This window comes from Lissotriton vulgaris, chromosome 12 (assembly GCF_964263255.1).
Source record: "Lissotriton vulgaris chromosome 12, aLisVul1.2, whole genome shotgun sequence".
NCBI classification, from domain to species: domain Eukaryota; kingdom Metazoa; phylum Chordata; class Amphibia; order Caudata; family Salamandridae; genus Lissotriton; species Lissotriton vulgaris.
In genome coordinates, this window is record NC_141700.1 from 57,845,853 (window position 1) to 57,990,031 (window position 144,179).

Here is a 144,179-nt window from a genome sequence, read left to right on the forward strand (position 1 = left end):
GCCTAACGCCTTTTGTGGAGAGGGCTGACATGAGCTTGCTCATGGCCACTGATTAGGGACAGGAGGAAGAGAGTGGCCCTCTCCATGATCTCCTCTCTCAGGACCCTGTTGATGGGTCAGATGAAAGAGTAGCCTTGACAGGCAGCCTCACTGACTAGCAGCAAGCTGATTGCGGGAAAGTCCTCAGTCAGTTTGTCCACATGTTATCTCTGACTCCTAGTCAACCCACCTGGTATACTCATGAAGCGGAAACAGATGACATCATGCCTGTAAAGTAGAAAATTTACTGACAGCCTGACCATGTCAGAGATTGCATCTCGACTGAGAACCAAAAGATGCTGGAATTGGGGGTCATTGAGCCATGGGATAGCCCTTGGGATTGTTTAGTAGTCCTTGTGCCTAAACCTCACACCCCAGATGGTAAAAGAGAGATGAGGTTTTGTGTAGACTACAGAGGCCTCAATGCAGTCACTAGAACTGATGCTGATCTAATTCCCAGGGCAGATGAGCTGAATGATACTCTGGCATCAGCCAAGTATCTTAGTACATTTGACCTAACTACTGGCTACTGGCAAATCAGAGGAGGCCAGGCCAAAGGCAGCATTTTGAACCCCTTGTGGGAATTATCAATTTGTTGTAATGCCCTTTGGCTTGAAGAATGCACCCTCCACATTCCTGAGGTTGGTGAATAAAGTTCTCACAGGCCTGGAAGCCTATGGTGCAGCATATCTATATGGTATTGCTGTCTTTAATTCCACCAGGGAGGATCACCTGGTCCACCTGAAGAATGTTTTGGAGGCTCTGCAGAAGGCAGGACTCACTATCAAAGCCACTAAGTGCCACATACGACAGAGCAAGGTTGTGTACTTGGGTCCCCTGGTAGATGGAGGCAAAGTTCAACCATTGGAGAGCAAAATCCAGATCATAATGGACTGCTTTGCTCCCACTATCCAGACTCGGGTCAGAGCATTCTTGTGCCTGACTGGGTACTACAGGAGGTTTGTTAAGGGGTATAGGTCCATTGTGACTCCCCTTAGTGATCTCACCTCCAAAAGGATGCCTAAGAAAGTTGAGTGGACAGTAAGCTGTCAGAAGGCATTTGATGACCTGAAGCAGGCCATGTGCACTGCTCCCATTCTGCTAATTCCTGATTACTCCAAAACAATCATTGTCCAGACAGATGCTACTGAGATAGGGGTAGGAGCTCTGTGTTGTCACAACTTAATGCAGATTGCCAGAACCTTTATAAGCTGAAGGCTGACCCCCCAGAGAGAAACATTGCCCATCTATAGAAAGGGAGGCCTTTGCTGTGGTCTGTACCTTGAAGAAGTTGAGGACATATCTGTGTGGTACTCACTTCTTTATTCAGACAGACTATAAGTCCAATTTATAGCTTAAACAGATGAAGGGTGACAATCCCAAACTTTTGGGGTGGTTCATTTCCCTATAGGGGATGGACTTTTCTGTGGAACATAAACCTGCAAGTAACCATGCCTACGCAGATGGACTCTCCAGATATTTCCACTTAGAAAATGAAGACTCAACTGGGCAAGGTTAGTCTAATCTATTTTCGTTTGGGGGGGGGGGGGGGGGTTATGTAGGAAAGTGCTTTCATTGTTACCCCCACGCTGGTGTTATGCTGTTTTCTGAGTAGTCTGACTGGGATCCTGCTAATCAGGATCCCAGTCACTGCGTTCTCTCCTTAAATTTGACTAGGGTAAATACTTTGGTACCTTCCTAATTGGCTACTGGTGTACCCTTCTAAGTCCCTTGGGTATATGGTACTTTGGTACCCAGGGCATAGGTTCACCGGGGGGTCTCCCATGTGCTGAAGCATGTATAATGCCACCCATGGGAGACAACTCAAATTGAGACTACAGGCCTGCCATTGCAGCCTGGGTGAGTTAGTGTTAGCACCCATCACCACAGATAGGTTTCCTTATATCTGAGGTAATTGCACTTATAGGTTTTAAGTCATCCCTAAAGCAGGCCTTTCAATCTTGAAGGCAGGGTGCTAGGTTATAAGTTTGAGGGTGCCCTACATGAGCAGGACACCCCCTACAAACCCGGAGTCGATTCTCCAGACTTTGTAGGTGCGGTCAACCATCTAATACAGTATAGTGGACATCAAGTCAATTACGAGATGTTTAACTATATATTGGCTGCACCGAAACCAGTTATGTTTGGTATCAAACATGTTGGAATCCTACCCCAACACTGATTCCAGTTTTGGATGTAGGATCCCATATACTTGCTGTTAGACCATGTATTCCCGGTTCCAACCTTTCAGGGTCCAACAGCAAGCTAGTGCTGCTGGCGACCACAGACACGAGTCTGCCTGCCTATTGTTGAGCTTGAGCAGGGGATGGTAGAACAATAGGTTTCCTGTCACAGGGAGGTGTGACCTCCCCCCAGACAGGACTTAGTGTATTGAGCTGGGGTGGGGGCGCTTTCCAGCACCACCAGACTGCTTTAAAGGGCACATTCTGTATCCTCCTTGCATACTCCGGTTTGAGCCAGTCCAGGAACTCTTGGTTCACATTCTGGCGTGTAACTGGATAAAGGAAAGGACATGGGAGTATCCTCCCTCTGTCCAACCCCTACTCTGGGAGGGATCTCTGAATCACCCCAACCCATTTTCTAAGGTATTTAAGGGCTTACCTGTGGGTGGCTCTTCAGATTCGTCGTGGGACAAGATTCAGGTTTGAAACCACTTCAGCTTCCACCATATGGGCACTTTAGACTTCGTTGAACTTTGCTTTGCGAACCGAGACTGCATCCTGGAAGACTTCTGCTGCTCCTGGTCTCTTCATCCTGCCAGTCTTCTGCGTTGTCTGTGCATGTGCTTCATCCAGGTTTTTTTCCAGGCCTGTGGGTATCAAAGACATCTGAAGGGACATCCCTTGTAATGAACGAGTCACTCCCCTGCTTCTGCAGGCACTGCAACTAAGCAGACCGGTCTGCTGGTTCTGACGTCCCACAGACTTTGCAAAGCTCAGCAACACAGGTGGTGGTTCTGCAACTCCCTCGAGGCCTGCACTGCCGTCTCATAAGTTTGAGGCCAGTATCCTTCTTCTGAACAGCTGGAAAAGCACCCCTGTGCACCGTGTCGACTTGCCATTGCCTAGTTGACCGTCCTCCATAGTTCTTCGGGCTCCAAGAAGCTCCAGCATCTCTTCCTGCCAAGATCTTCGTCCTCACCACATCCTCTGCACCATAGGCCTGCATCTCTGGTGAGCTGCTCGAGGTCCTCTTGTGACTCCTGAGCCTTCGGCCTGTAGGTCCTCTTGAGGGTCCTCTTGGGCTTCAGTGGGCTCCCCTGCTTTCTCCGGTCCTGCTCTGACTCGACTGCACTTGGTGAGTCCACTGTACCTTGCTGGTCCTAATGTTGCACATTTTTCTGCCACGTCTGTTGCTGCTGCCAAGGCTTGTTGGTGCTTCCAACGGACACCAACCCCCTGGTTCTCGACAGCCAACGTGGGACAGCTTGTGAATAGCTCCTAGTCTTCCACAGCATCGCCTGGTCCTCAGAGCTGCAGCGACAAGGTCACCGTCAACTCTCCTGCATCTGCCGTCATCGGTGGTTATTGGTCTTCCATGCCTCCTGGTCACACTCGAGTGGCATGAACTCTGTCCACTCTGCTTGCAGGTTCTTCTCTTCAAGAATCAACCCTTTGATTCCACCAGATTATTTCACCTTCTTGGCCAGTGGCATCTTCACTGAAGTCCTCCATTCTGGTCTAAGGCGGTATCAGACATCACTTTGCACCTTTGCACCTGGCTTCCCTGGTGTAGGTATCCTGGATACCGGGATATCCACAGGTGGGGTAACTCTCCAACCTTCCATGGGGTTTCTTCTGGGAAGGGTCCTTCTTCTTGAAAACTGCCACATGACTTTCCCATTGACCTGCATTGAGTACGCGGCTGTGTTTCCACTCTGCACACAGCCTCCGCTGGGTTCCTGGCTACTTACCATGGGTGGTTCCTTGTGTCCCCAGCTCTCATGAGTCTTCTGGTCCAAGTCCCCACTTTGGTCGCAGTTCATATTCCACTTATTTAGTATATGGTTTGGTCTCCCCTTGGAGACCACTGTGCATTTGTGCTACTTACCTGTTCTCTTGAGATATTGAGTGTATTGTCTTTATATCTCCGGGTAGGAGATATACCAATGAGTTAGTGAGTGTGTATTATAAATAACTTTTTATAACTACACTGTGTGGTTCTTTTTCGTTCAACCTACACTATATGATTAGTTCTGGTAAAACAACCAGCTTATCACTCCTTTTGGATAAGCCTGAAGGCTGCTCTCCATATCAACCACTTGGAGAGCTTTGTATGGTTGTCTAAAACCACTAAAATCACCATAAGGGTTGTCTGGATTCGTGCAGGGTGCATCAATTAAATACGTGTGCACCATTTACTAAGCCAGCCTCCTACAGCCTTCGACCTCCCGAAGTCTGTGATCTTATTCTGGCAGCTAGGCGTCCCGCCACCAAGACAATGTACGCCTGCCATTGGGAAACGTGTCTATCATGGTGCGCTTCTCACAAAGTCGAACCCTATCTGCATCTCTATCACAAGTGCTCTTGTTAGCAGTGTATTTGGCCCAATAGGGTGCTTTTGGCACAGTTAAGGGTTAGATACTGCCATCTCAGCTATTTTGCGGTTGCTGGACTTCAAGTCACCAGTTGTGACTCGGTTCCTTGAAGTTCTAAAACACGTTTCCAACTAAACTCTTTACAATGCTTCAGTGGGACCTCAGTTTGGTCCTTACTTTTCTCACGTGGGCTCCATTTGAGCCTCTACATAATTTTCCTCTTAAGCTGTTGAGCATCAAAACGGCCTTTTTAGTGGCCATAACATCGGCGAGGAAGGTCAGCGAACTCAAGTGCTCTCAGCGCACCATCCTATTAACACCTTTTATCAGGACAAACTGGTCCTCTGGACACATGCCTCTTTCCTACCAAAGGTCGTCACTTCCTTCCATGTCGACCAGAACATCACCCTGCCTACCTTCTTTGCTTCTCCTCATTCCTCCAAAGAAGAGCAGAGACTCCATTGTCTGGACCCCAAAAGAGTGTTGTCATTCTACGTTGACTGCATTAAAGAGTTCCAGGAGGACGATCAACTCTTCTTGGGTTATGTGGGAGCAGAAAAGAGGAAAGCTGCACAGAAAACAACCATCTCTTGATGGATTGTCCTGTGTATTAAGATGTGCTACGCGATGGCCAAGAAATAGCTCCCTGAGGGCTTGCGATCTCAATCGACTAGAGCTAAGGCTGCGACCACTGCGTTAGTGCCCGGCATTCTTCTTCCGAATATCTGTCTGGCAGTAACGTGGGCATCCCTGCACACAGTCACAAAACATTACTGTCTGAACAGTCAGATCCGCCGTGACGGGCAGTTTACCAATTTGGTCCTGCAGGTTCTTTTCAGGTTGACCGGAGTTGCAGTCCCACCTCCGGGGAGCTATTGCTTGGGTATCTACTCAAAGGTAATGAATGTGTGGCTAGAAGTCTCTATCAGATGAACAAGTTACTTACCTTCAGTGATGCTTTATCTGATAAAGACTCTATCGAGCCGCAGATTCTTTACCAACCCTTCCATCCCCCACGCTCTGCAAACCGGATCAGGAATGAGGGACTACCCCTATCGGGGCCTTAGTCTTTTCCACACCAGTGGTCAGGTTTCATTGTAGCTCTGCGCTCCTGGAGTGGAAAGTTGCGAAAGTAACTGAAGTCAGCCAATCAAGGTGGCACATATATAGGTACCGCACACGTCACTTCCAGCCCAGCTGAAATAAGAACCAAACAATGCCACCTGCCGGTGTGCAGGGGTTTTGCTAAAAAAATCTTCCATATCCAGTCTGACTCCTGGGGATATTCAAAGGTAAGAAATCTGTGGCTAGATCGAGTCTCTACCAGATGAGGTGTTATTGAAGGTAAGTAACTTTCTCATGTGTTCGCCTTTTGTACCAATGTAAAGCTGCCCCCTAAGGCTCTTCAAAAGTAACACCGTCTTTCTTGTGGCGGTAACATCTGCCAAGGGGGTTAGCGAGCTACTAGCGCTTTCTATTAACCATCCCTACACTTCTGTTTTTACCAGAAAAACTGGTGCTCAGAACTTTGCCATCCTTCTTACCAAATGTTGTGACACCTTTTAATTTGGCAGATCATCATCCTGCCTACACCCCCACCCACCCTCCTTATCCTTCTAAATAAGAGAAGAGACTCCAGCACACCAGGATCCAAAAAGAGTAACTTAGTTCTGTATTGATTGTTCCAGGAGAAAAGAATGGGAAGGCAATTCAAAAGAGAACCCTCTTCCGATGGATCATTCTCTGCATTGAAATCTGCTAATCAGTGTCCAAGAAACAGCCCCTTAAGAGCTCACTCCACCAGAGCTACAGCTGAGACCACTTTGTTAGCTAGAGCAGTCCCAGTCTTGGACATTTGTCAGGCAGCTATGTGGGCATCACTGCACACGTTTGGCAAACACTACTGCCTCGACAATCAGGTCTGGCGAGATGGCCACATTCTCCATGCGGTCCTCCAGGACTTCTTAGTCTGAAATAATCTGCAGAGCCACCTACAGGGAGAGAAATTACTTTGCTATCTATTCTAAGGTAAGCAACATGTGGCGAGAAGTCTCAATCAGATAAAAAGTTACTTACCTTCCATAATTCTTTATCTGGTAGAGACTAAGGGCCACATGTAAAAACATTTGTAATAGCAAATACCTAATTGCGATTTTCTGCGAATCGCAATTAGATAATTGCTATTACAAATGTATGAAACTCCAAGAGTTACATATAGTGGTTCATAGGAGGGTGTAAATCGCCCTACCCCATTAATATTAATGAGGTAGGTTGCAATTTGCGACCCACTAGAAATCGCTAAAATCACGGTAATGGTGGCCTGCTGGGGTCCATGATTGCTTTTAAATAAATAAAGCAATCATTTTTTTTAATTAAATGCAGCCCGTTTTCTTTAAAGAGATATCACCACTGCAGCTGAGCCCACCAGGCTGATTTCCGGTGGACCAGCGGTGTCCCTTCATGCCCGAACATCTCAAGGACTGAGCGCCCCCTGTGGGTTTGTCCGGACTGGCCCCCCAGTCCCTGTTTGCAGCCTCTTTGTGACCGGACCGTTCCCCATTGACTTTAAACGCGGCACCCGCCGCGGAAAAGTACCTGTGCACCCCGACTCCCCTGAGGTGACCGGTTGATTCTGCCTTGGACCTTGCCTCATGCTTACCTTAAGTCAGGGGTCTTTAAAATAGGGCCGGGCCCTCAAGTGATTTCAGGGGGGCACCAGGCTCTAACGCAAATAAGCAATATGCTGATAACAGTGCTTTGTTTTCAGCTGAAAAAAATGATCAGAAGTAAGCAGCTCCGTCATGGGCCGTCAGTAACATATTTTGTCATTTATATCCTGGCTCGGATGAGGTGCCAACAGAGGAGGAACTCCAAATATTATTCAAAACCCCCACAACCATTTCTAATAATCACACTGTTGATACTTTTACATGTTAGTAAGGCCTGTCTGACCAGAATAGTTTATTTGGCAATCATGCATTTGATTGCATTTTGAAAACCGTAGCAGAAGTTGCCTGAAATGTTTCAATAAGTCTAGACATATTAAAACATTGCCAGTTTAATAGAATAATTGTGAACATTTTTGAGGGGGCCTGATTATTTTAATTTTGCACTGGAGTGGGGCAAGGCATTAAAATGTTTGAATACCACTGGCTTACGTCCTGAACAACAGTCCAGTACGTTGCTGCTAAGTACTCGTATGCAGTTATCTCCCATAGGATAACATTAGCGCTTCGAAAGATGCGAGTGCCAGTGTACCTCTGTATACTGAAAAAAGGTAATACCTTACCCAATGCAAGTGTATCTCTGTATACTTTCTTAACACTGATATCAAAAAACAAAGTACTGTCCCTATTGCAAAGTTCCTGGTGTTAAAAATATATATATACCATGTACCTCGCAGGGGGCCCTATCAAGTTTTATTACGCCACTGCGCTGAACCAGGAACAGAGGTATATCAACTACGCACACCAAAAGCAGAGGGGTAAGAGGAAAAGAACCAGGTCTTGAGTAGTTTCCTAAAGTGCAGATGGTTCGGAGTTTTCCTGAGGAAGAGAGGTAACTTGTTACACTTGACCAGGCCTCAGCTAGGAATGAACAGCCAACAATGGCCAAGTTAAGGTAGGCCGATTGGAACAGTCTGGATGGATGGTAGGTAGGGGGGATTTAAGGTTGTTGAGGATGGGAGCCCCCTGGGAACGAAGAATCTTGTGGACGATGCATAGGGTTTTAAAGTGTACACGTGTGTCCACAGGGAGCCCAGAAGTGGAGCATATTTTTGGGAGCGAGACGAGCAGCCTTGCAGCGACATTTTGGGCACTCTGAAGTCTTTTCGCGACAGCTTTATTTTGCTCCTCAGTACATGACATTACAGTAATTGAGGGGTGATAGAAATAATGCTAGGATGATGGTCTGCCTGATGTGAGGGCCAATGATGGGTTTGAGGCTTCTCAAAAGACAGAAACTCAAGTTTTTTAATGACTGGTTTGGGCTTGGGGGGTGGGCCGAGTGTGGCTGGCCACAAAGGGGGTGGGCAGGGTGTGGCTGGCCACAAATGGTCTCTGCAGGAGTGTGCTGACATGATTTTTGGCTCTATTTTTGAGTGATGGTAACTTTAAGCTTGCTACCATCTTGAATCTCTATTCTTGCCTTGTGTTGGTCCTTTTAAGGCCTTTTTCCAGACCTAGAAGCATAAACTAGAGGATAGCTGCTTTATATGATGATAGATCCCTTATTCTTGACTCTAATCCATCTATTGCCTATTGGCTTTGACATAATTATGTGTCCTTTCATCATCCTACCTATAGTAGAGGGTGGATCCTGTAGTCCTGACTTTATATTACATATTGGTATGGTTTGTGTATGTACTCTGACAGAGCTAAGTGTTATTTCATCCTTCTCAGGCCTACAAGGCCCAGAACTAGAGAGACTCCATTTTGCTTTCTGTCCCTGCAGACTGAGATGCTTGCAGGGTAAAGGTAATGTTTTAGTTATGAGCTGTTGTTCACTTGGAGAGAACCGGTCTGGGCCAGCCCTTATCGGTAGGCTGTATTATTCTTTGTGTCGAAGACACCACAAAAGGCCGGCCGGCTGGGTGTGTGTCCTTGACGCGGAGTGGTGCAGAGATCTGATGGGCGGCGGGCTGATGGCTGGAACTTTCCACTGGAGGAGAGCATTCCATATTAGCGAAGTGCAGAGGCGGAGTCAGTCAGTCGATGATTGGAACAGAAAGAGTTAGAAGCAGTTGGAGTGGAGTTGGAGCAGAGGAGAGAAGAAGATACAGTGGATGCTTGGAACAGAGAGAAGTCAGTTAGTCAGTTTGTCTGTGAGACAGTTGGAGTCAGAGAAAGAAGAAGATGCTTGGAACAGAGAGAAGACAGACAGACAGTCAGTGAGCTGGAACCAGAGAGAGAAACCAGAAGCAGTTGTGAGCAGATGGTGTTTTGAACAGAGAGAAGTGAGATAATGTTTGGAACTGAAGGAAGCAGTCAGAAGCAGTTACTTATCAGAAGGAGTTGTGATCAGCTGGAGTCTGAAGTGATGCCTTTTGGAAGAGACTGAAGTCATATTGTGGATTAGTCTGTGGGAGCAGCTGGAGTGAATTGGACATTGGAACTGAGATAATCAGACAGAGTGAAGAAGCTAGTGGAGCGAACGGTTATCAGAGCGGCAGAAACTATTAGGCTGAAGTTGGAAGGTGGAGAGAGTTCGTGGGGGAGAGGAATCCAGTGCAGAGTGATCAGCGCAGATGTGTGTCCAAGAGTGCAGGAGAGGATCTAAGACGAGCTAAGGCACAGACGAGAGGAACCCAGATGACAGCTAGAGCAAGACTTCATACTAATCAGGTGATATTTGTCCTTTACCTTTAAACATTAACCTTGTCCCTACTGTATTGCTAATCCTTTTCCTTTCGGCCGTGTGCAGTATAATCCATTCCCTCTTTAGCTATTTACAGTCCCTGTTAGTTACATGTGGATGTGATATAGTAATAAAGCTTTACAGAGACCCCGCAGATCTGTGTATGTGTCTATTCCCATTTTACTTTTCAGGCTATGTGTTATAGTGCAGTATTATATTGTTGTTGTTAATAAAGATACCCCAGTTCTTAGTGAACCAGCGTATGCCTTGTTCTTATATAGTGACGGTCGCCTTTTCTTCTAGTCAGGTGTTACAGCTTGAACAGATGCTACCCCTGATCAAGCAAGCAATAACGGAATAATTAGGGAGAGAGGAGCCCTTGAACTGAAGGATAAGTTGTACACCGTGTAATTCGGCCATTCCATAATATTATTGTACCTCTAGTGAATAGTGAGAGAAACTTCCCAACATAGAGAGAGAGAGCTGAAGGTATTCATAGGAAAGTGATCGTCGTTGAGATGCGGCGTTATATCCACAGGATTGTGGCTTGTTAAGCGAGCACCAGGGAGGATACTGGTGTCTATACCCACAGGATTGTGGCTTGTTAAGCGAGCACCAGGGAGGATACTGGTGTCTATACCCACAGGATTGTGGCTTGTTAAGCGAGTACCAGGGAGGATACTGGTATATATACCCACCGGATTGTGGCTTGAGAGAGCACTGATTGTGGCCAGTGTGTAATGGTAGATAATCAGAACTGCCCCAGGGTAGATTAGTCTGGGCCCATGTGGTCGCGAGACTATGAGGTATGAGTGTGGTGTAGGGCATGGACGTCCTTAGTAATCCGTGAGTATTCCTAGTAATCCCTATAGATTTAGTGGTGTTTCTGATGATATGAGCTTGTATATTGCGAGTTCCCCATCCTCAGGTAGGTACCCAGGTGCCTGGATAGATGGGTCCTGAGGAGGGAGGTGGTTACGTTTTGGCCGGGTTGGTGGTGCTCTGGTGAGCTGATCCTATCTGGTCTGAGAATCCGGTCATTACAAGGAGTCTGAGTGTTTACCTAACAGAAGAATTTCAGTTTTGATGTCATTTCATCCAAGGTAGTTGCTGTTCATCCACTTAGAAACGGCAAGCATTGCTTTCTGGAAATTGGTCATGTCTGGCGTTCTCAAAGAGTGAAAAAAATTAGATGGGTATCATCTTCGTACGATACCAGCGTGAGCCCAAATGATTTTGCAACCTGAGCAAGTGATTGGATGTTGAAATGAAATAATGTAGGACTGAGGGAAGAGCCCTGGCAGACTCTGTAGTGCAGAGATTGCTCGTGGAACACAAAACATAACATAACGTGTATATTTGTGAAGCGCACGTTCACCCAAGGGTATCTTGGTGCTGAATAACAGATGCTTATTGCAAAAGGGCGAGAGATAACCCCAAAAAACGCTGGCTCAGAAAGGAGGAAAACCAGGTCAGAGATGACTCGCATATTCCGATATTATATAGGTGCTGTACAAGGGTTTTTGTGTGAGACCGAGGAAAAAGAGGCACTAAAGTCTAATAGAATTAAGTGCCCATGAATGCCCTCATCCAGTGAACTATGGAGATTCTCTGCTACTGCTAATCAGGTGGATTCACTACTGTGGGCAGGCCTAAAGCTGTTTTGAGAGATGTCCAAGATATTGTGTTCTTCCAGAAATTCTGACAGGACACTGTTGACATATTTCTCCATTACCTTGGCCAGAAAAGGTAGAAGGGAGATGGGACGATAGTTTTCTGTTTTCGTGGGATCCAGAGAAGGTTTATTTAGCAGGGGAATGACTTTTGCCTGCTTCCATGAGCAAGACACTGGGGAAGATGTAAGTGAAAAATAGTAGTTTCTAGGAAAGTTGGGAGTAAGAGATTTTGAATTTTTATCATGGATTCTGGTCTGATGGGTGTAGGAGAGTTGGAACTGCTTACTATGGTTACCCCCACTTTTTGCTCTTTTTCACTGGTTTATCAATTTTAGTCTGGCTGTGGCCCTGTTAATCAAGACCCCAGCCTAGCTTTTCTCTCTATCAATTGATATCCTGTACATTAGGTACACACCAGATTGGTTACTGGGTTAGCCTTGTGAGTCCCTAGTATATGCTACCTTAGGTACCAAGGGCATAGGTACCCCAGAGGCCTACCAGGGGCTGAAGCATGCATTATGCCACCCCAAGGAAGCCTTCCAAAATGGCACCACAGGTCTGCACTTGCAGCCTGGGTAAGGTGATGTAAGCACCCCTTACTTAGATATAGTATATCTATATCTACCTTTTAAAACAGACACATATTAACCTATAAGTCACTTCTATGGCAGGCCTTGACAATCCTGAAGGCAGAGTGCTTGGTTTTGTGTGAGAGGGTGCCCTAGCATGAGCTGAGCCCCTCTGCAGCTTTCGAAATCTCTTCCTTATAGCTGTTCTGTGATATGGCCATACCATATACTCTTAAGTGCATTATAACCCTTGCGGTTAATGCTATCTTTGGTTTGGCTTTATCAAAACATGTTGTGTTTGGTGTCAAACACTTTGGAATACTACCCCCTCCAGTGCTGGCAGCGGGGGTAGCATTCCACCCTTCTAGAGGGAGAAGACATGTACACACTTACTTTCCCAGTAATAGTTTAAAAGAGCCCCAGCATCACAAAATGGATGCTGCTGCCACAGACACGAGTCTGACCTCCTGATGCTGGACGAAACTCCGACAGGGGAGGCCTGGACAATAGGTTTTCTGTCCTGGGAGGTGCCAGCACCTCCCCAGACAGGCTTTAATGCATTGGGGCAGGGTTGGTTGCATTCAGTGAATGCTTTTCAGACACTGCCTGGGGCACCCAAGGTGTCCCATGCATTTCCCAGTTCAAACCGGTTGCTGGGACACTCAGCCCCAGCTCTGGCGCAAAACTGGACAAAGGCGAAGGGGTGTAATCACCCCCTCCCCAGGTCCTCCCGTAGGTGAGACCCTAGAGTTAGTCCAACCCCTAAACTTAGTATAAGTATAGGAGCCCGGTCCCTAGGACTTTAGATTACCCTGGACAAAACTCTGAAGAAGAAATCTTGGACCTTCGACATTCTATATATCGACTGGAAGACCGAAAAAATCTCCCTTGGGGTCAAGGAGTGACTCCCCTGTTCAAACAGGCACCAAAGAAGCATTTTGCCGGCCTGCATTTTCGAGGCTCCCACCGGAGCCTGAAGAGTCTATGACACAGACTCCCAGACATCTCCGAGGCCGACACGAGTCTCCAGCAAAGCTGAGACCTGTAGCCATCACGAGAGACGTGGCACCAGAACTTCTGGACATCCAGCACATTTGCTAGTGCATCAACTTCCCTAGCTTTCCCGAAGTTATGCATTGGGATACTTGTAGTCCAAGCCCTGGGCATCTTTTGCATGGAAGATCACGAGCCTGCACTCCACGAGTGTTCCGTGGGCCTGCTTCTAACATTTCTGCTCGAGGTGCCTTCGCGATCCTTGGCCCGTCAACTGGTGGGTCCCCACAAAGGTAACTCTTCCACTTCTTGGGCTTTCCTGGTTTCTCCAGACGTGCCCTGACTCCCCTCCAAAGGATGAGTCCCTCAGACCTTGCAGGTCTGCACGGAAGCCAACCTTTGCATCTTGCGTGGGTTGCTGTTGCCAAGGCTTGTTGGGTCCTTCGTGGGACAGCTTAAATCCAGCTCCTGGTTGTCGTAGACGCCTCCTAGTCCTCATGGCTGAAGAGTCAAGCTTCACCTACTTCACTTGAAAGCACCCAACATCGTCTGGCATCCTCTGGTCGCCATCCTGGTCACTGGCTAGTGACCCAGACTCTGTCCCCTCTGCTTTCAGGTTCTTCAGATCTTCGATCCACCCTTGGATCCATCCGGACACTTTTCTCCTGGTCGCCTGCAGCACTTTTTTGCAGCTCTCCATAGGAAACTACGACGAACCCCGACACAAAAGGACACCTAGGCACCCGGCTTCCCTGGGTGAGATAACACAAGTACTTCGGGCTCCCGTGGGTCTTGACTCTCGAAGTGTCCAGTACTGAAGGGGTTCCCTCGTAGTCCACTCCTAAGTGTCCCTAATCTTTAACTTTGTAACTTTCGCCATAGAAGTCAATCGTGATTCGCAGCTGTGTTTAGACACTGCACGCGCCCCCCGTGGGTCTCCTGCGTCCCTACCTTGGTTGGTTCCTGGTTGCCCCAGCGGTTCTAAGGCCCTAGGCCTTGTCTCTATGCTCCCGCTGTACTTATACCACTTTCTTAGTATATGGTTTGTGAGGCCCCTAGGGCAAAACGTATACTGTGCGGTTTACTGTGTGCTATTTAAGTTCTTGTATTGTACTTTTGCCTCTAGCCTCATAAAGAGACTAGAGGGGTTGTATTTAGAATAAATACATATATATTTGATATATACCTGGTGTGGTGCCCTTTCATTTGGTCATTCAAGAGATTATAGACTGGTAAAACAAGCGGCTTTACATTCCTTCAAGACTTAGCCTGAAGGCTGCTCTCCACAGCTATCACTGGGATCTTTCTATAGGTGGTCTTTAAACCTACCATCAATAAGGGTCGTTTGGACTGGTACAAGGTGCCCACTAGAATAGTGGACAGCATATGCCAGGCCAACTTCTCACATTGGTGGCAGCGGTGGGAATCTAGCTTGCATTGTTTTACCAGATAATCTTGAGTATTGATCATTTGAAAAAACACTAAAGGTACCAGTAGGAATAAATTCAGTAAGTTCTACTGAACTTAGAGTTGTTAGTGTTAAGGGCCTAGCACACCCTCACTACAACTCAAGAGAGGTTTAGTAGGAAACCAACTAGAGTAGGTAGTGCATACACCACACCTCACTAGTTATGACTTCAGGAGCAGGACCTAGTTTGTCCTTGCCAGATGTCAGTAGGATACAGACATCTAAGTATGACACATTCCTTTTCTCAGAGGTTAAGGGTTCTGTGTACACCTAGGCAACCGAAAACTGCCAAAGGTGCCAACACCCAACGCCTCAGAGAGGTACTGCTGTTAGATGACCTGAGGAAGGCTTCTGAACCTGTAAGGGTAGGCAGTGGGTTGGGAGCAGCAGAAGAGGAGAATCCCAGAGGTCCAATCCCACAGGATTCAGACTCTGATGTTGACCAGGAAGTTGACCATGAACTGGACCTGGATAATCCAGTTCTGCCTGGAGATGAGGAAGGCCAACATGGCCCTCTCTTTGTCCCCCCAGGAAGAGATGGCGGTGTGCCCAGAAGAGATAGATCACCTTCAGTGGAATCCAATCATTCTGGTACATCTGTAGGGTCCTCTGCCTCTTCTCATAGGAGGGCAACCTCCAAGGAGAAGAGGGAGCATCAGGTATGGATGGAAGAAGCCCAACTGAGAGTAAGGAGACAAAGAGTAGCCTTAGAAAAGGAAACCCTAGCTCTAGAAAGAGCAAGACAAAAGATGGGGCTAGATCCCCATGGTGGCAGCAATTTCCCTAGTGGTAGGGATAGGTCTTATGACCATAGAAACCTAAGCAAGATTGTCCCTCCCTATCAGACTGGGGATGACATCCACAAATGGATAACGGCACTGGAGAGGGCGTGCAAAGTACAGAAGGTACCCCAGGAGCAGTGGGCAGCAATCTTGTGGCTCTCCTTTGCAGAGAAAGGTAGAGATAAGCTCCTCACTGTAAGAGAAGAGGATGCTGATGATTACAAGGTCCCGAAGAGTGCTTTCATAGATGGGTTTGGCTTAACCACTGAACAGTGCAGGATGCAGTTCAGAGACACCCAGAAGGCACAGACTCAGGACTGGGTTGACTTTGTAGATTGTGCTACTAAGGCTCGGGAGGGCTGAATGTTGGGCAGTAAAGCGTGTGACTATACAGGATTGTATATTCTAATCATGGGAGAACACATTCTAAATTACTGTCAAAACCAGCTGTTGCATCGGCACCTGACCTCTTCCCAAGAATTGGGAAAGAAGGCAGACAAATGGGTCAGAACCAGGGTGAAGCAGAAGGCCCAGAATCAAGGTGGTTACCAGAAGAAGCAAGATCAAAAGGGTGGGAAGAAGGGTAAAGACCAGAAGTCTTCACAAGGTCCCCAAAAAGCTTCTAATGGTGGGAATCCCCAAACTACTAAAAAGAAAAAGGGCCCAAGAAAACCATAGTGCAAAGTCTGTAAACAGAATAGTCACTGGACCAGTGACTGCACCAAAAAGGAGACCGCTCCAACCACAATTGCCCCTAAGGCAACTGTTCCCCCCTAGTACAGCTATAATTGGTGGTGGTTCTCGGCAGAAGGGTGTAGTAGGGTTGACCCTGGGATCTGAGATGCACTCTAGCCTAGTCAGAGTTCCAACTCAGGCTGTATTGATCTGTGATGGAGGCATGGATATGACCTCCTCTGTGAGTCCCAATAACTTGGGCAAGTACAGACAAAAACCTTTGATAAATGATAAAAGGGCAGAGGCCTACAGGAACAGAGGGGCAAGTGTCACAATGATGACACCAGACTTTGTGGACCATGGACAAGTCATACTTGGTGAGACTTACCAAGTGATCAATGCTAGCAATGTCAGGACCAACCATAGTCTGGCAGTTGTTAATTTTTCCCGGGGAGGGGTAACTGGCCTTAGCAAAGTTGTGATCAGTGCAGACCTCCCTGCAGAATGCGTGCTTGGCAATGACTTAGAGACTTCAGCCTGGTCTGAAGTGGAGTTGAGGACTCGTGCAGCCATGCTTGGGATCCCCACACATGTGTTTGCTGTGACTAGGTCACAGGTCAGAAAACCTAACACAGAACAGGCCCTGGATTCTGGAATAATGGACCAGGTGCCTTCCAAGAAAAGGAGCAGTAGGGTACAGGCAGTGCATTACCCCCTGACTCAGAGTGAGGATCAGCCTCTTGAGGAAGCCGATTGTGAGCCTGAAGAAGGAACTGTCCCAGAGGAGCATGAGCAGGTTGAGTTCTTAGGGACAAAGGGCCCTTCCAGGGCAGATCTGAGTCAGGAGCAGCTGAGGTGCCCTTCTCTTGAACCCCTCAGACAGCAAGCAACTGCTGAGGCTGCTGGGAATGCTAGTGGCACCTATAAGATCTATTGGGATGATGGACTCCTGTACTCAGATAGTAGAGACCCCAAGCCTGGTACAGCCAGGAGGTTGGTCCTACCTTTGAAATTCAGGAGCTTCATATTGACACTAGCACATGACAGTCCCCTAGCAGGACACCTAGGCCAGAACAAGACTTGGGACAGAATTGTCCCTCACTTTTACTGGCCCCACATGTCTGAAGACACAAAGGAGTTTTGTCGCTCCTGTGTAACCAGGCAGGTGGCACTACAAAGGCCCCCCTGATACCACTACCTGTGGTGGGGGTTCCCTTTGAAAGAGTGGGATTGACATTGTTGGACCAATGGATCTTCAAACTGCATCTGGGCACAGGTGTATCCTAGTGGTAGTGGATCATGCCACTAGGTACCCAGAGGCAATTCCCCTTAGGACCACTACAGCAACTGTTGTGGCAAGAGCCCTCTTGGGAGTTTTCTCAAGAGTGGGTTTCCCTAAGGAGGTAGTATATGCCAGAGGTGCAAACTTTATGTCTAGCTACTTGACTGCAATGTGGAAGGAGTGTGGAGTGAACTACAAGTTCACCACACCCTATCATCCACAATGCAATGGTCTAGTTGAAAGGTTCAACAAGACCTTAAAGGGTATGATTAAGGGTCTCCAAGAAAAGCTCACGTGGAGATGGGATATCCTGCTACCCTGCCTTTTGTTTGCATACAGGGAGGTTCCTCAGAAGGGGGTTGGCTACAGCCCGTTTTAACTTCTGTTTGGACACCCTGTCAGAGGACTACTTTGTCTGGTGAAGGAGGGATGGGAGTTACGTCTCAAACCCCCTAGATAGGATATTGCGGAATATGTCCTTGGTCTCCACTCCCGGATGGCTGAGTACATGAAAAAGGCAACTAAAAACCTTGAGGCTAGCCAGGAATTACAGAAAGCCTGGCATGACTAAAAGGCTGTACTGACTGTTTACCAGCCAGGACAGAAAGTGTTTGTTTGAAGCTTCCATCAGTTCAGCCGATAGAGCTGGCTTCAGTAGGCTATTGACTAAATTTAAAATGTCTTTAGCAGGGATTATTTTATTTACTTAAAAGGTTTTCTATAGCGCGAACATGACCACAGAGGGTATAAGATCGCTGTACAGTTTATACATCAAGAAGGATATAGGAGGTAAAAACAAAGTTAACAGTCTTATAGAGATAGGCAACCTAGGGAGCCTTGGAGGCTAGGATTCAAACCTGCGAGGGTGAGCTCTATCTCCTTGGAAGCTCCCTTTGATGCTATTACCAATTTTATTAGAGAAGAATTCAGCCCTAGTCTTCATAATCAGATTGCGGTAAGCTTTCATAGCTGGAGCCGAAGCACAGATACTCGCTGTCACCTCACCTTCAAGATCGTCTTCCTCATTGCAATTAAGTCGATTCATTGCATGAGTGAAATTTAGGCGCTTACAATGCAACTCCCTATACTACCTTTTCTCCTGGACAAGTTAGTGCTAAGGAATCCGGCAGCATTCCTACCAGTCGTGACTCGCTTCCACGTTGGACACTCTCTCACTCAAGAAGTGTTCCTTGCTCCCCCTCCCCATTCTTGAAAGTGGAGGAGACGCTACATCAGCTGGACCCCAAAAAGGACTTTAAGCATTTTACATTGATCGTATAAAGGTCCATCGAGTAGAAGACCAGATATTCGTTGGGTCCTGAGGAGCAAAGATTTGGAATGCTGTGCAGAAGAGGATCTTGTCGAGGTGGATAGTCCTCTGCAATAAGGTCTGTTAAACACTGGACGAGAAAGCCTCCAGGAGGAGTGTGGGCCCATTCCACCAGGGCTAAGGCTGCTGCCACAGCATTGGAATATGGAGAGCCTGTCCTTGATATGTGCCAGGTTGCGGAGTGGGCATCAATGCATATCTTCATGAAGAACTACTGATCCTGCAAGACGTCTTGGTTTGAGCCCACTGCATAACCTTCCACAGGGAGGTACTACTTTGCTATCTCTTCTAAGGTGAAGAATCTGTGGTTAGAAGCATTCATCAAACAAATAAGTAACTTACCTTCGGTAAAGCTCATGCAGGTGGATAGTCTATCTAACCGTACATTCCTCACCCCCTCTCTGTTCTGTGGAGTGGCCTCTCTGTAACATTTAGAAAGGCCCCAAGTTAGTACACAGCACACTGTTTCCAATAATTGTTCACGCTCCGCTTCTGAGGGCCAGAAAAGACAAACAAACAATGTCAGAACGCAGGGGTGGTGCTTGTATGCGGCTCTCTCCGTAACGACCTGGGCCGTATCGACTCAGATCGGAGCTACACAACACCACCGAACGGTGCAAGGGCGCGCTGCTGTAGAAAATGTTTTCCAGATTCAGTTTGGCGCCTGGGTAGTATTCTAAAGTGAGGAATCCCTGGCCAGATAGAGTATCCATCAGAAGAGTGTTACTGAAGGTATGTAACTTGTTCCTTTCAACTTCATGTTTTCCTGAATTACAAAAGGTAGATTTGTTCGCAGAAATCGAGCCATTTACAAGATGAAGTTGGACCTGCATGTGAAATTGGATTTCTCAATGAGGTTCACAAAATGTAGCTTTTTTCTCTATATAGAGAAACACGTTCACTTTAACTTTCATTGCCAATTAATAAAAGCACAGATTATTCTTCACTAGCATTAAACAAAGGTATGTTACTGAGAGCTGACCTGGTAACACGACAGACCAGCATCACTCACCTGCAATGGATCTGTAAATGGCCTTCTTAGGCAGGCCAATTGCTGGCTCAAGTTTAGGGTGGTTTGTTTTCTTGGTAATGTAACCTGTTCCCATTCAGGTAGCTGTAATCTAACCAATGTCTGGCAGTGCTGATACCCACAAACTTTAAATGCTCCACAAATAGAAAATGCCTGGCAAAAATGGTGAACAGCTTGCTTCCTGCTAAGTTCCTCAGAGCTTGAAGGCCTTAGACCGTCATCCATCACTCTAGAATGCTTCTACTATCTGTTGTCCTTTCACTTGCTGTTTAAGCAGACATGGCTTTATTTGTGCAGGTGGGTGCAAGTGGTGGGACTAGGGCTTTTTCATTATTAGGCTTGGAACCAGAGAAAAATGGAGAAATATAAGAAAACAGTGACAAAGGGAGAAAAAAGGGATTACAGAGAATCCTTCAAGAACTAGATAGGGAGGCAGAAAGTGTATGGTGGAGAAGGAAGAGGCGTGAGGTGAAATCAAGACCATGCAGCCTCGGTATTCATGAGATAAAGAGGCAGGAAGTGTAGGGCGGTGGAAGAAAGAGGCGTGAGGTGGAATTAAGAACAGGCAGCCTTGGTATTCATGAGATAAAGAGACAGGAAGTGTAAGGCGGTGGAAGAAAGAGGTGTGAGGTGGAATTAAGAACAGGCAGCCTTGGTATTCACGAGATAAAGAGACAGGAAGTGTAAGGTGGAGAAGAAAGAGGCATAAGGTGGACTCAACACGATGTATCCTTGGTATTAGTCAAGCCTGGTATTAGGCAGAGTTGGCAGTGGGCTCCTAAAAAAACCTTAGGCCCCTGCAACGCAACCACTGACAGCCAGATGTATCCAAGGGTTTTACCCATTCTGTGACTATGTGAAAATGTGTTTGTAAATATGGCTCTGAATGCAGAGGATTAATGAAGTTCGCTTAACACACGACGATCACTAGTTTTGTCTTATTCGTGGTTGAATGAAAGGATTTCACAAAAGTAGGTTGATTTTTTGCAGCACTGAAAATTAGAGCTCATCCAATTTGTATACTAAACCTACTCCGAATATGAAGTAACACTGGAAGAGTGAAATCCTCAAAAATGGGTATAGCATGGCAGTAATCACAAGCACGCTACAAATATGTTACTGGGGTAAGTGTCATGTCCCTGGACAAGATGATGTAGGAACAGTGGGTATGAGGGTTGGTGTGGGAGTGTCTGTCACAGTGGGTGGGTTAGAGGGCTGTATTTGAGGTTGTTGTAGGAATCCTTACAACCATCAACAGGATGTTAGCTCTGTTGTAAAGATGGTGTAGGACTTATTTTTGTGGTTGGTGGGCAACCTACATTGATTGTGCTGCTGCTGCTGCTGCTTTGGGTGGTTGAGTAGGTGCGGTGGCAGAGGGGTTGGCGTGTGAAAGCTTGCTGTGATTATCTGGAAGGAGCATTAGCTTTTGGGTTAATATACGGAACAAAAGGGGGTGGTGATGGACGGAGCATCTGAATCAATCAAACACTCACACCCAGTCAACAGATCTGGGTTTAATCCATCACCGTTCTTTAGCCCACTCTGCCACCCCAGTTCAGACATGGCCATATGCAAATCAGACTTGACCCTGTGCCTCAGTGGGTTAATATAGGCGTGCCTGATGAGGTCACTTGTCGAGGCACGGTGCCTTTGCTGTAGGAGTGATTTCTGTGATTGGTGTGCTTGGTGCACTGGCAGCAGAGTGTTGCCTACGATGAGTGTGGGAGAAACACTGTGTTTACTATTGGGAGGGATTATTTACTCTGGTGGTTTAGGTCATCAGTATTGACTGTGGTGATGTTGTAGGAGCACTGGCAGTGGGGGGAGGTGGAGGTGTGCAGCTATGGTGAGTGGGATGAATGACTGGTGATGAGGGATCAGCATTTGCTAGGGGGAACGAGTTGTTGCACAGTACCTGGCCCTCACAGCCTTTGCACAATAGTCTTGTGGTCTGTAATTCAAACAGTAACATAGTAACCTTTGTGCCCATTTCTGAGTAAAACCCGATACAAGTTTGCAGGAAGAGCAAAGAGGCAGACTGGAAAGTGACACCAAATTTAGCATCAACGGAGCTTTTTCTGGTCAGGTCTGTTTGAGGCCTCCAGCCTTGCACGGCAACTGGTGGGTTAGTACATATACAGGAAGCCACTCTGTGGGTGACCACACTTGACAGTCACGTGGTTGATGCCAGTAACCACAGCAGACGGCTGCCGGCTGCAGTGCCCGGGAGGCAGAAATGTACACCCTTCACTCTTCCTGTTGCTCCACATTTTTATTTTATTTTTCCAACTGTCAATTCTGAGATCATTAGTAGAGACAAGTGTGTGCAGGCTTTAAAGGCCCTTTAATACACTAGGATGAGCACTATATGAACTTGCTCACACTCAATTCATGTTAAGTAATGGAGAGTTGCGTAGCGCCACATTGCCATTTGCATGGCCTTACAGCGCTGGTGGTTCTCAAGCTCAGTGGTTCCGCTACACAGCAGAGTCTGTTTCTGATTGGTTGTTTTGGATTATTCTAGTGTCGGTGATGCAAACGTGCTGCTTTCAGGATGCTTGGTTGTCTCTACGCTATAATTCTTAGTGTATTTTGGTGAGTGTTACTGGATGTCTTCACCAATTCAGGCACAAGACATATCGAAGGGTCAGTTTGAATGTATGTGTGACGTATTTGAGAGTATGGCACTTTCTATCGCTTTCAACCTGATTAGCAGCGCTGCGCTGGGCTGGGTGGGGTGTTTAATGTTTTTTGTTATCTTGGAGAGGTTCAATGTTCTCTGACAACTGATGTTGAGGGCTTGATGAGGTCAACTCCAACCAACTTGCGTCTCTAACTTGGTGATACTGAACTATACAGAATCTCAGAGCATTGTTGGCTCTGTCTTCAGTGATTTGTTCAATGTTCTTTGCTGTTTCCTGATGGAAACCCTCACCGGTCGCATCTGAACAGCAGGGCACCAATGTGGTCAGCCTTGTCCACTGTTAGTATTTTTACTGCCATGCGTGGTGTTGCAAACTCGTTGTTACAAAACTATGTGTAATATCCAATCCAATCTGGAGCACCGTATGATCTAATGTGATGTGTTTGTTGTGTTGCTTGAATGGGGTGCTTGATGTCAATTTACTGGTGCCCAACTATAAGGTGTATCCCCACAGTGTTGCACGCGTGGCTTTCTAATGTTTCCTGCTGTGTACAGGATCTGATTTCCTAGATGTACCGATTACCAAGATCGATTGAATGCAGCATTCTATCACAGGAGAAAAGTAAATGACAGACAGTGCAAGCCATCAACAGACACAAAGATACAACAGAATCCACGTAGGTAGATGAAAAATATGAAATAAATTCTGAGCAGCAATCCCCTTCATAGTGGGGCATTCTAGGTAAGGGAACACAGGTAGCACAAATGGCCAACTATGCTTCTCATATCTGATCCACAACCACCTCCATCCCTCGTGTACGGGAGTAAACCCGCGGCAATCCCAGACCAAGGTGAAGCTGTCATGGAAGCGCATCAAGACGTGGACATGGATATGATGCAAAGCTTAAGTATAGAAAGCAAACCAAATAAACAGTTACTCAAAGTCAGCAAGATAACATCATCACTCACAGCCAGCGCACTAACATTACTCGCAACCAGTACACTAACATCATGATGCACAGTAAGCAAGCTAACATCACCGCTAACAGCCAGCGTGCTAACGTCATCAGCCTAAGCTAGATAGCTAACATCATCAGTCTCAGCCATCATGCTAAGATCATCACCCAAAGCCAGCACAATAATATCATCAGTCACAACTAGCACGGGAACATCATCAGTCTGATAGCCAGCACGCTAACATCACCAGCCTCACAGCCTGCACGCTAAGGTCATGACACACATCCAGCACGCTAAACATCATCACCCACAGCCAGCACGGTAATGATCACTGCGAGCAAATTAACATCATCAGTCTCACAGCCAGCACACTAACATCATCAACCACAGTTAGTATGCTAACATCATCAGTCACTGTCAGAACGTGGACATCAGCACTCACAGCCAGAATACTAACATCTTCAGCGGATGATCCTCCTTCACCGACAATATGATCTCTCTCAAAGTACATAAATGCACACAATATATAAACAATACCTAAAGAATGTTTTCCCGCCTCTACAAATCTACATGCAAGGATCCTTGAGTGATATATAGGCCCTGCTTCCACTAGGGTGGAGATGGACAAAGGAAAATCAATAACCTGCCTTGTTTAACTATGTTTATTAAGGCTAGAAGCAGCTGTTTTGGTCACAGGAAGTTCTGTCATCTTGCAGAGAGGGATGCTAATGTCTGAGTAGTCATTTCAGGGGTGCTGACTTGAGGCGCAAAGACATTGTCCATTTTAATAGTGGCGACTCGGTCTGGCCCAAAAAAGCCAAGGTCCAGCTTCTCGTTGCTGGGTAAACATAGCAACGTTTCATTCTTTGCATTTCCTCATTGCCTGCTGCCTCTCTGTTGCAGGAACCGGATGCAGCGTCAGTGTCTCTACAGTGCCCCGTGAAGGTGAAGTATGTTATTACAATCCGAAGTGAGACTAAAGATACAATCAGACGCCAGCGTGAGGAGTGCAGATCAGCCGTCTCTTCTCTCGGTTTAAGGGCACCCTGTGCACAGACTGTATTCATACTGTGATTATCTTCACATTACAGAGGACAACACTACTGACTTTCCATTGCCGGAAAGTTTTTGTTATAGGATCCTCAGCAAAGGAGACCTGGTTCTAGAGCAAGTCGGCTCCCGAAGCTGGGCCGGACTCTAATTAAGTCAGGCTGGTGCCAGAGCTGCTGGCCGTGCTGTTGCGTTTCTGAAGGCATTTCACGGCACTGGGGACTTGCAGTCCGGAATACACATGGAAACTCCCACACCAGACCTACAGAAGGAGAAGAGAAGTACAAACAAGGGGTGAGAAGAAAAGAAAGAACTTCTAGAGGGGAGAAGCAGAAGGAAAGCTAGGATGGGGATTGAGGGCCAAGAGAAAGATCCCTCAGTGTGAGTAGTCTCATAGCAGTATGAGTTTACTACCAGCCGTAACACACCTGTGTTCTATGATTCAGTATTACAAATGTTATCACGACAGTGTAGCAGTACGAGCTTGCAGTCAGATAGTATTGGGAAACTCTAATAATGCAAGCTTGCTCCCAGCTGGTATCGCTCAAAAGCGTGGGACTTGAGCAGTACAAGATTACTCCGAGCAGTGCCAGTGGTGTAGGACTGGACAATGTGAGATTACTCCTGAGCAGTGACCAGTCAGTGGTGCAGGCTACCAGCAGCATAGACTTAATTCCTGCAGTGGTAAGCGCAAGACAGGGCAGTGTACGCTTCCAGCTGGCAACGGCGCGATTTAGTAGCCCTGCAATGCAACCGTCTGTCTCGAGCGGAACCTAAGTGTTATTGTACTTCAACTGAGCGGTCTACCTCTGGAAGAGCCACTGCACCCAACAAGTAGGAGGCACGTGTTTGCTAAATCACTCTGTGGGTGGAAATAGAGAAGCAGGAATTGGACGGTTTTCTTACCGTGAAGGCGGGGACCACAGGCTGGGTGAACTTGGTTCTGAACGTGTGGACGAGCTGTTTGGTTCGGGCATTGTAGAAGGAGAGGTAACCTGCGGAGAGATGGAGAAGTGAAACACGTGAGAGGAGAAGAAACCTGCGGACAGATCTGGAGGCAAAAACTGAGAAGAGTGGTAACCAGCAGGCTGATGGAGAAGCGAAATTTAGAGAAGAGCAGAAACCTGCAGACAGATGTGGAAATACTGTTAAAGGAGATGTAACCCACAGCTGGTGCGGAAAAATTATCTTAATTATTCTTCGTTTGGTAATGCTATATTACTGATTACACCACTAACGTTCACCCATATGGTTTCAAAAGGAAATATTCATAGGACAGCAGCACACGCCTATGGTTACGCTATTTCCGGTGTCTTAAGCAGCCGCTATTTTGAAAACCTGCATACATTGCCTTAATCCTGTATTTGTTCAGCCTGAAACCACCTTTGTGAGTTGCAAACCAGTAGAGCTTTCTGATATATATTCAGTTTCTGAATATGATCCATAGCTTGGCTAACGTGATAACTATGCAGTAGCTATTTTCATAGCTTCCACTCACCAGTTATAGCACTGCGATCAAGACCTTATATTAAAAATGTACTGCAATCTTTAATATTCAAGTGAATCGTAAGAAAGCTAAAAAGTACACTCTTTGCCTTTAATTGACTTAAAATGTAATTATGTATAATAGATATGTAAATTCAACACAGACTTGTATTGGTGTGGTGTTTTTCTGACCTTGTGCTTGAACTTCCCAGACAGCTATTGGAATTTGGTACTACAATTTGAGAACTGGAATTCCGGCTTTACATGAGATATATGCCTCACAAACATAGGCTATGGACTGCAGCCTGCATGCCTTAAGTAAGGGTTTAACATCCCATACGAACGAGGATAGTAACGTGAATGGCCAGTAATAGAAATGAGTGCATTTGCAGAGCTTTAGACTGTATGGCATTTGAATCCACATATTCCCCTGTTGCGATGAGTTTGTGTTATGTGTTCAAGTTGCATAGCAAGGCTTTTCACTGTGTGCTGTGGATGTATTGAATTCAGTAATTAATTGCAGAATATGTAAGCATCCATTCTGAGTCATAAACCCCACACGATTAAGAGTTCTACTCGGCAATGAGTTCCTACTCACAGGTCCTCCTGTGACTAAGCACTGTTGTAAATCAAATGGAGCTGCAGAGAGGCATCTGCTCAAGACCTGTACACAGAGTAAAAGTGAGCTCAGTGTGAGACACTAGCAGGTTAGGAATCCCTCATTAGGGCAGCGTGTGGAATGCTCTGAAAAGTTCTGTATTGTTGGTGACTCGAGGGACATAACACTGGTAAGCAGGACGCTTTTCTCAAGTCACGTCACCTTCATGCTTTACTTTAGGGGCAGGAAGGAAGGCCACACGTAGTGTAAGAAGGCTACCGGGAGTGGAGATGACATTGATTTCAAGTCAATCAAGTTGATAAATGGTTGAAGCATACTTACCAAAGCTGCAGTAGACCTTATGATTATACCTTGTGTATTCACCAGGTTTTCCCAGCTGTTTGCTTGACTCACAAAGGGTATTCACTTTCAGTTTAATCCTAGTGTTTAACCTCATCTTGACTTACTTTACGCCCATTTTCTGACTACCTGCCAACTCTCGCTTCCTTTCAGCAGTACATTGCCTACTCGCCTTCATCGTAGTTGCAGTAGACGCCGAGGCGGTCCGGCACCACCATATCAAGCACCTTGGACTTGTTGCCATGCTTGGCGGTGAAGCTGACTTGCAGCCAGTTGTTGAGGTGAAGGCACCAGGAGGCAGAGGTCTTCCCAAGCTGGTCAAACTTCCCCAGTGTCCTGTACGCCACCCCCACTCCAAATGCTTTGCTGTCTGTGTCGTAGCGAACCTCCCAGTAATACTCTCCGCCGTCGATCAAGGCGTCACCTGAAGAGATGGATGGAGGGTTATTGCACAAAATAGAGGCAGGGACTTGAGAACGGCAATAAAAAAGAGGGTTTCTTCATTTATATATTGGAGTTGGAGCGGCTGAGGTGTGACTTGGAAAGTAGGGGAGATAGGATTAAAAAAAAAAGTTATTCAACATTTGCTCAGTTTAATTAGACATTACAATTTATGCATCCTTCGACACAGATTATGGACACTACAATACGTTGCCTAACCAATACAGGGTAAAGGCTATGAGCCATACGATATGGATTTATTTGCAGTACATATCAGGCAAGTCATAAAGTCTCATATATATTGATTCAGAGTCTCCAAAACATGCAATCAATACCCTCTATATGCATCCCACATGCCCCAGATCTTTTTCCACTTGTTTGGACAACCTTGGCTCTGATACTCAATTTTTTCGGCTGTAGGGGGGATAGTTGAGGCAGATATTGGAGACTGCATGTCAGGGAGAGATGTTCTGAGAATACTTTGGGGAGGGTAGAGGCGGACGGTGAAGAATGGAAGCAGCATTGGAAGAAAATACTGAGGATTTATTGATTACGAGTTGGGAAGTAGGGAAAACTGGAGAGGTCCCTCGAGAAGGTAGTCAGGGGAATGCGGAGATCTTAATAAGACTGAGGAGTGATTACTACACAAACTGAAGGCCGAAAGGTGAGAAGAGATGAAGGAACTCAGAAAGGGACCATGAGAGTATTACTGTACAAACAGAAGGAAGCAAGGAAGGGGAGACCAGGTAACAAATGATACCAAAGGATAGTTACTGTAGTGTATGTAGGAAGTAAAAATGGATGCCTCACTCAAGGGAATCTCCATTGTTATCATAGTGACTTGAACTTCCCATTACTGTAGAGGTGGGAGCAAGGGACAAACTAACAGTAACCCATAGAAAAATATGGATTGTTACCGTAGATAAAGGAAGGGACATATGATCGTTTTGTCTAAAGAAATGTGGACCGATAACTGTTGATATGGGTGAAAGGACGTGTCAGACGAAGGAAAATGGCGATAGTGGCTCTACAGACTGGAAGATGGAGAACATGAAATGTGTCATTCAAAGAAACAAAAAGATTGTTACAGTATTTCTTTAAAAAAAGCAAAAAGGAATATTTTAGAGAACAGACGGATTAGTACCTGTTCTTTATGTGGAAACTCTTAAAATGTTAATCATACCACTCAGTGGGTCAAGGCTATATTATATATTACACAAACTCTCTGTACCTGGGACTCCCTAAAAATAACCTACACAGATTGCAAGGCGTGCAAAACACAGCAGCATGGTTCATTTTCAAAGCGCCTAAAAGATCACATAGAATCTTTGTGGAAACAGCTGCACCGGTTCACAGCTAGAAACAGAATTCCAGTTCTTCAGAAAGAAATTAAAAACACTGCTCTTCAAACAAGCTTTTATCTGCTGAGCCTTTTCTCCACTCTGTGTTCTTTTCCATTCTATTTTATATTTGTTCACACGAAGACTTAGATATCTAGGCTCAAGCAAACCCTGGCGAACCTGTGCTCTATCAAGATTCCATAATGTGCTACATAAAGAAAGATTGAGATTATTACAGCACAGACAGGCAGGAAGGGGAAAGGAAGGTGAAACACAACGAAACAGAAACATTGTTACTTTAGAGAATAGTGAAAGGGACAAATGAAGTCTCACTCGGGGAAACACATGGTTTGTTACACTAAAGAATAGATAAATAGAAGTGTCACAAAAAACAGACATTGATGGATTTGATGGAGAATTGTTTTGCACAAAGAAACAATGGGATGATTATACAAGAGGTGGGAGAAAGCAAAGAAAGGAAGAGTCACCCGAAGTGTGTAAGGGGTGGTTTAAGAAGTATGGGGTAAGGCCAGTCACTCCAAAAGAAAATGTATTGTTTAAAACAGAGATATTAGAAAATATCAGCCTAACTCCATAGGTGGGCGCAGAGAGAGGGTGATGGGTCTCACCTGATGAGGCACCACAGAGGTTAGAAAAAAGGATGCGAGGGAGGTGGCGCTTGAGAAAATTACTTTATTAGACATGAGATAATATGTCTTCTATGTCATATCACAAGAAACACAAACTTTAAAAAGTTTGAAAGCAATAGGTATTCTTAGGTATGAACTTTGAGGAGGAATCACTGATTTGCTATTTTGAGAGGAAAAGTCCTCTCCTCACTAGGGAGGTGATACTTAAAAAAGGATGGAGGGATGGGTTACACAGGAATGGAAGGTGGGACAAGGCCTTGAGTGGGGACATAGGAGTCACTATCTAGAGAGTCAGGAGAATGGTTATACGCATGCAGTGGTTAATTTGTAAAACAATAACTGCCGGAGCTCTCGTCAGGAGGCAGCTTGCACCAGCCCATTTCTCCTGTTGGCGCCGCCTAAAACAGGACCAACTACTGACCATGAAAGTGGGGAAAGTATATGGCGTAATGGCCAGAGCTGCTGACTTCAGAGCTGGAGAACCAGGTTCGAGCTTTGAGTTGGCTCAACATCCTGTGATTCTGGGCAAATCGCGTAATCTCCCTGTGCATACTATAAATGAATGTGTCTTTAACTGGTGCTCATAAAAAGCGCTGGTGTTGATAGTAAAGTACTGGTGCTGAGCACCAGAAACCACTGGCTCAAATTAACCCCTGATTGCATGGGAGGAAGGACGTGGGAACAAGTGAGCGGCTTTACCTTTACAGACTGATCTGTCATGACAGAGGCTACAGCAAGGCAGAGGATGTGCAAGGGGTTGGCAGACCGTAGGGTTTTCACATATTTTTACATTTTAAGGCACTCCCTGCTTTAAACACAAATACACATATCCAGCACTTACCCAAGACAGTGTAGGATTCAGCGGTAAAGCGGTCTCTGCCGCCACGGCCGGCTGGTGTCCTCTTTGGCGATGGTGTGCACCTGTGGAAAGTGAGAGAGTAGACTGTTAGTATGTGCTTATAAGACGCCTGACAAACAATATATATATATACACACACAATGACAAGTAATTTCTAGGAACATTAGGAATTTGTCTGTGCACGCAAGAAGAATTCTCTATCACGTTCTGGGTAGCGGATAGGTAGAACCACTCAAGCATAATCATGTATGATCTCTTTCTTTTCCTTTTCTAAGGTTTGCTTTTTTTTTTATATGTATACTCTAATGTGAGGAGTGGAGAGTACAACCTCTCCATCTCATTGGCCAGAGTTTGGGTCACAAAATTAGGTGGAGAACTAGCATTTTAGTTTTTACAATATACTTTAGCAATTATTACAGTTGTACAGTATATATAATTATTTATCTGTTGATTGGAAACATATGATAAATTGATATGTTAGTGTATTTAGCTTGTTTGCTGTTGATGCTTTTTCTGGTCTTGTAGCCTGGATCTCAATTGGACAGTTACAGTTCATATTTAAATAGTAAACAGTGAATGCGACTTATTAAAAAAGGAGTCAGAGAATGCATGCCTCTTAGGGGTCAATGGTGGGGAGGGTGTAGCTGATTTTAGGGAAGAAGTGTGAATAGTGGAGGAGGAGTCACAGTTGCGGACTCCACAGCTGAAGCGAATGAAGAGGAAATTGGTGAAAAAGCACAAAAGAGAAAGGGAGAATGGAGGACTACTGTGTGAGAAATCTGAAGAAGAGAAGCTGGAAATGAGGAGTGAGGGAAATTGTGACACTGCTCTAGAGAGAAAGCTCGAAAACTCTATGAACAAGAGGTGTTAGCGAATGTAAAGGGGCCTACTACATCTCAGGTGGAGAAGCAGTTTGCCGCTAGGAAGACTCTATAGTAGTGGGGGTAACCAGAGGAGAGCAGTAGGGGATGGAAGGATGAGTGTGAGAAGAGTGATCCTACCAGCTCAGAAAGTTGGAAATCTTAGGATGCTTGGTAGAGACTGACTGGCTCAAATGTGAACTGGGAAATGTTCCCAATAGACAGTTGCCTCTTGAAGGCAATTAAAGTTAGGCACTGGCATACCAGAATCCTATTTTCGCTATAGGCGTGTCGTTCGAGAAGGTTATGTGCTTGAAACTGTGGCGAGCAGAAGAGGAAGCACAAATATTATGTGGCCAAGTGGAGGTTGGGAGTTGATAGGACTTTGGTAAAAGTGACTCAGAGGTACCTCGCCGGCGAGTTGACCGGAGACGCGGTCCTGCCGGTTTTGCCTTCCTTCTCTCGAGCTTTGATGTCCTGTACTTTCCCACCCAAGGCATCCCACTCCGCACTCAGATCCTCCACCTTCAAGTTCTGGTGACAAGAAGAGGCATCCAACCGGAACATGAAGGCTGGCAATGACAAAAAACAGAGGAAAAAGGTCAAAATTAGACCAAGGGAAAACCAACAGATTTGATTAGAAACCCTTAAGGATCAGAGCAAGATGCTAGTTACAGATGGCAACTGAATGACATGTGCCTCACTTTTGTTAAACACAAAGAGCATGTAACATCCCTAACCTTCCATCAGATAGCAAACACACAGAACAAACCTCATGCACTGCAACCAACAAGTGAAGGACAAAACATACTTGAACCGGACACATGGTTTGATCTAGAATAATTTCATCCGGAAACTCCTATCACACAGCAGTCAAATGGTACTGTATTTGCAGTATCATAAAGATGTGTATGCTTAAAAAGTAAACCCCAAGGCTTAAACCAATATGTGCAAAAGTCAGAGCTAGCCACACCATAAACATAGCAACATCTCTTATTTCACATACATGTTCTAGATTTGCAGAGTGGAAACATTAGAATAAAAAGTTGCACTGTTTGCCTCTTACGCACCAGGAGTTTCCAACGTAACCGGTTCTGAAAACTCTCCCGCCACCGCCTTGTTGCAGGCTTTCACTCTGAAATTCATGAACTTGGTGTCAAATCTTTGACCTGACAAGAACAAAAAGAGGTAAAAAAACTTGATTGTGTGACATCATCTAGAAGCTAAACACTATCTTACTTCCACACAGAGAACAGAAGATGACGCGGCACATAGGACTGAGAAAAGACACACGATTGCCCAAATCAAATGTCAGATAATTGAAGTAGTATCCCGATACGAAGGCAGAGATAATGATCAGACCCTCCTCCGGAGAGAGGCTTTCTGGATTAAAAAATTACTGACCTTGTCCCCATTGGGGCTAAATGACAAATTTGAAATGAGCTGTTTCCTATAATATGTTTACGCTGGCTTGGTGACATGGTCAATAAGTCACTAGGAATCCCCTCTAAAACACCAGGTAAATACACATGAACACACATTAGCAGTTTACCATCATAATACACAGGAAGATCTATTATGGTTTTGTTACTTATGAAGGGTATATGTACAAGGTGTAAATAGCAGGCAGGTAATTCATAATCTTTGTTGTGTCATGAAATTGAATGTTTAGGTGTAAACATTAGGCAGGTTCTGTAATGCATTATTTTTTCAGTTTAGAAGACATACATTATGATGTACGTTGTTTTGGAGCTAATACCACATGAGGTCATGTAATCACGATGAATCACTGTTCTTTTAGGTTTCTGTTAGACGCATAAAGTTTTGGGTGGTTGAATTTTGACGCTCGTATTCATTTAGCAGTTGAGGCTCCCATTTTTCATACTGAGTATTATCGTCACAATATCACTTATCTGCAACACAGTGAGACGTTTTTAAATATATAAATACGATTCGTGTGATGCTATTACATGAGTTAAGAGTATGTAAGAAGTAAGTGTAGTCCGTCGTTTATTTTTAGTTTACACCCGGAAGTTTTGTTTATTAGCTGAGCACGATGACACGGAAGTGCATCGACGATTCAGCCAGGCGGGTCGGTTTGCAGCGTCTCCGATTGTTCAGGAGGTAAGATCGGTTGTCAGCCGCTTTATATTTACCGACTAATTATATTGCCAAAGGTACTGATGTTACCTTTACTCTTGTAGGGATAGACGACTTTCCGAATGCTTGTAGACGTGTGGCACTATTTCGTCTATTTTGAGGTGAGCCTTCTTGTATTTCGGCTACATTAAATGGTTTGTCGACTAACTGTGCTAATAGTGATAGTATACGCCTGTTTCTTAACAGAGTCGGCTAATACATACAAACATACACTTCATGGTGGTTCAATCACGACGTTCGTCCTTTGCTGAGGTGAGCACGCGTTTTTTTTCAATGTGCATGCATAAGGCTGCTCATTATAATGAGCTTTATTGACTGGTCTACTTACATCTCTTTTTGTAGGCAGAGGTTCTCACATTTTTTTAATCCTGTTAGGTTGGTGATATTGGTAACAGTCTCTTTGTTTAGCTTACATGATTGTGCGCAATGCACTTGTTATTCAGAATTTACATTGATTCTATGTTTTCTATGATTGTGCACAATGCATTTGTTACTCAGAATTTACAGTGATTCTAGGTTTGTATCACATGATCGAGACATCTCTTGATGGTATTGTGGAATATCATTAAGTCCTGTATGTGTAAAGAAGAAATGTGAATAGCATACTGCCTCATGTTTTACAATGTGGTAATATTGTTGTTTTGTTGCAAATATTGGTTTTGGCATCGGTTATATACTGTTTCCTTGTCTTTTTAGTTTATAACTGGAACCCCTGACGAAGGGACAAGAATGTCCCGAAATGCATTGGGTGGTTGTTCAAGAAACACGAACAGAAATGTATATTGCATGTTTAATATGAAGTGATGTAATGAATATTGAATTTTTCTTTTGTGTTTAACATTTGAAAATGTATTAAATACACAGCTGATTAATTTGAGAAGTTTTTTTGAATGTGTATAATTCACATCCAGTAGTGCGCACTGTAGTCCTAGCAGCCCATGCGGTGTTAGGCCTTTATTCATAGCTAAAAAACAATCAGCATACAGGGAGACCATAAGACTACAAACAACAGACACTATAAGAGATTATACAATGACCTGCCCTTCAGTTAAGTACTCAGAAGGGTCCTACTGACTTGATAGGGTGTACTCGGTCTGCTTGATCCCCTCGATCACCATCCAGGGGTGATCCTCCTTCGCTCTGGGCAGTCCCTCGAAGTTTGTCTTGCGATACTCCAGGATGTAGTGATCAATCTTGCTGTCTTCCTCTGGCATCTTCCAGACCAGGGTCACACAATTATCAGCCACCAGGGACTCAGTCATGTCAATCTCAGGCTGACTGGGAACTGGAGAGGGAAAAAAATAGAAAGGTCTATGACAAAGGCAGGAGACGGAGGCCTTCAACAAAGGTAGCGAGATAGTGGATTACAGCTACTCCAGTCAAGCAAAAAAGACCGTAAATGACTGCTACCGACATTGTCCTCTATCAACAACCTCACATATATTCAACAACGTCTGCATGCATCCCATCTTTCCCTCTCCCCCCTCAAAATCCTTGTGCACGACCCATCTTTCCCTCTCCCTCCTCAACATTCTTGCAAGCTTCCCATCTTTCCCTCTCCCCCTCAACATTCTTGAAGGCATCCCATCTTTCCCTCAACATTCTGGCGTGAGGCCCATTTTCCACCTCAATATTCTTGCACACGTTCCATCTTTCCCTCTCCACCTCAACATTCTTGCACACGTTCCATCTTTCCCTCTCCACCTCAACATTCTTGCACGCGTTCCATCTTTCCCTCTCCACCTCAACATCCTTGCACGCGTTCCATCTCCAACATCTAGTTTTCCTTTTCCTCAGCGCATCCCAATAATTTATACACAAAGACGGATCAATCAAGGAGCAGACAGTGCCATCTTCAGGTACCTGGCAGGAACTTGAGGGCCTGGATCATGCGTCTCTCCTGTGTGAAGTCCACCATCAAGTGACTCATGTTATCGGTCACCTTCGCTTTCAGCGAAATCCGGAATGCAGGTGCCATGGTTACACTGATGTGGATGTATGAGGAAGAGATGGAAAGTAAAAGAAATAGCATGAATTACTGAGGCTCACTTTTAGCTAAGAGACACCCAACCTCTAGAGAGCGCCTCCTATGGCCATGTACAAGTTTCTCACACTCAACTCTGATGGCTTTCTTAATGGGATACCTGCAAAACATCTGCATGGATTTTGACAAGGATGGTGCAGACAAATGTGAAGCTGGGTCAGGATGTCACCCTTTAGGGAGGCACCAATGAGAAACAGAGTCATTACATGTTCAAGGAAAGGACTCTAAATTTACAGGAGGTCTATTGGGCTTATCAGAAGAGGAGGGTGTGTAATTGTCAGAGAAAACACGACTCATCACTTTTAGCAGCTCACAGATGAAGCAGGCAGAAGATAACATTTGGGCTTAGTAGAACATGATGATGGGTTATGGATGAAAATGAGTGTGTGTAAAGGTAAAAGGGAGCACAAATGGATGGGCAAAGAGGGCACAATAGCAGATAGAAACATATGCATGGAAGCCAAGAGGAGAGGATACATTTGGTAGGACCAAAATCATGGCAAATAGAAGAACCTTTAAAGGACTAGAAAACGTTTTACTTAAATGCAGATGGCATAAATTGAATACAAGCAAATAGAAGGAATAATGTAAATGCATGGAGGAGAGTATGTAAATGAGAGAGGACCCAAAGTGACATAGAAGAAAGGATGTGAGGGCAAAGAGAATGCAAGGGCAAACAGAGCAGGAAGTATTCAAGAAGAAAGATAAGAAGATGTAAAGGTAAGAGCAGAGATCAAAATACACAAAGGTAAAGGAGGAGGAAGGACAGAAGGGCACAGAGGAGATGATGCAGGGAAAAGAGGATAGAGGACGGAAGAGTTAGATGATAGGTTACAGGAGGGAGAATAACAGATGATTTTGATAACTTAATCTATGCCCAAGGAAGCAGTGGAGAAGACACTGGATAGTCTGTGCATGCTCTGGCAGTCTCTTGGTTCGGCTGAACCTTCTACACAAATGTGATGGGCTCACAGGCAAGGGCCTAACCCTGGAAGCAAATGACGGGGACATCGAGTCAGATCTCCCTGTCTCAGGCATGCCCCAGAGGCCTCATGCAAGGAGCAGAAAACTGTTCTGTGCTACACTAGGTTATGGCTACAAGATGGAGAGATGAGGCAGATGGTCATGGAGAATTAAATGCAGAGATGTGGCAAAATGAACAGATGAACAGACTGGTACCGTACCTATCTTTGATCTGCTTGGCGGCCTTCGAAGCAAAGAGGAAGCGAGAGAGACAGACAGAGAGGCAGGAGAGAGAAAGAGGGTTTGAGAGACAGATTTAACACCAGCTCTTTCTGCAACATAACAGAGAAGCCAAGAAAGTCAAAGTGCACAGTGCAGAGAACACACTACACCACCTGGCACAGAAGACCATCACCCTCACCCCTACCCCAAGTGGAACACTACTCTCACCTCCAGAAACATATTCAGACAAACCACAGAAGAAGCACACTGCAGAGAAGATCACAGTCAACAGAGCCAGCAAGTTGAAGTGGGAATAAAAACTTTGGAGAAGGTTACAAAATGCTAGAGAGGCATTGACTTCTGTTGCATGTAGCACACCATAAGCAATCCATGTATGTAACATACATGCATACATACAGAAGGGATTGAGAGAGAACTAAGTTCCAAAAGCAAAGGAATTTTGTTTTCCAGCATTCAGAGACATACTCTGTTGGGTGACAGAAAGGACAGACCTGAAACACATGGAACAAATACCTAAATACAGAAAGGTATTTCTATGACTGGACAGTCATACGTTCCACAGAGATACCAGAACCCAAGGGCTCAGGGGAGACCATGGCAACTGATCTGCAATACATGCTTGACTTTCCAGGCTCTTTCCATTGATTGCACTGGGGATTCTTGCTTCAACATTTCAGTACTTTTCCTGCACTGATTAACCATTAATATCAGTTCTTCTGGTTCCTCATCTTATAATCACCACCTCATCTCACTTCCCCACTGTCACTCACTTGCTCTCTGCCACCCTCGTAGAATCTAGTCCACCATCCTAGTCTGTTCCAACCTTGGCTTCTGGTCCACCAACTCTGGTTTACACCACACAGTCCAGTCACTGTTCACTAGCTCCAATCCCTGCCCAGCACCATCTATTGTCACCCTCCTCATCCAGCTCTGAATAAGTTCCTCAACCTCCCCTCCTACTCAAACACACACCTCCTCTTTGCATCATCTACCACTTCCTGTCCTCATTCACCTTCATGTCTCCTTGGCTACCTCCTGATCTGGCCATCCTCTTCCTTCAACTTACACCCAGATCTTGCCCATTTCCTTATGACCTCTCTGCACTCATGTCTTCCTGACATTGTCCAACAAGTCAGCACACTCATTTCCTGCCTGACCTCATCCTCCTACGACCCCACCCAAGGGCACATTCCCACTCGATAGCTTAAGAGGTATCTTCTATAGACCGATTTGTATCCTTGAAAAGAACCCATCACATCTACTGGGGTTATCCACAGCACACAGTCCTAGTCCTGTCAGTAACCATTAGTGTCAAGCAATGGCACCAATGTTGGCAGTGCTTCAAGTAAGCCACAAATATTGCGCGACCCACATCCTCAAACCACCAAACGCAGAAGTAAACACCAGGTATACCTTGGAGAAGGTGTCATTCTCAGCCGCTTCCAGAGTCTGGTTTGCCATTTCTAGGAGTTCTTCTGAGCTCTCCAGAGCCTTGGTGCAGGTAGACAGCTGATTCTGAAGGTAAAGAGATGACAGGGGGACATCAGGAACCGAGTTTGTCCAGGAAGAGAAAACAAGACTGAGTCAGAGGTGAGCCACTAAAGCAGGATTTCAGGATAAACTTCAATCCTGCAATGTTGCTCCTTAATGTCTATATGAAGGATGTTGTGTTCAGAGATAGTGAGGCACATGGCAGACAAGCCAAATACCATCTTAAATGACTTAACACTTCTACTACATCCCTCTCACTCAACAACCTTGTCACAGCTTCAATAACTTCTGATCTGAGCTCATCTTCAGTATCAATAAAAGGAAAAATGGGAATTCCACTTTTGGCGGGGGTGTGCACACATATACTTCAGACCGTGTGGTTTACTTCAAATTCATTCAGTTAAATGATTCATTCAGACGAAAATTTCATTTTCCAAGAGTATTCAAATATTTTATTTCATATTATACTCAGTCTTCATTTATGCAATTATATTTTTTGCAGATCCATATCGCTTTTTAATTTTCCACATATACCCAATGCACTTCGGGTCATAAGTCACCCTTCCTCAGGGGTCTGTGTATAGAAAAAACAAGGATATTTTGAGCCAGCCTCATAACACATTAACTAATATTGCACAAACATTCTGTGAAACATTTTTATCAGTGTAACTCATTATGGCAAATCAATAACGCTACTCAATATTCATTAATTCATCAAGAACATCAGAAGTTCATTAATGCTGCCCAATGTTCATTAATTAAGCAACAACGCCACAAGTACAATGTTAAGTTCATTGCAACTGAGTGTGCTAAGGTTACTATCAGTACACGTGTACCCAAAAAATGCTATGTTTTATCAAGACTACAATGGTCTAGTTTCGACTCTCACTGTACTCTCGTTTAGAAAAAAACAAAACATGAATGTGAAATCTCTGCACGCAAAGAAAAGGGAAGCACCCCCGTTTTCCCGTGGTTACTTACAGAAGTGGAAACTGACTGCTGCCTCGATGTTCGGCCAATACGAATCTCGCTAACTGCGTTCAACCTTCTCCTGTTAATAACTAGTGATATAATTGGACCAATGCATGGTCACGTGATCGCGGTACCTTAAGAACAGTCATTGACATCGATGTTCGGCCAATCCGAATCACGCTAAATACATTCACCCTTCTCCTGTTTATAACTAGTGGTTTAATTTGGCCACTGTATAGTCTCGTGATCGCGATACCATATGGACCGTTATTGACATTATATTCATTATAAATAGTCATAAATCTAGTGACTGGTCATAGAATCAAAAATGTAGTGAGCCCTTAGTTAAACGATCTCCTGAGACAGGCTAAAAATTAAACATGAACGGAAATATAAATCGATCATAGATGTGATTGAAGGAAATTATACTAAAGTAATACATATAATGACATAAATCATACTAAATAAAACAAAATAGAAAACATCGTGATTCGTGTAGTGTAACCTTTGGTTAAACATTGTGATGATCTTAATTTGGTCGGCCATCTTGGAATGGAGAATTCTTAATGTTAATAGTACCTCATACGTTGTGTGCAGAGGGAATCAATAATTTGTTCCTAGTTAATATTTACAAAAAACATGATAATTCTATCCTGTCATTTAATCCTTCTGGCTGTAAACTGCACATTTTACGAATCCAAAAATACTCAGATCTCAGTCTTTTTTTATGCACATCAATGTCTGGTTGGGGTTTAATCACTTCCAATATAGTGAATCTAAGTTGAGAGATGTTATGTCCTTCATTCATCCAATGCATTGCAACTGTGGACTTTTGGTTCTTTTGACGTATGTTACTTTTATGTTCTGTGATTCTTATTTTGATTTTCCGCTCAGTTTGACCTACATACACTTTCCCACAAGGGCATTTTATGACATATATCACTCCTTTTGTGTCGCATGTACTAGAATGACATAAAATTTAAAAAAATCCCGTCATTGGGTGTGTAAAAGTTTGGCCAATTATAACATTATGGCAATGTGTGCAATTTTCACATTTTTGCATGCCTTTGAATGTTACCTCTTTGGTCTTTGGGTTTTGTCTTTTTAACAGTTCTTTAATATTTTTTGATCTGTTGTAAGCAAAAGTGATTCGGTCCGCAAATAGTGGTTGAAGATCTGGTTCTTGTGTGATCAAAGTCCAATGTTTTCTCATGATTTTGGTGATCTGTGTTGTCTGCATTGAGTGTTTTAAAACACAAACTGTTAGCTTAGATTCTGTTTTATCTTTCTGTTTGAGTAAAGACTCTCTGCTCATTTCCATTACTCTTGTCTTGGATTTTTGTAATAAAGTTTTTGGGTAACCTCGTTTAATGTATTTCTGGATTTGATTGTTAATTGTGGTTGACACGTCATCTGGATTAGATGTGATTCTTTTTAAACGGATGAATTGTGACAACGGTAAATGCTTTTTCAAAGAGTGATGATGAAACCTTTCATAATGTAGACAACTGTTCTTGTCTGTATCTTTGATGTGGACATTCGTACTGATTTGTCTGTTGTTAATGGAAATTTTTACATCTAGAAAAGCTAATTCTTGGTGATGAATTTGATGAGTGAATTTTATTCTTTCGTGTTGTTGGTTCAGAAGATATATGTTTTCTTCCAATTGTACTTTGGTGCCTTTCCATATTATAAAGATATCATCAATGTATCTTTTGAATACCATTAATCCTTCTTGCCAATTGGGGTTGTGGATGATGTGATCTCTTTCAAATTTTGCCACGAAGGTATTGCGTAGGAAGGAGCCCCCGCAAATCCCATGGATGTTCCACTACATTGTTCATAAAAATCATTTTCCCATTGAAGATAACTGTGGAATAACGCATAGTGTAACAATTCCGAGAGGAATACTTTTTCTGATCCTGCTATGTCATTCTCCAATAAACACCATTCCATGGCTTCAAGACCATCATTGTGAGGGATAGAGGTGTACAGCGAGGTTACATCTATGGAACATAACCATGTTTCTTCGCTCGCTGAAATGTCAATGGTTTTTAGCATGTTTAAAAATGATGTAGTGTCTTTTATAAAGGTGGACCAACTTTGTACTAAAGGTTGCAAGAACCAGTCAAGGTATTGAATGAGTGCTCGTTAAAGCCCCCTTTCTTTTATTCAACTCCGAAAGGGCGCTCGGTACTCAGTTGTCTGCGGTTCCCTGGCAACCTGATAGCAAAGTTTCGACTTAGAGTGACAACAAACAAGTAATTTGGGTTTTAGAGAAACAACTGGGTTTTTCCTGGGAATGGTAGAAAACGTAAAAATTTTGACATAGCCCCTTCTGCTTGCCAAAACATCCAGCTGCAACGCAACTAAGATCAAACATTTTTTAGTTGTTTATAATGTTCGGTTACTTATTAACCGCATTACTAAGCAGAACAGCTCCTCGCACGAGTAATATCCCATTTAAATATGACATCAAACAAGGAATATAACGTGTGATAAAGAGGTAATGGGCGGTTCCTTTGAACGGTTGAAATGGTTTAAAACAGCGCCTTTGGTATGCTAAAAAAAACAGGGGCTATGTAATTTAGACCATATATTTCATTGTCCAATACTGACACCATGTGCCTCGCTGTTTTGGTGCTATGAATAATGTTGTGATAACAGCGGTACTTGTTTATCATATTAATCCCCTTTTTCACAATACTCTTGCCCTTTAGAGCGGTGCTCCAATTACCTGCGCTGTGGCCAGGTGAGGTGGGGTTTTTCTCTCCTACCAGTGAGGTAAGTGAGAGCTTATACCCTACCTATCAGAGAGTACATGTGCAATCTCTGCATGCACTAGAGAACAACAGAAGTGCTCTTATATCTGATTACTATGTGAATTATAACCAAACTTATATACTAAATTTTGGTTTTTTGTCTTTCGATGTGTCTGTTTGTGTGTTCCCGACCACTTTTATCTCGGGGTACTTCAAAAAGCGAGGAGAATGATGATACACACAATACCCAGGTGAAAAAAATCTGTTTTATTTCCTCACTAGCACCTTGAGCAGTAGCGATAATGGTCCTGATGAAAGAGCAGGATACCTCTTGCGATCCACATAGTCTGCAGAAACATGTCGACCTCACAAACTAAGTAGTAGTTATTTGTTAAAACTACTACCTTGTCGCTTCTTTTTATTACCTTGTGAATTAAGAGGTGCTTCATTAAAATGGCCTTTTCCCTCTTTACTATCCAATTTTAGTCACATTTAGCACTTTTTCACTTCACTATAGACTTTGCACTGCTCTACAGTTGTCAATTTACACCTAGATACACCACAGTTCACACTGGGCCTTTTTGGTCAGATAGGTTGTACACACCTTTCCTATCCTCAGTGGGTAGAAAAACAACTCTTACCGTCTTGGTGTGAAGGATTCCCAGATGATGAACAGGGCGGTATCGATCGACAACTGATGGGTATATTTTTCCCACGGAGAAGGAATACCCATTGTCTCATCACTTAGACACAATATAAATTTATCATTTTTCTGTATTGTCCAGCTTTTGCTTTCAGACACGTAGTTAGTTCACACTGCTTGAGTGACCCATTGCTACATTTTGTATATTAAACTGTATTTGTTGGGGATTGTAGCATTGTATGGTCCTTAAATATCCCCTTAGGCCCTCCTTACAGTCTTATGTATTAATAACAAACTTTTACACACTCAATGACGGGAATTTTTTTTATTTTATGTCATTCTAGTACATGCGACACAAAAGGGGTGATATATGTCATAAAATGCCCTTGTGGGAAAGTGTATGTAGGTCAAACTGAGCGGAAAATCAAAATAAGAATCACAGAACATAAAAGTAACATACATCAAAAGAACCAAAAGTCCACAGTTGCAATGCATTGGATGAATGAAGGACATAACATCTCTCAACTTAGATTCACTATATTGGAAGTGATTAAACCCCAACCAGACATTGATGTGCATAAAAAAAGACTGAGATCTGAGTATGTTTGGATTCGTAAAATGTGCAGTTTACAGCCAGAAGGACTAAATGACAGGATAGAATTATCATGTTTTTTGTAAATATTAACTAGGAACAAATTATTGATTCCCTCTGCACACAACGTATGAGGTACTATTAACATTAAGAATACCCCATTCCAAGATGGCCGACCAAATTAAGATCATCACAATGTTTAAACAAAGGTTACACTACACGAATCACGATGTTTTCTATTTTGTTTTATTTAGTATGATTTATGTCATTATATGTATTACTTTAGTATAATTTCCTTCAATCACAACATCTATGATCAATTTATATTTCCGTTCATGTTTAATTTTTAGCCTGTCTCAGGAGATCGTTTAACTAAGAGCTCACTAGATTTTTGATTCTATGACCAGTCACTAGAATTATGACTATTTATAATGAATATAATGTCAATGACGGTCCATATGGTATCGCGATCACGTGACTATACAGTGGCCCAATTAAAAAACTAGTTATAAACAGGAGAAGGGTGAATGTAGTTAACGAGATTCGGATTGGCCGAACATCGATGTCAATGACAGTTCTTTAGGTACTGCGATCACGTGACCATGCATTGGTCCAATTAAATCACTAGTTATTAACAGGAGAAGGTTGAACGCAGTTAGCGAGATTCGTGTTGGCCGAACATCGAGGCAGAAGTCAGTTTCCACTTCTGTAAGTAACCACGGGAAAACGGGGGTGCTTCCCTTTTCTTTGCGTGCATAGATTTCACATTCATGTTTTGTTTTTTTCTAAACGAGAGTACAGTGAGAGTCGAAACTAGACCATTGTAGTGTTGATAAAACATAGCATTTTTTGGGTACATGTGCACTGATAGTAACCTTAGCAAACTCAGTTGCGATGAACTTAACATTGTACTTGTGGCGTTTCTGCTGAATTAATGAACATTGGGCAGCATTAATGATGTTCTTGATGAATTAATCAATATTGAGTAGCATTATTGATTTGCCATAATGAGTTACACTGATAAAAATGTTTCACAGAATGTTTGTGCAATATTAGTTAATGTGTTATGAGGCTGGCTCAAAATATCCTTGTTTTTTCTATACACAGACCCCTGAGGAAGGGTGACGTATGACCCGAAATGCATTGGGTATATGTGGAAAATTAAAAAGCGATATGGATCTGCAAAAAATATATTTGCATAAATGAAGACTGAGTATAATATGAAATAAAATATTTGAATACTCTTGGAAAATGAAATTTTCGTCTGAATGAATAATTTAACTGAATGAATTTGAAGTAGACCACAGGGTCTGAAGTATATGTGTGCACACCCCCGCCAAAAGTGGAATTCCCATTTTTCCTTTTATTGATTTAGTTCAAAAATCAAGTTTATTTGGACCATTGTCCTTAAACAGATAAAACATTCTAAAAACAATTCATTGTCAGATAAAAACTTTAAAACCATATACACCTATAACTCATTAAAATTCATCGCACAGGGCTTAGACTAATCGCAATTCATATTTCGTTTAACTTTTTGCATAAAACTCCCCAGAGCACAAGCGATATCCAAAGAGAACATTTCTGTTAGGAGCATACTTGCAGCAAGTCTATTATGGACACCATATTTTTTAAAAATTGGACATAAAATCTCCTTTCGAAGTTCTAAGAGCTTTGAACAGTCTAATTATTGATTTACGCATAGTGTTCTCAGACAAAACACTGGGAGGACGCAGCACAAAAATTACACGGAATTAAGTGAACAATATATAATGTTAACAGAGTGCTCCAACGGACGTTAAAAGACTCATCTTCAGTATAACATTCAGTTAGATAAATCTAAGCCTGGAATAGGTCCTGTTTCTGCACAATATGGTCTTCTGGCATTTTATTCCCGTTAAGGTTCGCGTCTCATTTCAGACCTTCCTGCCATCCCTTTCTGTAAGTTGTACTCTACTGGGGGTTGTGAAATCTCCAATGCAACAGAAAATAAAAGAGTTCTTTAAACCCAGAGATCTAGCTACTTCCTAGATCATTAGCCCTTCGTAGGTCAGTCCGGAAAGGGCTGGAGGTGCAGTTAAAGAGTCAGATTACCGGTATGCATGTACAAAGCTGTGCAGAGCACACCCACACCTGACTGCTTCATCTGAACTTTAAACACCAACACAAAAGCTATGGGCTGACAAACAACAGAGAAAACGTTTGGGTGAGAAGATTGGAAGCAGTAGGGCAGACTTTATTAACAAGTGCTTGGGAGTCATTTAGTATCGTAGGTAGACACCGTAGTATCATGGTTAGGTCTACAGACACTGACTGGCCTCATCTGCAGTTTGTTGATACCACACCTACAGCCCCGCTTGCCTTACCTTTAGCTCGTGCCGTCCCTCTAGCGTTACCTGAAGCTCGTAGATACCACACCTACAGTCTCGCTGGCCTTACCTTCAGCTCACTGTAAAGGCTTGCGCCATCCGTCTAGCGTTACCTGCAGCTCGTAGATGCGACTCGCGCGGTCCTGCTTGATCTTCATCAGCATCCCTTCCTTCAGCTCATCCAAAAGGCCATAAAGCATCTGGAACTCTGCCTCCAGGTCTTCCTGCACCTTCTTCGAATTTCCCTAGAAAATGAAAACAAAGAGACAGTGGGGAAAGCCAAGCATTGACTTACACTGGGCGGTACGTAATCAATCAACACCACAGCACCGGTTACAGTCATGAATACACGTAAAAAACACAGATGCAAAGCATTTAAATGAGCTGGGAAATTGTGTTTCCTAATCACAGCGACAAGTGATATGGGTCCACGATGACTAAGGTTCGGACGAGAGTTCCAAATTACACAGTGATGTTATTCTTGGACGGACCAAGAGGGTTCTTGAATTCCACAAACCTATTCACCATCCCAATGTGGTCTAAGAACATCCCTCTTCCAGGCCTTCTTTCCTTCCTTCTATGGAATAGTATTTCACCTTCAGCTCAACAACATGGAGTCCCTCATAAATCATTAAGTATAAAATGGGAGTTTATCATATTCTAGCACCATTCTGCACCCAGCCACACGAGCAGCAATATATCGCATAGCACCTCTTTGCTTGACAATGCTAATATTTTCGAGCAACCTTTCTTGTAACTGCAAGAGCCAGAGGGAGGGCCACAAGCGAGGTGAGTACAAAAGTTATAAAGAGAAAGGGTGAACAGTATGAAGAAGGGGAAGAAGAGTGAGCATAAAGGAAAACTGAATAAGCAGGGGAGATAGGAAATGTGGCAGAAGTATCCTTGTCTAGTCAGTGACTGCATTTGTGTCCAACGCAGATCACTGCTGTAACCTAGTGTAGCTTTTCTTCAACCGCTCGGCTGTTCGTTAGTGGTCCTGATTCTTATGCACTGTTTTAACCTTGGCTTGTTTTTTTTCCAACCATTGTGCTGCATGTTATTGCCCCTGTGTCTTGTTTCCTGTGCACTGTTGTAGCCTAGTCTGTTTTTTCAATCTGTTTTTCTCTCGGCAATGCTGCATGCTCGTTTCTCCCGCTATGCTGTCATTTTTTACTTCCCTCCTCTTGCTAAACCCGTCCTGTGCCCTCCCCAGGACCTAATTAACGGAGGCCTCAGTGCTGCTGCGCTCATGGCATGCCAAAGACAAGCCCATCTGCACCCGTCCGTGCCTAGACCACGCCCAGCACCAAGAACCCTGGATCATCCGCCTCCTGCAGCTACTCTAGCGCTGAGCTTGTAGCTTTGGACCCCAGACTCTGCAACAACAAATGCTGCTGCACCTTGCCATGATCAACTGTAGGACCTTCCTCATGCTGCCACAGTCTCTTTTCCTGCAACAACGGAACACCAGCACACGCCACCACCACGCCAACCACGGCTGCACATGGACAACTCCACTGACTCCTGCTCAATGCCCGATCACCCTGCAAGTATGACACCGAGATCTGGGACACCATCATCTCCCTCACCCCAACGTCATCTTCCTCACCAAGACATGTCTCAACCCTGAATCTGCGCCCAACATCGGCACGGCTACACTGAATGGCTATAAGATAGGACTGCATCGGCAATCACAGAGGTGGAATCGTCATCATCCATTAAGAAACCATCCCCTGCCCCACCACCGCAGACAACAACACCCCAATCATGGAACACCTCAACGCCCAACTCAGAACAGACTGCAAAACCACCATCAGAGGCACTTGCAGCAGACTGTCAGGACCATGCCCCATATTCTGGAACACCATCCCATAATTTGTTGCACCACAAGCCATCGACACCGAACACTTCTTCCTCTGAGACCTCATTTTTCACCTCGACAACGCTAACAATGCCAACACAGCCAACCACCTCAAAAGCATGAACAACATTAGCCTCCCACAACTGGTCACCAACCCCACACACACAACACAGGACACAGACTCAACTCTATTTACACTGCTAGCGACAGAATCAAGTACAGCCATGTAAGCATACTCACCTGAACAGACCACTAAATCATGCACTGCACCATCACAGTAGCCCTCAGCCCCATCACCAAGCCACCCAGCACCCCTCACCACACCTGGAACAAAGTATCTGAAATCCAAAGGCTCAACGCATTCAACACCTACCAACCTGACACCACTAACAACCTTGAACAGACTGTCAAGCACTTCACTGCCTGGATCACCGACTGCGCCAACAGAGTCGCCCCATTAACAACATCTGGTCACAGAAGTGGTGGCCTGACAGCCTGGGCGAATGCCCACTACCGGAGATAAAGTTAAGAACTTGGGCTTCGTATTTGACGATAAATTAACATTCCTAGCCCAGACTAACAAACTTTCCTCCTCGGTGTGGTACATCTTGAAACTGATAAAAAAAGCTACTGCCGTTTATCCCTGTAGAAACCCGCAAAACCCTTGTAACCATGCTGGCTCTGTCAAGGCTGGATTACGGGAATGCTATATACGCAGGGCTTCAAAACCAACTGTTACTAAAACTCCAACGACTGCAAAACGCCGCTGCAAGGCTAGTTTTGGACATTCCCAAATTCGAACCAGTAACCCACAGACTTAGAAGCCTGCATTGGCTTACAATAGAAAAAAGGGTGCGTTTCAAGTCAGCTTGCCTGACATACAAGGCTGTCCACGGGATCGGCTCCCAATTGTTAAAAACCAACCTAAAACAATATGAACCAACAAGGAATCTTAGATCTAGCAACACAAGGCTGATCGAGACACCCAGATTTAAACAACTGAGATGGGGCGGTGGGGGGAGAAGTTTCCTGCTGCATAAAGCCAAGACCTGGAACCAGCTCCCACTACCTATAAAAAACAGCCCATCACTCACAGTATTCCGGAAAGCCTTAAAAACCTGGCTCTTCTCAGCTCAGCCCGATTACCAACTCGGGCAGTCCAGGACTCTCGCATCTGACTTAGCGCCAAGACGCCTTAGGGAATTTGTGCCCTTTACAAATTTTTTATTAAATTAACCCCACCAAACATTCCAGTTGGTACACCTTGGAACTGAGAACCACAAAATGCAACAGCAGGCAACTATCAAGGAAATGCTGCATCAACAAGGAGCCCACAGACCGCACAACTTTCAAGACATCACTCAACCACTACCACCAACTTCTGAAAAAGAATGCCCTGGCTGACTGCATCAAAGCCAGCTCCAACCACAGCAAAGAACTCTTCAGCATCATCAAGGAGTTCTCCAACCCTTCAGCAACCGAAAACATCATCAGCCCTTCCCAGGAACTCTGCAACACCCTGGCGGACTTCTTCCATGACTTCACAATCTACAAACACTTTGAACCCCAACCCTTCGCCTCTCACATCCTCAGCCTCCTTGCTCCCACAGACGCCAATCCCAAACAAAGAATCACCGCTTGAAACCAGCTCACCACACAGAGCACCACAACCATCATTAATCCATGCACTCAGGAGCGCCCATGGACTTCTGTCCCCACCACTTGTTCAACCTCGGAAACAGGACTATCAGAATGGGCTCGGCAAGATCTTCAACACATCCATCACCTCAGCTACCTTCTTAGAATAATGGAAAGACGTGAAGTCAAATCCCTTCTCAAGAAACCGTCTGCTGACCTCAAGAAGCTCAAGAACTACCAGCCCATCTCTCTAATCCCCTTTCCTGCCAAAATCCTTCAAAAGGCTGTCAACCGCCAACACCACACAAACCACAGCACTGAAATAGCCCTGATCAGCAAAATCAGAACCCTCCTAAACAAGGGAGAAATGGTGGCCCTTGTCCTCTTCGACCTCTTAGCAGGCTTCGACACCGTGTCCAACCACACCCTGATCAAGAAGCTTCATCAGATTGGAATAGAAGAGGACGCCTTAAATGGATTCTATCTTTCTTCGCCAAAAGAACCCAGAAAATCCACTTACCACCTCTAACCTCGGAACCTAAGAACATCATCAGCGGCACTCCTTAACCCCTTGCGTGCTCCGTCGGCCGCTGCACTACCTCGCTAGTGCTAACGTCGGCCAACGGCCGACGCAGCCTCGCCCATTTTCCGGAAGTGTCGTACTGCCGCAAAATCGCAGCCGCGGCAAAAGGGTTAATGTTCAGCACTACTCTGTTCAACACCTACATGATTGCCCTGGCCAACATTGTCAGAACCCACGGACTGAACATCATATCCTACGCAGACGACACCCAGCTCATCCTATCTCTATCTGAAGACCCATCCACCACGAGGGCCAACTTTCGCCTGTGCATGACTAGCGTCACAGACTGGATGCAAAACAACTGCCTCAAACTCAATACAGACAAAACTGAAGTACTGATCTTCGAGAACAACACCTCCTTGCAGAATTATCCCGACGGCCTGCTGAACTGGGAACTGCACCCACTCCTACAGCAAACTCGCCATGAAAAACCAGATCAACGCAGTCTCTTCTGCTAGCTTCCTAACTCTTTGCAAGTGGCGAAAGATTTACAAATGCCTCCCAGTCAGCACCAGACCATTCAAGCCCTCGTCACCAGCGGCTTGGACTACGGCAACACACTCTATGCAGGTATTACCATGTACCTCCTGAAGAGACTGCAGACCATACAGAACTCAGCTGTCAGACTCATCCTCGACCTCCCCAAACAAACCCACATCCTCCCACATCTCAAGAAACTCCATTGGCTCCCCATCCACAAGAGATGTCAATTCAAGGTGCTAGCCCATGCTGACAAAATCCTGCACAATCAAGGACCAGCACACATCAACCACCGCCTGAGCTTCCACCAACCCGCCAAACAACTGTCCTCTGCCTTCCTCTACCTCACACCCCCCCCGCAACCACTGAAGTAAACAGGGGAGGATGCTCCTTCTCCTACCTCGCTGCAAAATTCCTGGACCAGCCTTACCCTCCACCTCTGACCTCTCTCTCTCTTCAGGAAGGGACTCAAGATCTGCTGTTCAACTGATTGCACTCGAGCAGCTAACTTGCCTCTCAGCGCCTTCATAGCCTCACAGATGCTTAGGAGTGCTCTACAATCCTGATTGATTCAAGTGTTTAGGAGATGTAGGCCTTTTATTTATCTGGCTTGGTGCCACATGGGTGCCACATTTGAATGTCTGGGTGTGGGCTACACAGTCTACCATGTTTTTTCTTTCCATTGTTTCAAGAATCTTAAATCGGTTTGACAGATTGTGAGTAGGAGTTGAATGCGTTTCCATATAGTCTTGAGTAGGTTACCATGTTTCTGCCATTTTTGAGTTTGGCTGTCTGTTTTCTGCATCTTTGTGTTTGTTAGATGGTATATAGTAACATATGTGTGCATATATGTTTGCTTATCTTGTGCCTCGTATATGTGTGAATGTTTGTGCCATTATTGTGTGTGTCTAATTTAGAATGTTAATTCATGTGTATGAATTAATGGGGTTGTGGGAATGGGAAGCTAGCGGCATTCTTTTTTTGAGTGTATGTTATGCTTGTATGTGTGATGTGATGTGTGGGAGAGCCATGTGACCACCTGGACCAGCTCCAGTACGGCCGCTCCACCACGCTCCTCCTGTGCTTCAGCTGCGACGCTCCCTGGTATCGTTGTAGCGCGCTGAACACTGAACTGCTGCTGTATTTGTATTTTGGCGCCTCACACGCATAGCGCCACTGCTGATTACTTGCCTCTCTCAGCGCTATTGGGATCATTATTGCTGTATTTGTATTTTGGCGCCTCACACGCGTAGCGCCACTGCTGATTACTTGCCTCTCTCAGCGCTATTGGGATCATTATTGCTGTATTTGTATAGCGCTTTTGTTCAGATTGGGCTTACTCGCTGTATTTCTGTAATTGTTACCCCTGTCTGCCTTCCACTCGGACCCTCCATTTTGTTGTCGTTGACCTCCCCAGGCCCGCCCCTCAGCCACACTACCGCCTCCCTGCTGCCCCTCCCACGCTCCGCCCCCTCCACTGTCCATTTATATCAGATGGTCCCACGCGCAGCGTCCACGCCGAAGGTGCGCCAAAGGTAAGCCCGTCTACGCCCGTCCGCGCCTGGACCGCACCCAGCGCCAGACCCCCTGGTCCTCGTAATGCCCACCCCTCCCGCATTACTTACGATGCCACTACCCTCCTAGCCCTTAACCCCGGCCGTTCCCCTTACTGCGTCCAAGCCGCTCCTGGACACACCCATGGACCCTTCACCTGCAATTCCTGCAAGTTCAACGGCACCAATAACAACTCCTCATCTACGAACACACAACAGATATCCGACCCCAACCACCTACAATGCATCCTGCTCAACACCCGCTCAGTCCACAGGCACGCCTTTGACCTCTGGAATCTACTAGACACCATCTCTCCTGACGTCGCCTTCCTAACAGAAACTTGGATGAACGCCACATCAGCCCCAGACATCACCATTGCCATCCCGGAAGGCTATAAGATCATTCGCAAGGACCGTACCGAACACACAGGAGGAGGAATCGCTATCGTCCATAAGAAATCCATCCGCATCTCAACCAGCTCAGACGTCAATCTCGCCAACTCTGAACACCTTCACTTCCAGATCCACATCGACCCCAAGACCACACTTAGAGGCACCCTCCTTTACAGGCCTCCAGGACCCTGCGCACAATTTAGTGAAGACATCACGGACTTCATCACTCCACACGCGCTCCCCTCCAAAGATTACATCCTTCTGGGAGACCTCAACTTTCACCTTGAAAAGAACAACGACCGCAACACCACCACCCTTTTGGACAACCTCGCCAACCTCGGACTTAAACAACTTGTCACTTCCCCCACCCACATCGCAGGTCACACACTCGACCCTATCTTCACCTCCAGCAATCATGTCTCCTTCGGCCACACCACGGCTCTCCTTTGGAATGACCACAGCTGCGTTCACTTTACCTACAACAAGCCCACACCCAACAACCACCCCCAACCCACTCTGCTAAGACACTGGAACAAAATCACCATCGACCAGATCTCCTCATCGCTTCTTCTAAACTCCCCAGCCCACTCCTCAAACCCCGACCAAGCCGCCACCAACCTCACCCAATGGTTATCCAACAGCGCCGACATCCTAGCACCACTGAAAAAACGACAAATCAAACTAGGCAGCAAGAAGGCCTCCTGGTTCAACGATGATCTTAAGAAATCCAAGAAACTCTGCCGCTCCCTTGAGAAGGCCTGGAAAAAAGACCCAACCACCAGTACCAAGGACGCCTTCAAAAACGCCACCCGCATACACCACCAACTGATCCGGAATGCCAAGAAAGCCGCTTTCAAGGACCGACTAGATAACAACGCCCACAACAGCAAGGAATTATTCAACATCGTCAAGGAATTTACCAATCCCTCGGCCAACTCCAACGACATCACCCCCTCTCAAGCCCTCTGCGACTCCCTAGCCTCATTCTTCCACAACAAAATTGCAGACATCCACAACAGCTTCGACAACCAACCCGAAGACCAACCCACCCATCCCCCTGCAGGACCCCCACCCCCCCTGAACACCCTCAATGACTGGAAGCCAATCTCCACTGAGGACACCATCTGTCTGATGAACTCTATCCACTCAGGATCCCCCACAGACCCATGCCCTCACCACATCTTTAACAAAGCAGACTCCATCATAGCACCGCACCTCCGAGACGTCATCAACTGCTCCCTCAACTCCGCAACCTTCCCGGAAAGCTGGAAACATGCCGAACTCAGCGCCCTCCTGAAGAAACCCACAGCTGACCCCACCGAACTCAAAAACTACCGCCCCATCTCACTCCTTCCATTCCCGGCCAAAGTCATCGAGAAAGCGGTCAACAACCAGCTCGCCGCCTTCCTCGAAACAAACAAATCCCTCGACTCCTCACAATCCGGCTTCCGAGCCAAGCACAGCACTGAAACCGCCCTCATTGCAGCAACAGACGACATTCAAACTTTACTGGACAATGGAGACACAGTCGCCCTCATCCTCCTTGACCTCTCCGCAGCCTTCGACACGGTCTGTCATAGCACCCTTTTGCAACGCCTCAGAAATGTCGGAATCCAAGGTAAAGCACTGGAATGGATCACCTCGTTCCTCACCGGAAGAACCCAAAGAGTCCGCCTTCCACCATTCAAGTCAGAGGCCACTGAAGTCATCTGCGGTGTACCACAAGGATCTTCACAGCCCCACCCTCTTCAACGTATACATGAGCCCCCTCGCGGTCATCGCACGCCAACACAACCTCAACATCATCTCCTACGCCGATGACACTCAACTGATCCTATCTCTCACCAGAGACTCGAACACTGCCAAAACAAACCTGCATGAAGGAATGAAAGAAGTAGCCGACTGGATGAAGCACAGCCGCCTGAAACTGAACTCAGACAAAACAGAAGTCCTCATCCTAGGCACCTCCCCCTCCGCCTGGGATGACTCTTGGTGGCCAGAGGCCCTTGGAAAAGCACCCATCCCAACGGACCACGCACGGAACCTGGGCGTCATCCTGGATTCCTCACTTTCGATGAACAGACAAGTCAACGCCGTTTCTTCATCTTGCTTCAACATTCTTCGCATGCTCAAAAAAACATTTTGTTGGATCCCCACCGAAACTAGGAAAACGGTCACCCACGCTCTGGTCACGAGCCGACTGGACTACGGAAACAACCTCTACGCCGGTACTACCGCTAAACTCCAGAAAAAACTCCAACGAATCCAGAACGCTTCAGCCAGGCTCATATTAGACATCCCGCGTAAAGAACATATCTCGGGTCACCTGAAAAACCTCCACTGGCTCCCCGTCAATAAGAGGATTACTTTCCGGCTCCTAACCCACGCACACAAAGCACTCTACGAAATCGGACCCGAATGCCTCAACACACGACTGTCCTTCTACACCCCCTCTCGCCAGCTACGATCATCCAACCAAGCCCTTGCCACTGTACCTCGCATCAACAAAACCACCATGGGAGGTAGATCCTTCTCCTACCTGGCAGCTAAAACCTGGAACTCACTTCCCACTCACCTTCGCCTTACTCAGAACCACCTAGCATTCAGAAAGCAACTTAAAACGTGGATATTTGACAAGTAATTCCCCACCCTGCTTCAAGCGCCTTGAGACCCTCTGGGTATGTAGCGCGCTATATACATTTATTGACTTGACTTGACTTGACATGTGTGTGATAAGGCTGTGAGTGATACACATCTGTGTGATAAACTTTGTGTGTGTGTCTCTCTGATAAGGCTGTTGTGATGAGTGTCTGTGACTCACTTTCTGTTTCTCTATATGTATATCTGAGAGATGCAAGTGTGTGTGATAAGCCTGTGTGTGATGCACTTTGTATTGTGTCTGTGTGAGACAGAGATACATTTATGTGAGATGAGACTGCATGTGACTTGACACTGCTTGGATGCAGGGTGCCTCACATATAGCAATCCACCGGCCTTCAGTGAGCTCTTGATGGTTAGTTGCCCGCCAAAGAGCAGCCGTGACTATCCTGCCCACAACAGTGTGAGACCCTCAGCTCAGTCTAGAGTCGACTGAAGGTCTGACAAAACATGTAGGGCGAGGGGAGATCTGACCTGGACCATATATTCTGGCGCAAAAGACACACTCTCTAAAAGTCAGCAAAACAGGTGTTAAGCACAGCGAGAAGAGGCCATAGGATGTCAGACAGCCACCCAAGCTCCACAGGTAATGACAGTGCATGTCTCAGAACAACTGGAAAAGTCTTCAAACACAGATGAAAAGGACTCTCACACAAGTTTCTTATTGAAAGAAATCTTATATACTGAGGGTGAAGCGATAAGGAAGGGGGCAAAAGGGTGGAAGATGCAGGGAGCAAAAGAGGCAACGGTGAGACCCAAGGAGAGAGACAAGCAACCAAAAGACCCTGGTTTAGACAGCTCTGGGGGGAAGTTAGGGGACCAGCATTAGTGGCTCAAAGAGGAGTGACGGGGAACCTCGGTGTGGGTAAAGCCATTCCAGACAATACAGAGATGACAATAAAACCTCTGGCTTCTGGAGAGCACAGTCATGAAAGACCAAAAGAGGTGATGATGAAGCCTCAGAGAACCAAGAAAGACGCGGTGAGCGTTGAGGTTGAAACCTCTGACTGGCGGAAAGTTGGGATGACAAGGCCTCTAGTTTACGGAAAGCCATGAAAGATAGACTGACCGGGGAAAACGCAGAGACCTTTGGTCTGAGGAGAGTAATGAGAGACGGTGAGAGGGCTGGTGAGGACACATTTTGTTTGGAGAAGGGTCATGAGAGGTCCTCAGTTGGTGAAAGACTGAGGAGTAATAGGGGAAAGCAAGAGTAAGCGGGCCCTGGACTTAGAAGATGCGGCCTCACCTCCACGTTCTGCAGCATCTGCTTCAGGACATAGACGAAGTTCTGGATCTCGTCGTTCTTCAGCGCCAGGGTGGTGCGGATCTTCCTCAGGTCATCCTGGGTCAGAGACAGAAACAAACAGAAGGTCAGACTCTGCAATCATCTAGTCGATGCTCTGAATTTCGACACTTTGCACACAGATGTATTGATCTGTTCTATAGTGACCCCATCACTGTATTCAGCTGAGATCATGCTGTGGGGTATGATTTCTACTTCTGTTAGGCTTGGATTAGCCTCATGTTTCTCTTCACCCTCAGTCCTGACTTCTACCTCCTCCCTTGTATCCTCACCTCCTGCTGGACACTTCAGGATGTCTACCCACGATGAACTATCTTCTCATGAACGATACTAGGTTTTTGGAGATCACTCCATCTACAAGACATTCCCTCATCATTTTCTGCCCTGACTGCTCTCTTTTCCTTTCCTTTCCCTCCTCTCCTCTCCTCTCTCAGCGCTATGAGGCAGATTTAGGATGGAATAAAACATTACGCATACAATTAACATATCACAAGCATTATGGCAAATTGGCAGGATCTGAACAAATGTATACTAAATGTCTCCCCACACCCACAACATTACCCAAATGGTGCGAGAATAAAATCAGTGACAAACTGTAGTAGGAGCCTCTAAACCGTTTAAAAAGGCATGCAAAAGATCACACAAAACAAGCTTGGCAAAGCCAATGGGTATGACACTGGCTGCAAGTCTTTTGCAAATGCAGGTTTTGTTGTTATGGCTTTTATAAAACTATGTCATTGGGGGATCAGCTGGGCACACAATGTAGTAGTAGACAAAGGCACTAAATGGAACTACTTTGTATCTGGATATTCTCCTTGTGAAAGGGCAGAATGCCACCACTCGCAGAGAAGATAGCCAATAGATGAAGTAGGCTGATGCACTGCCCCGTGCAGGATAGGTGAAAGAAAATGTGAATGGCAGAACAACTGACCAATGGATGAAGAGGGCAGGGTGAAAGTCCCCAAACGTGTATTATTTAACACAATCAAAAGGTCCTACCTGGTGCCAGACATAAAGAGACAGAACTCAGTGCCTTTACCGCAATAACATTGTGTCTCCACTTCTGAAGGGGTTGGCTCTTAATGGGAACATTGACTTCTTGAAGAGGGTCTGATTTTTTAGGGATACCTTTATCAGAGAGGCTGTCCGACCCACGCCTCCACCAGCTGATTACAAACAATACCAGAAGGAGAGGTCTTAAAAATGAACTTCTCTGGGAACAACATGGGACATTCCCAATTTATAGGTAAGATGTGAGTTACATCGCTACACAAATTTACCAGAAAGAGAATGTTTTAGAGAAGACTTTTCTTTTTAGGTAAGGATCGTAATGAATCTTCCCGGGTTGAAATGGCAAGAAGTTCAGAGTCAGTCGTCTCTAAGGAAAGAGAAAGTCTTTCCAGTGACACCGCCCCACTGACCTTGGTCACCAACATATGTAAATTATTCACCAAGCGTTCTTTGATAGCATTCATTAGATCCTATTTTTAATACACCGTGCTTTCCACTACAATCACGAACCGCTGATCTGCAAATAACACAATCTCAAGGCAGCCATTTTATCAACATAAGAACAAATCTATGTATCTAGCGGGCATCAGGCGGCGCACCACTGCACGTAAACGAGGGTGGTTACTCTGGGCGGGTGGAAGTGACGGACAGACACAATCCGTATTCACAGGATCCAACCAATGGCTTGAAGATTTCAGAGTTCACTCTTTATCAAAACATTGGCCAACTCCTTTCACAAGCCTACCCGTTTCCGAGTGCGCCGCTGATTATACATAGCTAGACCCGTGTCCCTGACGCCCATCTGACTCTTACATGCAATGTGGACATCACAATAAGGCAGAGTTTGTATTACAGCTCCGTCAGACCATCAAGTTGTTGCACATTTTCAGCTTTCGTACCATATACATGAAACTCACAGTCTTGTGCCTCGGCTGCAACCTTTTGTGTTAGTCAGTGGTCTTCACCTGATGGCCAACACCAACGCCTTGCTACACATGGATCCTTTAGTATAAAGACTCCGATTCCAAATGTCACAGAATTTTTGGGCACGGAAATAGCCAAGGGGGGAAAAACTGTTACTCGCGTTGTGGGTCCTCTCCTGCACCACTCCGAGGCGATTTCCTGGACATTTCTAATCCGACAGTCGGAATGGTGAATTTTCGCCACAGAAATTCCTCTAGGTTACACCTGAAAGAGGTGCAATGTATTGAAAGAAGTAAATTGCTACCAGACACAGTCAGTAAAATACTGATGAGGAATAGAAGGAAACTTGAATCTCCCACGTCCCCCTTAATTTGCATCCTTATGTATAGACCACCACTTCCCACAACTCCTTGCTTAGTTAATTTCCCCTCTTGTTATTGACCATGCAAAAACGTACTAATTGGCGACCTCAGCAACTAGGCAATTGAGAACAAATGAGGGCGGCCATCAATAGACCTGTTTGAGCTTGTTAGCCGTCTGAATCTTGAATAACACATATCTTCACCTATACACATCAAAGGCCACACGTTAGGCCAAGTGTGGACCTCAAACCTACACCTGTCCAACCTAATGGTCTCCCCCTATGTATGGTCTGACCATCACTTTATGAACTTCTCACTAACTGGTTTAGTCCCTCTAAAACCTCCCCCCTTGTCCAGGAATCTTTTGCAGAAGCTGGTCTCGGTTAGACCTTAATTCCTTCTGTAACTCTCTGGCAACAATCCTACCAGAACCCAACAATAACATAGGTAGGTCTCTATTCGAAAACCACCACTGATTGGCTAACGATAGCTAGCAACTCACAAGCCCCTCTTCATAAAACCAAACAGGTCAGATGACATGAAGCATCCAAATGGTTAACCGAAGATTTAAAATGAGCTAAACTTGAACTACAGTAAAGTGAACATAAATCGCAGAACTAATATTCCGCTGATAAAAAGAAGTATATGAAAAAGCACATAAAAGAATATAAAATACTCATCATGCAAACTAAATCAACTTTTTTTTTCAAAAACAAAATCGTGAACTCTACGAATAAATCAAAAGAGATCTTCGGAATTGTTTCCCAAACTCTCACAACAGGAAAGGGTCACTCTACCCATCTTGTCGAATCAGGACTTATGTGATGCAGTCAACACCTCCTTTATCGACTAAATTACGATGATTAAAGGCAGTATTCCTCCAAGCCCATATTCTAATGTAACCTCCTTAGAAGATAGGAACCCTGTCTTCCTTTCTGCCGTCTCAGCTATCAGCAAGGATTGCCTAGTGGATCTGCTGCACAAAGTCAAATTAGGTTCTCCAACGAATACCTACCCCAACGAGAGTCCCAAAGACAGCATTCTCTCATTTTCCTTACCCAGCTATTTAATTTCTCAACCTGTATCTTATCCAAGACAAAGTACCTGGCTCATTTAAAGAGGCTACAGTCATCCCTCTCCAAAAGAAAGCCGGCATAGACCCACTTGAACTGAAAAATGATCACCCCATTTCTCTATTACTCTACCTAGCAAAAGTAACAGAAGCACCTGTTGCTCGACACCTCTGCTCCTTGTTGTAGGTGTCTACATTCCTCTACCCCCTATCCGACGGGCTTCCATCCTGCTCATTTCACTGGAGTGGTCATCCTCTTTGTGATTGATGACATGTGTGAAAAAGGCCATACCGAGGCACTGGTCCTTGTTGACCTATCAGCGTCCTTCGACACGGTCGAACACAACCTCCTAGTGGACCGTGTCAAGGCCGCAGGGCTGCAAGGTACAGCGCTCGATTGGATCATTTCCTTCTTAAAGGACCGCTCACAATCTGTCCGCCTGACACCCTTCAAGTCATCTAAAGTCCATCAATGTTGTGGAGTACCTCCGAGGTCTTCCCTTTCGCCACATCTGTTCAACCTGTATATATGTCCTTTAGTCCACACCCTCCAAAAAATGAACGTCAAAGTCTTTAATTATGCTGATGGCATGCAGCTACTTTGCAACATTGACAATTGCCCCAAATGAAAGGAGGAATTCCAAGACACAATGCTATTCATCCGCGACTGGATGAATAGCAACCATCTAAAATTAAACTCAGATAAAACTGAGAATGTCATCACTAGAAGCAAGTATGACTTCTGGAATGCATCATTCTGGCCTTCCGTGCTGGGTGTCACTCACTCCCTCATTCAAGTCATAATTTCCCTAGTCATATCCAGAATAGAATAAGCCAACTCTCTCTAAGTGGGCCTTCAAAAATGTCTCCATCGTAGACTCCAAATAGTACAGATTCAAGCTGCCCGACTGCCAACAACCAAGACACTGCCATATTACCCCTTCGATGAACAACCTTCACTGGCTTCCAGTTAAAACAAAGAGCTATCTTTAACACTGGCTGTATCATCTTCAAATCCCGCAACGAAAAAAGCCCAGCCTTCATCGCAGCCCCAATCAAACAAACTCTAAAATCCATCCACAAGAACTACTTGGAAAACAAACAAACTCTAAAATCCATCCACAAGAACTACTTGGCTAACAAACAAACTCTAAAATCCATCCACAAGAGCTACTTGGCAAACAAACAAACTCTAAAATCCATCCACAAGAACTACTTGGCAAAACCCAAATTCAAAAAGAAGAGATCGGGTGGTTCCAGATTGTCAGCAATTGTCCCCCGCACTTCGAACTCTCTCCCTCTTGAAATCAGGACTGCCCCTAACTACATGAAATGTAGGCAGCTACTAAAAACATGGCTTTTTAGACAGGCATACGACTGAGGCATCACCAACAGCTAGATCAAGCCCTGTTACCATAGTGCCAAGAAACCGCTGGTGAAAGTGCGCTCTACAAATGTCAGTCACATAACAAGGAAGACATAGAGCGCAATCCATGCGCTATAACAGATCTATGTAATTCCATCGCAAGATATTGCATAGAACACTTTTTCACTGAAAACCAATTCTATTGCGCCGGAGAGTGGTGTGCTATGTAATAGACCTTCTATAAACCGATGCCCTTGGTTTTGAATTTAATGTGTGTAATAAGAAGAACTGCGGGAAGCGATAGTGCATGTGCCAATTGTAACTGTGGGAAAGAGTGAGCTATGCAGATGGAGGGTTTCAGAAATATTGTGGAGAAACAAGCGCCTGTCTAACAGACATACTGCATGAGAAAGTGGTGTGAAGGTGGGAATGGGGCGTTATTAATGTTTAAAGTACACTCTTGTGTGTTGAGAATTTAAACATTTGAAATTCTAACTATTCACAATAAGATTATTGTTGGTGTGTGTTTATCTGTTCCGGCTAACAAGCATTGGCAACGCCAATAGTTCTGGCTTGTTTTAGTTAGTGTTTATGCATTGGTGGCTGTGACAAGTCTAGATGCAGTAATAATAAACTTGATTTAAGTCAAGCCCTCGTTTAGATAGGCCACCCTTTTAAGGTCGAGCCTGTGTAGCGCATGCACTGCTCTGCAAGGCATGCTGTATTCAAGTATGGACTTGAGGCTCTGCCCACTTTCTGCCCATATTTTCTATGGGCTTTTGTCATTGTCCTTGGTGAATGCTGGCTTATAATTCGTTGATAGGCCTGTTAGTCCCTCCTTTGTACCAACTTGTCTTCATTTGTAACCTCCCTTGAGGACACCCCATGTTACGGGTGTTTGTCCCGGTAAGCTTTAATTACAGCCTCCAAGCACTATTTTGTTAAATGCTTTTCGCCACGTTCTCTCACAAGGCTTTATTTTTTTTCCCTCATAGCATGGCACAGCACAGTGGTGGCTGCGCCTTTGGTTTAGTTTCGGCTGCTTTGTGCCGCTGAACACTGGCACATGTGGCCCCATTCCGCGCTTTCTCGTTAATGGCGCGCGCGCCTCTTTCTGTAGACGAGCCGTGTCTAAGGAAAGGGGCGCGGCTGCCATTTAACTGAAAGCGCGGCATGGGGCGCTTTTGCAAACAACCATTTGCAATGCAATAGGTCTCGCATTTCCGAGAGTTTCGAAATGCTTGTCGGAAACGTTTCCTAGTTATGCTTCTTTGGCCAAACCCCTTTCAGAGGCCCCGCCCCACCTTTTGTTTTTATAATCCCACTTAAAGCCCGGCTGCACAGTGTCTTACAAGCCACGTGATGGACGGCTCGCATACATGAGGATTACTCCCTCGTCTGCCTTTAAGGAGATTATCTTTTCTCTTTCCGTTCTCCTTGGCGGAGCCGCAGATTCAACGTGGCCGGGGAGGTTTATGGCTGCTGATTCTTGCATATCTCAGCCCTCAATAAAACAAAATCACAAGAAAAGCCCACTCTGTGTAATTAATTAATCAGACTGAAAGGGGAAGGAGGGAATACAATCGAAAGGATTATGAGCTTCAAATATACAGCGATGCCCCGGTCTTTTTCAGTTTCGAGATCAGAGGTCAGGAAGCAGCGGGGGAGTCCTGTATTGCACACACCAGACACAGAACACTCAGTGACAGTACAAGGTTTTATCACACAGAACATATACTCAACCGAGAGCAGCAGGACAAGCTCTCCTTACACAGACTGCAGAAGTGAAAGCGTCCTTCTTACACAAAGCCGGCAGACGCGCAAGCTTCCTTTTCACTCGGAGCCGGCAGCAGTGCAAGCTTCCTTCTCACTCAGAGCCGGCAGCAGTGCAAGCTTCCTTCTCACTCAGAGCCGGCAGCAGTGCAAGCTTCCTTCTCACTCAGAGCCGGCAGCAGTGCAAGCTTCCTTTTCACTCAGAGCCGGCAGCAGTGCAAGCTTCCTTCTCACACAGAGCCAGTAGTAGTGCAAGCTTCCTTCTCACAGAGAGCAGGCGGCAGTGCAAGCTTCCTTCTCACACAGAGCCAAGTGCAGTTCAAGCTTCCTTCTCACATAGAGCCGGCAGGAGTGTGAGCTTCCTTCTCACCCTGAGCCAGCAGCAGTGCAAGCTTCCTCCTCACCCTGGGCCAAGAGCAGTGAAAGTTTCCGTCTTACACAGCCAGTAGGAGTGCAAGCTTCCTTCACACACAGAACTGGCAGCAGTGCAAGCTTCCTTCTCACCCAAAGCTGATAATGTAAGAGTCCTTCTCACACAGAGCTAGCAGCAGTCTGAGCTTCCTTCTCACACAGAGTCGGAAGCTTGTCAAACAACCGAAACAGGAAGTGATGCTGCAATTTTTACGCTTACTGGTGCACTCAAAATTATAACTTTTTTAATATAGCACCTAACACCACATTTGTGCCATTCAAAAGGGCTGTAAAGGAAATGTATTACTACTAAATGTAATGGTACAAAATGACAGCAATTACTGAACTGAAAGTAGCACTGCTAACGCCCATCGTAAATGGAGATAAGGTGGACAAGGATATTTGTGATATTTGTGGGGTATTTGTAGAGCGCGACGTTCGCTCCGGAGGGAGCATCTTGGCGCTGGTGAACTTAGGAAAGCCGGTCCAGGAGGAATTAGATGGAAGCCTTAGAGTGGTCATCCGGGAGTTTAAAAATCCATGTTTTCAAGAGCTTTCTGAAGGGTTTTTCCTGGGTTTGTTGTCTGAGGGTTTTGGGCAGTTTGTTCCAAGCTTTGGTCGCGAGGAAGCTGAGGGTTTTCGCGCCCTTCGTTTTCAGGTTGTATTTCGGGAGAATGATAAGATTGTCATCGCTTGAACGAAGGTGACGGCTGGGCAAGTAGTGGGGAAAACGTCTTGTGAGGTATTTAGGGCCTGTCTTATTGTAGGCACGAAATGCCATAATCAGGATTTTAAAAAGAATCCTTTTGTGGAGGGGGAGCCAGTGAAGCGAACGAAGCGCTGCAGAAATAGAGGACCTGCGGGGGAGACCTAGGACTCGACGGGCGGCTGTGTGAAGTACGCTCTGCAGTTTAAGGATGGTGCTCTTCTTGACTCCTGCGAGCAAGCCGTTGCAGTAATCCAGTCGCGAGATTATGAGTGCGACTGTCACCGTCTTTCTGGCATCGATGGGGAGAAAGTCGAAGAACTTTCTCAGGGATCTAATGGTTCCAAAGCATTTGCCAGCGACGGTTCTGGCATGCTGATCGAAGGAGAGTTCGGAGTCAAAGATTACACCAAGATTCCTAGCTGACAACACTGTCTGGGGGGGGGCAGCAGAGTTGTCTGGCCACCAAAGTGCTGGACAAAAGGTATTATTGGTGCCAATCGGGAGGATCTCCGTTTTACTTGAATTACATTTCAAGTGGTTATTTTCCATCCATAAAAATACTTCGGTCAAACAGAGTTTCAGGTTGAGTTCAGCTTTGGTAGATAGTTTGTCCAGGGGTACAATGAGTTGTGTATCATCGGCATACGAGGTGACAGGTATGCCGAATGATTCTATCAGATTAAGGAGAGGAATGAGATAGATATTAAAAAGGAGAGGGCTCAGGATAGATCCCTGCGGGACACCTGAGGGGACAAGTTTGTCTTTGGAGTGGAATGGGCCCAGAGTAATGGATTGGGAACGGTCGGACAGGAAAGACGTAATCCAGGAAAGGGCGGAGTCGGAGATACCAATGTCCCTGAGTCTACTGATGAGGATGGTGTGGGAGACGTTGTCAAACGCCGCAGTAAGGTCGAGCAGGATTAGGATGGAGTTTTTTCTCTGGTCTTGTAGAGTTTTTATGGTATCAGAGAGTTCGATGAGGGCAGTTTCTGTCGAGTGCTTAGGGCGAAAACCAGATTGTTGAGGGTGAAGAAGGTTGTAATCATCCAGATAGCGTTTCAGCTCGCAGTGTACTAGATGTTCCGTGATTTTTCCCAGAGCCGGGAGCAACGAAATAGGGCGGAGATTGGTAAGATCCGTCGGGGGTTTATTTGCCTTCTTCATAAGGGGCTTGACAATACCTTTTTTCCAACGGCTGGGTACTGTACCTGACCTAAGCGAGGAGCAGCAGTAGAGTCAACTTCTCTCACACAGCTCTAGTTTATATTGCTATTTTCAGTTATTTTCTGATAAGACTAAATGCTAATCATAGGCACTCTTAAATTTGATTAAATTACTTTTATACTCGCTATTTATGTAATTATTTTCCTTTTTGATATTATGTTTGTAATGTTTAAATTATTATGTTTAAACAAATATTATGAACGTACAAAGAAAAAGCATTGTTGGGGAAATAAAGAGGCATGAGGTGTAATTAAGGCTGTGGTATGTGGCTGTGGTATTCAGCAGCGCCGGAGTGGGGTTGTGAAGAAAACCTTTTGTCCACCCTGCATTTATTTTATTAGCTTATTTGTATACAAATGACACATTGCCTGGCGTGGGGCACGTGTGCAGCAGTGAAGTAAGCAACTCAGTTGTACCTTTTTTCTCGAAGTCCCGACTCTTATTGAAAGGTTGAGAAGTGATGCTCATTGGAGGAAATTACTTACAACGTGTTTAAACACAATGAAAACATCTATTTGCAGCAGCCAGGGCCGGCTTTAGTGCTGGTGGTACCTCATGCAAAAATGTTTGTTGACGGCCCCTGCAATGACCACCTCCGCCACGGATTCCATCACTACCACTCTTTAACCCCTCCCCTGCTGGTGATGGAACCGCTCCGTCACCAGCCACGGACACGCTGTGCTGATGATGGAGCGGTTCCGTCACGGCCCGCTCGGCGCGCCTGCGCGGCGCAGATTCCGCGTCTGTGCTGGACGTTCTGTTGAGCGGGCGGGGCCATGACGGAACCGCTCCGTCAGCACAGCGCACCCGAGGCTCGTGACGGAGCGGTTCCGTCACGAGCATGGGAGCGCTGCGCGGCCCCCCCACCCCCTTAGCGCTGCGGCGGTATTGCCGCCGCAGCGAAGGGGTTAACAGTGCCGCCCAATCCTCCATAACTGCTTTGTCTCACATACATTTAATTTGTTTTATAGCGCCACTCATACCACTGTAGGGTGTCAGAGCACTTTACATCACACTACACAGAGACAATCCATCATATGTGTGTAAATCAGTGTATAGAAAACGTTACATAAAATGGAGAACTGCAAGGTGTAGGAGTCACATGTCATCCATACTGGTAGGCGGGATAGTTTAAGAGTGCTTTGTCTGGAGAAGCCCAAACTCGGAATTTAAAATGTAACACCATGTTTGGGGGTTGTATTTAATAATCAGAATTGATTTCTATCCAAATGAACTCTTTATCCAGCATTAGGGTAGCAAAATACTGGGGGGAAAATCATAACTCTCTCATCTATATCTTGTAGTTTTCATGCAGCTCTTTGATGACAGTTAGTAGCTCACTGTTGTGTTAGGATTTTAATTTATAAACTGTAAGTACCAAAGAATCTCTCTTACAAAAAGCTGTGACCCACTGACCTATTTACATGATATGCATTTTGTGATCTGCATGGTACACGTTCTTTGCAGTAGGCACATTAACCCTCTGCGCTACCTTACAATGAGTAAAAGCTTCCCCTAGACAAAACTCTGGTATCTTTCCAGGAAGAACATTAATCACTGGAGATATCTTGACATTTTTATTGTTGCCTCAAAATTGCTGGAGGCCAGGAACGCAGCAGTAGGTGCTTTTAAAACCAAAATATACTTGCAAACAGGACGCCCCGACTCGAGGTCAGCGCCCGGTGCGGGCGCACCGCCCTAATGCCGGCCCTGGCAGCGTCCCATTGAAGGAGTGCAACGTATGTCAGAAAACACCACGAACAGCCCTAAACGGGGCGATGCCACAGGCACTGAAACCTCAGGAAAAGAAATATAACAACACTAGGCGCGAGACCTAAAAAACACAAGACCAGCACAACCGAGAGCACGTGCAGAATATGCGCCATTTTATAGCTGAGGTGTTCCCGCCCCCGGGTGAGGGGCTGGCCCCGTTTTAAGCGGGCTTCAGAGCTCCTCGGCAGACTGCAGCCAGTGACCAGAGACAGAACCCATGACCCACAGGAAGGCCGGATTACACACACAGGAAACGGATACAACACAAATTAACCCCAAGGGAGTCTTAGCATCAGCCGCTGCAGGCGCCAGACAGAGGGAAGGGCTCAGATTCAGTACAAAGAGCTGACACAGGCTCTGACTCTGTACAGAGAGGTTATCACAGGGCCCCGGGTCACTCTGTACACAGAGATACTCACAGGGCTCGGATTCTTGTCACTGGCATTCGAGTTTCTGTACAGATAGCTTCACACAGGTCTCTGATTATGTACAGAGAGCTTATCACAGGTGTTAGAAATGGGGATTCTGGTTGGCTAAGGGTAGGCACCTGAGCCAGGCAGAACCCACCACTCTTGTCAGGGCAAGTAAGTTACACACCAAAGATAACCTGTGCTCACTCTCCGGTAGCTTGGCGCAGAGCAGGCAGGCTTATCATCAAAGGCTCACTCTCTGGTAGCTTGGCGCAGAGCAGGCAGGCTTATCATCAAAGGCTCACTCTCTGGTAGCTTGGCGCAGAGCACGCAGGCTTATCATCAAAGGCAATGTGTAAAGCGTTTGCGCAAACACACTCACATAGAAACACAATGAACACACCACAGAAGAGACTCCACACAGAATTATATATAGTATATTATACATAAAACAATACCAAAACTACAAGGATCATAAATACTGTGCATATTATGGAAATACTGAGATAGTACTCGTTATGCTGGACAATGCAAGAATCCAAACGGCATACATCATAACATCAGTGCATGTTATCCCAGTGAGGTTAGAGGAAAAACACATGAATCACCAAATCTAACCATAAGTATAAATATTTTGCAGGTACTGCAGACTGGTTTAAAAACAACACATGAATCATGATACATAAAAACGTAGGACCCTGCGCCTCTGTGCTCGTGCTAGCAGGCATATCCTAACAAGTACAGCTGAAACAAGCGTATTTATGTCCAAAGCATAGGCCGCAGGATCACCTGCGTGCCTGCTTGATGTGATATGGTAATTCACAACGATCTCTGAACGGGATGGGTAGCCGGACTGTCCTGTTACAGTAAAGGTATTGCAGCTCCATCAAAAGCCCAGGAGTCATGGTACAATCCTGGGGCGAGAGGCGAGGGGGGAGGGGAGGTTGGAACCCCACAACCTGCCAGTTACTGCTATGTACGTCCTCTGCCGTACCTCTGCGGCCTGCACTTGTCAAGATCCAGCTGCCTGCATACGATACCGGCCGGTCAGCCCAAAGCAGAGGGAAACGTGCGGCTAAAATACCTTACACAGTCCTAGCTGTACTCCTACTGGGGTTTGTCTGTACGTGAGTGAGTAGCCTTGCCTCCTTCCGTAGCAGACGGGAGATGCCGCGAGTGAGGATGGCTATCCCAGTCTTCTGGGCATGTCTCCTCTTCGGCACGGCGGCTTCCCCACAGCAGCGGTCCCACTGGAGGGTTCTAAACGGCCGGGGACGCTATCCCCTAACAGGGTGATGATACCACTGGACAGCAATTTTCCCCCACGTGCTGTACGTTGCAGGCCCCTCGCTGGGGGCCGTACCTGGAACAAACACCAGCCTCTCTTTGGGTGATCCGAAGCGCTTGGATCTGCGCTTTCGGGGTATACAAGCAGCACTCACCATGCCCTGGTTGGGAACGTTCTCCCAATAATGCCTGCACCTTCCTGACCAGATTTTTTAGGGGAAAGCACAGTGCTTGAACCAGGCTCATTTAAAAGAGGAGCGCTCACTACATGCTGTCCTTTGGGAATTGAAATGGCTGGAGTCAGAGTCCCACGGCCAGGAGGTAAGGCAGAGTCTTTTCTGATTCTGAGACTCTGATGAACAGGGTGCAAGCCAACATGCCCTTGGAAAACACTGGAGCACATGGCGAGGAGCAGGCAGGCAGGCCAGCACATAAAGTTAAGTTTAACAGAGTGGAAGTCCTTCTAGCAGCCCAGCAGGCATCACAACAAATCAAGTAGTCCCAATGGCGGTTCCTCCTGGCAGCACAGCAGCCCTCTGACAATGTGTGTGCAGCATGTACAGCCAGCAGCGTCTGGTTACAAGTCCACACAGTGTCTAGAAACATGTGGTCAGAGCCCCAGTACTTATACTCAAACATTTCTTTGTACAATGGGTGACTTCAAAGGAACGCTTAGAGATGCACAACAATCCCTTTCAGCCCAGCCTTGACCCCAGACGATCAGAAGGGGGTGCATCAGCCCCTTGTGTGAGGGCAGTACACAACCTATATAAATCAAAAGTATGAACAACCTATCCCTCTCCCAGCCCAGTAAGACTATCAGTATGCAGATGTATCCCCTGTCACACCCAACCCTTCCTGTGTTGCGGCTGTCTGGAAAATAAGCACCAAGTGTTTCAGTCACCCAGGCCTAAACGTGTATTGGAGACAGGCTGCAAAGCACAAAGAGTCATAAGCACAGAGAAATGCCCACTTTCTAAAATAGTAAAGTAGCATCCGGCTACACCAGTAAGCAGGATTTATCACCACTTTTCTAAACATACGAAGCATGAGAACACCACTATTTATTGACCATGAATTACCCAATGCTAACCTTTGAGAGGAGGAGGCCTCACAGCAGTGAAAAATGAAATAGGCTGTTTGTCACTACCAGGGCATGCCACGCAAAGGCACATGTCCTACCTTTTACTGCGCACACAGGCCCGAGATAGGTTTGAAATGCTACTTCTGTGGGCGGTGCAAACAGTGCTGCAAGTAGCATTTTATTTACAGGCCCTTGGTATACGGTATACCACTTTACAAGTAAATCAAATATGCCAAACAGTTGTAAACCAATCATACCATGTTTAGAGGAGAGAGCATGTGCACTTTGGGCACTTCACCACTGCTGATCTGTGCTAGAGTCCTAAAGCTAACATGAAGAAGGTCAGAGGAGAGGGGGCGGAGCTAGCCGGCGTCGATGGCGGACGCGTGAGCCCTCGGCTCCTCGCAAAGCTCCAGAATTATCCTGCTTCACTATCCTTGATGAGCTCAAATTGGCTATAGCTTGTCTGGAACCATCGGCTGGCACCCCGGGCAGTGATCGATGATCTTTTTGGACGGCTGCAGGGCGTGAATTCCTGAACATCCCGGGGCATTGTGCCTGGTGGCGCGCCTGTGGCGGACTAGGCCGAAAGCAGCGGGCTATCCTGGAAAAGAGGCCGGGCGACGTCACTGTGCGTGCGGCCACAACTCCGGCGGCTGTCGCACACCGTGCAAACCAAGGCGCGATTGGAACGGACCCTGGATTGCAAAGCCCTCCACCTCCTACCCCACACTGCCCCGGTGGGACAGGGGACTGGAGAAGCAGCGGAGCGGTGGAGCACACTACCTGAAGCGCCGCGCCACGTGGTGGGGCGACTCCGAGCCCGGCGCTGCAACCCAGCTCACTTGCACGGATCGCATGAGGCCCAGCCATCTCCCCTTATTCTGCTGAGGGACTGATTATCTGGGACAGCTGAGAAGGACCTGACCCTATCTGGCACTGGGCCGTTCTGGAACCTGCGGACAAGGAAGTACTACCCGCCATTGCCGCCGCCATTTTCCACGCATCGGATACCGGACCGCTGGCGACGAGGTATCGAGGACCGGAGCAGACACCTGACCGGCCATTGCGGCGAGCTTCCTTGCCTGGTGCTGCCACGCATCGTAAATACCATGGGGAAGAACGAGGCGACCCAGGGGAAGATCTCCTTTGAACGGCGCAGTCTGAAGGGATCAGAGGTCCCGGCACCGGACACATCGCCGAAGGGTGCGGCAGCGGCGCCGACCCAGGCTCCGACGGAGCTCCGTGACATGTTGGCAGCCATGGAGAAAGGCATTCAGGAGAGTATAGCGGCGGTGGGCACCAAGATAGATGCTCTGTCGTACCGCATGGACCGCATGGCAGAGCGCGTGGACAAACATGCGGAGCGCCTTGACATGGCGGAGCGCCGGCTCACTGAGGCCGAAGAAGCCCAGATGGAGTGGGACAAGGAACGCAAGCAATTCGACAGACTCCTGACAGTCATCAGGGACAAGACAGAGGACCTGGAAGCACGTTCTCGCAGATCCAACCTCCGTATCACAGGAGTGGCGGAATCCACGCAAACGGGGAAAATGGAACTATTTGTGGAGAAACTCCTGAAAACACTCCTGGGAGAGGAAGTCTTTTCCCCCATGTTCATTGTGGAACGCGCCCACCGCACACTGGGCCCGCAGCCCCAGCCTGGCTTGCCACCTCGCCCCATAATCGCGAAACTGCTCAACTATCGCGATCGGGAAACTGCCCTGAGAGTGGCGAGGGAGAAGGGCAAACTCCAGCATGAGGGCATGAACATCTCCCTCTATCCGGACTTCACAGCCAAGGTGCAGGAGGAACGGCGGCAGTTCGCGCCATATAAGAAGCAACTCAGAACACTGGGCCTGGATTATGCAATGATGTATCCAGCCAAACTTCGGATCAATACAGGTGGGAAATCGTACTACTTCACGGACCCGAAAGAACTGCATAAGTCCCTTAAGACCTGGACTCGGGACAGGAAGGAGAACCGGAGTGGCCGGGAGGACGAGGAGGAGGTTTCTATGGAGGAACAGGACTAAAAAGCGGCTGAAGAGGGGGTTGATCCTCTACACACTGGTCGGATCACGGACACGGATGATATGGGCGCCCCGGCCTTGCACTGGCACCTGCTCCACGATTTGGGGATGGACAACTTGGTTACCCCATGGCGCTGGTAAGGGGTTGTGTGCTTCGTGGCACTATACACTGTGCCGGGGGAGCCAGTCAGAGTGGGTCTGAGTAACACTTTCTACCATGCCTTGAGCATTGACTCTTGAATGGAGCTGAGAGGGGAGCGGTACTTGCACTTTCTTGGAACAGTTTGGGGTGTACTGCATTGGTGCGCTCTGCCCTTGAGCTTTTGGTTGTTTTTACTCACTGAGGGGTTGGTGTCGGGCTATTTGACACTACTCCTGTAGGGGGTACATGGGGGGGGAGAGTGGGGTCTGTCTGACCAGGTTGGGGGAGGTCGGCTGTGGGTGGGTTGCTGTACTTGGGGTGGGAGCTAGACTCGGGGAAGAAAGGGGGGGTGTTCGGTTGGGGTTGTTGACGGGGTTTGACTGTGAAGTGTGTGAATTGAAGTGTTCTGCTGTCCCTGTTTGCGAGCGCCGGAGGGCGGTTATGAGTTGGGGTGTCCTACTGTGTCCAGCACTATCCATCCTTACGGTCCATGCTCTGACACCACTTAGCAATGGCTGACGCCACACCGATTTTGCATGCACATGCCCGGAATGAGCTGAATTTACTGACTTGGAATGTGCGGGGCCTGAACGACTTCCGCAAAGTGAGGAAAGTCCTTAACTATCTTAGCAGACACCACGTTGACATAGCACTGCTGCAGGAGACACATCTGCCACTCTCCAGCAGAATGCTCAAATCCAGGGGTTTGTCGGGGTACACAGTGGCGGCGGGTTACACTACACATGCCCGAGGGGTGTTAATTTGGGCCAATCCAAAGTCACAGCTGCGGCTCATTCCGGTGCATTCAGACCCAGACGGTAGATATGTCCTGGCGAGATGTGTGGGTAAGGGGATGGACATACTAATAGTGAACGTCTATGGCCCTAACTATGACCACCCTGAATTCTATAAGACCCTGTCAGCTATGGCAAGAACGCATGCTCAGCCCTGGATGTTGTGGGGCGGGGACTTTAACTTTGTGTTTGACCCATCAATAGACCGCTCCGCGGGCCCTGCCCGGAGACCGGTGGCCTCGGCCACGTACATGGCGGCTGAACTGATCAAATCTGACTTGCTGGATGTGTGGAGGGAAAAGCACCCGAGGGCGGGTGGGTTTACACACTACTCTGCATTTCACGACGTACACACCAGGATAGACTACTGGTTGGCACCCCCCCTGGTACTCAACAACATTAGCGCATGCACAGTCCTCCCACGCACGCTTTCAGATCACTCCCCTATTCTCCTCCGCCTCGTGACGCCCAGGAGAGGGATCCCAGCCTTCACCTGGCGGTTCCCGCCTTTTGCACTGCTTGACGAGGCCTTCAGGGGGGAACTAGCAGAGGAAATAGAGCAGTTCTTTATTACAAACATAGGCACAGTGGATGACTTCTTTACGGTGTGGGAGGCATTTAAGGTTTACATCAGGGGGGTAGCGATGTCGAAACATTCCAGTGTGTTACGATCCATACGGCGAGACCTAACTACTCTGGAAACGAAGATGGCGGATCTTGAGACAGAGCAGCTGCGGCTGGGCGGCGAGGCGGGAGACGGGGCGCTGTCCCAACTCCTGTCCGAGTTTCAAGCACTGGCGGACAGAGAGGTCCTCTACATGGGCAAATACGCCACGGCGAGACAATATGGGGAGGGTGAGAGGCCCGGGGCGCTTCTAGCACGCATGGTTCGCAGCACCAGGCGACCGCTGGTCATAGAGGAACTGAGAACTCCGGAGGGAGACACAGTGACGGACGAGGAGCAGGTACTTCAGACGTTCAGGAGTTATTACGCGGAACTATACCGAGCTAAAACACAGGGAGTGGAGGGTGAGATGGAGGACTACTTAGACCATATAGCCATGCCGTTCCTCAAGGACTCGGACAGGGAATTCTTAATGGCCCCCTTCCACCAAGACGAAATATTAGAGGCACTGGCGGGCATGCGCTCGGGTAGTGCGCCGGGCTCGGATGGCCTCACGGTGGGGTTTTATAATGCATTCAAAGATCTGCTGCTGCCACACCTAATCACCCTGTTTGATGCCATCTGCGAGAACGGTGAAATGCCGACTACCATGCGGGAGGCGCTACTCATCACCATACCCAAGCCGGGTAAACCCCCCGATCTCTGCGGCTCATATAGACCCCTTAGTCTCCTTAATGTAGACGCCAAAATCTATGCCAAGGTCCTGGCCACTCGCCTGGCCCTGCTAGTACCTGGGTTGGTTGCCCCAGAACAGTCCGGGTTTGTCCCGTGCAGGAATTTAACCTACAATATCAGAACAGTGTTAGGCGCGATGCAGCATATCAAGCAGGAGAACAGCGCATTGGCTATATTCCTTGATATGGAAAAGGCGTTCGATTCGGTTGAATGGCCCTTTATGGTTCGGGTGTTGCGCAAGATGGGATTGGGCGAACAGTTCCTTCAGCAGGTTGGCGCGCTGTACCATCGACCCTTCGCTAGGCTCCGCCTGGGTGACAGGGTAACTGATCCGATTGACATAAGCAGGGGCACTCGACAGGGCTGCCCATTGTCGCCGCTGCTTTACGCACTGGTGGCGGAACCCCTGGCGTGCGCCATGCGGGAGTACCACAGCCTAGAGGGGGTTAGCTTCCCTACATATAAGATCGGGATATCAACATACGCTGACGACACGCTGCTATACGTCAGAGAACCGGAAGTTAATTTGCCCGCAGTGCTCCGCGAAGTGGTCCATTTCGGCTCGCTATCGGGCCTGAAAGTGAACTGGGACAAATCGATCGCGTTCCCGCTCACCCCGGTGACACGACAGTTCGACATGGACTACCCACTACACTGGTCCGCCGACTCAGTTCGCTACCTGGGCATTCAACTCCACTCGGACCCGGAGGTCCTTGTTCGAGACAACTACGGAGTGGCCTATAACAACCTTGTGGATGACGTAGATAAGTGGATCCGTCTCCCGCTCTCCCTCTCGGGTAGGATTGCACTAATGAAAATGGTGGTACTCCCCCGATTTCTGTTCCTCTTCCTGAATCTGCCTGTGGTCTTATCCAGGACCTTCTTCCGGCAGCTCACCTCGGTGTTGGTGAAACTAGCTTGGGGGGGGAAACAGCCCAGGGTTAGTTGGAAGACTTTGATTCTACCTTGCGAAATGGGGGGGCTGGGAGCGCCGGACCTAGAACGGTATTATAGAGTCGCCCAGGCATCGCACTTATACTCATGGGTGCACGGTGACCCCCGGACCCCGCACCTTATATTGGAGCGGTTGTTCGCGGACCCGCTCCCTCTGCCTGCTACTGTCTGCCTACCCACAGACCGCGCCACTGGCCGGATGGTCTCGCTGAAGGCGACCAACCACGCCTGGAATTGCCTAGTGCGCTCTCGGGGCTGCACTCTGCTTTACTCCCCACTGTTACCGGTGGAGTGGGCCCTATGGCTCGACCCGCTCGGTGAGAAGGGAGTGGTCAAGGCGCTGAGTTCTCTTGGTGTAATGAAAATGGAGGACCTGTTTGAGGGAGGTGTACTCAAAACCTGGGATCAGCTACTTGTTGCCGGGGCAAACCACACTCTATTACAAAAATTCCAATACCACAGGCTCCGCTCGGCCTTTCGTGAGCTACTGGGCCCAGATTTGGAGGAACCTGAGGAGATCCCGGAACTAACATATATACTGAAATCCACCTCTGCGGCGAAACTCATTACACAGCTTAACAAGCTGGGTGTGACGCACCAGCGTCTGCAACAGTCGAAGGCCAGAGAGGCCTGGCAGGCAGACCTACAATCCCCCATAGATGATGGAATGTGGCGCTACTGCTGCATAAGCACGCGCAAGATATCTCTAAACGGACGGCACCGCTTGGTGCATTTCAAATATTTACAACGAGTGTATTACACCCCGGCTCGCCTCCATCGCTATGGCCTCCGCGCCTCGGCCGAATGCGAACGCTGCCGGACTCCGACAGCTGATTTCTACCATTTGGCATGGCAGTGCCCAGGAGTGCAGGCATTCTGGGGGGAGGTCTTTGCGGAACTCGATCAGATACTGGGGGAGCCTTTAGCTCGTGCCCCTGCTTTGGCGCTACTCGGTTATTCGAAACCACTAGCCCCGGGACTGCGTCGTCTGGTGGACATGGCGTTGCTCCTTGCAAGGAGGGTGGTAGCGACCTGCTGGATGAGGGGGCCCCTCCCCACCAAAGCTAAATGGCTGAGGGACCTGCAGTACTGCTGTACCCAGACAGAACTATATAGCGACCTTCTTCCGCCCAGAAGCAGGCCCAAGAATTTTTGGGACCTTTACAAAGAGTACAAACAGAGGAGTGAGGAGGACGGCTCTGACACCGCTGAGGAGGTGGAACTACAAGATAGAGTAGAAGAATTCGAAGCCAGCACTGCACACGGTGACACGGGGGAGGCGGGAATGGGGAGGCCTCTGGTTGACTGAGGGTGGCTGTGAGAACTCGGAGATGGGCTGCTGAAGGATAGTAGGGTGAGGGCAGGTTTATAGGGGGGGACGGGGTGGGGACACGGGGTAGGAAAACTCGGGTGATTGCATAGTCGGGACGGGTTAGGCAGACACACAGACACACACAGGTGGGTGGGGGGCAGTTTGTTGGGCATTGTTTAATTTCTTATAGTAGATATGACGCTGGATCGCTGACTATTATGTGGGCAGGTTGATTGCCAGTTGTCACACCACTACAATACGCTACCTGTGCTGGGAGCCCTCGATTGGCATGGTTGCGCTGCTACTTTACTACCTCGCCGCCAGGCCTCCGGGATGCTGGCACTAAGGCTGTGTACGACTTACATCTAGCAGTTTCTGAGAAATTGGCGCCGGTCCTGGAGTTATTTCATGCACATGTGATAATGCTGGTGATGTCAATGGCTTTGCTGTCAATAAAGATCTTTTGAATAAAAAAAAAAAAAAAAAAAAAAGAAGGTCAGAGGAAGGCAAGAAGTTTGGGGATAACCCTGCAGAAAGGGCCATGTCCAATTACAGGGCTCCGAGTCATTCTGTAGATGGAGCTTCTCACAGGGCTCTGATTCTGTACTGAGAGCTTGAAACTGGCCTTCGAGTCACTGTACACATAGAATAGCACCGGGCTCTAAATCTGTACAAGGAGCCGGGCTAGGATTCTATACACAGAGCTTCTGACAGGGCTCTGAGTCACTCTGTAGACAGAGCTTCTCATAGGACTTTGATTCCGTACAGAAAACTTGTCACAGGTTGCTGATACATGCATAGGGTTCTCAGCCTATGCAGAGAGCTTCTGACAGGGCACTGAGTCACTCTGTACACGGAGCCTCACAGGGCTCTGATTCTTACCAAGAGCTTCTAACAGGGCTCTGAGTCAGTCTGTGCATAGAGCTTCTAGCAGGGTGCCAAGCCTCGCATAGGACTCAGCCTGTACACAGAGCTTCTCACAGGGCTCTCATTCTGTACAGAGAGCTTTCAACAGGGCTCACCATCACTCTGTATATTGAGCTTCTCACAGGGTGCGGAGTCTTACATAAGGCTCTAAGACTGTGCATAGAGCTTCTCACAGGGCTCTGATTCCGGACAGAGGGCTTTCAACAGGGCTCTGAGTCACTCTGTACATTGAGCTTCTCACAGGGTGCTGAGTCTTACATAAGGCTCTAAGACTGTGCATAGAGCTTCTCGCTGGGCTCTGACTCCGGACAGAGGGCCTCTGGCTGGGTGCCAAGCCTGCATAGCTAGACTGATACAGTGCACCACGTGTGTATGTATGCACAGCTTCTCACAGGATACCAGGCCTGTTCATAGTTGTTTCTCTCACAGAGGTCTGAGGCTGTTCACAGAGATCCCAACCTGACACAGAGCAGGGAGTCTGTACACAGAGCTTTTCAAAGGACGTCACGCTTTGCATATGGCTCCAAGCTCACTATTACAACACTAATAATATTAGTAGCTCGGGATGATTTTCAATGAGCATAATGAACTCTTACTACAGAAAAGGTTGGAGACCTCTGTCCAGACACACCTAGGTGTTTCAACAACATCTCCGTCCAAACCCACCAAAGTGTGTAACCATTGATCTATTAATAAACACAACACTCTGACTGGGAACAGCAGCACGTGACCCACCGGTGTGCAGCTCCTAACCCCAAGCAGACCCCAGGACGGGTGGGGGATGGAATCCGCGACATCAGGGTGGGAACGCGCCCATATAGCAGAACATGCTATATACATACCACTAACATAACATGCACTTGCCCTTTGAAGCTCAATGTGCACTCCAGTGCCTCCAGCACTCAAATGGGTGCAAGTGGGAGAGATGGAAGAGTTAAAAGCACAGAGCACTAGAAGATTCCAAGCCAGAGGCGTGAGATGGAAGCAGCAAGGGGGTCACAGCTGGTTCAAGGGACAAAGCAGAGATGCTGTCCTCAGAAGCCCTCAGACAAGGAAGAGTGACAGAGGGCACTGCTGATGAAAAGTGCTGAACCAAGCAGCCCTTCCAATTACAAGGAGAAACCAATAAAGAGAGACTTGAAGGAAAGAAAGAAAGGAGATTCCAGGGGTCTCACCTCGGCAACCAAGCAAGCAGAATCCCCCCCCCCCCCCCCCCCAAGGAGACCCATTCACTACTAAAGAGCTGCAAATAGATTGTGCCCTTCCGACAACCCTCTGACCGCAATGATATCAACCAACCAGTGCCGAAGGGACACATGGTCAGGACAGCCACCTACCATAATAGTAAACAGAAGGATAGCCGCCTAAGAGCAAAGAAAACATAAGGATAGCCGTCTAATAGAACATAACGCGTATTTGTAAAGCGCACATTCATCCCAGGGTATCTTGGTGCTGAATACCAGATGTTTATTGTTACCCAACACAATGGGAATCATTTTATCGACCTCAGAAGGATGAAAGGCTGAGTGGACCAGTCAGGATTTGAACCTGGGACTTTGAGGTCGAACACAGGCCCTTACAGTGGACAGATTAGTTCACTAACCCACCAGACCCGTATATATGGCACTATGTCATTATTTGTTTGAATGATCGGCTTGTGTAAACTCACTATGTCTTAGGAAGTATCGAATCTATATATATGAATTGCAATCTGCTCATGTATGAATTTTTTCATTTTCTCCATTTGCACTGTATTTCCTTTGGCTATATTGATTATCAAGACTTTTTCTTGAATGAACTCTGACTTATGAACTGCTATGTATTTTAGTCAATACGAGTCCCACATTATTGTTTTTTTGGGCACTTGCTCGATAATGAGTCTTTTCACTATGTTTATCTTGATGTGTAGAGAAGGCGTTCACCATTTCCTTTTTTTGTATTGTCCTATTTCTATTTTCACTATTTAAATGCCTTTTTTGTTCCGGGCGCGCTATGTGAACAAGCTCCCTTGTGAAGCGAAACGCGTCATCCTTATTTCAATAAATTGTCTTCCCTGCTATCCATTTGAGGATTCTTGGTTTCTGTGGCTGTATTTGCTGCTGGTTGTGAGGCTTTGGAGGTCCGGACCTACTCGGTTCCGCCATTATTGGACGGGACTAGGACTGTGTGTGTGTGTATATATATATATATATATCTAAGATAAAAATGAAACATAAGAACAGCCACCTACAAAAAATGTAAACATAAGGAAAGCTGCCTAAGATAATAGTAAATATGAAGATAGCCACCTAAGATACATGTAAACATAGGGCTAGCCGAATAAGATCATATTAACTCCTTGCGTGCGCATTAGGAACCACGCCGTCATGAGCCACCGGTGGCGTGTGCTCATAACGCCGTGGTTCCGTCATGCTGCGGCCGTTTCGCCCACGCGGCATTAATTCCCCGCCTGTGCAGGCGAATTAATGAGCGGGCGGGCAGTGACGGAACCACGTTGTCATGAGCACAGGCCGCCCGTGACTCTTGACGCCATGGTTCCATCACAAGTACGGAAGCGCCGCGGCAAAATTTACGCTGCGGCCAGGGGATTAAACATGAGGATAGCCAGCTAAGATCAATGTAAACATAAGGGCATCCAGCTAAAATACATGTAAACATAAGGACAGCCAGCTAAAATACCTGTAAATAAGGGCAGCCAGCTAAGATACATGTAAACATAAGGGCTGCCAGCTCAATTATATGCAAACAAAAACCTATGTGCCTTACATAAATGTCAACATAAGGATTCCTCCCTAAGAGAAATGTAAACATATGGATAGCCACCTAAGAGAAATGTAAACATAAGGCTATCCACCTAAGACAAATGTAAGCATAAGGCTAGCCGCCTAAGATAAATGTAAACATAAGGACTGCCAGCTGAGATGTATGTAAACACAAGGCTAGCCACCTAAGGGAAATGTAAACAGAAAAACAAATGTAAACATACGGTTAGCCGCCTAAGATAAATGTAAACATATGGATTGCTGCCTAATAGGATAAATGTAAACATTTGGATAGCCGCCTAAGAAAAATTTAAACATAAGGATTGCCAGCTGAAATGTATGTAAACATAAGGCTAGCCACCTAAGGGAAGTGTAAATGGAAGAATAAATGTAAACATATGGATAGCTGCCTAAAATAAATGTAAACAGAAGGATGGCTGCCTAGGAGAAATTTAAATAGAAGGCTGGCTACCTAGAATGAATGTAGAAATAAGGTTAGCCACTTAAGATAAATGTCAACATAAAGATAGCCGCCTAAGATAAATGTAAACATAAGGATAGCTGCCTAAGATAGAAGTAAACAGAAGGCTAGCAACCTAAGATGAATGTAAACATAAGGCTAGTCACCTAAAATAAATGTCATCATAAGGATAGCCGCCTAAGATGAATGTAAACATAAGGGCTGCCAGCTGAGATAAATGTAAACATAAGGATCGCCACTTAAGGGAAATATAAACGAAAGGATAGCTTCCTAAGATAAATGTAAACATAAGGACTGCCAGCTGAGATAAATGTAAACAGGATAGCCGCCTATGATAAATGTAAACAGAAGGCTAGCTGCCTCAGATAAATGTACACTTAAGGAGAGCCTCCTAAGACAAATGTAAACATAAGACTAGCCGCCTAAACAAATGTAAACATAAGGAAGCTTAAGAGAACAAATGTACAAAATCTGAGTTTGTCGTGAAAATCTTGCATGGATCAAATTCTCCATTTGGTGCAAACCTTAATTTAAGTGGTGCGTGTATCAGATACGGTAGCATTGCATAACCCTTATATAATATTTACTATTCCTCAATGGGTGAATGCACCGAGCATGCCTACTGAGCGCCATCCCTACAGGGCCCAAGATCCTCATCTGCACCGTCCATACAGTACCCAAGCCCCCTGTCTGCACCATCTATACAGTACCCAAGCCCCCTGTCTGCCCCATCCATACAGTGCCCAAGCCCCCTGTCTGCACCATCCATACAGTGCCCAAGCCCCCTGTCTGCACCATCCATACAGTACCCAAGCCCCCTGTCTGCACCATCTATACAGTACCCAAGCCCCCTGTCTGCACCATCCATACAGTACCCAAGCCCCCTGTCTGCACCATCCATACAGTGCCCAGGCCCCATGTCTGCACCATCCATACAGTGCCCAGGCCCCATGTCTGCACCATCCATACAGTGTCCAAGCCCCCTGTCTGCACCATCCATGCAGTACCCAAGCCCCCTGTCTGCACCATCCTCACAGTGCCCAAGCCCCCTGTCTGCACCATCCATACAGTACCCAAGCCCCCTGTCTGCACCATCCATACAGTACCCAAGCCCCCTGTCTGCACCATCCATACAGTACCCAAGCCCCCTGTCTGCCCCATCCATACAGTACCCAAGCCCCCTGTCTGCACCATCCAAACAGTACCCAAGCCCCCTGTCTGCACCATCCATACAGTGCCCAAGCCCCCTGTCTGCACCATCCATACAGTGCCCAGGCCCCATGTCTGCACCATCTATACAGTGCCCAAGCCCCCTGTCTGCACCATCCATGCAGTACCCAAGCCCCCTGTCTGCACCATCCATACAGTGCCCAAGCCCCCTGTCTGCACCATCCATACAGTGCCCAAACCCCTGTCTGCACCATCCTCACAGTGCCCAAGCCCCCTGTCTGCACCATTCATACAGTGTCCAAGCCCCCTGTCTGCACCATCCAAACAGTACCCAAGCCCCCTGTCTGCACCATCCATACAGTACCCAAGCCCCCTGTCTGCACCATCCATACAGTGCCCAGGCCCCATGTCTGCACCATCCATACAGTGTCCAAGCTCCATGTCTGCACCATCCATACAGTGCCCAAGCCCCCTGTCTGCACCATCTATACAGTGTCCAAGCCCCCTGTCTGCACCATCCATGCAGTACCCAAGCCCCCTGTCTGCACCATCCTCACAGTGCCCAAGCCCCCTGTCTGCACCATCCATACAGTACCCAAGCCCCCTGTCTGCACCATCTATACAGTGTCCAAGCCCACTGTCTGCACCATCCATGCAGTACCCAAGCCCCCTGTCTGCACCATCCTCACAGTGCACAAGCCCCCTGTCTGCACCATCGATGCAGTACCCAAGCCCCCTGTCTGCACCATCCTCACAGTGCCCAAGCCCCCTGTCTGCACCATCCATACAGTGCCCAAGCCCCCTGTCTGCACCATCCATACAGTGCCCAGGCCCCATGTCTGCACCATCCATACAGTGTCCAAGCCCCCTGTCTGCACCATCCATGCAGTACCCAAGCCCCCTCTCTGCACCATCTATACAGTGTCCAAGCCCCCTGTCTGCACCATCCATGCAGTACCCAAGCCTCCTGTCTGCACCATCCTCACAGTGCCCAAGCCCCCTGTCTGCACCATCCATACAGTACCCAAGCCCCCTGTCTGCACCATCTATACAGTGTCCAAGCCCCCTGTCTGCACCATCCATGCAGTACCCAAGCCCCCTGTCTGCACCATCCTCACAGTGCCCAAGCCCCCTGTCTGCACCATCCATACAGTGCCCAAGCTCCCTGTCTGCACCATCCATACAGTGCCCAGGCTCCCTGTCTGCACCATCCATACAGTGCCCAGGCTCCCTGTCTGCACCATCCATACAGTACCCAAGCCCCCTGTCTGCACCATCCACACAGTACCCAAGCCCCCTGTCTGCACCATCCACACAGTACCCAAGCCCCCTGTCTGCACCATCCACACAGTACCCAAGCCCCCTGTCTGCACCATCCATACAGTACCCAAGCCCCCTGTCTGCACCATCCATACAGTACCCAAGCCCCCTGTCTGCACCATCTATACAGTACCCAAGCCCCTGTCTGCACCATCCATACAGTACCCAAGCCCCCTGTCTGCACCATCCACACAGTACCCAAGCCCCCTGTCTGCACCATCCATACAGTGCCCAAACCCCCTGTCTGCACCATCCATACAGTGCCCAAACCCCTGTCTGCACCATCCACACAGTACCCAAGCCCCTGTCTGCACCATCCATACAGTGCCCAAGCCCCCTGTCTGCACCATCCATACAGTGCCCAAACCCCCTGTCTGCACCATCCATACAGTACCCAAGCTCCCTGTCTGCACCATCCATACAGTGCCCAAACCCCCTGTCTGCACCATCCATACAGTACCCAGGCCCCCTGTCTGCACTATCCATACAGTGCCCAAGCCCCCTGTCTGCACCATCCATACAGTGCCCAAGCCCCCTGTCTGCACCATCCATACAGTGCCCAAACACCCTGTCTGCACCATCCATACAGTGCCCAAGCCCCCTGTCTGCACCATCCATACAGTGCCCAAACCCCCTGTCTGCACCATCCATACAGTGCCCAGGCCCCCTGTCTGCACCATCCATGCAGTACCCAAGCCCCCTGTCTGCACCATCCATACAGTGCCCAAGCCCCCTGTCTGCACCATCCATACAGTGCCCAAGCCCCCTGTCTGCACCATCCATACAGTGCCCAAACCCCCTGTCTGCACCATCCATACAGTGCCCAAGCCCCTTGTCTGCACCATCCATACAGTGCCAAAGCCCCCTGTCTGCACCATCCATACAGTGCCAAAGCCCCCTGTCTGCACCATCCATACAGTACCCAAGCCCCCTGTCTGCACCATCCATACAGTACCCAAGCCCCCTGTCTGCACCATCCATACAGTACCCAAGCTCCCTGTCTGCACCATCCATACAGTACCCAAGCCCCCTGTCTGCACCATCCATACAGTACCCAAGCCCCTGTCTGCACCATCCATACAGTACCCAAGCCCCCTGTCTGCACCATCCATACAGTACCCAAGCCCCCTGTCTGCACCATCCATACAGTACCCAAGCCCCCTGTCTGCACCATCCATACAGTACCCAAGCCCCCTGTCTGCACCATCTATACAGTGCCCAGGCTCCCTGTCTGCACCATCCATACAGTGCCCAAGCCCCCTGTCTGCACCATCTATACAGTGCCCAGGCTCCCTGTCTGCACCATCCATACAGTGCCCAAGCTCCCTGTCTGCACCATCCATACAGTGCCCAAGCCCCCTGTCTGCACCATCTATACAGTGCCCAGGCTCCCTGTCTGCACCATCCATACATTGCCCAAACCCCCTGTCTGCACCATCCATACAGTACCCAAGCCCCCTGTCTGCACCATCCATACAGTACCCAAGCCCCCTGTCTGCACCATCTATACAGTGCCCAAGCTCCATGTCTGCACCATCCATACAGTACACACGCCCCCTGTCTGCACCATCCACACAGTACCCAAGCCCCCTGTCTGCACCATCCATACAGTGCCCAGGCCCCATGTCTGCACCATCCATACAGTGCCCAAGCTCCATGTCTGCACCATCCATACAGTACCCAAGCCCCCTGTCTGCACCATCCTCACAGTGCCCAAGCCCCCTGTCTGCACCATCCATACAGTACCCAAGCCCCCTGTCTGCACCATCCATACAGTACCCAAGCCCCCTGTCTGCACCATCTATACAGTGCCCAAGCTCCATGTCTGCACCATCCATACAGTACCCAAGCCCCCTGTCTGCACCATCCTCACAGTGCCCAAGCCCCCTGTCTGCACCATCCATACGGTACCCAAGCCCCCTGTCTGTGATGGAGCAAGGATTCGCACGCATAGCGCCTTGCTCGTATGCAAAACCCTTGTCTATAATTGCATAATAATATTAACACCATTGTTCGTCATTTGTAAAGTGTTTTCCCCTACACGCGGGTGTCCCTAGGATGCTTGCTTGTTTGTCTTTTCACGTACTAACGAAGCTTGCACTGAAAATGGCTGCTTTGCCGCAAATTCAGTCTGCGCATGCGTCGGTCATACCCATGTGATGTGACGCACTCGCATTCTGGAGGGATTCTGTGCTCATGCGCATTGATGCTAAATATGGCCGCTTGTCTCTCACCACGCTCTCTGCTTACTGCAGCAGCTTTTAGCCTATCTATTCTTTCGCATTAATCCTTAATGCTATAGTTATTATAAAAGTAAGGGTTGGTTTTCCTTTATCATGGTATACAGTGCGATCATTTTTATGTATGATTCTAATTTGTCTTCGCTTACTTTTCATGTACCGCGTCTTTGTGGGCTGGGTATTCATGAGCGGAGCCATACTTGAAGCTCTGCTGGGCACCGTCACCTGACCAGAGAAAGTTCCAACTGCGCAGAAGCTAAACCTAGCCAGCTGGCTCCTGAAGCACAATGCGCCTGGGAACACCGCTGGGAATACGGAGTCTCACCTTGAAAGAAGCAATACTGTTGCTACCTACTGAAAACTGTCCTGTACTGCTGTATTCTATGCATGGGAACGTGAACCTGAGGGGCGGGTATTCAAAATTGCATATTTAATCATGTGAAACTGAATTCTAGGAGGTGGTAAAGACCGCACCACCTCTCCTGACCAATCACAATGTGGGAAACTGTCACTTGCAACATTTATGGGTGGTCTAAGGGTCCCCAAACTGTATAACTACCCTAGTTTAGCTTAGGAAAGTTGTCCGACTTGTCCGAGTAGCAGACCTGTCACTGACCCTACGATCTCAATAGGTGCTCATTCTGAAAGTGCTGCGGAGCACTTTGTCCTTACTTTCCACAACTCCCAAGGGGTGGAAAATCCTAAGTGCTGGCGAAGCACTTTGCTGGGGAATTAGAAAATCCAATCAGGGTTTCTGGCGGATTACTTGCAGGAGGGGGTAACGCAGGCATTGCTGTCCGAAGCTGTGGGTGTTGGTCGTACCCTGGGAGGCCCAGTCCTTGATCCGAACCTGAGGGGTATCCTGTCCTTATTCTCCGTGAGCTGTACCTGCTCACAGTCTGGCATTCCTTTTCTGAGGGTCCCTGTCCCCGTCTTCCCAACTGACCCGTGGCCAGGGTTGGTCTTCAATCTGAATTAGGTAAATATAGATTGTGGGTTTGCGTATCTCTTTTTCTCTCTCTCTCTCTTTCTCTCTCTTGCCTGATCTGTTAGAGCATTTTTACCTGTGTTATTGCCTTATTGCCATTGAACTTATATGTGCCTGAATTTTAGTTGGTTCCTTCTCTCCCCCTCTCCTCTTTAGAAATTCATTGATTTTATAAACCATAGCATGTTCCCGTTTTCCCCTTTCCTTTAGTGGTTTGCAGTGAGCTTAGCAAGAATATTCTGAACACTTAGGTTAAGTACATGTTCTAAGTCCCATCCCATTCCTATGTTCTAGTATAACGTTGCAGTGAATAGTACGTGCTAAAACTTCTCCCTGTAGTTTCCCATATATTCTAAATGGTCATAATTTTTGTGCAAAGTTACCTTTTGGTACTGATTTTGATGTTTGATATATTACTCTGTGTATCGCTTATTATTTTGGCTTCTTCACTTTGAAATCTTATATAAAAACTTGAACTTAATCAGGTGTCTGTGGTCATTTTACAAAACTGTGGAAAGTATTTTAAGGATTTTAAGGTGTATTGGATGTTAGGCCTGTCTACTTTTTCTTAACAGCTCCAGGTCCGTCAAGGAATTGCGCCCGTGGTAAGTCGGGTGCATGGTAAGCAGAGGTAAATCCAAACTTGATTACTCCTAGCAGCGTGCAGGAGGAGAAATCCTCACCCAGTTTTCACCCAAACGAAATTAATGTGTTCTTCACGCCGAGGGCCCAGTGCGTGTTAGAGAATTGGTATCCCGGGTGACCTGGGGAAAACTGCGCGCTCTAGCAGTAATTTCTGGCTAGCAGAGGATGGTTTGGACTAGTTGGATTAGGTAGGCAGGATAGCCGTGAATACAAAAACGTGCTGCTGATTGTTACTGTATGCTGATTGTTACTGTATTTTTACAATATTTTTGAAATGTGTTTTTATATGTAAATGTTCATGAATTTGCATTGCTGTTATAAATACTGCATGTTGAATTAACCCAGAATTGTTTGTAAATGTTCAGTGTAGTCTGAATCCCCGGGGAAGTATTTTAGCTAACGGTGAGTAGAATCCGGTTAGCTGTTGAAGTCACTAGGTTTGAGATATTAGTGCAGGGTTAAGGATAACTGGAAGCACTAATTAGGACCTTTGTTTCTGGAGTGAATGATAGCTACGAGTCCATTATAAAACTTTCATTGCGATATCACCTAGTAAGGGTCGCATACGGGAGGAGTAATAGGGTCTCCGAGGCTTGTCTGGTAAGTAAAATAGTTCGCTGGTGAAATCCTGGCTCAGTACATATCCCCGATCAAGGTGGATGAGTCAGAAGAATAACGGGTTCTATGTTACTAGTGTGTAGGGACAGGCAAAGAAGTCTATCCAGAGTGAATGAAAAGTAGACAGAAGTGGTTTACTAGTAGCGAAAGAAAAGTCTTTTCTCTCTTTAGAACACTCAGACATAGTGGCAAACGTTGTGTATTGTTAACTAAGACCTGCACTCGCACTTTAGAGAGAGTAAAAAGTTTCCGTTACCTTGTGAAGGCGGGAGTCAGTCGGAGAGCTGCTCTGACGTCACTCCGTGCCGCGCTGGTATTGGTCAGAACAGCGGGCGGGTAGCGGAGCTGAATTTGTGAAGGAGGGGTGAGTGCCGAAACGGGAGACTCTGTCTTGCGAAAAGGCCGCGCACCCATTGGTTGACCGTAGTTGTATTCTCTGACCTGATTGGGTGGCGCGAAATAGAAGTCGCGCTAGCATTGGAAGCACGAAAGTAAACAAAATTAATCAAGCCGAGTTAGAAGCGAGTCTGGAGAGTTGTATGTGGTATCCAGACTTCATACCGAATCCAAAGTACCTAGGATTTCATAAGGATCAGCTTATACGAGGTAGACCGCACATGATGTATGGAATAAAGAGAAAATTGTCATTTTCGGATAAAGTGAAGAACTTTTTCAAAACTGACAAACCCATTAGAACGAGAGAAGGCGTACTCATTCCCCCGCCAAATACCCCTGCCTCTTTTATGATGTTTGATAAAGGGTATCACACTTGTCTCTGGCTAGAAAATTGGGCAAAGTATACTGTAGATGACGGAGTCCTGGCATTCCCTGTTGAAGGTACATTTAATGGTCGGATCCTGTTTAACTTAAGGACCCGCATGAATGAGTTACACCCTAGACCTAGGTTGACCCAGTACGAAGCTTTGGAGGAATGGGAGATTGAGGCTGCAGAGCGAGATAAACCCCGAATGGATAAAGGAGTGAGTAGGTGGTATCCCAGACTTCCAACGCCAACCAAAGAGCAGAAAATGAAACAGTGGAGGCAGTCTATGTTAACTGAAGGGCTGTTCCCCATGATGGGAGTATTAGAGGAGAAAAGAGGAAAATGTAAAGCAAAAACCCATCACCTAGCACCTATGGGGGATGTAGAAGACGAACACCTGGAAGACCTGTTAATGAAGGATCCACCTCCCTATGTAGCGGAATCAGATTCGGTGCATTCCCAAAGTTCTGTTACCAATTACCCCCGGAGTGGGAGGGAAAGTGATACAGACAGGACAGCTACAAGCAGTAAGCATAGTGGAAGGGATGAGTTTTGCAGACCTAAGTCCACAGTCCCGAATTATCAACCATTCGGGGAAAGTCCCCCTCGATTGGTTTCCCCGACTGCCCCGAGTATTTATCCATCCTTAGTACCTCAGGTATTACATGGCAATACTGCTGAAAGGGGGTTGCAGGAAAAGGAGAGAGAAGTCCTGACTAGACAGCGAGAGGACTTAGCCAGAACCATTGCACAGATGCATCCCCATCCTGAGGCCTTGACCATCCCGGTAACTATTGGTCCTGCTATCCCAATGTATAAAAATGACTTGATTAGTCCCCTTCCTCCTGTCATCACCCCAATGCTGCCTACTACTAGCTTCCAGACCCCGAGGAAAGAAGTGTTCATAGATGAGGATCAGGAAAGTGAGTGTGAATCTGGAAGTTTAATGGATTTGCCCATAAGGGAGCCAAGGGCCAGTATAGTAGGGGCAAGAAGTCAGCCTAGACAAAAGGAAGTGGTGATTGAAAGTGCATCTGGAATCAGGAACGCCTCTTTAGTTTCCCCTGAAGAATTAGACAGGTGGACAAAGGAGATAGAGAAAGAGACCACTTCTCAACCTAAAACATTGGAAATATATAAATTAAGAATAGAAATAGAAGAAATGATGGCTGGGAACGTGGGAGTTGAGCGCCTGAGCTCGTATAATGAAGAAGAGTTACTATTCATCAGTAAAAATCTTACCCGGAGTGCCAGGGTGCTCCACGAAAAGATAATGGATGCAGCCGCAGAAATGGGCGTTGATGTTAGTCGCTCCAAAATCCTTCAGAAACCCTACAGAGTGGACTTTTCAGACAAGGACTTAGAAAGCCTGAATGTGATGGGGAAGCAGATCCAAGTAAAAGAATTGTTGAAACTCCTGCAGAAATGGGGCGAAGTGGGGAAGTGGAGAACAAGGTGGGCAAAGAAGAAGGAAGGCAGCAGGGCTGGGTCAGAAACTTCAGAATTCGTATTAAAGGAAGTAACCCCAACAGAAAAATTGTGTCCCATGAGAGAGGTCCCGGGAGGGAAGTACGTCCATGTCCCTTGGTCCAGGCAAGACATTGTGTCATTTACAAATGACTTCCCGAAATTACGCGAGAAACCAGTTGACTGGTACCGACAGGTAGAGCGTTTCATAAAAGTTCAGAAATGCCTGCTGAAAGACCTGGATGGGTTTTTCGATATTGTGGTCCCTGTAGATCTGTGGACGGAATGTAAAATAGAGATTGATTGGCCTAATGATGAATATCCCAGAGATGAGAGGACGGGAGCCCCTTCAGCGGATGTTATGAGGAAATATGACCAGGTCATACAGTATCTTAAGAAAAAGGTGCCAGCCAAAGAGACAGATTGGACCCGAATAGATAGAACAACCCAAGAACGTGATGAGACAGTTCATTCATTTTACGAAAGGTTACTACAGGTATTCAAAACTTACAGTGGTATTGATAATGTGGACATGAAAGACATGACCCATTTCAGTTACAGATTTGTGCTAGGATTAAGGCCTGAAATATCACAATGGATTCGAGATAACAAAATCAGTTGGCAGGGAAAGCCCATAGATGATGTCCTGAAATATGCAAAATACTGCGAAGATGAAATTGAAAATAAAAAGAAAGCCCTCAAGGAAAAGGTGATGTGGGCACAGGTAAAATTAGCCGAACAGCAAGAAAAACAGTTAAGTAAAATGACTCCTGATAATAATATTCCAAATAACAATTCTGGGGGGGGAGGAAAGCCCAGACCTAAAATGAGTCGTGAGGAGGCCATGAAAAAGTTTCCGTGCCATGGGTGCGGCCAGATGGGGCATTGGAGAGACGAGTGTCCACACCTACAGGCCGGTAATGCTCCTGTAAATGGTTTAAAGCCACAGGTACCGAAAGAGGGGACAAGGAAAACCCAGCAACAGGTAAAATTACCTCCAGTACCTCGCGCTCCTAGACAGAATTTTAAGAGTCAGGGTCAGCAGAATGAGAGGGCGGAAGTATGGGAGGTTGAGAGTGAAAGAAATGCAGTCATTCCACAGTACTTGCTAAGTGATACCTTCCTTTGTGAAGATCAAGATTGACGGGGCCTGAGAGGGGAGGATGAGGAGTGCGTACTTGGCGCCTCCTTACCGGTAGACCAGACTGGACCATACATTGAAGGAAAGGTTGAAGGCAAAGACGTCACCTTTCTGTTGGACACTGGTGCTACCAGATCCACTGTAAGAACAGTGGATGTTCCTAACCTACCCCTCTCGGGAGAAGCGATCCAAGTAGTGGGCGTATCAAATCAGATAATAAGTACCCCTGTAACTGAACCAATGGAGATTTCTATAGGAAATTTCAAGGAAATGCACAGATTTGTGGTCTGTGATTCCAGTCCTGTAAATCTACTAGGACGTGATTTGTTGTGCAAGATGCGTTGTACCATTTATTGCACACCAAGTGGCGTTGAAATTCAGACCCCCGATGAAGATGGCCTGTACACACTGATGTTAGTCAGACAAGATGCTGACATTAAGCCTTTGACAATTGAGGACTTACCTGAGGAACTCCAGCTAAGGGTAGTACCCGAAGTGTGGGATTTCACAGGAAAAGATGTAGGCCTGATGGCAAATGTGGACCCGGTTAAAGTAACAATAAAAACAAATGCTGTATACCCCAAAACCAGGCAGTACAAAATGAGTGCAGAAGTGAAGGCAGGAGTAGCGACTGAAATCACGAGGCTGCTAGAAGCAGAAATAATAGAGGAAGTGCTGAGCAGCCCCTGTAATTCGCCTATCATTGGGATCAAAAAGCCTAGTGGGAAGTACCGGGTGGTGCAAGATTTGCGCAAGGTAAACCAAATTGTTGTGCCTTGCTGTCCTATTGTACCCAACCCTGCAGTGATACTCTACCAGATTCCTTGGAACGCAGAATGGTTCACTGTCATCGATCTGTGCCACGCATTCTTTTCCATCCCATTGCATCCAGAAAGCAAGTTCCTTTTCAGTTTTGAATTTGACAGTCGTATCTATGTCTGGAATCGTGTCCCTCAAGGGTACACTGAAAGTCCATCGATTTTCAACCAGATACTGAAAAAGTGCCTTGAATCCCTAGTGCTGCCGAGAGAGTCTGTTTTGGTGCAGTACATAGATGACCTGTTAGTGGCATCTAAAACCCAGTCCGACTGTGTCACTGACACAATTGCCTTGCTGAATCACCTAGGAAAAGGAGGACATAAAGTGTCGCCTGACAAATTACAATTCTGTAAAAACTCAGTAAAATATCTGGGGCACCAGATAGAAAAGGGAATCAGGAAGGTCACTGCCGAAAGGATCAAGATAATTAGAGCAATGGAACTGCCCACGACCCAGAAAGAGGTGAGAATGTTCTTGGGAGTTGTGGGTTACTGCAGGCAATGGATTGCAGGATTTGCGGCTCTAGCCCGACCCCTGATAAATATGACAAAGAAAGGAGTGGAAGATCCCGTCCATTGGGACAGTGAGAGCATGAATGCTTGGGTAACTCTGAGAAACTGTCTGTGTACCGCACCTGCATTGGGTATGCCTGAGTACAATAAACCCTTTGAACTGTTCTGTGACACAAGAGAGAATTGTGCTCTTTCAGTCCTGACTCAGGAGCACGGATCAGTCAGGAGACCAGTAGCCTACTTTTCAGCCACCCTAGATCCAGTGGCCGCTGGATTACCTGGCTGCTTAAAAGCCGTTGCTGCTACTTGCGTCAGCCTGGAACAGAGTGAGGGCATTGTCATGGGACATCCCGTCACTGTCTATGTTCCTCATTCTGTTGTCATCCTACTGACTAGAACTAGGACCCAGTACCTCACACCTAGTCGGCTGACTAAGTATGAGAGAATTTTGATTGGTGCTGAAAATGTAACTATCTCCCGGTGCAATGTCCTAAATCCTGCGACACTGTTACCTGTCCCTCTGGATGCAGAATCGGATGAGGGTGGGGAACATAATTGCATCGATCTGACTGAATATAGCACCAAGCCCCGTCCTGACATTCGTGAAATAGCACTACGGGACGGGGATAAAACAATGTTTGTGGATGGCTCGTGTTTGAGACATGAGAGTGGGAGTCTGAGTGCTGCCTATGCTGTGGTTACTCTGACAGGAGTCGTCGAGGCATCTTACATGCGCGAGGTGAAATCTGCACAAGTGGCGGAGCTTATAGCGTTAACCCGAGCATGCAAGAGGGGAAAAAGCAAAAGAATTACTGTTTACACAGACAGTCAGTACTGTTTCGGGGTTGTTCATGACTTCGGCCAATTGTGGTTGCAAAGAGAATTCATGACTTCCTCTGGCACACCTATCCGAAATGGGAAAGTAGTGCATAACTTACTGGAAGCCATCCAATTACCCAAAGAATTGGCTGTGGTCAAGTGTGCGGCTCACAGTTCTGGAAATGATGATGTGACTGCCGGTAATAGGTACGCTGACCAAATTGCACAGTTTTGTGCCCGACACCAGATGTCCCTACAAATTGCCCGGTGGGATGGAACCAGCTGCCAACTTATGTTGTTTGATAATGTGTCAACGTGGGAAGAATTAAGAGAGATACAACAAGCCACAGACAGGCAAGAAAAAGGCAGGTGGGCCGCAAAGGAGTGCGAGTTGCGAGAAGATGGTGTGGTGGTAAATCCGGAGGGGGTGCCTGTACTGCCTGATAGCTTGATCGACCCCATGGTCAGAATGATACATGAGCCAACACATATGGGAAGAGATGCGATGTGTCGGGTGTTTGAACAAGTGTTTTGCAATTCAAAGTTCAGGGACCAGGCGGACAGGCTTTGCCAGAGGTGCCTAGTGTGTCAGCAATTCAATGCAGGAAAGAAGACTGTAGTGAAACAGAGTACTATTGGAAAGGCAGTAGGTCCCTTCGTAAGAATCCAGGCAGACTTCATAACCATGCCCAGATGCAACGGATACAGATATGTTTTAGTCATAGTTTGTCTATTCTCTAGGTGGGTGGAAGCATATCCAGCTAAGAAAAATGACGCTATAACCACAGCCAAACTATTGCTCAGGGAGTTGATACCTAGGTATGGGATCCCAGAGACGATCGAAACGGACCAAGGTGGGCATTTTGCCAACGATGTCCTATTGGAACTCTGTAGAGCATTCAAAATGAAGCAAAGACTGCACTGTGCCTACCACCCAGAGGCTTCTGGGGTAGTGGAACAAATAAATGGCACTCTGAAGTCCAGACTGGGGAAAATGTGTGATTCCACAAAAATGAACTGGATAGAAGCTTTACCCCTGGTGCTGATGAGTCTGAGAAGTATCCCGAATCGAAAGACTGGCCTGAGTCCCCATGAAGTGTTGATGGGAAGAGTGATGCGCCAGGCATGGGTACCCGGAAACAAACTGCTAAGCATTTCTGATGATATGGTGCTAGAATACTGCAAGCAGCTGGGTGACCAAGTGCGTTCTCTCTCTCAGCAGATTGGAGAGACTGAAGACGAGTGGCCAAAGACTCCAGCACACAACCTGCAGCCAGGAGACTGGGTGGTGTTAAAGAAACACACCCGGAGCAGCTGCTTGAAGCCAAGGTGGGGAAAGCGACGACAAGTGATCCTCGTCACTACCACTGCTGTGAAGTGCGCTGGTATACCGAAGTGGATCCACGCCAGCCACACAAAGCGGGTATCTGGAGAAAACGCGACTGGAGCTGAAGGCAGCACAGCTGAAGAGACCTCCGAGGAAGAGAGTCCGGAGCTAGCTGACATCGAACTGCCGAGCACAAGTCAAGACGTTGAATGGTATCCCGCCGACGAACCAGTTCATGATCCAATACGAACAAGGAAATATTCCTACTTAGACAGTGAGTGGGATAGTCCAGGTGAGTCAGGAGTAGAAGGAGAAGGTCAGGTCAACGAAAGCCACAACACACCTGATCAGGACATAGGCCAAGTAGGGTCAGATCAAGATCTCGAGACTCCTCCTGAAACTCCGGAGCCGAGAAAGGGACAGTTAGAAGTTAGAGTTGACGTTCATGCAGAAGAAAACGAAGAGATCGAAGAGCATGAACAGGAACAGATAGAACTAGATCAAAGTGCTCAGACAACGGAAACAACAGTAACCAGAAACAAAAAGAAAGTGCGATTTGAATCTGAGCAGGGACAGAATAGGGACCAGGCAGAAGAAATAGACGAAAGACCTGGAACTAGTCAGACAGGCAGGGAAACAGAAGTGCCACATCAAAAAGTGAAAAGAGTGCACGAGGAAGGCGAAGTCTCCTCAACCACTGGGAGGCACGGAGGAAGAAGTACACCTCGATACGTCAAAAGACTAAGGCTCAGACTAAAGACAGTCGAAGAAAACGATAAAGACCGAAAAAGGGCTTTAAGTGAAAGGAATGCAGCCCAAGGCAAATCGCTGAGAAAGAGCGACAGGATAAAGAAACAGAACCGACTGTACCGGAGCCCTGAGTGGACGTACCTTGTGTTGGAAGAGATTGACGAGCCTCACCACAGTGGCAACAGTGACAACGAGTCCATTGCTGATCGGAGTTCGGACGAAGACCCTCCTTAAGTGAGCCCTGAAGTGAGCCTTTGGTGCAAAGAAACGAAGAGGGGTAGCAAAAGCCACCTGTAAGCTAAAATGTCTGATCCGAGTGTCTCTGGGAGATCCCGCTGTGGGTGTCTCAAAACCTGTTGTAAGATATGCTGGTGTAGTGTAGCTATGCTAATAGTAATGTGGATAGGACTAACAGTTTTTCTACCTTTTATGATAAGTAAGAATCCTAACTTGTCCCCTACTGAACCCGAAGTAGTAGATGTAGGATTTGTACCGACTGCAGAAACACCACGAAGACTAGAAAGACGCGACAAAAGAGTAGGACTGACACACACACGACCTGATTTAGAAGCACCAGATGAGGATGGACTACACTTTCACAAAATGAGGAACAGGACGCATTTAAATGTTTTTGCTAACTTGTTAGTGCATTATGTAGAAGCTATGGAAATAGAGGACTGTTATGTCTGCATGAAGCTGCCAACTTCAGTGGCTGAAGGCGTGACATACCACCATCTACCTTTGACCTATGGAATATCCTGTAGTATATTAGCTAGCTTGTTCTATAGAAGCTCCTTGCAGTACTATTATTCAAATGAGGACGTAGTATTTTCTGAACTTCCCATTAGAAGACATTTGAACCGTGTACATACTACAAGTGACGTGACCCGCTATATGGGAGAATATTTCCTGACTATAGGTAACATAGACTTAGATCAAGCAAAAGAAGACAATCTGACCTGTTCTCTGCAAGAGCAGGAAAAGATGTTTATAAAGATGGCAGATAGAAGGAGAGAAAAGTTTCAGAAGAAGGCAAATGACGAGAAGGAAAGAGTTCCTAGGTGGGCTGAGCACATGGATAACACCTCAGAAGGCGAAGCCAGTCCTGCCTTGTTGCTGGATTTTGAAGGAAAAGGGAAACTTTGTATCCATAGGGAAAAGACAGAGTACTATAACAATGTATTCATCGGTTCCAGCGAGTGTGAACATAATTATAAGGTAATCGGAGGTTGGGGTTTCAAAAATGGGTCAGAACCTGTGTTTCCCGGAATATATTATATATGTGGGAACAAGGCTTATTTCAAATTGCCGGATCACTGGTATGGAAGCTGCTACTTTGGCATTGTTTTCCCGAAAATATACCATGTGAGCAATGCAGCTGGAAGCGATGATGAAACTAATGGCTTAGTGCGTAGTAGACGCGAAAGTGTAGGCGAAATTGTAGGTGATATTTTTAGTGCACTGATACCTGGAATGGGGGTAGTTCTGAACACCCATAGAATCTGCAAATTGTCTACAGTGGTGGACCGGTTATCAACGGACACTGCTGCTGGTTTCCTGCTGGTCAATACTGAAATGGTTGCGATCAGATCAATGGTTTTACAAAACCGTCTTGCCCTTGACACCCTATTAGCAAAAGAGGGCGGAGTCTGTAGAATGCTGAGAGCGCAACATTGTTGCACCTACATTCCTGATAAGAGTATCGAATTAAAACAATATGTGAAGAACATAACTAATTTGGAAAAGGAACTCAAACCCTTAGAGGTTGACAGTGCCTGGACGAGACTGACTGGAGGTCTCTCCTCTATAGGTAGTTGGTTTACTAATCTAGGTAGAAATATTTTGTGGAAAATACTGATGCCAATAGTCATAATAGGTGTGATTGTATTGATCATTTTTATCTGCTGCAAATGTCAGAAGTGTAAAAAGAAATATACAGTAAATCCGAGGGGGGTGAAAAGAAACATTGATGAGCTAGAATTAGAAGAGCTGAAGAGTGCAATTTATAAAAAGGCGAAAAATCACCACTCTCATAGGGAAGCTGAAAGAAAACTAAACAATAAGTTTATTGAAATCGAAATGGACGATATGAATGAATGAGAAAAGTTGGCATCTGTTTCCTTCATGTAGTGATGATAGTAAATATCATCAAAGAGGGGATTGATGGAGCAAGGATTCGCACGCATAGCGCCTTGCTCGTATGCAAAACCCTTGTCTATAATTGCATAATAATATTAACACCATTGTTCGTCATTTGTAAAGTGTTTTCCCCTACACGCGGGTGTCCCTAGGATGCTTGCTTGTTTGTCTTTTCACGTACTAACGAAGCTTGCACTGAAAATGGCTGCTTTGCCGCAAATTCAGTCTGCGCATGCGTCGGTCATACCCATGTGATGTGACGCACTCGCATTCTGGAGGGATTCTGTGCTCATGCGCATTGATGCTAAATATGGCCGCTTGTCTCTCACCACGCTCTCTGCTTACTGCAGCAGCTTTTAGCCTATCTATTCTTTCGCATTAATCCTTAATGCTATAGTTATTATAAAAGTAAGGGTTGGTTTTCCTTTATCATGGTATACAGTGCGATCATTTTTATGTATGATTCTAATTTGTCTTCGCTTACTTTTCATGTACCGCGTCTTTGTGGGCTGGGTATTCATGAGCGGAGCCATACTTGAAGCTCTGCTGGGCACCGTCACCTGACCAGAGAAAGTTCCAACTGCGCAGAAGCTAAACCTAGCCAGCTGGCTCCTGAAGCACAATGCGCCTGGGAACACCGCTGGGAATACGGAGTCTCACCTTGAAAGAAGCAATACTGTTGCTACCTACTGAAAACTGTCCTGTACTGCTGTATTCTATGCATGGGAACGTGAACCTGAGGGGCGGGTATTCAAAATTGCATATTTAATCATGTGAAACTGAATTCTAGGAGGTGGTAAAGACCGCACCACCTCTCCTGACCAATCACAATGTGGGAAACTGTCACTTGCAACATTTATGGGTGGTCTAAGGGTCCCCAAACTGTATAACTACCCTAGTTTAGCTTAGGAAAGTTGTCCGACTTGTCCGAGTAGCAGACCTGTCACTGACCCTACGATCTCAATAGGTGCTCATTCTGAAAGTGCTGCGGAGCACTTTGTCCTTACTTTCCACAACTCCCAAGGGGTGGAAAATCCTAAGTGCTGGCGAAGCACTTTGCTGGGGAATTAGAAAATCCAATCAGGGTTTCTGGCGGATTACTTGCAGGAGGGGGTAACGCAGGCGTTGCTGTCCGAAGCTGTGGGTGTTGGTCGTACCCTGGGAGGCCCAGTCCTTGATCCGAACCTGAGGGGTATCCTGTCCTTATTCTCCGTGAGCTGTACCTGCTCACAGTCTGGCATTCCTTTTCTGAGGGTCCCTGTCCCCGTCTTCCCAACTGACCCGTGGCCAGGGTTGGTCTTCAATCTGAATTAGGTAAATATAGATTGTGGGTTTGCGTATCTCTTTTTCTCTCTCTCTCTCTTTCTCTCTCTTGCCTGATCTGTTAGAGCATTTTTACCTGTGTTATTGCCTTATTGCCATTGAACTTATATGTGCCTGAATTTTAGTTGGTTCCTTCTCTCCCCCTCTCCTCTTTAGAAATTCATTGATTTTATAAACCATAGCATGTTCCCGTTTTCCCCTTTCCTTTAGTGGTTTGCAGTGAGCTTAGCAAGAATATTCTGAACACTTAGGTTAAGTACATGTTCTAAGTCCCATCCCATTCCTATGTTCTAGTATAACGTTGCAGTGAATAGTACGTGCTAAAACTTCTCCCTGTAGTTTCCCATATATTCTAAATGGTCATAATTTTTGTGCAAAGTTACCTTTTGGTACTGATTTTGATGTTTGATATATTACTCTGTGTATCGCTTATTATTTTGGCTTCTTCACTTTGAAATCTTATATAAAAACTTGAACTTAATCAGGTGTCTGTGGTCATTTTACAAAACTGTGGAAAGTATTTTAAGGATTTTAAGGTGTATTGGATGTTAGGCCTGTCTACTTTTTCTTAACAGCTCCAGGTCCGTCAAGGAATTGCGCCCGTGGTAAGTCGGGTGCATGGTAAGCAGAGGTAAATCCAAACTTGATTACTCCTAGCAGCGTGCAGGAGGAGAAATCCTCACCCAGTTTTCACCCAAACGAAATTAATGTGTTCTTCACGCCGAGGGCCCAGTGCGTGTTAGAGAATTGGTATCCCGGGTGACCTGGGGAAAACTGCGCGCTCTAGCATCTGCACCATCCATACAGTACCCAAGCCCCCTGTCTGCACCATCTATACAGTGCCCAAGCCCCATGTCTGCACCATCCATACAGTACCCAAGCCCCCTGTCTGCACCATCCATACAGTACCCAAGCCCCTTGTCTGCACCATCTATACAGTGCCCAAGCTCCATGTCTGCACCATCCATACAGTGCCCAAGCTCCATGTCTGCACCATCCATACAGTACCCAAGCCCCCTGTCTGCACCATCCATACAGTGCCCAGGCCCCATGTCTGCACCATCCATACAGTACCCAAGCCCCCTGTCTGCACCATCCATACAGTACCCAAGCCCCCTGTCTGCACCATCTATACAGTGCCCAAGCCCCCTGTCTGCACCATCCATACAGTGCCCAAGCCCCCTGTCTGCACCATCCATACAGTGCCCAAGCCCCCTGTCTGCACCATCTATACAGTGCCCAAGCCCCCTGTCTGCACCATCCATACAGTGCCCAAGCCCCCTGTCTGTACCATCCATACAGTGCCCAAGCCCCCTGTCTGCACCATCCATACAGTGCCCAGGCCCCCTGTCTGCACCATCCATACAGTGCCCAAGCCCCCTGTCTGCACCATCCATGCAGTACCCAAGCTCCCTGTCTGCACCATCCATACAGTACCCAAGCTCCCTGTCTGCACCATCCATACAGTGCTCAAACTCCCTGTCTGCACCATCCATACAGTACCCAAGCCTCCTGTCTGCCCCATCCATACAGTACCCAAGCCCCCTGTCTGCCCCATCCATACAGTACCCAAGCCCCCTGTCTGCACCATCCATACAGTACCCAAGCTCCCTGTCTGCACCATCCATACAGTGCCCAAGCTCCCTGTCTGCACCATCCATACAGTACCCAAGCTCCCTGTCTGCACCATCCATACAGTGCTCAAACTCCCAGTCTGCACCATCCATACAGTACCCAAGCCTCCTGTCTGCCCCATCCATACAGTACCCAAGCCCCCTGTCTGCCCCATCCATACAGTACCCAAGCCCCCTGTCTGCACCATCCATACAGTACCCAAGCCCCCTGTCTGCACCATCCATACAGTACCCAAGCCTCCTGTCTGCACCATCCATACAGTGCCCAAGCCCCCTGTCTGCACCATCCATACAGTGCCCTAGTTCCCTGTCTGCACCATCCATACAGTACCCAAGCCCCCTGTCTGCACCATCTATACAGTGCCCAAGCCCCCTGTCTGCACCATCCATACAGTGCCGAGGCTCCCTGTCTGCACCATCAATACAGTACCCAAGCCCCCTGTCTGCACCATCCATACAGTGCCCAAGCCCCCTGTCTGCACCATCCATACAGTGCCCAAGCCCCCTGTCTGCACCATCCATACAGTGCCCAAGCCCCCTGTCTGCACCTTCCATACAGTACCCAAGCCCCCTGTATGCACCATCCATACAGTACCCAAACCCCCTGTCTGCACCATCCATACAGTGCCCAAGCCCCCTGTCTGCACCATCCATACAGTACCCAGGCCCCCTGTCTGCACCATCCATACAGTACCCAAGCCCCCTGTCTGCACCATCCATACAGTGCCCAAGCCCCCTGTCTGCACCATCCATACAGTGCCCAGGCCCCCTGTCTGCACCATCCATACAGTGCCCAAGCCCCCTGTCTGCACCATCCATGCAGTACCCAAGCCCCCTGTCTGCACCATCCATACAGTACCCAAGCCCCCTGTCTGCACCATCCAAACAGTACCCAAGCCCCCTGTCTGCACCATCCATACAGTGCCCAAGCCCCCTGTCTGCACCATCCATACAGTACCCAAGCCCCCTGTCTGCACCATCCATACAGTGCCCAGGCCCCCTGTCTGCACCATCCATACAGTGCCCAAGCCCCCTGTCTGCACCATCCATACAGTGCCCAGACTCCCTGTGCACTCCACCTCTTCACCAGCAGACGTCACGCGCCTCTTACCCTACATTCCCCATCTGCTGATCCCTACACACCCAGGCATCTCGTGAGCATCGCTTCAGCGGCCAGGCCCACCCTCCACACTTACACCTACGCGAAGTTCCCCTACATCTTGCAGGGCCCCCTACATAGATCACCTCCATTCTCGCAGCTCCCCAGAACCACTTGTTTCTCTCTTCTTCCCGGACTTCCCTCCCTACTGCCCCCAGGCCCTCTCCCCCCTCAGCCTCCTGCTTCAGCGGGACCAGCTATCCGCCTGCAGCATCTCACTTCCGGGCCCCTGTCTAGTCTATCACCGTCCCTCCATCGCCTCCCGGAGCCCTGCATCCTCTCCCTGCCTCCCGCATCCCAGTGGTCCTCCCTCTCTTCATCCCCGCAGCATCCACAGATGTCAGTCTCAGCTGCTCCTCAGCACCCCGACCCCATGTTTTGTTGCCTCTTTCCCCTCCTCCTCCCCTTACCTTCTGGTCCTCCATCGTGGCCCCCGGCCAGGCCCCCACCTGCTGAGCTCAAGCCTCGGACCCTCGCCAGGGATCACCGTCCTGCGGCACCAACAAAGCTGCGGCAGCCGGGAGCAGCTCAGCAGACTGCGCTTGCGCGTCCGAAGAGCATCCTGGGAAATGTAGTTCTTGCAAAGGGTACTTTAGGTTTTCTGATCTGGGCATGCGTAACAGTGCCTACATCTGAAAACCCGAGGATGTGTGCGCACAGGTGCGCCCCCAGCCGACCGAGCATGCTTGGAAATGTAGTCTAACAAGGGTTTTAAATTGTAGTCATAGTTCATTCCAAGACTGTGGCTATATTAACATTTTTATAACCCAGTGCATTAAATGGGAAGGTTCAAGATTCTGACTGGGACTGAGTTCCTGCACATCTTTAATTTGAAAGGGAGAGTGCTTGCACTTCTCAGCACTACTGCTGTACACTGAGCGGCAGAGTACTGACACCCAGTGCTTGAAAAGGAAAAATAGAAGTGCAGGTACTCTGTGCCAGAGTACCTGCTTGTTTCTGAGAAGTGCCGGTACTCTCCAATTAAATCTGTAGCATTTATCTTGAGAAGTGCCGGTACTCTCCAATTAAAACTATAGCATTTCTCTTGAGAAGTGCCGGTACTCTCCAATTAAAACTATAGCATTTCTCTTGAGAAGTGCCGGTACTCTCTAATTAAAACTATAGCATTTCTCTTGAGAAGTGCCGGTACTCTCTAATTAAAACTATAGCATTTCTCTTGAGAAGTGCCGGTACTCTCTAATTAAAACTATAGCATTTCTCTTGAGAAGTGCCGGTACTCTCCAATTAAAACGATAGCATTTCTCTTGAGAAGTGCCGGTACTCTCTAATTAAAACTATAGCATTTCTCTTGAGAAGTGCCGGTACTCTCCAATTAAAACTATAGCATTTCTCTTGATATACTCTTCCTCTCAAAATAAATAAGTGCCGGTACTCCGTACCGGCCAGTACCGCCCCATTTAAAGCACTGCGGACACCAGCATTTCTATATTTCCAGTTACGGCACTGCTATCACCGGCCACGAATGTCCTTACCTGAAAATAATGACCACAGCAGATACTTGAGACAGGACTATTTCCGTATATGAGGCGAACAATGTATATTACACCGAAAGATACGTGTGTATATAAGACAATGTCATACTTGCCACTTCAATAGACATATAGGTGCATATATAAAGGAGTATATGCCTGCTACTAAAACTTTAAGGAATGTCACACAAAAATGTGCATACTTCACCACAAGATAAACGTGCTAATGGACTGGAAATGTTGTAGCTTTTCTACCTTGCCTTCGATTGTTTGTAAAATCCCATTCCCATTACATGTTTACAAAGAGAAATTAAGAATCTCATGAGCTTCTACGAGGCATGGCACTTTACAACAAGCATTGGTATAGCCAATAGGTCTCGCCTTTGGGACCTTATAAGAATTTAGTTATGCAGCACAATATCCTTGGTGCAATAACATCAACTGTTGCATGGCTAAACAATCACAATGTCCCAAAGGCGAGACCTATTGGCTATGCCAATGCTTTTTTCTGCTGTGACCTGTTGGCAATTTGCCACCTAAAGCATCATTTCTGCAAACCAACATAATGTGCGTTGAGATAATTGGATGGCTGCACGTATATGTACATACAATCCCGATAACGAACGAGACTCCTCCATGCTAACTAGTTACGCGACCCCCAGCTAAACAGTATTTTGTACATGATTCGAGTTCTCTTGATACAAACAGCTCATAACTGAATTAAGTAATTCTGATAAATATTGAGCACAGACTTAAAGAGTACTAGTTTTGTTTTTCTTCCTTGTTTGTGTAGAGAGCATAATTTCTGTATTACATTTATTGTACTTTGAAGTAATAATAGGTATACCCGACAGAAACGCTTTTTCTTGAAATGCACGTATATGTACACTTACACGCAAAGTGCTGCAATGTCATCATCCGGCAGCCAATGTAGAGGTCTTATGATGGTCACCCACCATAGATTGCACAAGTATGCAAAGTGCAGTAGTTTCTTTTTCAATAACACTCATTTATCGGCAAATCCATTTAATATCGAGGGCTGTTTCTTTTTTTATACAAAAAAAGTATTTTGGTGTGAAATATGTCCTTGTGTCTATTTTTGATGCAAGGATGCATTTTGATTTAAAATGATAGTGCAAGAAAAACAGAAACCCTGTGAACAACAGCAGCTTATGTTCTCGTTCTCCTGTGCATTCCCCCTCTTTTTTTACCACGATTGGTGCATTCGCACTAAATTTATGCTGCAAATGGCAAATAATTACTCAAAGTGACATAATGCCAGAAATCTTCTTATCAAGTGTATGTAATCTTGCAATTTCACATAGCAAACGTAATGTGAAATTTCTGAAATTACACAAACTAAGCCAGTGTAATTTACATTTTGTCCCGGGCCTACTTTTCTCCTCTAACTCCATGTTTGATCTAGGCCAGCTCTGTTATCAATAGTCTCTTCACTTTGTATTCCACTCCTTGTCAGAACCTCTGCTAGTCCCTTTAATGGACGTGGGCTACTTTTAGAAAATGAGTTTCACAGATAATAATAATGCCTTTATTGCATGATTAATTAAAACCTTCGCAAAGAAGTGAAACATTAATTCACATAATATAGCTTCACCATTAAATAATGCTAAAAGATTACAAAATATGTTGTAATTCTGTAAAATTGCAGGGGAATAAAAACGGATAGGTAAAGTAGTTCTTCATAGTTAGTAAAATAGTTCGTCATGAGGCTTGTTCTCGTGGATGGAAGCACCCCGTAAAGTGATGTTTATGGAAAGTACAAAGTTCAATGAACTCAAAGCCGGCCCATGAAGACTGCTGACAGCCTAGCAGCCAAGGTAATATTCATAGATCTGATCGAAGCTCTAGTGGTCGGGGCTATTATACATGTCTCATGAACCGGCTGGCGTAGCATAAAGACCGGTGACTTAGCTTTACGTTTGCTTCACATATGGAAAAGCAAATGAAGAGACTGAGGTCTGCGGTCCCTTGAAGGCCATGATCCCTGAATTTGGACAATCACAGGGGTTGCAAATTTCACCACCCTAATTAATATTCAATACTTGGTTATTTTGCGACTCCTTGCAAAAGTTCAATGTGCAGAGTGAACGCTTAGCACGGAGGTCTTATTATAAAGTGGGCACCCATTTGCAACCAGTCAATATACAAATTGCACATCACGGATTGCAAATAGGTATTAGTTGATCGGGTCCTTAGAGCAAAGGAATCGCCTCTGGTCTTTGCAGATTAAATGTACTCTATGATTGGAACTAAAGCATTTCACCCGGGTGCGTGTCTATTGCAAAACCTTTGATAAAGAAGATGTGACCAATTGCATCTATCTCACTCTGAAAGAGGAGCTATAGATCTGGTCGTAAGCCAACTCAAGGAATGCGACAACACAGGACGTATTCAGAAAGCTAGTGAGAAGTGGAAAAGTAAATCCTGATTAATTACCTAATTCTTAAGGTATACGGTTTAAGCAGCAATGCTAATATGTACACATACCTCAGTAAGCACTACAGGTGCTGGCTCCTAGCATATGTGCCCCTGTTAGACGTGGACAAACAGGCACACTCACCTAAAACTTTAGAGCAAAACAGAATAGAATACAAGACCTATCTAGAAGAGCATATTTTGCAAAACAAAGTGAAAGTGTGAGACGTGGAAAATATATTAGCTGAATAAAATTGTATACTGTATTGTTATTGGCCCAAGACTAAAAGTACGATAGATAGATAGATAGATAGATAGATAGATAGATAGATAGATAGATAGATAGATAGAACGCACGTACATCTGGCCAGTTAAATGTAGAACCTTGTACAAAGAAGTAAAGGATAGCCTTATGGGGTACACACACTCGTAAACTAGGTATGCTCTGAAGATTAGATGTTTGATTTCCAGCCGATTGAACCAACAGCAACCACCAATTAACACTACATCGAACATTCCAATCATCCCAAATTCAACAACTTCCCACTATGTCAAGATGAATACAGTCATCAAGAATCCCCAGGGTCTAGATTTTGGAGATCACTGCGAGGCCATACAATTATAGAAATAGACGCAATTATGAAAACAGTGATCACAAAATAACATTATAATTGTTAACAGTGGCCTCTGGTATTGACAGTTTTTAGAATAAAGCAGAAGGGCGGTTGGTTTTATTATGGGCTGGTAATCCGGGCTGACTGCAGCTCTGTGGGTCATCTATGAAATATTCATTAACACCGAATGGAGCTCGTATTCCTTTAGACACTCCATCCTGAGACAATGCTGCAATGCTTCGTTGGGGCAACGAGGCGCTATAAAGACTCACCTCTACTCACGCTCACACACAACATTTGGTGGAGACCTATTTAGATACTGGTAAGGGCTTAGGGTATTCAGGATGATTACACATTTCACAATAATACATGGTGACTTGCTGAGAATATAAAACAAAGGTATTCTGCACATTGTAATTCTAACTACCCTTAGACTGAGACCAGGCACGCAGAATGTATCACCATGCAGAGCGTGGGCCCTGGGATGTATATAAAGCACACACTGCCTGACGCTTCTATTTTTAAGACGTTAGCCATCTTTTAACAATACTCCCTACTATTTTTGACCCAGTTGCAGCCAGGGTGGAACCAGCAAAAGGGTCTGGAACACAGAGACGAAAGGCTCGCTCTTTTTGTGACAAACATCTTTGTTTTTGTGCAGTGGCTACCACATGCCAACCAGTTATCATGCGCCTTTATATTATGCAAATATTGTATGCCACCCACCGGTGCCCTGCTGAAGGCTGTCCATGCAGAGTGGAGATATGATTCACCCAGTGCACGAGAAGAAACAAATGTATAAAACCAAATGATGAATGGCAATGTGCGAGTGGCAGTAACAACCACCCCCCCTAAAAAAAATCACATTTGAACATTCTTCTTTGCTCGGACCCCTTTCTTACGTAAACCATGTATCTGGAAATACTCAGCTTAATAGTAATGAGTATAAAATATGCACATTTTGTAAGTAACAAAAATATGCTTATGAAGTGGTTTCATTTATTCACCTCCTTTGGGTAGCATATTCAAAGCAGCGCGAAGAGAGATCACAGCCACCAGCTGCTGCCACCCCTAGCTGCATCCCGGGATGCTGGGCACGGAGCGGGTGGAGAGGGTGCTGAGGCAGCAGAAGGGCTGAGATGTAGGTGGAAACTGAAAAGCACGCGCATGAATCAAAGCTGCGTCTTCTGAGCCCTCAAAGCACACAGGCAAGAGCGTACACAAGCACACGAGGATAAAAGAGATGAAAAGACACAACTCACCTAGACAAGGGGTGTTGGATGGGGTCAAAGAGGAGGAGGAAGGAGGTTTGATTTTAGTAGAGGTTGGTGGTGGTATTATTAAAAACACACAAGGGTTGGGAGCGGGGAGGAAAGTAGAACAAGAATGTCATTGTTGATCGGGTATGTGGTAGATAAATCTATGACATTCTTATATGGGGTCAAGGCTGCTTGTCATCGTGGCAGGCGCCAATCGAAAAAGTGATGATCAGGCACAGTGGGCGGAACAGATTATGCCAGTGTGTGCTAAGGGGCTATTGAAATATAAGCGAGAAAAAGATATAATCAAGCACGTCGATGTTGCTAAAGGAACAAGCAGAGATAAGAAAGGCAGATGCAGCAGCGAAAGTGAAAGTAATGGCCAGCGATGCGGAGAAAGAGATAAGAAAGGCAGATGGCGGCTGCGTGCATACAAGCCTGAGGCCAGCAAAAGCTGGCGGGTAGCACTTTGAAAACCCCCTTACTAAAAGTCGAGCAAGTAGCGCATGCGCTGCTCTAGGCTCGACCTAAAAACTTACCATGTATATATTGCTTCTATGCACACATGGGTATTATTTATATAGAGGGGTTTTCACCAACCAATTAAACCTAACTATACCAAGTGTCATGTGCATATATATCTGCATAAGATAATTTCATTCTTTTTACAAAAAAGAAATCCTCCTTTCAACGTGTCCCATCCCTGTCTTACTCACCCTAAACCTTTCAGACTACTATAAACCCCTAACATCCTTCTCAAACGTTCACCATGTCTCCCAACTAAACGGCACTCATATCACTACTTCCCTTTTCAATCCATTCCCATTATCCTTTCACTTCTCTAAACTTTATTTAACACACAAGAAATCAAGAGCACATTCAAACATTACTAATGCAAATAAAGAAGTCTTTTTACTAATCTATCAGCTAATAAACTCTAATTTGTGGTTCGGAAAAGCATGCTACTTGCCGTAAAGTGCTTGAATGCCCCGTCAAGGGTAGTAAGCGCTATAAAAATACAATTTACAATATTTTATTTTGAGTTTTTGTAAAGCGCTATGCCTCATAGAAGCTCACGAGATTCTTAATTTCTCTTTGTAAACATGCCATGGGAATGGAATTTAAAAACACTCTAAGGCAAGGTAGAAAAGCTGCAACATTTCAAGTCCATTAGGAAAAAATATATAATATTTGTAGCTGCCAAGGGACTCCATATGTGTAACACCTTCAGTCAGTTTTGACTTTTTGGTGAACAATCTTTTGCATGTTAATCATTTTAGGTCAAATCATACATTACAAAAAGCATGACTGGACGACGGAAGATTCCTCTCAAAGCCTGCTTTAGGGCTGTGCGACTGGTGTGACGGCACTGGTCGCTGACCTGTGGAGGTGGCGCTGACCTCAGGCTGGGTGCTGTGTTTAGCAATAAATTATAATTTAATAACACCTGCTACAGACTTCCTTGTGCATTCAGCTTTTAGGCAGCAATAAAAATTTCAAGATAACTCTTGTGATTAATGCACCTACTGGAGAGAGATTGGAGTTTTGACTAGTGGCGGTTTTGACTCGCCATAAAGTAGAGTAGAGGGTTTCAATACCTGCTGCAAAGAACGGATACAGGCAGATCACAGATCTGTATTTTATGTGGATAACTGAGTAGATTACTGCTTTTGTCACAGAGATCCTTTTTTTACTGCATTTCATAAGATATAACCCTAATATAGTGACTGTAACTAACTGTCAGCAAAGTGCTGCATGCAAACTGCAGAAAATAAGTTAGGATGTTACTGTATTTCAATAATTGATTACAAAGTTGAATAGTCTCCGATTGCTTTTCTATTTTGGGAAGAGTTTGGGTGATGGTGGTCTGGTTAAGTCGCGTTTTCTGCGTCGCGTGCGATATGGCTCTACCATTACGTTTTGGTAAAGTGCATTCTCCAAAGAAATCATCTTTTTGCAATTTGAGATAATTGAATCTTTTATTTCTTTTTTTTTTAAATATTTTTTTTTAATTCTTTTTGAATCTTTTATTTTCAAACTCTGTCTCTGTAATTGCCTATCTGATTTCTAGCTAATATATTTGTTAACATTTTGTTTGTACTCATACAAATTTGTTTTGGAGGTTCATAACTAGTTGCAATAGCACAGTGGCATCTTGAAATAGAAGTAGAACCACAATGTGGTTTACCTAACTGACTGACTGATCACATCTTCATAGCGTGCGCTACATACAATAGGGCTCTAGTCTTCATTTCCTCTTTTGGCTATTACAGCCGGGAAAGGGTCAGGCACCTGAGGAAGTCCACAAGACACATCACAGGAGGACGAAACATGTAAACCCTCGCTAGTTTATTGGCTCCTGTTGTGAGGGAATGATCGAACCCAAGTAAGGATCCACCTACCAATCAGATGAGAAATAGGTGGCTCGGGTCTTGTCATACAATTCACCTCCTCCTTCACACTCAGAACGCAAACATTTGTACAAAAGAGGACAATTAATACATTGAACAAGAAGAGACAAGAAATTGGCTGAAAAAATTCCATTGAAATTAAAATTCAGTAGGTGCCAAAGATGAAATTTGTTTGACACCCATGTGTGTGGTTGAAATGAGGGCGGTGCAAAGGGTGGCGAGGCTGTCTGAGTTTGGGTCCTGTGGCAGGAAGTCACCATGTGCTGCTGTGGGTGCAGATAGGAGGCAGTGACTGTGGCCCTCCGTGTGTCTATCAGTCAAAGAGCGAGCACCTCAAGAAGAACCATCGCTTCAGTGGAACAAGGCTGCAGCGGTAAAACGACCCCTCTGAAGGGATGATGGCGAGACTGGCCAGGAGTCTGCTCCTCGGACTCGTAAGCTTCTCAGGTAAGTGTCTCCTGCACGACTCTGTTTGCGCAATGCCCAGATCACCTTGCCTCAGGTTTACCACTCCTACATTTGTGCCCTGGTAGTTGTACTACTGACTATCGAGCCCAAGAATATCGACCTACAAGAATATTGTGGCCAGATTATTGAGGAACAAAATATTGAATGGGAAGTGCATTTATGGAAGGATAATAATGATGCTAATAATGCAGTATTTGTAAAGCGCGAACAATTACTTGAGGGTGTCAAGGCGCTCGGAGCCGTTGGGAAGATTAAGCAAACTATTGCCCAGAGTCACATGGTGCTAAGCTAACCTGCACCGTGCTCACTACGCCACTGGAGTCAAGCTATTGTGGCTGAAGACAGCTGATAGACACCTGCCCTGTCACCAGTGTGATTGTGTGCCAGCCCTGGATATCCGCCTTACAGCACAAAGCATGATGGGACTTGTAGTTTTTTGTTACCATTCTAGTGCTATTGACTGGAAAGGCTGAAAGTCAACCTCAAAACATGGAGCCTGCTGACTGCTAAGGTTCCTCGTTAGGAGGCACCGTCATGTGTAGCATAATTTGAAAATCTGTAAAGCAGACAACATTAGGACTCTAGGTACACATGTGGTAGCGGTAGTGCTTGCTGTGTTCGCACTCTGATTACCGCGTTATAAATATGGCAATACCACATCACAGCACAAAAAAGTGTGATCTTCTAACCCCAGCACAAAGATACTGGTAATTCTGTGCAAGTTATTCCTGGTTCATGGCCCCAAAACACCTATATGCTGGAGAAATAACCTACTTCCTGAATGGTAATATTACCAGTTAACGCAGCTTTTTAAACAAGAGCTGTCATGTCTCCACAAAAAGCTGAGGTACTGGAAACTACTTGAAGAGGTGGCTATCAATTGTTTTCCAGATTCCACATATGTAAGAAGGGGGAGCAGTCTGAGTGGGCGGGGCCTGCAGGAGGTTATAATGTGGACACTTCTGTGTAAGGCCTTAGTATGTTCTCCAGTAGGGATATAGTTGTCAAACTTACTGATTCCAAAGGGAGGCTGTTGTTATGGCAACAATGCAATCTACAGATTTCTGAGTTGCCCAACTGCTTCTATGGAGGCTGTGGTGTTTACCTTTATCCAGGTCAATTCTAGCTGCCTGAACATGGCGGCTAGCAGCAACAACCCCTAAAGGCAGTGCAGTTGTTTGAAACGCAGGCCTGGTAGCTGCTGCTGGAGACGCAGACAAGGTGGTACTGAGTTTAAGCCTGGCTCTTATGTTCTGTTATTTACAGCCTGATCCGCTGGGATTATGCCGCGGCAGCATTTTCTGCACAAGTATGCATTTGCCACATAATCCAACATGAGCTGCATGTTTTACCCAAAAAATTGTTTCTAGCTCAAATGGATCAAAAGTTAATAAACATGCAGCAATACTTGTTGCTGGCTGGTGAAGGCCCTTGGCAAAAGTTGACTGGTCACCTTTAAATTGCCTGTTGCTGTATGTGAGTGTTAAACTGGTATTAATGAGGTGGGGCCTTTGCCAAGCCAGTGTTAACGTGCAAAAAAGGCAAAAGAATGCAATTATTCTGCCTTAAAATGTGCCGCATTATGCCGCACATTTTGCCTTTTTTTGCTGTCAACCGTGCCGCATAAGTTATTCCTCCCCTGATGCATAACTCCAGTGGCCCTGTTTACAGCTCGTGATGGTTTCTAGTTTAAAAGCTACAGCCATTTCCTCTCATCTCAGGTCATGTGATTTTTTTCTGTGATGTCACTAGGGGAAGCAAAGGTCATGGTGGCATGTAATTTCTGTTCACGTCAAAAGCATGTTAATTAGTGGTTTAGAAACCAGAAATATACAGCATTGTTTTGGTAACAAAATGTTGGCAAGTATCAGGTTCACTCTAGTGTAGACATACACACATGTTTTTTCTGCCCCAGGAAGTTTCCTGGGAAGTTCCGAATGCATTGTAGTCTTGTGTGAAATCCTACGTTACTTTTATTTTTTTCTTATTTTGTATTTATCTTTCCAATTCTGCTCTTAACACTGGGGATTCCTCAGTGCTTAATTTGTAGAAAAAAAGAAATAGTGCCAGGAGCCCACTTTTGTTTGCTCCACCGGTTGCCCCTTCCAGTGCTGGTAATGACCTTACCAACCCAACTACTAATCTTCACACTTACAAGTGTGACAATTCCGACTATTGCACACCCCTAAAGCCATAAGAATGGCTTGGGTGGCAGGTATTAGGCGTTTTTAATGTCTATTGAATTAATAAACAACTGTTGTTGCGCTCATCTATAAATTAGACAAGCAGCTCCACCATCTGGTAGATTGTCATAAGTGCCAGTGTTGACATTTAAGTGCTGGTGCCGAGCACCGGAAACCACCTGCTCAAATTAACCCCCTTGCGTGCTTCGGACGGTCCCCGGCCATCTGACGTCACGGTGAGCGCGTGCAGAGGACGGCCGGGGGCCGTCCGAAACCCCGCCCACTCGTTAATTTGCCCGCACCGCGGGTGAATGAGCGCAGCGCGCAAGGGATTAAGCACTGTTCCTGGTGCTGTTGTAGGTAAACATCACGTGATTACACATTAAAAAAAAACTATTGCTTGTAAAGTTGTGTCTTTGGGCCTTTCTTGAACAGAAATTCTAGTTGTAGATGAATTAGGTTAGTGTTACATACCTGTGCCCTGCACAAAACAATGTTTGCTCACTCTCACGTACTTGAACAGGGGTATGACTAACAGTCCTTGGTATAATGAACAAGTGGACATCCCTTTAATTTGTCTGTCTTAAATGTGGGCAATGGGATGAGGAGGGGACCACACTCCAGACCACTATGGCAACGGTCTCCAGTCCTGAATGTTCTGTCTACAAATCATTGATTTTTTGTGTGCTTATCTAATTAATTAAATGGAAGCAAAACAAGACTACAACACCCAAAATGCATTAGGCTATCTCAGAAAAGTCCACGATTGAAATAGTGTCTGTAATGACCTGGAGGTAGGGTGTCACTATAGACGATGATGGCTTAGTGCATGAACACAAGTGTAATTTAAAGGATTCTGTTTTGATCGGCAGAGAGGCTGACATCTGATCGATCAATCAGGATTTATAAAGCGTTGCTAATCACCCGATAGGTTATCCAGGCGCTTGCAGGTCTCAGAGGCTTATTCGAACAGACAGGTATGGAGGGCTACTTGGAATTCTGGAAGTGAATATGATCAAACTCGGATACGCCTCCCAGTAGTCCAGCTAGGCCATTTGGCACCTGCTGTCTTCCCGAAGAGGACAGCAATCTTTACCACTGAAGTCCGAGCTAGAGGGCTCCTGGAGACAAAGACTGGAATGTATTTGCTATTTCAATATTTATTGTCGAGACTTTATGATTACCAGCTCTCAATGTGGCTACCTCTGGAGCGTGCATAACATAAGGTATCGCATGATAAGAGCTGAAACACATCCTGTCTTTAATTGGAAAATGTTAATAATGATTTATTTGTTTAAACATAAGGTAACATAAGATAACATGACAGCTGATCATGAGGTCTTTGTTGTCTCTGGAGCTGGTGCCTCAGCTGCTGTGTGGATTGGTGTCCAGCTTTCCCCAGCCTGGTTTCTTGGGAATAAGTCCTGGGGATGGACACATTGGAATTCTTCCCATCGCTGCAGGCTCTACTGGAGGGTGGGAGGTCCAGCACATTGGCTGGATCTGAACTGTAGGTACCCGTCAGGTGAGGTTCCGTGACGATCGTAAGTGGTGTTTTTGACTCGTACGGATATGGTCGAGTCTGGTATCTATGAACCGCAAATGACGAGTTTAGTGGGTGTACGCGTTTTCGCTGTGCTAACTTAAACCGTTCGTTCGTTTCGTGGGTTTCTACATCCGAGCCCACGGGTTCCATCTTAGATGCGGCACCCATTTTGTCTCTTGCCCTCAAGTAGCCAGCGAACGGACGCTGTCCGCTTCGCGACCCTGGGATTCCCAAACTCTTGCGGAAGACACGTTTCCCTTGAAAGTGTCTTTATGATGAGGGGGACGGCACTGTAAGGCAGATGGCCCCGCTCGAGGCTCATCTTGCCGTGCCGGTCTATTGTCTTAGTTGTGCATTCATTAGGCACGTCCCCTTTGATGCCTGCAGCTTGTGTTTCCCGATACCACCCCTTTTACACCCTTTCCGATCTCCCCACTGTTTCTGTCTTCCTCTGCACCTGTTTCTGTCCCTTCCTCGATCTGTTTATTGTTGATTGGAATGTACAAATGGTGGGAAGATGGGTTTTTACAGTTGAGAGCCACCAAACGTTTCTGTACTTATGTTCCGGGCCTTGAATACATGAAAGTAACCCCTTATGGTTTTACGATGGGAACCGAGTTGTAACCTTTTGTGTACCATGATGTTCAATGCATTAGAACTGTATAAAAAGGAGCGACCCACAGAGGCAAGTCGAATCAGACTCCTCGAACCTACACATGCTGTACTTCCTGTGACTTCTGTGTTCCCTGCAGTAATAAACCTCGAATCTTTGACGCCGAAGGAAGTGTCCCGTGTCTCTGTCATTTGTACGCCGGAACAGGTTACCCACGAAGGTTTTAGGTGTTATCCCTGGCACCGCTGGGTCTTAAGAAAACCCAGTCCTTCACAGGGAGGCTGAGGCCTTTGATTATCATCCAGAGCGTGCAATACCCTGAGCTCAGGATGGACGACACCATGAAGCCGCAACCTGCACTTGGTGCCCAGGGGAGCTCAGAACAGGGAGTCGCGCTCTCCACCTTTTTCTCCTGGTTTGATAAGTCAGAAGGAACTGCCCTGCCTGCCATGGAGTCCATGTTCCATGAGAGGGAGACAACTTGGGGAGATCCCAGAAGATGCTCTTGAGTAGACCCTGCTCAGTTCCCTCAGGCTCTGGTTTCGGAGGGGGAGGGAAATTGGTGCCAAGTCCTGCTTCTCCATGCTCTAGCCTCTAGCGAATCGGGGAGAGTGCCACTGTGACATACTCTTGGGCTTTGCGCACTGGGGTGACATCCCAACAAGGCTGCTGCGGCTACCTTTCCTGAGGTATGGGATGGACTGGACAGGGCCCAGTCCTCCTCAGTGCCTCCTGTGGTAAGGAGGAGGATGGGGAATGCACGTAAAGTGTAAACACAGGGGACGGAGGGTGTGTGGCTGCTACGCTTCTTCGTGCTAAGAGCTTGGTTACCTATTTCTCAACAGCTTCCTGCACAGAGTGGGAACTGATTTTAAATAGATCTGCAGAAGAGGGGTCAGGAGATGGGTCTGCTCGGTCACGTTGGGACTCCATTAAATACGCCGCAGGAAGACTTCAGCTCTGCTCCCTCATGCAAACCTCCAGAGGCACTTAATCAAAGTGAGAATTGGCCACCAAGTGAGAGAGGCTTGCTTAAACTATTGTTAAAAAGTGCCTTCAAGCAAGGAAAAAGACCCCATGACTGCTATTGCGATAGTAACATATAGGAATTTGTAGGATTCAATGGACCCCGGTGCACTGCACCTTCTTCATCAATGGAAGTTACACCCCTGCCTTGGGTTGAAAATGGTCATGCATTGCGTACAATGACTGGACATGAGTTACGCACACTGCTGATGTAGACCCTGTGAGCTGTACCTCCACACCACCTGATCTGCAGAAGGGATGCTGGAGTACCTGTACTCTCCTCCTGGTTCCTCCCTAGAGAGTAAGTACAAAGTCTGGTACTTGATCAGTGCATCCTTACTCTGCACGCAAGCCTAGCTGCCAAGCAGGGACATCACAATGGTAGCAGCACAAAGAACGCGACCCCATACCCGATGACTGTTTCCACAAACAAGAGATGCAGAGATTATACAAGCCAGCTGCTGCAGACAGTTAGTGACTCGTTGCGCTTGGCGTGCATACGTGTATGGAATGGAGGCACGCCACGCATGGCACGAAGTAACGTAAGGTCCCACCACTAGCTGATTTATCATATGTGAAAGAGTCTGGATTTCAAACTAAGAATGATTACAGAGCTGTGAGATGTAACAGAATATTTGCTAACTAGTGTCATTTTTCTCTTTTTTTCCACAGTTTATAGTTTGCACGTTGCATTTTCTCCTGTGAGTGGACATGGACTCAGTGACAGTGTGGTGCAGACCCATGAACCTCTCCAAGTGAACGTGGGTAGCTTGGTGAGAATCAAGTGCCAGGTGAACATCAGCCAAGACGCAGAGAGTATCCGCGTGAAATGGGTGAAAGATACGCAGTGGAACTGCTGTCACGTTCTCAACAACAGCCATTTTAGAAGTGAGATGTGGTGCTCAGAGAGAATACACTGTGCCTGGGAGGAGAACGTATTCACGCTCATCATTGAGAATGCGCAGATAGAGGATTCTGGGAAATACAAATGCGAGATCATTATTGAGCTGCCCCCGCCTTTCGTTAAGAAATCAGGACTGTGGACTATCCTCAATGTGACAGGTATGTTGAAAGGCTCACCCACTAATGATGGTGGCAGAGAAGGCTCAGTTCACCTACAGTACTAGATGATAATGTACCTTTTAGGCAGCCACATGGGCTTCTTGCATTGTATTAAAGCATATTGTTCAAGGGTGGGCAAGTTTATAGCAACCATGTGAGATTTTTCAGCCATTTGTTGCCTTGAGTAGCAAGGACTTTTCTCTGGGTTTATGGGAAATTCTGTTAAACAAGAAGTATTAGGCGACCTTAGGTACTATCCTCTCCAATCATATAATCTAGATTCTCTTTGTGTGCTGAACTCTCTATGAGTAGCAAGGATTAAGCCAGACACATTAAACACACTCAATAAACTGAATTGTATTCGGCGTATGCCTGTTAAAGGACAGGTCTTCACTTATAAACTGGAATTGTAAGGTAGTTACAAAGCTGAACAGATAAAAATAGATGCACCTTGTGAACAATTTTAGCATCTGGTGCAGCAGGGCGCTATAATTCAAATAACATGGGTGTTGGGTAGTAACTTTATTCTAATGGATAAAGATTAAAAGTTCTCACTTATCTTCACAACTACTGGGCTTGTGGCATCCTTCCTATGCTCCTGCCGGGATGGGAGGGGACCACTGATGTCAGTCATGAAAAAGCTTAAATTCCATACCACTCCCACCAATTCAGCCGGGGCCATTGAAGTTATTAAAATCTGCAACATTTTCTTCATAATTATGGCATTAGCACACTTGCCACATAATCTAACCTCCGCAGCATAATTTGCAGATTTGAATAAAGAATACATTTTGTTTTTAATTGAAATGATCATAACTTACTGAACAAACCCAGTGCAATCCCCTTGTACTTAAACAGGAGACACACCCTAAGTTTTATTCAAGAAGGTGATGCACTGAAAGACCCCTACACAAAAATAGAAAAATCCCTACAGGCTGACAGCATAGTCACAAAACATACAATATGAAACTGCATGTGTGCTGCTTGCAAAGAACAAACAACCTCGTGGCAAGTAACTTTTATAGACGCATGAATTTCGGGGTCGGATTGCAGCGGTGCTGGAGCAATTTTCAGAGTGTGGGTGCTGGCATTAATGTTATATCACTGAAGTCATAGCAATTGTGAAAAAAAGCAACAGGCGTGCAAAGAACAAGTGCAACAACTGAGCCACATCCATTCAGCTGGGGAGTGGTTAGGGTCTGGTGTGTATCCGGTAGTGCGTTTTAGAGCACACTGTCGCAAATATATTACTAAAGCAGGGTGTGCTGGTGCCCTAACATATACAGAAAGCACATTTTCTGCAGCAATGGTCAATAATTTGCATAGAAAGGCAGTTTTGCTGGTAAAACTAGATAGCACACAAACAATAGTGAGCGGAAAACAGTTTTTAGCTTATATTTATCATTAGCCCATCACCAAGTAAAGTGTCTTGATTCATTTTATATTAAAATCTTCGCTTCCCGCACAATCAGAATTACAAAGAAATGTGCTTCATTTTTGCTTTCCTAATTCCTGATATGTTTTGAAATATGTGTATAGTTAATTTACAAGTATTTACATGTTAATGCGTGTTGGAAATAAATGGACACCAAACAATCTTTCATTTCACTTCCTGTAGCCCGGCAAGATCGTCACTTTTACAAAATCCCCTCCCTCTGCAGGCAGAGCAATAAAAGTAAACATCAGTTTCAGAATAAGCAACAATTTGTCAGAAGCGCTGTCTTCGAACAGACAGTAAGTGTGAAAAGAATAATCACAAACTCTAAAGGCTTGTTTATTACTCGTTCGCCTTGCGAACCCCACCAGGGTTAGTTTCGAGGGTGATACGCACCCCTGCTCCCAGTGCCGACGCCGGATTGGCTATTCCGCCTCTCTGGGAATTCTGCAGGGGGCATGTCAGACGTTTTTGGTGAGATCCAGCACAACGGCGTTATATTGGGCCCATTTATGAGTATCCGGCGCCCTCTAGTGGTACAAGTGTTTTTAGCGGCCATGAATAAACAGCTGCTCCTTGTAATGGCGGGACTGCAGGCCAGGAGCGGATTTAAAGCAGGATAGATAGGCTGTCATGACCCAACCGGGCTACATAGATTAGCACCATTCTAGGTTCTTTTTTTGTGGCAGTTTTATCTAGCGCAAACTTAACCCGAAGGTATTGGAGCGCTTTACATGAGCACCAGTTACTTTACACCAGGACACATTATATTTTTCCAGACACGGGAGATTAAGTGATTTGCCCAGAAACACAGGACTTGAGCCGACGCCAAGACTTGAACCTGGTTCCCCAGTTCCAAATTCAGCAGCTCTGGCTGTTACCTCACATCCTCTCCCCTGAGATTAGGCTTAAGGAGCCCGGTGTGCAGCAGCACCTTACTTCAGTAGCGGCAGCCATCTTGGTTGGCTCTGCTCAGGCATTCAGCAGCTGTGGCCTGCAGGCCAAGTTCCTAGTGGTGATGTATTAGGAAGGAATTTGCAGTCTGTGGGCCGATTTGCACTCGTCGTTTTGCAACATGCAGTTTTCGATCCTCATCGGCAGAGACAGCGCCGCTCCTTCAAGCTCACAGCAGACTGCTATGTTTCACATGTTTACCCACTTTGGTACTATCTTGATACAACTCACTTGTGAACTGCGCCCAGAAACTGGAGACCTTTTTATAGCAGGAGTCATTCCTATATCATTTTTGACGGTTGTCAGCTTTCTCTGAGACTCCTTACGATGGGAAAGTGCTAGGTTTCTTGTCCTGGGCAGTCTCTTGTTCTGCAGGACCTGGCACACTCCTTCCCTCTCTGAGCAGGCGGGCAGGCTTCTAGGCTCTTTAGGCAGATTCTCAGCTCTGTCAGTAGAGAGTGCGGACTTCATGTGATGTGCTCTCACCTCCAGCAGGCTGGCTGTTGGGCAGACACAGCACTAGTTGTAAAACAGGCTCTTCGAGTACTATGTGGGCCGCTTCATTCTTTTGTCTGAAAGAATTTAGGACTGGCACAAAGTGAGGTGCTTTTCGTCTCACTTACATACACATTTTCCAGACTTCTGATGTGGATCCAGGGTATGAGCCTTCACAACTAGAACTGTTGGTTCTTTTTCAAATACTATTGTCAGGATGCTGCCCTGACACAGCCTTTATACAAAGTGATGTCTGTCACACGCGATAGCAACAGGGTTGACTCCAGACAGGAGTACCCACAACATGGGCATAGTCCAGTGTGAGGTCTCTATGCCTGGCTGTTTTCAGCCTTCCTGTAGCAGTAATCATGGACATTTAAAAGGACAAGTCCGGCCTGGAAATGTCCTCACCTTGAACAACATAAACTACAGTTTCACCCCTCACTCTTACCATCTGCCAAATAGCAGTGCTCAGAAATAACTAATTAGCAGTCCTTTTCTAACAGGGCTACATGGAATTTCTAAAGGAGTTTTGTCTCCGTCTCCCTCACTTTAGTGTCAGGTCTCCATCAACTAGCCATAGGGATGGTGACAATATACTTCCATCTTGTACCATGCCAAACCAGTGGCATCCAGGCTTGAGCCCGCTGACCACAGTACTCAGACCCACACAACACGCAGTGTCTTTCTGCCAAACAAACACACCACAACATCCACACACCAAATCACCACTCCTCAGCAGCAAATACAACGTACAGTGTTACATATGAGCGACTGTAATTAAGGGAGTTATTTTCCACTGAGAGGTTCTAAGTTGCATCAGATAGACGAGAGAGAATCTTGCATGATCTATGATGGCACTTGGAGTTAGGCCCAGATCTCTGTACTGGGGTGAATGTTTGACATTGTTCTGCATTCTGTCCATCAATTGTTCTTTTTGCATTTATCACCCTGAGTGGACGGGTATGCTCAGACGTGGGTCCTGTGCTCACTGTGCCACTGGAGTCAAGCTATCCTGGCTGATGAGGGCTGAAAGCCCGAAACCGGTCCTTGGATGCTTGTTTCCAGTCCAGGGAGGATCTGGCCTGGCAGTTCTGGCTGGACTGTTCCCATTGGGCGCAGGGTCAAAACTGATTTGCATATGGCTGGGTCCAAACTGGAATGGCGAGCAAATAAACAATGGATTTAGGCCCAGCTCTCTGCACTGGGGTGAATGTATGACATTGTGCTACATACTGTCCATCAATTGTTCTTTTTCCATTTGTAAAAGGTCTGACTCCATACAGTGCCTCACCCCAATCTTTCACAGGTCTTTAACCCATACAGTGCCTCACCATAGCCTGTTGCATAGTCTAACTCCATGCAATGCCTCACTGCAGCCTTTACAGTTCCTTGCATTGAGTTTAGGGCATCCTTGCACAGGTCTCTGAATGTACGCTGCAGCCTCTACACAAGTCTCTGACTGTTCTCTCTTTTCTCTGACAGCACAGAGTGATCCCGGACTCTGGTTCAGCAAAGGAGGTAAGGTAACGAATACTCGATTGGCCCAAAAATATGCTAGCCTTAGTGAGTGGCCACAACCAGAGGCGCAACTAGAGCCGGGGGGCTGAACCTTTAATCAGTAGGCAGAGTGGAGCTGCAGGGGCTCTTAGAAGGGGTGAAACAACTGCAAGGCCTAATTAACATTCAAATGGTCTTTTAAATACCTGTGAAACTTTCGGGTGCGGCTCTGTGTGTGCCCGGGATCTGTCTCATTCCGGGCTGCCACACACGACGGCGGGGGCTGAAGCCCAGTGAGTCCAATGGGTGTTGTGCGCCTGACCACAACAGTCTTGTTTAGACCACCACACTTTTCATTTATTGGTGAATGTGTGCTGATGAACCAGCGAGAGGAGTTTATGTTTACGTTTCTAAGCATCTAAGCTTTGCATGCTGAGTATACAGCAAGAGGGACTCTCAAGACATGTAGGAGGGAACCCCAGCTCTTGTGGTTCTTCAATATTCAGTGAAAATACATTACAGATGGAGTTTGTTGGGGTTGCAGAGGAAGCAGGCCTACACCCTGGAGGCGTGGAAGACAAACAGAAATGTACCCCCTAGAGATTGTGACTAGGGGCTGTGGAGAGTTTAAGGATGGTACAGTTAAGACATGGGGTGGAGGATACAGATTCCTCTTTTTTTACACTGGATGACGCAGAGAGGTGAAAGAGCGGTATAAAGTGCATTTTGTAAATTACGTGAACTGTGTAGTAGTCTTAATTGCAAATGTAGGGTGTGCGTATCTCAAACACGCCTGTTCTTCCTACACCCCTCTTCAAAACACCATCATCATGGCATTTTACTTCCAGATATGAATGTTACTTTGAAATCAATTACTATGACGCACATCACTGCATGGCTTGTACCCCAACATACTACAACGTTGAGATCCCAAACCTTTAACCCAACATTACCACTTAATCCCTCTATCTTTAAGAAAGTGTAATGCTGATCCTAAAATCAATTAAATTACTTTTGGGTTCATTAATAATATAAGTAAATTTACCCAAATGCAAACCCTACCCTTAGCGCTAATTTAAGGTAAATTATTTTCAATTAATCTTAAACCAAAATAACTTTATTTCAATCCTAATCATAAACCACAATTAAATTAAATTGAAATGCATTATCATAGATTTAAATCAAAGCAGTACTTGAAGTCTTTAACTGTAATTGTCACTTAAACTAAATTAAAACAATGCAATGTTATAAGTAACCTTACCCTAATGGTAAACTTAACCTTAGACCAGTTGCTTCTTTAAATTAGATTACATTATTTTCAATTTACATAACTGAATAGAATTATATTAAACGTTCTGCTAATCCTAACTCTAAAGTAGATCAAAATAAATTCATTTAAAATAAAGTAAGTGGGGGGCGTGGCCAAGATGGCGGGGTGAGCGGACGCTTCCTCCCGTAGCTCCCCCGGCCCAGCTCAGCTCGAGCCCCGATTCCTGCGCTTCTCTCCCCCCGCGGCTGCACTGCGGGCGAGAGAACTGTGCCGGAGTTCTTGGAGCACAGTTTGATACCACTTTGACTTCTGCTGCCCCGGGGGAAGTCCCGGAAAAGTTTGCTCAACGATCGCTCCGGGGAGCAGTGCCTGGGTCGCCCCGAGGAGAAGGGCCTGGAGGCGGAGCATATCGCGGCGCTGTCCGCGCGCCTCGACTGGGCCGAGTGCTGAAAAGCTGGAGACCCCGGGGAGCGGACTAGACGGACTCCGCGGAGTGTGGAAGCTTCCTGGCCGGCGCCCCTGTGGCGAGAACCACCGCTGGACGACAGACCCCAGCCCGGCGACGGCGATCCACTCCCCTGCCATGGGTGTCGGTGTGTGACGCCTTGCGGACCCCGAGCTTGGAAGTGAAGGACGACAGAGTCGGAGCGGGGCCCGGCCCGGGCGTGCTGGCCGGTGTTCATGGGAGGCATTGGTTTCGCTTTTTCCCGACCCATTGCTGTCTGAGGGTCGCCCATGGACTTACTGGCCTAGGCTGCCCTCCCGGGTGCCGCCCTCCCGCCATCTTGTCTTTACGGAGCTGAAACTGGTGGCCCTCGCCCGCGCCCTTATCATACGGGCACCTTGGTTCCTCCTGGTGCTGTCCTCCCTGGGAGCACATAGCTGAAAGCCTCCGTTTTGAACATTGCTGACCACCCTGACTGGCTCGGTGGTCGTCTCGCCCTGGCCCGGGCCGCCATTTTGTCGCCTGTGACGCACCACCCTTGTCCCCGGTGAGGCCTTCACATCTGGTGCCCTCGAGCAGTGGGGCACATCCACAGCGGCTGGCTCTAGGCCTCATCCACCGCGGAGGCCAAGATGACTGGGAGACGAGGCGCGGCACGGGGAGATCGCACTCTGCCGGAAATGCTCGGCAGGTCCCAGCAACTACGCGACAGGACGCAGCCGTCCCCGGGGTCCTCCCGGGCCTCCACGGACGCCACCGGAGGCGAACCGCCAGTCACGAGGTCCTTTATGGAGGACTTATTCAGCTCCCTCAAGGAGGAATTCCAGACTCTCAAGACCGAGGTGGCCGGAGAGGTTCGTGAAGTGCGTAGGGAGGTCGAAGGCCTGGGCGAGCGGGTCGACACTGTGGAAACGGCGGCCCAGCGTCGCGACGAAGAGATAGTCCACCTCCAGCAGGACGTCCTCCGCCTACGGGAGCAGTGTGTCGAGCTCCAGGCCCACTCGGAGGACCTCGAGAACAGGTCCAGGCGGAATAATATCCGGGTGCGAGGCGTTCCGTCCGCGGATGAGGGTGCGGACCTAGTGGCCTATCTGCAAGACCTGTTCCGCGACATCTTGGAAGAAGGAGCGGACTTCCAGATCCGCATCGACAGAGCACACAGGGTGGGCCGCCAGCGCCAGTCATCGGCGCCCCCGCCTGATATCCTGGCATTCCTACCGGATTTCCCCTTGAAGGAGCGCATCATGACGGAGGCCCGCAGGAAGCAACCGCTGTCCTTTCGAGAACGACCCATGGCGCTCTATCAAGACCTGTCTGCCATCACACTGCAGAAGCGCAGGTCTTTCCGCATCGCCACAGACTTTCTACGGGAGCATGAGACGGCCTATTCCTGGGGTCACCCCTTCCGTCTTATCTTTCGATGGAATGGGGTGCTACATCAGCTGCGCTCCCTACAGGATGTCTGTGGGGTGCTGGGACTCACAGCAACGGAGGAAGAGGGAGCTACGCCCGCATGGAGGCGCCCCGAGCGGCGAGGCCGACGGAGATCGAGGAGGCGCCAATCGTCGGCGACAGTGAGTCGTCCTGACTCTCCTACCATCAGGGCGGATATGGCGGAGGCCCTGAGGACTGCGGCCAGGAACTTGCCTGAACCTGACGGCGTGGCCCTGACGGCCTAACTTTACTCCTGGGGGAGAGATTCTTAGCTTCTATGATGCTGGGCTGGGGCTGGGGGTTGGGGGGGAGCGGTTGGAGGTGTGTGGCTGGACGTCCACTTGTCTGTTTTCTGCAGACTCGCCCTCTTGGGCTGGACTGAGACAATGGGGTGTTTTTTCTTGTTTTTGGTTTTGGCTAGTTGCCAGGGGTTGGTTTTGGGGGGGTTTAAGAACTGGTTTGGTGCTGGGGGGGTCCCGTCCGATACTGTCCGAACACTTGCGAAGCCGATCCTGGCCTTCCCCGCTCCCCTGCCCCGAGTGCCCCTCCCGCTGATCCCTCGCCTGCTGCATAGCACTTTGCTTCCCCGTGAGCGATGCCGCCCCTGAAAGTAGTGACCCTGAATGTTAAGGGTCTGAATAACCCTGTAAAGCGTAGGGCGATCCTTTCCCTGCTAGAGGGGTCGCAGGCGGATATTTGCCTCCTCCAGGAAACCCATTTACTCTCTAGAGACTGCCATAGGTTGCGCTCTGCTAAGTTTCCCACGCAACTCTTTTCCTGGGCTGCGACTAAGACTGCGGGGGTGGCCATTCTTCTAGCTAGCTCCTTCAGGGGTGAAGTGTTATATAAACATGCCGAGCAGAAGGGGAGGCTTCTAGTGTATCGCATGCGTCTGGGTGGTGTTGCCTTTACGGTTGGTTCCGTTTATAGCCCGAATGACCACCAGGATCGCTTCCTGGACTCTGTGTTAGTGGACGTTACTGCCTCGCCCGACCGCCATATTATCTTGGGGGGAGACCTGAACATGGTCTTCGACTCCAACCTGGATAGGTCTGCCCAGCGCTTTCCACAGACGGGGGAGCTTTCTAGGGCGGTGCAAGACCAGATTGCTGAGATGGATCTACATGACCTCTGGCGCACCATGCATCCCACTGGCAGGGACTACTCCTATTTTTCCCACGCACACCGCACTTATTCGCGGTTGGATTATCTTTTGGTGAGCGGCCCGCTTCGCTCGGCCGCCACGGCGGCGGACATCGGGGTCTTGTCCTTGTCCGATCATGCGCCGGTTTCCGGAGTTTTTGCTTGGCCGGCGGCCCCCCCCTCCAGAGGGATGTGGCGGCTTCGGGACACGCTTCTCCATAAGAAACTGGTGGTGAAGCGAATAGAGGAGGTCATCCGAGAGTACCTGACCCACAATGACAACTCCGATACGTCCCTGGCGACGCAGTGGGCGGCTTTGAAAGCAGTCATCAGGGGGGAGTTTATCTCCATTTCCTCGGCGGAGAATAAGGAGCGCCAACGCAAGAGGGAGGAACTGACGGCGCAGGTCAGGGAACTTGAACAGGTTCACCGCCGGACGGGGGCTCCTCGGGTTTGGAGGCAGCTGAAGGCGGCGCGGAAACTCCTCTCTGCGTTGGACCTGGACCGGGCGGAGTATGCGGCGTTACGCTTGAAGCATGCCTATTACACCGGCGGAGATAGGTGCGGTAAGCTTCTGGCCCATCGGCTCAGAGCTGCGCAGCAACGCAACGTAGTAAAAGAGCTAGTGGGAGTAGATGGGGTCCCGGTTTCTGGTGACGCGGAGGTGGCGGATTCCTTTCGTGCCTTTTACGAGGCGCTGTACGCTGCAGAGCCCTCCCCACCGGGAGAGGCTGAAGCAGTGGCGGTTTTACCGTGGGGGCGTTTGGGCGCCGCCCCCCCTGTTTTCTCGCCGTGCGAGAAGAAGGCAGAAACAAATGGTAGTTATTTATTTATAACTACCATTTGTTTCTGCCTGCCCTTCTCGCACGGCGAGAAATCGTCACTGTCTCAGCAAACTTTCTCGAGCTCGAGCCTCAGGGCAGGGGGAGTGGCTTGGGGGAGTGGCTTGCCCACTGTTGTGAATACGGACTGTTTGGACAGCCTGAGAGGCTGTCCAAACAGACAGTATTAGCAACAGTGGGCAAGCCGCTCCCCCAAGCCTCCTCCCACTCTCCGTTCTGCAGCATGCAGACCAAGAGGAATGACGTTTTTAGGGCAGCCGGCCGAACCAATCAGCGCCGGCTGCCATGGAGGGGAGGGAGGCTGCCTGCAGCCTCCAGTGACGACTCTGGTGACGACGAGGCATTAAAAAAAATCCAGGATGGCGCGCGGGAGTATGCAGTCTCGGCCCTCGGGACAGGACTCGAGTCGAGAGCCAGAGCGGGAATCCAAGCCAAGGTAAGTTTTTTTTTTTACATTTATTGCGGGCTGTGGCGGGCTGTATGGTATGCGCACTTAAAGCCAGCACTGCTTAAAGCTCCCTCCCCCGGTACGGATTTAATCCTGAATCCTCTGGAGTACCCTGAATCACGTCGTAAGAGCGGATGTGCGTGTTTTAGTGTCTCTGCTGGCAGTATTTCGAGTACAGGAATGTACTACTGCTCTTGTTAAGGACAGTGCCAGCTAGCACTTCCCAGCATGGCTCTTGAACTGTTTTGGAATATTAGTCGGTGGTGTGAATTGCAAGAGCTGCTGTTTTATTTTCTTTGTGTGTACAATGAAATGAAATATGGTATTAGAATTCCTGCTGAACGTCGCGTTTATTTGCATGGCCTTTGATACTGATTCTGGATATGGAACTGAATTTCGATTACTCCTTGTTTTCTGTTGTAAATATATTTTCCGCGAGGAATCACTGTAGTTTTTGAAGTTGTACTGCCCAAGGTTCCGGGCTGTTATTTGGTGGCTCCTGTAACTTACATATAGTTTTAATTCCCACAAGAGGGACCAAAGGCACCAGACAGCACTAACAGGAACTGCCTGAAACGACAAGCACAGATCGTGTTGCCTCATTGGGAACCGCAAGTTCTGCATTTACACCAGCGACATGAGCAGATGTATATCAGTGCACTGAGTGCCACTCTGGCTTCACAGTTTTTGCTATTAAACACTGCCAGCCCCCGTAAACGGTCCTCTGCGGGAAGTCGATTCAAACATGTGGCAAAACACCATTTTGCAATGTAAGCAGCTGGAAGGGAAATGTACACGTATGAATTGACTATTTCACATTGGTGCATAAATTCCGTTTTGACACCACGGTTAGGTAGGTCTCGGGTTCATGGAATCCATTGTAGTGGATCACAAACATGTAGAGATGTCACGGACCTAGGGGTGTAGTCACACCCTAATGACGAAAGAAATCTCGCACACCTCACCTACGCTCTTCACAGCCCGGCAGTGACATCCAGGATTTGAGAGCATGTTAAGTAAATTATATTGGGCAGTGGCACTCAAGCCACAAAAACAATAAAAGGGACCGCTATTTTCATAACTTTTACGCCCCACCTCTTTCAAATGTCACGAGCCGCCACTGGGCTGAAGCCTATCTGGACTCCGTGACCCTCCCGACCCTGGATTCCGCCCAGGCGGACCACCTGGAGAGGGATATTCACGTGGAGGAAGTCATCTCCGCCATTGCTCGGCTCAAGCACGGCAAGGCTCCGGGCCCGGATGGCTATACGGCCTTGTTCTACAAGACCTTCTGTCCCACTGTCGCGCCTCTCCTGGCTCGCTTGTTCAATTCCTTCTCCGACCCAGGAGCTATCCCGCCGGACCTTCTCTCGGCGACTGTGTCGGTTATCCCGAAACCGGGAAAGGACCGGACTCTGTGCGGCTCGTACCGGCCCATCTCGCTTTTGAATGTGGACCTCAAGCTTTACACGGGGATCTTGGCGGCCAGGCTTGGTCTGCACCTGCCAGGTTTGGTGGAAGCGGACCAGGCCGGTTTTGTACCCGGTAGGCAGACGGTCGACAACACCAAGAGGGTGACGCACGTGCTAGAAAAGGCCTCACGCGTCCCGGGGGAGCGGATGCTGCTATCGGTCGACGCGGAGAAGGCCTTTGATAGGGTTCATTGGCCGTACCTCGAGCTGGTCCTTGGGAAACTGGGGATCGGCGAGAAGTTCCGCACTATGGTCTTCAATTGTTATAGGAGACCGTCAGCATCTGTGCGTGTCAACGGACACAGCTCCAGCAGCTTCGCCATTGAACGCGGCACGAGACAGGGTTGCCCCCTTTCGCCGCTCCTGTTTGCCCTCTATATGGAGCCGTTTGCCCAGAGGATTCGCGATAACCCAGACGCTATTGGGGTGAGGATGGGGCAATACACGCATACTGTCAGCTTATATGCGGATGATGTCTTGCTGACCCTGGATGACCCCAGACGGTCGCTCCCTGCCTGCGTCCAGGAGCTGGACTCCTTTGCCCGCGTGGCGGGCTTTAAAATGAATATGACTAAGTCGGCTGCCCTGGACGTATCGCTCTCTGTCGACACCAGGCGGGACCTCCAGCGTCTTTTTCCTCTGCAGTGGTCCTCCTCCACGGTGCCTTACCTGGGTATTTTGCTTGCTCCCTCCCTGCCTGCAATGGTCGCCGCTAACTATTCCTCTCTGGGCAAAAAAGTCAAGGACGAACTCGGCCGATGGAACAAAGGCCTGCTCTCGTGGCTGGGCCGTATCGCAGCGGTGAAGATGACGATACTGCCTCAGATTCTGTATCTTTTTCGCGCTCTGCCTCTCCAGCCTCCTGTAGGTTGGATACGGCAGACGCAGGCAGACATCTCCCGCTTTGTGTGGCAGGGTCGTAAGCCGCGGATGAAGCGGGTCCTCTCCATGCTTGCCCCGGAGGCGGGGGGTCTCGGGGTCCCGGACCTCCGGAAGTACTTCCAGGCGGCGCAACTTCGGTACCTGGTGGAATGGAGCCGGTGGGAATCGGACAAGCATTGGCTCTTTCAAGATCAGGCAGTTGCGGGCCGTACCCTCCAGGAAGTCCCGTTCCTGCGGCGCACTCACCGCCCGCCTAATCTCTACGCCTCTTTTATCACCCGGGTTCCGCTGCGAGTGTGGGACGCGGTGGGTGAGCTTCGTGAACTCACCACCTTTCCATCGCCATTCACTCCCATTGCTGGCAATCCAGACTTCACTCCGGGCCTGGAACCGGGAGCCTTTTCCCACTGGGTGAGCGCGGGTTGCAGGGCGCTTTTCCAGATTTACGGGCCGGAGGGTGTGCTCCCCTTCCAGCAGCTCTGACAGGAGTTTGGCCTGACGGAGGGGGACAGACTGCGTTATATGCAAGTCCGCCACTGGGCTCTTCAACCCTCAGTACGCGACGTCGCTGCCCGCTCGATTACGCCCTATGAGCGATGGCTGGTAACCCGGGCCTCGGATGCCAAGCTTATCACCGACTTGTACAAGTTTCTCCAACCCCCGCCGTTTCATTACCATAACCCAGGGAGGGAGCGTTGGCACAGGGAGTTGGGTAGGACCTTGAGCCACAAGGAGTGGGACAGGATCGCGTATCGGGCGAGGCACTCTGCGTACCATACTGGGCTGACGGAGACCTTTACTAAGGTATCCACCTATTGGTATTACACCCCGGAGAGGCTTTACGAGATGCGCAAAATCGGTGATAAAGGTTGTTGGCGCGGCTGCGGACAGGAGGGCACCCTCACGCATATTCTCTGGGAGTGCCCGGTGCTGTCGGCCTATTGGAAGGAGGTCCTGGATGAGGTAGATAAGCATTTTGAGATCGAGCTCCCGCGCTTCCCCGCGTATGTTTTGCTAGGCCTCCCCAATGACCTGATGTACCCGCTGAGGTCCCGTAGGGGTAGGCAGATTGCGATTGCGCTAGGTTCCGCGGTCCAAAACATCCTTGTACTCTGGCGCACCCCTACTGCCCCCTCCATCACTGGTTGGCTACACAGGCTCTGGCAGGTACTAGGCATGGAGAAGATGTCGCTCACGGTGGCTGGGAATGTTGACCAGTTTGAGGAGCTCTGGCACCCCTTTTTGGCACTGCTGTCCACGGAGTTTCGCGAACTTACATGTCCACGATACCTGCGACTCCTTAGGCTGACACCGCCGGCGGCTACAGCGGAGTGAATGTGCGGGTTCGGGGGACTGGGGCTGGGGGTGGGGCGTGGGGTTACATGCTTTTAATGCTGATTTTCGGACGGGGATGTTGGGGTATTGTTTTCTTCTTTTTCCTCCTTCGCTTCTCTTTTTTCTCCTTTTCTGGGGACGGGGGGTTGGGGGGACGGTGTGTTTTCTTCTTTACTGTAATGCGGGACGTTATTCCGGCTCTGCCTTGCTTGGGAGTGGGGGTCTCCTGGGGGGTCATTCACAATACCTTAATGCTTTATGACTTATGCCTTGTTACCCTCTGGGGCTTCCTGCCTCCCTCCTTTTCTTCCGAACCGCTGCAACGTTCCGCTTCTTATACTGTGTATTCGCTTGACCTCCTATTCCCTTCCCCATGCTCTTTTTGTACTTTAATAAAATACTTTAAACCTAAAATAAAGTAAGTGAATCTTGCCCTAACCCTAATGCGAAACATAGTTTATTTGTACATTAAATTGAATTACACAACTTAGGTAACCCTTTCGTTATTCTAGTCCTTCATGCATTGATTCAGTGTTGATACACATGTAACGTCAACGTGCCAGTCCTTTGTAGTAAGTTTGCCAAAGTTATAGTGTGTTGAAGTAATGTTATCAAATAAATATGGATAACCCCCAACAGATGAAGTCTTTCCACCCCCCAACTACCTTTGCCTTAATTCAGAAATAATTTATCACGCTTCTTAATACACTTAACGTTTTAGAAGACATTTAGCAACAAGATGTAGGTACTATGATGCCCTGCAAATGGTCAGTCTTTGAAAACACACAAACAAAGTCTGTCCTTTTAAAAACAGAAGTTACCCCATACACGCAAACCTTATGATAAAAAAAAAATTATTGTCAGAATTCCGCATGACATAAATATTGGCTACTAAATATCATGTATGAAAGTATTACCCATTGGAGTTTATAATAGAAAATCTACACACATTAGAACAATATTTTTGTAAAAGATATTTTGAACACAATATATATGTCAGACAATATTTCCGTGTATGATATTGTGACATGCAACTGTGCAAACTGGTGACCCCTTAGCAAAAGAAGAATGACCCTTATTCACTGTTGGCTGACTGTTGGTACATACTGCATTATTACGCCCCAGAGCTGTTTAATAACAGGTATATCGAAAGAGTGACCGGTGCATTGTAATCTTATTAACACTTAATCCTGTGTAAATCCCCTGTAACAACAGCCTGGCAGTCCCCACTCTACATGGGCATTTACTATCCCTGAATCCCTAGATACGGTGCAGGCTGATATCTAATGGTGGGTGAGAATGTTTTTATGTTGGGCCTTTTCTCCAAGTCGAGTAGAGCACCTATCAGGTTATTCTGCATATTCCCCAACCAGGTCTTAATTTCTAAACATCCTAAGTAGAGGTCCCAAAGTTTTTCTAAGTAGCCGAATGCTGGGTCTGGCAAATACCAAGGCTGCTTAGTCTTGATTCCACCTCATGCCTCTTTCTTCCACACCCTACACTTCCTGCTTCTTCATCTCATGAATACCGAGGCTGCCTGGTCTTGACTCCACCTCATGCCTCTTTCTTCCACCCCCTACACTTCCTGCTTCTTCATCTCATGAATACCGAGGCTGCCTGGTCTTGATTCCACCTCATGCCTCTTTCTTCCACACCCTACACTTCCTGCTTCTTCATCTCATGAATACCGAGGCTGCCTGGTCTTGACTCCACCTCATGCCTCTTTCTTCCACCCCCTACACTTCCTGCTTCTTCATCTCATGAATACCGAGGCTGCCTGGTCTTGATTCCACCTCATGCCTCTTTCTTCCACCCTCTACACTTCTGTCTCATTATGTCATGAATACCGAGGCTGCCTGGTCTTGATTCCACCTCGTGCCTCTTTTTTCCACCGCATGCACTTCCTGTCTCTTTATCTCATGAATACTGAGGCTGCCTGGTATTGATTCCACCTCAAGCCTCTTTCTTCCACCCCCTACACTTCCTGTCTCTTTATCTCATGAACACCGAGGCTGCCTGGTCTTGATTCCACCTCATGCCTCTTTCTTCCACTGCCCTACACTTCCTGCTTCTTCATCTCATGAATACCGAGGCTGCCTGGTCTTGACTCCACCTCATGCCTCTTTCTTCCACCCCCTACACTTCCTGCTTCTTCATCTCATGAATACCGAGGCTGCCTGGTCTTGATTCCACCTCATGCCTCTTTCTTCCACACCCTACACTTCCTGCTTCTTCATCTCATGAATACCGAGGCTGCCTGGTCTTGACTCCACCTCATGCCTCTTTCTTCCACCCCCTACACTTCCTGCTTCTTCATCTCATGAATACCGAGGCTGCCTGGTCTTGATTCCACCTCATGCCTCTTTCTTCCACACCCTACACTTCCTGCTTCTTCATCTCATGAATACCGAGGCTGCCTGGTCTTGATTCCACCTCATGCCCCTTTCTTCCACCCTCTACACTTCTGTCTCATTATGTCATGAATACCGAGGCTGCCTGGTCTTGATTCCACCTCGTGCCTCTTTTTTCCACCGCCTGCACTTCCTGTCTCTTTATCTCATGAACACCGAGGCTGCCTGGTCTTGATTCCACCTCATGCCTCTTTCTTCCTCCCCCTACACTTCCTGTCTCTTTATCTCATGAATACCGAGGCTGCCTGGTCTTGATTCCACCTCATGCCTCTTTCTTCCACCCCCTACACTTCCTGTCTCTTTATCTCATGAATACCAAGGCTGCCTGGTCTTGATTCCACCTCATGCCTCTTTCTTCCACCCCGTACACTTCCTGTCTCTTTATCTCATGAATACCGAGGCTGCCTGGTCTTGATTCCACCTCATGCCTCTTTCTTCCACCCCCTACACTTCCTGTCTCTTTATCTCATGAATACCGTGGCCGCCTGGTCTTGATTCCACCTCATGCCTCTTTCTTCCACCCCCTACACTTCCTGTCTCTTTATCTCATGAACACCGAGGCTGCCTGGTCTTGATTCCACCTCATGCCTCTTTCTTCCACCCCCTACACTTCCTGTCTCTTTATCTCATGAATACCGAGGCTGCCTGGTCTTGATTCCACCTCATGCCTCTTTCTTCCACCCCTACGCTTCCTGTCTTTTTATCTGTTAAACACCGAGGCTGCCTGGTCTTGATTCCACCTCATGCCTCTTTCTTCCACCACCCTACACTTCCTGTCTCTTTATCTCAGGAACACGAGGCTGCCTGGTCTTGATTCCACCTCATGCATCTTTCTTCCACCCCCTACACTTCCTGTCTCTTTATCTCATGAATACCGAGGCTGCCTGGTCTTGATTCCACCTCATGCCTCTTTCTTCCACCCCCTACACTTCCTGTCTCTTTATCTCATGAACACCAAGGCTGCCTGGTCTTGATTCCACCTCATGCCTCTTTCTTCCACCCCCTACACTTCCTGTCTCTTTATCTCATGAATACCGAGGCTGCCTGGCCTTGTATCCACCTCATGCCTCTTTCTTCCACCCCCTACACTTCCTGTCTCTTTATCTCATGAATACCGAGGCTGCCTGGTCTTGATTCCACCTCATGCCTCTTTCTTCCACCCCCTACACTTCCTGTCACTCTATCTCATGAACACCAAGGCTGCCTAGTCTTGACTCCACCCCCTACACTTCCTGTCTCTTTATCTCAGGAACACCGAGGCTGCCTGGTCTTGATTCCACCTCATGCTTATTTCTTCCACCCCCTACGCTTCCTGTCTTTTTATCTCTTAAACACCGAGGCTGCCTGGTCTTGATTCCACCTCATGCCTCTTTCTTCCACCACCCTACACTTCCTGTCTCTTTATCTCAGGAACACCGAGGCTGCCTGGTCTTGATTCCACCTCATGCATCTTTCTTCCACCCCCTACACTTCCTGTCTCTTTATCTCATGAATACCGAGGCTGCCTGGTCTTGATTCGACCTCATGCCTCTTTCTTCCACCCCCTACACTTCCTGTCTCTTTATCTCATGAATACCGAGGCTGCCAGGTCTTGATTCCACCTCACGCCTCTTTCTTCCACCCCTACACTTCCTGTCTCTTTATCTCATGAATACAGAGGCTGCCTGGTCTTTTTTCCACCTCATGCTTATTTCTTCCACCACCCTACACTTCCTGTCTCTTTATCTCATGAATACCGAGGCTGCCAGGTCTTGATTCCACCTCACGCCTCTTTCTTCCACCCCTACACTTCCTGTCTCTTTATCTCATGAATACCGAGGCTGCCTGGTCTTGATTCGACCTCATGCCTCTTTCTTCCACCCCCTACACTTCCTGTCTCTTTATCTCATGAATACCGAGGCTGCCTGGTCTTGATTCCACATCATGCTTATTTCTTCCACCCCCTACACTTCCTGTCTCTTTATCTCAGGAACACCGAGGCTGCCTGGTCTTGATTCCAGCTCATGCATCTTTCTTCCACCCCCTACACTTCCTGTCTCTTTATCTCAGGAACACCGAGGCTGCCTGGTCTTGATTCCACCTCATGCATCTTTCTTCCACCCCCTACACTTCCTGTCTCTTTATCTCAGGAACACCGAGGCTGCCTGGCCTTGATTCCAACTCACGCCTCTTTCTTCCACCCCCTACACTTCCTGTCTCTCTATCTCATGAATACCGAGGCTGCCTGGTCTTGATTCCACCTCCTGCCTCTTTCTTCCACCCCCTACACTTCCTGTGTCTTCACTCTTCCAGGATCTTTTCATCCTTGCTTTCTCCCTTTGTCACTGTTTTCTTGACTTTCTCCTCCAGAGACTTTCTTTGGTCTCAGGCACCTTGCTTTTAGAGTAATGGCACCAGGTCCCACAGCCTGTCTAGCAGGACCTATCAGCAAGAGAAGACTTTATCTTCCACCTTAAGGTCCTTACAGACTCTGTGGACACTCATGTTTAAGCCTTCTGGGGCAGTGAACGTTGATTTGAGAAGAGCCAGTCAATATTTGTGATCACTGGTCCAGCCCGGCTCGATGCAACAGAGGGCAGGGGGATAGCACCGCGACGCCAGGGTCTGCAGTGGAGCAAGAACATGTCCATTTCATCAAGCGGGTGGAAATGAGCAAATCTGGAGGTGGTTGGGGAACATTATGTATGTTTACAAGTATTAAGCCATGTACACCTCTCTGGCGTAAGGAAACTTGAGCACCCCCCCCCCCCGCAAAGCACGTGGAGGAGTCCCCTCCGGACTCAATCAGGAGCTCTTCAGCCAGAGTATTGTGCTGAGGGAGACCCCCACACCACGGGGGCTGCGGTGGCCTGTGTTACACCACTGGTACACGTGCTAAGCTTCAAGGCGCTTTGAGATGGTGCAAACACAGGAAGCTCAAGCACTGGAGTGAAAGCTTCAAAGAGCTAAAACGTTTCAGAAATTAAAGTGTGTACTAATGGAATGAAGATCATGGAACAGAGTTCCAAAGCGTCGGTGCCGAAACTGGGAAACTTCAGCTTCCCGAACAAGCTTCTTTATGTTTAGAGATTCTCGCATATGGTAAAAAGGAATCTTATAGGGATTCCTCCATGGGGTGGGTTCTCTGTTTAACAAAACACTGGCATGCCACAGCATGGCTCGATGGGCAGTGATTGCCCTTTAAAGATGGCTGCCCCTACCAGGGAGCTAATGAAGGGATGCCCGCAGAGATTATGTGTGGCTGAAAATTTACGACTTCAGATACTATTTTAGTATTCTGATTTTGGATTGCTTTAGTGTGATTTAGTAATTATTTGGTAAAACCCAAATTTAATGAGTTAGCTAAGTCTAAGGATATGATGGTTGACATGGAAATATGTTTCCTGTGTCATTAAGAAAAAGTGGAATTTTTTTAAACCAGCGAAGACTGATGGTACAAGCCAAGCCAGCGCAAAGAAATATGTGATTTTGTGACCGTAGCAGTATCCGCATAATTATGGCGTTGTTGCATTGCTACATAATCCACCCTCTGCTACATGATTTTTTTGTTTCTAACTCAAATGGATCAAAAGTTACTAAAAAGGCAGCAACATGTGTTGCAGCACAGTGGAAGGCCCTTTGCAAAAGTGGACCAATCACATTTCTGTATTTGGTGTGAAAGTGATACTAATGAGGTGAAGGCTTTGGTCAGAGTGTGTTAACGTGTAAAAAAAGAATAATAATGAGGTATTACTAACACAAAATATGCTGCATGACGCCACACCATTTGCCTTTTCTTGCCGCACAATTTAGTCAGCCATGCAGCATAATTTGGGCCTCCCCTGCTGCATAATTCCAGTAGCTCTGAAGTAAAGTCATCCAGGGCAGCAAGCAAAAGACGTTGCAGCAACTTAATGCAGGAATGAAGCCTGCCTTATTAAAAATTAGGAAAGAGTGTGTTTAAGCTAGTTGTGGCATTGCAGCAACATATTACAAAACAAACAAAGATGAAATTGTGCCACACATCCTCTCTGCATTCTCCCTAGATTTGAAGTCTGTCCATGGCAACATTATAGGAATCAAAACAAAGCCTTTTCGGCATTTCTTTTGTATTGGTGCTGTTTTGTTTAAAAAGACTGTTTGAAGAGCAGTACTATGTTGACCAGATTATTAATATGCATTATTAACTCCCTTCGTGTGCCTAACAAAGACCAGAGTGCATCAGCTGGATGCCAGCTCACTTCTTTGTTAGTCAGAGTTGATGGCACCTTTGATATTTGGCACATGTGGACTGCATCACAGTTTCCTCTTCAGTTTCACATTGCTTTTAAAGAGTGAGCCTCATATCAAATGATATCAAAATCTTCAATATCTGGTCAAGAGTAGTGTTTTCTCGTAGCCACGTGTATATTCGGTGTTGTGGACAATAAAGCTATAAGCTACTCTGTTAGACGGGGACCCGGAGGGTCGGCCGAGGACAGGGTGAGAGGCCTCCGGTGAGGGCCGCCTCCAGCGATCGTACAGACGAGTAACTTCCCCCCCCACAGATGGACACCACACAAGGATGAGGTCAACACACTTTATATACGATTCTTGAAGCAAGGTTATCAGCGATACAGTAAGGTCGGGACACAAGGGTCCTCTCAATTCTAGTCTCTGAAGGGGAAAGGGTAGCGGGACAGTCTTGGTACCGGTCCGGTACGGGGGTGGCAAGATGGGTAGCTCACAATCCTCGAGCTCGGAGTTCTGGAAGGTCGGGCCGCGGCAGCGCCAGCAGGCTAGGATGATAAGTCTCGTTTGAGAAGGGCCGCGGCAGCGCCAGCAGGCAAGAGCGATGGTTCACACAAGGATGGGCCGCGGCAGCGCCAGCAGGTCCCGATGAAGGTGTAGGTTGCAGAGGGCCGCGGCAGCGCCAGCAGGCAGGAACGACGGTTCACGAGGATGGGCCGCGGCAGCGCCAGCAGGTCCCGACGAAGGTGTAGGTTGCAGAGGGCCGCGGCAGCGCCAGCAGGCAGGAACGATGGTTCACGAGGATGGGCCGCGGCAGCGCCAGCAGGTCCCGACGAAGGTGTAGGTTGCAGAGGGCCGCGGCAGCGCCAGCAGGCAGGAACGATGGTTCACGAGGATGGGCCGCGGCAGCGCCAGCAGGTCCCGACGAAGGTGTAGGTTGCAGAGGGCCGCGGCAGCGCCAGCAGGCAGGAACGATGGTTCACGAGGATGGGCCGAGGCAGCGCCAGCAGGTCCCGACGAAGGTGTAGGTTGCAGAGGGCCGCGGCAGCGCCAGCAGGCAGGAACGATGATTCACAAGGCAGGGCTGCGGCAGCGCCAGCAGTCCGTCAAGGATGAGTTCTTCAAGGTGTCTCTCGACTCCAGGATACAACTGCCTTCCTGCTCTGGAGCTGCCCCAGTTATAGGTCTGGCCTCCTTTGATGTCCGGACCCTCGCGCTTGGAGGTCGGGAGGTCCGGGATGAGGGAGTCCAGACACCCAGCAGGGGGGTGGAGCCAGCGCCCGGGGAGGCTGGGGGCGATCGGCACCTGGCGGGGGAGAGCCATCGACACTCCTCTCTCCCATTGACCTGCCAAGTGGTCTGTTCACCTCCTGGGTGGATGGTGGTGCCTCGATGTCGGGGCCTGGCCAGGCCCAGGGTTGGGGTCGAGCTGAGGCCACGCGGCCTCGTGGTGCAGTGTCCAAGATGGCGGCTGGGCCGGGGCAATGCTGCTGATGGCGGCCCGGGCCGGCCGATGTCGAGGTGTTCGGGAGCAGGCGTCCCGTTGGGGACGGGTTGCGGGTTGCTTCTGTGGGTTGCCGGGGTGGTTCTTCTGGGGACACCGGGAGAGCCGGTGTTCGGGCCTTATTATGCGGGGAGGGAGCGGCCCCTTCACGAGGCCTGTCCAACATACTCCAAATCAGAAGGGTCAGATTAATTTAGTAGTTCCCCTATATAAATGTATCTAAAGCTTAAGGCTCTTTGCTGGATTTATGGGATAAATGATGTTGTACAATGTACCATTTGGCAAAAAACCCAAAAAACTGTCCTGGTGGGACAAGCCCCCAAACCTCTTCCGCGAGGGTCTGGGGTCCCTTGTTATGCTGCTCAGGGTGACGCAGGGCTGGTTTGATTATTTTTTTTTACCACTACTCCTATTCCAGGACTGGCAGGAGGTCCTCTTAGATTGATCCTAGGATAAAGGGAACAAGCAGTGCGGATCTCTGAGGAACCAAGGGAGTCAGTGCTTAATTTGTAAAAAGATAAGTGCCAGGGCCCTTCTCAGGAGACCACCACATATTGCACCGCCCATTGCCAATGACGGTACCTACACAACTACTACCCATCACACTCCTACAAGTGTGACAATTCAGACTGTTCAAGGGCCCCAAAGCCATAAGAATGGCTTGGTAGCAGGTATTAGTTGTATTAAAGCATATTAACATAATAATTGACTGTTGTTCTGCTTATGTTCAAATGACGCAAACAGCGCCACCATGTGGCAGCTGTCATAAGTGCCGGTGGTGACAATTAAGTGCCAGTGCCAAGCACCGGAAAAAAACGGGTCAAATTAAGCACTGCTGGGAGTGCACTCTCAAGACCACCCATGTTTTAAGGGAGCAGCTGCTCAAAGTGATAGTTTCAGGGGCTATTACCAAACAACTGAAAGGAGCTAAAACCCTTTTTTAAATGTAAACATTTTAGGAATTGAATGCACATTTGGTGAGAGATGATGGCCTATAGTCTTCTCCCAAATTATAAGATCTGACCAGCGGTCCGTCTGCGATTGTCTCTGGAAACTTCCCCATCAACCAAACCCTAGACAAACTGTCCAATCCCTTCTCTATGAACCCCCCAGTCTGGGATAATGGTTGATATTGTAACCTTAGTCTCGGGGTTTGCATTACAATGTTTACTTACATTTTTAATGTAAATTAATGTAATTTAATTTGTTTCAGGGTTAGCATTAGGGCTAAATGAAGGATGAGTATTAGGCTTTTCACATTCTTCATATTTATTTATATTTTTTGGTACATTTAAATAATAATTCGCATACAGAAAAGAGGGGATCCGAGGATCTTGGAAACGCTTTTTATAGGTGTAAAGCTGAGGTTGATGACTGGCTGGTATTGAAAGGCGGCTGCCTTGCCTCATTTGTGAATGTTTTGTGATCCACCATCTACGGCTCTTCTTTGGTTGAGCATGAAAGGGTGGAACTCCTCAACCCTCTTCTATCTCTTCTGCAGGTTTGCCGCTGTGGGGGTGGATCGCGCTAGGAGTGGCCATGGTGGTTCTCTTTGCCCTGATCCTGTCGGTTGTATGTTATCTTAGAGTGCGGCGGAGACGTGCTGCAGAAGGTAAAAGAAAATGCAATTGATCCTCTGGTGGTGCCCTATCCCATTCTACGACACCGCAGTGCATGCTGGGATCAGACCCTCAGACAGAGGGACAGTAATTTCAGGAAACCATGATAGAGAGATGGCAACAGGTGGCATGATAATTCTTGCCTATATTAGCCAGGAACCCCTAACTTCTGAGACCCTTCACCAGTGAGATTAACCTATGCAGAGATCAAAGTCTTGAACCTTTCATGTTCGACTGTCCATGGACCTGAGCTCGGGACCCCTAATCTGAGTGACTCACCTATCCGCAGGTCAGAGTTCACGGCTGTAGATATGAAAGACTCACTTGTCCAGACATCAAAGTCCAAACCTCTTGAAGTGTGAAAGTCACTTATTGAGGGATTGGGGTCTCAAGAGCTCTAACACTTGATAGTCACCGGTTTAAAGGCCCGGTGCTCCAGACATGTAGCCCGTGTAACACACCATCGAGGAATTAAGGCTTCAAGATCGTCAACCTGTGACACTCGCCTGTCCAGCAATCATGGACCGCAGACCCCTAACCTGTGAGGAGAATCCATCTAGGGTGAAGGACCCAAGTCTCCTAATCTGTGAAACTCACCCGTGTATACATTAACGTGCGGCCCTTGACTGCCAAGGGTTCACGAGCTCCTGGCGCTAAACTGTGAGAATGTCCTGCCTGAGGTGTGAGACCTTCAGACTCTTAGCCTGTGAAAGTTGACTGTTTTAATCCTGTGACACTTGCCCGTCCTGTCATCCTGAGCACAGACTTTTCATCTGTGAGAATGTCTGTTTCTGTGATTTGCTCACCTCATACTAAACTCCTGCCTGATCTCTTAATTTAGCAAAATCTAGCATGGAAGGGGGTGCTTAGAAAGTCCTGCTTGGCACTACATACGCAGTAACGGCAGCAGCATCTAGACATCTTTTAGGAAGAATCCCAACAGTCCATTGGCTCTGAAAGTCTGTAAGGGTGGGGCAGTCATTCCATTATATAGCTAACATGACCTGATGGACCACTCTAGCCACAGGCCAATCAGGAACTGCCTAAAGGCTCTTGCAGGCCTCCCCGCTTCAGACGGGACTGTCTGGGAACAGTATCCCAGGAACCTTGTGTTGTGAGCCCCAATGTACCCCAATAAAGGCCTAGGTAGCTGCACGACCTTTTACCTACGTCCCCCCTACCTTACTTTACATAACAGTTATGGCTCTGACCTTTTACCTAGTTATGTGCCGAATAACGTTGTGTGGTTTTCTTTGAAAACTGGCCTTATTTATTATGCATAAGGATTCTTATTATCATCTCTTAATCTCCTGCCTAGAACATGCACAGCAGGATTACCATCTTCTATATAATAACTCTGTACAAAGGTCATTGCTATCGTCATCCTTGAATTGCAGCAATTTTATGTGGGAAATACAGCATGTGGGTTTATCTTTCTATATTTAGTTATTTATTAGAATAGTACTGGTAGAAAAGCAAATTGATTGAAAAAACTGTGGTCAAAAACAATTTGGTCTAAAGTTTTTTTCAGAGAAAACAATTTGTAGTCAAATTATTTTAATCTACCAGACTAGTAATAAATCAGTGCGAGTATTTCCTTGTCGGTTATAAAGTGGAACCCCGCGTATAAGTACTACCCTCCCGCCCCGCCCTTAGTACCAAGTTGGATAGAAGCCATTGCCTTGATTTGTAAGTGTAATCTTTAAAAAAATGAAAAAATCATTCTGATTTGTAACTTATTGTCATTGTGTATTGCCCCCCAGATGATTCTTCCTACCTAAATGTGATATTCAGCAAAAAAAGACAAACAGCAGCCGAAAATCTCAACCGTCCAGAGAGAGGCTCGCACAGCCATTATACCACCAATCGCCGACCAGGCGGCCCACGACAGTATAGGGTCTCCTGGCGGAGAACCAACAAGCCAACACCAGCACAAAGAAGTCCTGAAACACCAAGAAGTGTCATCAAACCAGGAGCTTCAAGCAGCGCCCCAAAACCCACAGACCAACAGGTGGACAAGCAAAGGCCCGGAGGCTCCAAGATACGGCGTTATCGAAGAGATGTTACAGCACAGACTGTACAAGAAGCACAAACAGTGCCAAAGAGCAGGCCAACTTCAAGCCAAGCAGCTTCAAAGAAACAAACAGGACCTACCAGTAATCCATCTGTAAGGCAGAAAATAACCCAAAAACAAATAGTGCCAATGAGTAGGCCCAGATCAAGCAAGACACTTGCACAAAAGCCAACCACAAGACTGATAATAGCATATAAACCATCAATACCAATGAGCAAGCCAGTTTCAAGCCAGGTGGATCTAGAAAAACAAAGAATGCCAACCAGCAGCCCAACCTCAAGTCAAGTGTCTGAAAAAGCACAATCCGCATCAGCATCCAGAAGCTCCTCAAGCGACATATATGCAAACAGTGCAGACCAACCACAAGCAAAGACAGTTAACACATCAGCAGCAAAAGGTGTTGCGGGACAGGTTGTGGCACAAGCATCAAACAGTTATGTTAATGCACCAACAACATCACCAAAAATGAATGCCAACAAGCAGCCCGCAAACCAAAAGAGTTGATCATATTCAGATTTGCAAAACGGTCAGTGATTAGCCTGCGAGCCACACGATTACACAGCGGGACATAAAACAATGTGATTATACACGCCACCAATCACCAGGCCACGATTCTTGTAGAGCAGAGGTGCAGAACAACAAGGATGTGGCATGAGAGACATTGAACGGCAGAAAGAGAAGAATCAGAATGCCATGTAATAGCTGTGTCTTGTAGTGTTTTGAGGAGGAGTAGTGTGGCACTCAGAAGGATCCGAGTATTAGTGATTTAGGGCCAGATGTACGAAGTCATTTAGCAATATCAAACCCGCCGATTTGCTAAAACACAGGGTTTGGGACTGCAAAATGGCCTAGTGACATACTAAAACCATGTCGCTATTTGGTAATAGGGTAGAGGATCGCTACATGGGTTTGGAAATGTATTCCGATCGCTATTTGGAAGGGGCGTGTTTAGGGAGTTTCTTCCTAATAATGATTTGCAATGCAATGTATTAATGTTTTTTTGACTGAAATCCAATACAATTATACCAACACCTACAGGTGACAGTAACCCGTTCGCAAATCGAAAGGGGTTCCTTGTGCAATCCTCTGGTTTGGGGCGCAGGCATGATTTTGAGGAAGTAGTTATAATATTGTACTTAATTTAACTCCTGCATTGTTTGATTTTACTGATGAATATTTTGATTTGCCAATTTTACTTTGTGTATGAAATGAAATATTGACTACCTATACACCACGTAGAACAAACTAAATTTCTTCTTTGTGCTCCAATAATACGCAGGTGTTATTATTTAACACTTAAGACTAAATCAATCCATTGACATTAGAAGGTGAAAGACTGAGACCTGTAGATCCCAAGAGCATTGTGCAGTATTTATTAAATAACACCAAGCCTACTAACAACTTTTTCCATTCTTATTTTATGAACTAATACACCACTGTTACTGAAGTGTAATTCAGATGTAAGAACAAAGTGATTTTCTTAAGGGAATTTTTTTTAATGCGTCAGTTTCTCCTGTGTGTGAATATCAATACATTCAGAATTCCAACAGTGCTCCTGGCATGGAGGGGTAGTTTTAGGACTCATCTACTCTCACTGACAAACTTTTGATGACTTTGAATGTCAGATTAATGATTGACTACGTTTCGACTTTTTGCATTATTGAACAATAGTCTTCATCAGGACACATTTGCTAAAAGTAAGAAATCAATCAAAGCGACCGGACATTGTTGCAACATTCCAAAGCCTTTGGGATGTAACACTAACATCAGGACTTAAGTTGGACCATGAAGAGGGTGCCTGTGCTTCTGTGTTGTCTGGCGGGGCCTGTTTAAGGTAAATGAATAAGCAATATTGGAGGTCTGAGTGAACGTATTCTGAACTTTTCAAGTTAGACACAGTTTGGGAAGAGTCATTCCTTTTGAAAAGTGTAGAAGATGTTGTTTGAGTGATAGATTCTGTCTGCCTAGGGGGACAGTGTAAATGGCTCCAAGTTTGTCGCTGCAAAAGCGGCCATAAAATATGTGTACAGTGCTTATTTATTGGTGATGAGACCAGAGACCTTTGCATAGATATTGAAATCTAACACTTCACTTTCAGCTGGACAAAAAAGTCTGAAAACTAGTAATAAAGTCCAGATTGCAGAGATGGGCTGCCTCTATCTAACCCTCAATGTTCTGAGTGAATGCATATGAGATATTGTGCTGTAATTTCAATTGTTTAGATCACTCAGATACCTTTTCTGATAAATGTGAAGAAGACACCTGCCCAAATCCAGTGGTGAGGCTTGCGCTTGCTCATCGCGTCCACATAAATGGTGCAGCTTGAAAATGACCTGAACATTTTGCTAGGAATGGTTCTGGTGACCTTTTGTGTCCTGCTAGGAATTGCTGGATCCTCTTCACTTCTTTTAGCCAATGTTTATTACCTCAACAGCAGTCTCAACACAGATGCAGAGCTAACTGCTAGAGACAAGACATAGCTGCTAGAGGTTAAGAGAGTGTCTATCAAAACACTCTTCGCTCAAGCTGTAAGACGCGTCTCTCTTTCTCTAACCCACAGCCCATCCCTTCATATCTACTGCTAAGGGTGTGGAATGGGATTATACACAGACCTTCCTGTGTCTTTGCTGGTTAGGCTTCTAGGGATGCAGTGGCTCTAAGAGGCGAAGAAGAGAACATCACCCCAAGAGTCTGTGATGTGCACTCGCTTCCTGTGGTCTGAGAGGCTAAGATAAGCGCATCACCTCAAGGGTCTGTGATATACACTCGCTTCCTGTGGTCTGAGAGGCAAGACGAGCACATCACCCTAAGGGTCTGTGATCTGCACTCGCTTCCTGTGGTCTGAGAGGCAAGACGAGCACATCACCCTAAGGGTCTGTGAT

General features: G+C 47.0%; 1 protein-coding gene across 1 annotated transcript; it reads right to left on the reverse strand.

Moving 5' to 3' along the window:
• Positions 1-24,007: 24,007 nt before the first annotated feature.
• FSD1 (fibronectin type III and SPRY domain containing 1) lies at positions 24,008-101,265 on the reverse strand. Its single transcript, XM_086947080.1, has 13 exons — positions 101,128-101,265; positions 55,656-55,751; positions 45,357-45,488; positions 37,828-37,929; positions 36,393-36,415; positions 35,028-35,149; positions 34,240-34,449; positions 32,075-32,173; positions 31,414-31,576; positions 30,127-30,206; positions 27,027-27,278; positions 25,318-25,406; positions 24,008-24,673 (listed from the first exon to the last, which is right to left on the reverse strand). The coding sequence occupies exons 1-13, from the start codon at positions 101,140-101,142 to the stop codon at positions 24,563-24,565; spliced, it is 1,494 nt and encodes a 497-aa protein (XP_086803206.1). The 5' UTR covers positions 101,143-101,265; the 3' UTR covers positions 24,008-24,562.
• Between the last annotated feature and the right edge of the window lie 42,914 nt (positions 101,266-144,179).

What these genes read in the sequence shown, in the direction of transcription:
- FSD1 (XM_086947080.1), bottom strand. An exon ending in GGCCCTCAAGTTCCTGCCAG is followed by an intron (nt 34,450 to 35,027) that starts GTACCTGAAGAT and finishes TTCCCTCTCCAG; the next exon opens with TTCCCAGTCAGCCTGAGATT. An exon ending in GACCGAGTACACCCTATCAA is followed by an intron (nt 32,174 to 34,239) that starts GTCAGTAGGACC and finishes TGTTCTTGTCAG; the next exon opens with GTCAAAGATTTGACACCAAG.